Here is a 144,179-nt window from a genome sequence, read left to right as displayed (position 1 = left end):
CCTTGTAGTTTGTAGAAAGCTGGTCCTCTAATGTAAACTAATTCAGAAGTTGAATTCTATTATTCAACGAAAAGAGTACACAATTCCCCCTCAGAATGTATGGAATGTCTTTCTTGTGCTGGAGGAGACTGGAGCATCGTATACAGCACTTTGAAAGCTTGAGACTTGCCACCTCTGCTTGCTTCCTTGCGGAAAGTCAATAAACAATCATATTTTCAGTCTGTGATCTATAACAGTGGCATCTTTGGCCTACAAATGCCATGGAAGACTAGAGACTAGGTACACTGAAGGTAGGCAGAACTCTTTATTCAATGGTTACCTGGCATGAGAATCAGTCATTACTGTTTTGTCTGTTCTAGCTGTGGAATGGCTCCCTCAATGAGAAGATCACCCTGCAATAATCCATGTCTACAGTAGCCAAGTGGTGCCTTCTTGATCAAACACTCTGACAGCTCTCTACTTTATGGTACCCTTCAATTTAGCAGTAGAACTCACCCTGGTGTGGTAGCTTTGCTTCAGTTAAAGCATACACTCAGTGTACAGTGCGAGCTATATTCCCACATCAATCTTGTTACCAAACGTTGAAGTCATTGCACCTGAAGAAAGGTCACCCGAGCCCATTGAAATGGACCCACATTTGTTACTACATTAAGGAGCTCCAATTCACCATAACTAGGTATGTGGAGTCAGTCTAGTGAGCTAGCAGTGGCCATTACCCCACCACAATTATTACTGTGCAATTTCTTGAAACTGTCCGTATTAAGAATAGTTTGTAAAAGGAAGGTAAGTCAAGTTCTGTAATCTTGATACAGCTTCTCCTGTTGAATAAACATATCCTGACCCTGCTCCAACTGGTCAGAAGATTCCCCTCTTCATGTTTATTGTAAAATGTATGGGTATGATACTTTTGGTAGTGATTCAGGATTAATATAAACAGCTCCACTATATGCCTGCAGTATGTGCTGTTAGTGTTGAAGTGTCAGCTTTGCTTAGGATGTCTGCACTTGAAAATAGCCAGAACGTTAAATCCTTCATTGCTATGAGGTTTCCCCCTGTGCTAAGCCCTTTTTGGATTTTTGAGCAGTTTGTGCTTACATCTTCAGAACTTTTTTTTATCCACATAAGCTATCCTGGTCAAATTTGCAACATTTAATTTGGAGTTTCTAAAGGTACCCAGGGTTTGTGGATTCCCCAGGAGGGAACCAAAAAAGTATCTAAAATGCAAATGCTAATGAATTAACTATTGGCAGGACGCAAACATCTGCACTTTTTTAAATGTGGCCAAGATGCTGAGTTTAGGACAGCTGTTAGTTGTACAATTCTGAATTAGGAGTTACCCACATGTTTATGATTTAAAGGGTATTTTGCAAAATGCTTTTTTTTTACTACTGACTTATATTTGGAAGGCACACATGGAGGTAACTTTGATTCCTAAGAACAAATATTATACTATTCTGTTTTCTCACACTTTCCCTGATAACAATACCCCACTGTGTGGCTAGACCTATTTTCCATAACAAGAAAGGTCCCAAAGTGCAACATGGAGACAACATAAAGTATTCACAATGAAGGCTGCACTATTTTAGTCAAATGGATCGCTCTAATATTTGGGGCCTGACGCATCCGCCGCCCAGGAAAGTCTACGAAACACATACTTTCTGAAAACTGGACACCTAGGCAAGTTCAGGGTGGTGTAACCTGCATAGATCCCACTATGTTTTCTTACACAGAATGTTGTGCAAACATCAAACTTTGCTTATAATCACAGTTTTCCTCAGTACTTTGAGGGAATGTTCCTGAATCAGCAGAGATCCATAAAATTCCCACCATGCAGCATTCCAGCTTGTGCAGATGGGCGTATAGACTTTTACATTGTGAATTCAATGTAGTGTCAATGTAGTTTTCATATGGTAAAGTTTTGGTCCATTCCTCATATGTGCTTTCAGTGGACCTACACATGTGAGGTACGTTTTTCGTGGGAGACAGGTAAGAATGCACAATCAGAGATTCATATCTGGCTGGAAGTGTCAAAGATTATTATAATATTAATGTGGGCAAAACTACATTATTGAGACATACTTTGACTTTTATGGGAAAAACATGCTGAGACTCATGCAAGCCATGCCACCCTCCAATTCCCTTGGTCTCACATTTTCCAAGATGCCCAGGATTTGTAGGGTTTTGTGGGTGTTGGCTAACCTCATGGTCAGATGTTGCAACCATCTGTCATAGAAAGAGTGAGGAAATGTGGTGTTTAAAGTGTTTTAGGCACAGTTCTGATGTTCACAAGGCAGTTTGGGTTGGACAACATGCTGTGTCCATGCACAACACACCAACCTGGATTCCCCTGGGTTTCTAGGTTCAAGAAGTGCCATGATTGGTAGTCTTCACTAGGTAATAGCTGACAAGGAGCCTGAAAATTGCAGTCATTACCCATGCCAAGTGACAGGACATACTGTAGTGACAACTTTAGGTGTAGTTTTGACATAGGGTCCTACAGAGAAGGGGTGAACGTCCCATTCTGAGTTTTTGGGGGTTGGGGAGCAAAAAGGCGGTCTAGGGTTCAGGGATGTGGAGGAAAGCCACCTCATACCTTTAAAGAATACTCTGGTGCTCTTGTGAGCTTGAAGGGGGTAAATCTTCTATCTGTCCATGGGTTAGGGGGCACAAAGATTGCCTTGGTACAGGGGTGGTGATAGGACAGGTCAGACCCCTTCACCAAATACACAGTAAAAATAAGTAATCCCATCACCCCTGGAGTCTAGTACTGCTTTCTGACTCCCCCCTCCAGTAGTAAACTGGGAATAAACTCCTCAGCCTTCCTCCCAGGGGGCAGGAGGCAGAAAGACTGTATGGTCTTCAGGGTGTGGGGCACAGTGCAGTGCCTGGTCCAGTCAGACCCTGCGCAATATTTAATAAAGTAAGGCTGTAATCCCTGTTGTCTAGTGGTAGTTTTGGTTCAAAAGGGTAGACAGATTGAGGATTAATCCTCAATATGCTTCCCCAAGGGCACGGAAAGGCTGTAGGTCCTGGGGCGTGGGGGCACATCCCAATGCCCAGACAGGTTAGCTCTAGTGTTGCATTTGATACCCCAGGGTAGGCAGATTTGGGATCTCAATCTGCGTATTCGGTGGGGTGCGGGAATGTTGTGTGGGCCTGAGGGTATAGGGTTGACCCAGACCGAGGACCAGGTAATCCTAACCCCATAATTAAAAATAAAAGTAGTCCTGTAATCATTGTTATCTACTTGTGCTTTCTGCACCCCTGGATAGGAAGATAGGGAATAAACTCCCCAATCTGCTTCCAGAGGGCTAATGGTTTAATGGACTCCTGGAGTGGAGGGGAGGGGTGTGGCCTAATGCCATATGGACCAACCTTCACCCCCATACATATTAAAAATGTAATCCCTAGAGTCTAGTGGTGCATTCTGCCCCACTGGGGTGGGCAGATTTGGACATTTTCTCCCATATGCCCTTGCCCCTGGTGTTGTGGAACAGTCTGATGAGAGATTGGCTGAACCCCCAAACTACTCAATTTTTTAAGCATTCTCTGGCACTAGCGGGCTTTCTGCCCCCTTGAGGTAGGCAGATGGTAGCATATCTCCCACCCGGTAGCCCTGGTAGTCTAGTCAGACATCGCTTTTCTGGAGCAATCCTCGAGCAGAAATCCACTAGAGATTATTACCATTGGAAAGGAGGAGAACCTCCCCTTTCCTGTGGTTTATCTCCTGTTGGTTCTCAGTGGGGTGAGCAGTGGCCCAAGCACCGATAAAAGTGAAAACATTCAAAGCTGAGAGTGCTGATTGTGATCAGACAAAAAAGAGGAAAAATGCCTCAGGGTGCAGGGAAAGCTTTATCCTTGTAGCCCGTGGCTAGTGCCTCAAAAGAAAATCCATCTTGTACAAGTCACAGCGGGATTCCAAGCCCTTAATGCTTGAATGTGACGTCCATATCTTCAGTTCCTGATCAATTGTTCTGTTGATGTGGGGGTCACATCCATAGCAGCCAAGGTGTAACTTCTGGTGAGGTGGTAATCCTGATTTTGTTTGACTTTATCTACCCTCCAGCACTGTAGGAAAGCACCCTTTTCAGCATGGTTAGCCCCTACTTTTTGCTTGGTTTCGGATTTCGACTGGAAGTACTCTGGGTCCCTGCTAACCAGGTCCTCAGTGCCAGAGCTCTTTCCCAAAACTATGCAGTTTTTCTCCACAATTGGCACACTCTTTAGCACCCACTGGAAGTTCCAAGTAAATGGTACCCCGGATACCTAAGGAAGGTCCCTGAGGGCTGTAGCACCAGTTGTACCACCAGCAGGGACCCCTCACCAAACCCATACAGTGCTGCCATCACAGACTGAGTGTGTTGGTACGGTGCAGGTAAAATTTAAAACATGGCTTGTCACACACCCCTGTGGGCCAGGTTCCCTACTCTGCATGTGCCAGGTGTAAGTCACCCCTAAAGCAGGGTGCATCAAAGCACATCTGAGGGCATATATGCACGAGCAGATATGCCCCTGCTATGTCTGTCGATTCTGAGACATAGTATGTGAACAGGGAAGTCATTTTAAATGCATGTGCTGGACACAGGTCATTACGAGTTCCTCAGCTACATGATGGCTTCTCTGAACTCTGGGATGTTTGGTATCAAACAATTCAGAATAATAAACCCTCACTGATTCCAGTGATGGATTTCTTAATAAAGGCACCCAGAGGGCACCTTAGAGGTGCTGTCTGAAAATCTATCAGCTACTTGTGTGTTGTCTGACTGGTCCTGTCCAGTTCTGCCACTATTTACGCATTTCCGACCCCCCAAGGTGAGAGCCAGCACCCTTGAGGGCCTGCAATGGGTAGAGGTGTTATCACCTCACCCACGCAGGATGAGCATTTTAAGGCAGGGAGCTGCAAAGGTCTAGCCTCCTTTTTAATGTGACCCAGGCCTCTCCAGATGGCAAAGATGACTGACCCCCCTGTCCTGACCCCACTTTTGGTGGCAGCACAGGCAGGAAAATTAGGCATGCTAGGAGATGTGCCACTTAATGCCAGTCCCACCCGTAAGGTGGAGGATCTGAAGTGGACACCACTTTTCAAATTCCTCCATCTTGTTTGAAAGGAATTAGGCCACTAGGGTTAGGTTTATGCCCATTTCCCATCAGAAGTGGTTATAGAAAGGATGTAGTCACCCTAAAGGTGGGCAGCCCATCGGCTACCACCTGGCGCTCCCTGTAATGCTTATAAATTGAGTATTTAGGTGGCACTCCTGAACCCTAGAACTTAGATCCTGACGACATATGAAGACAAGGAAACAGAAAAGTCGCACCTGCAGAAGAGGAAAAGAGGAAGCAGCTGGCCTTGCTGGACTGCCTGCTGACTTTAAAGGACTCTGTCCAAAAAGCAGACTCATCCTGCCTTCCATAAAGAATCAAGGCTCCCATGAGCAGTGGACCTGCCATGCAACAAAGCATCAAGAAAGGACTCTGCAGCCTCTGGAACTGCAAAGACTCGTCACCTGAAGCGACCACTACACCGGATGTCCACACCCCGAGGTGAAGCCAGCCAACATTTCCAACAGGTTTCATAGTCCAGTGTGGTCTCACCTAAGTATCCTGCAGCCTCTGCACACAGGTCCCCTCTCTCACAGCCTTGTGGTGAGAGAAAACCCAACACCTCCTGAAACCACTGCACCTGTCACCCAGGACCCGGTCTGAGGTGGGTCACTGGTGCCAATGATGTCCCCCAGCTCCTCTGAGCTCGAGTCCACCCTGGGTCCACCCCTGCTTGACTCCCTGATGACCCTTGCAGCCTCAACACACGGGACCCCTTGACAGAGAGTGCTTCCGGATGAGAAAACACAATGCCTAAAGACACCCCTGCTTCTGCCACCCCTGGGCCCTGACATCATCCCTGGGCCAAAGGTGCACCTACGTCCCAAGCACCCCACGTCTACAACCTACCTGTTTGTTGGCCCCAACTTGCTTCTTGGCTGGAGCCTGCAGCCTGTTTGTCACAAGGACTAAATCCCGGTGAGAACCATTGGTCACCCGCTGCTTTACTGCACCCCTACATCTGACCGCCCAAGTTCTGCCTGGTGTAACCTGCTGGTGTGGTTCTGATCAGATTCCAGTACTTACCTTTGCATTCTGAGATTGTGCCCATAAGTTGTCAACCTTGTGTTTGCTGAACATTGTTTTCCTCCATAGGTTAAGATTGAAGAACTCTAAGAATGCCACTGTGTTGATTTTTGAAACTGCAAAGTATTTATGCTTGAAAATTTACTTACCTGATCAAGAAGTTCTTGGGGTTGAAACATATATGAAAAGAAGTATTATTTTTAATTTGGTCTTGGATTTATTCTTTGAGTGTGTGTCTCATTTATTGCCTCTGTGAGAACAAGTGCTTAGCACTACCCTCTGAAAGCCTTAGTGCTCACCCACACTACCACAAAATAGAGGATCACTCCTATCTACTTTTGCCTCTGTAAACCAATTGGGGATCCACTGGACTGTCTGCATGGTGTACTTCTTTTTAGTGCACCACATAAAGAGCCAGCTTCCTATATTCGTGGAACAGTGGTGGTGTCTGCAACTTTGTATTTGCTGATACCACTGGGTCAATAAGTGACTACACAAGTGAATCCAAAAATTGCCTTTAGTTAAATTGCATTTTTTGAATTGGGTATTTTTCCAAATTCTTAAAAGTACTATTAGGGCCCTGGTTAAGTCCCTGTAGCTCAACAATTGAAATCTTCAAGACTTACGTTGGTTAGGAATGTAAAAACCTGTGTTAGGATTTTTGCTCTGTAGCTCCAAAAGATCCCAACTTTAGAAACAAAATGAGTACCACATGGGGTGTGGATAGGTGCTCAACCTTACCTCCAGCTTTCTCACAAGCAGTTGAGCCCTCTGTAAAGGGTGAAAATTTAAAACAGGCTCAGGCCCTACCTCTCTAAAGCTCCAGGAGAGGTTGGGAGAGTATGATCAGGCACATCCTGTTGATGGAGCCATTGACCATTGACCCTGTAGATCAGGGCGATTCAAGTGAGGAGGAGGATCTGGACTCTCCCCTACTTGAAAGAGAGGGATTTGTACCCCCAAACAAACTAAGGTTCGTAGAGCATAGAGCACCCCCCTCTAGTGAGAATAGCTCAGGTTCCTCAAGGTCCACAGAAGAACTCTCTGAAGATGAAATTATCTTAGAGAGGTTAGCTCGAGGAATTGCCCTGTATGGCAGGATTCTGGCCATAGAAATGGAAAGAGCAGAAATGGGTTTAGCACCCATGGATACTACCTAAGGACAGAGTAGGGCACTCTAAAATCCCAGAATGGACTGTCCCAAATATGAGGATGGTGATGATATCACCAATTGACTCACAGAGTTTGAGAGGACCTGTGTGTCCAGAGAGGTTAACAAAAAGAAGTGGGTCTCTCTCCTTTCGAAACTGTTCTCAGGATTGTGCAGGGATAGACTCCTGACACTGAATGAGGCAGATGCAAGGTCTTATGATCTCATGAAGGATACCCGGATTGAGGTATATGGGCTCACTCCCGTGGAGTACAGGATCAAATTCAGGGAGACTCGAAAAACCCAGAGTCTGTCCTGGGTTGATTTTGTGGACTTCTCAGTGAAGACACTAGGTGGCTGGTTAAAAGGTAACAATGTGCAAGATTATGAAGGGCTTTACAGTTTACTGATGAAAGAGCATCTGTTGAGTAACTGAGTGCAGGAGAAGTTACATCAGTACCTGGGGGACTTAGGTCCACTCTCTCCTCAAGAGTTGGGGAAGAGGGCAGACCACTGGGTCAAAACAAGGGTGACCAAAACTTCCACTGGTGGGGGAGACCACAAAAAGAGGTCAAAAGCCTCCCCCCACAAGTGAAGAAGGGCAATCAAAGCAGAGACAAAAGCAAGGAGTCTTCTAAATGCCCCCAAAAACCTGCACAGGAGGGTGGGCTCCAAGACTCTTCCCAACCCAAGGGTGGGTACAAAGGCAAAAATTGGGATTCCAGGACACTAAACTGGGGATCTTACATGCCTCAACAAAACAAATGCCTTTAGTGCACATGCAGTAAATGCAGTAGTAAGTCTTGAGATGAAATTCCATATAGGCCCTGAGCATGTCATTGAGTCTACTGTGGCAACTTTAGTCTCAGAGGGTGGGGTAGTTGTAGCTGCCCTGGCTGTCTGGCCCAGTAATCTGGAAAAATACAGACAACAGCCATATATCAATAGGATTCAAGTTGAAACACTGAGACACACTGTTGCCAATGTCACCATGGTGACTGAGCAGTTGGTGTTCACAGACCAATATCTAACTGGTGAGACATATAAAGTCCACAACGCTGATAATGAGGCTAAGGTACATCCCATGACTATGGTATCCTTAGAATGCAAAGGGGTTACTGGCCAGAAGAAGGTGGTGGCATTTCCTGCAATATTTATTCAGTGCCTGCTAGTAAATGATCTGGAGTCCTCAGCATGGGTTGAGGTCAAAGGAAAAACCCATGCAGCTATGCTCGGTATCTATGAATGGGTTTGTGTAAAAAAAAAGAGCACAGAGTGAAACAAATAGAGTTGGAGTCTGGAATAATGGCCCAACCTACAAAGAGAATAGGCAAAAAGTCTGGGAAGACAACTTCCAACCAGATCAGGTCCCCTCTCCTCAGGGAGAAGGCCTGCCATCCCCAGAGGGAACAGAGTCTCAGGAGTTTGGACCTTTCATCTTTCACCTGTGCAACCTGTCAAGCCAGTGGCAAGACAGGTAGCCACCCAAAGGCCCCCTTAATTCCACTTCCAGTGGTTGGGTTACCCTTTGAAAGGGTAGGGATTAACTTTGTCAGTCCCCTTCACCCCCCAACAGCATCAGGAAACATTTATGCTGGTTGTAGTTGATCATGCAACCAGGTATCCCGAAGCAATTCTCCTAAGGACTACTACTGCTCCTGCAGTAGCTAAGGCCCTCATTAGTTTATTCACCAAAGTGGACTTTCCAATGGAAGTGGTGTCAGACAGAGATACAGACTTCATGTCTGGCTTCCTAAAACACATGTGGGCTGAATGTGCTGTGATCTATAAGTTCACCACTTCAGATCACCCACAAACCAATGGCCTTGTTGAAAGATTCAACAAAACAATGAAAGGCATGATTGGTGGACTACCTGAAAAACTCAGGAGATGGGATGTCTTACTGCCATGCCTGATCTTTGCTTACAGAGAAGTGCCACAGAAGGGAGTAGGTTTTCCCAATTGAGCTTCTGTTTTTTTCATACTGTAAGGGGACTACTTTGTCTTGTAAAGGAGGGGTGTGAGAGACCTCTCAGAGATCCTAAGCAGGACAATGTGGACTATGTGCCTAGCCTTCATTCCAGAATGACTTGGTACATGAAAAAAGCTTCCAAAACTCTTGCAGCCAGCCAAGAGCGCCAGACGCTATGGTACCGCCAAAAGGCTGCACTGGTAGAGTTTCAACCAGGGCAGAAAGTATGGGTGTTCGAGGCTGTGGCTCATAGGGCCCTCCAGAACAAATGGAGTGGACCCTACACCATCCTAGAAAGAAAAGGGGAAGTCACCTACCTGGTGGACTTTGGCTTTTGTAGGAGCCCCAAAAGGGTTATCTATGTAAACCACCTTAAACCCTTTAATGACAGATCCAAGATGACCATGCTCATGGTCACTGATGAGGGACAGGAAACAGAGAGTGGACCTCTCCCTAATCTCCTCTCCAGCAATCCAAAAGATGGCTCAGTTGAGGGAGTGGTCTTTTAAAGACACCTTCACTGACCAACAGCAGGCTGACTGTAAGCAAGTCTTACAGCAGTATGTTGTGCTCTTTTCCTTGACCTCTGGTCAGACTACCTGGTGCACACATAACCTGGACACTGGAGACAGCTTATCTATCAAAAATACAATTTACAGACTATCTGACCTTGTCAAAGAGACCTTCAAAGCTGAGGTCCGAAAGATGGGAATTGGGAGTCATTGAGTAGTCTGAAAGTCGTTCGGCCAGCCGAGTGGTTTTAATACCCAAGTCTAATTCCCAGGGTGGAAAGAAGGAAATTAGGTTTTGGGGTGTCAATGCTGTGACAAAACCAATGCTCACCCCATTCCTGGGGCTGATGAGCTAATTGACAGGTTAGGGACAGCCAAATATCTCAGTACTTTTGATCTTTCAGGAGGGTATTGCCAGAAAGGCCTGACCCTGGAGTGAACGAAAAATCTGCACTCTCTACTCCTGATTGGCATTATCAGTTCACTGTTATGTCCTATGGACTAAAGAATTCCCCTGTCACCTTCCAAAGCTCGGTGAACAAAGTCTTGGCTGAGTTGCAAGACTTTAGGGCAGCATATCTAGATGATATTGCAACCTTTAACACTACCTGGCACGATCACCTGATCCACCTGGAAAAGGTCCTTGAGGTTCTAAAAAGGGCAAATCTCACTATCAAGTTGTATATTTGTGCCACCTCTTAGGTGAAGGCCAAGTTCAACCACTTCAAGCCAAGATCCAGACAATTCTGGATTGGGTAGCCCCAGCAACCCAGATTCACGTCAGGGCATTCCTTGGCTTGAATGGGTACTACAGGGGGTTTGGGAAATAGCATGACACCATTGTGGCCCCTCTCACAGAACTAACCTCCAAGAAAATGCCAAAGAAACAGTGAGCTGTCAAAAGGCCTTTGACACCCTGAAAGAAGCAATGTGCTCAGTTACTGTTCTAAAAGCTCCAGATTACACAAAGCAGTTCATAGTGCAGACAGATGCCTTTGGACATGGGATAGGAGCAGTCCTGTCCCAAATCAGTGATGATGGCGATGGCCAACCTGTTTCTTTCATTAGCAGGAGGCTACTCCCCGGAGAGCAGCGTTGAAGTGCCATTGAGAAGGAAGCCTTTGCTGTTGCTTGGTCCCTGAAGAAGTTGAGGTCATACTTGTTTGGATCTCACTTCTTTATTCAAACTGACAACAGGCCTCTCAGATGGCTTTTGCAGATGAAAAGCGAAAATCCCAAACTGTTAAGGTGGTGTATCTCCCTACAGGGAATGGACTTCACAGTGGAACATAGACCTGGGACTGACCACACCAATACAGATGCCTTTCCAGGTTCTTCCACTTAGAAGTTAAAGGCCCTAATTATAACATTGGCAGTAAGTGCCGGCTACTGCTGGTGTGATGGCCGCCAAAAGACCGTTGCCGCGGCTAACATCCATCTGCCATAATATGACCGCATCCGGATTTGCACCACAAGAAGGGCAGAAATCCGGCTGTGGCCATGCTGGCGGACAGTGTTAAGGTGGCGCTGCTACCGCCAGCAGCGCCACGCCAGTAGACTGCCGCCAGCCGTGTTATGAAAAATAATACGGCCTGGCAGTGTTCTGCAAGCGGGTGCTGCTGGCGGTAGCAGCGCCCCGTCCCCTGCCGGAAGAACCCCTGGATGCAGGTAAGTTGGGTTTCCGACAGGGGAGGGAGGTGGGGCGTGTTGTGTGTGTGTGTGTGCATGAATGTGTGAGTGTGTATATGAATGTGTATGTAGTGTTTGCATGCGTGTGTGCATGTATGAGAATGCGTGTATGGAAATGTGAATGTGTGTCTGCGTGTCAGTATGAATGTGTGTACGGATGCATGCGTGAACGAATGGATGCATGCGTGTATGCCTGTGTGAGTGAGTGTGTGAATGTGCGTGTATGGGGGGGTGGATTGGAAGGGGGGAGCGTGGATGGGGGGGGCATCTGAGGAGTGTAAGCGGGGTGGGTGGGCCTCCTACTGGTGACAGGGAAGGAATTCCCTGTCACTGATAGGGCCTACTGCCATGGTTTTGGTGGCGTTATGAACGCCATGAAGACCATGGCGGTAGGCAGGGTCAAAATGCCGGCAGCGGTACAGTAGTTGCCGCCTGGTTGGAGATTGTTATCTCCGGCCCAGCGGCTTTTACCCCCATGGTGGTCAGTGTGGTATATTGGCGGGTTGGCTTCAGTCAACCCGCCAATGTCATAATGTGGCGGTATGTACCTCCAGCCTGTTGGCGGTACTACCGCCACATTTACTCTGACCGCCAGGGTCATAATGACCCCCAAAGTCTCTCTAGGGAAATGTTATTTTCGTCCTCTTTCATTTTGGGGGGTTAGGGGGGGTCATGTAGGAAAGCACTCTTTTGGCATCGTTAGCCCCCACATTTTGCCTGGTTTCTGATGTGATTTTGACTGAAGTGCACTGGGTCCAATCTACCCAGGTCCCCAGTGCTAGAGCTCTTTCCCAAAACTGCACAGTTGTTCTCCACAATTGGCACACTCTTTTGCACCCACTGTAAGTCCCTGGTAAGTGGTACCCCTGGTGCCTGGGGTACTAAGGAGTGCCCCTGAGGGCTGCCACACCAGTTATGCCACCCCCAGGGACACCTCTCTGAACCCACACAGAGCTGCCATCACAGACTGCGTGTGTGGGTGCAGGCTAAATCGAAAACACAACCTGTCACACACCCCTATGTGCCAGGTCCCCTACCACTGCATGTGCCAGGTGTAAGCTCCTGACACCCAAAGTGACCACTGCACTCGACGTCCACGACCCCAGGTGAAGCCTACCAATGGTGCCAACAAGGTTCCCCAGCTGTCCAGAGTCTGAGTCTAGTGTGGTCTCACTCATCTTGGACTCACCCAAGTCGCCTGTACCCTCTGGAAGCAGGCCCCCTCTCCAGCAGCCTTGTGGTGAGAGAAAACCAGACACTTCCAGCAACAACTGCACCTGTTGCCCACAACCTGATCTGAGGTGGGGCACTGGTTCCAACAACGTCCTCCAGCTCCTTCGAGCTCGAGTCCACCCTGGGTCCAACCCTTCAGCACTCCCCAATGACGCCTGCAGCCTCAACACATAGGACCCCCTGACCCTAAGTGCCCCCGGATGAGAAAACCCCTTGCCTAAAGACACCCCTGCATCCATCTCCCCTGGGCCCTGAAGATAAGGATTAAAGGTGCACCTATGTCCACAAGCACCCCATGAGTGCAACCTATCTGTTTGTTGTCACCGACTGACTTCATAGCCAGAGCCTGCAGCTTGTTTATCACAAGGCCCAACTCCATTAAGAACCATTGGGGACCCGACACCATACTGCACTCCTGCATCCGGCCTCTTATGAAGCATCTTCCTTTCAAGGGCACTTCAGACCCCTTACTAATGTAGAAGGTAGTCACGAATGTTGGTGACTAAGACAATTCAAGCAGTTTAATCCATCCTTCTGTTCCAAAGGGCAGTGGCTCACGCATTATTGTAGTACGACCCCTTCCTAAGGTGTGTGTGGTATGCCTGCCTAACTGCTCATTCAAGGTCTTTGAAAACTGCCAGAATATGTCCAAAAGAACTCAGGAGAACTCGAAAGGTATTAGACTAAGAGATATGCTGCAGGAGATGAGAGCTGATAAAGAGAGCAAAGGCACCCTCTTCTTAACCATCCACTGAAAAGCAACTATCTCTTGAAAAAGACTCCCTCAAATGGAGCTCTAAGAAAAGAAGGTTTCGTTTTAAACATATGAATCAACAAGATCGACATCTAAGGTAATGAAATCATTTTCGAGGGCTTCAGCCACAACATGAGCACCATGAAGACTGGCTTCACATTAACGTCATCAGATCGATGCCACACAAGACATTCCACATTTTCCATGTAGAGATCTTCCAAGATGATGGGAACCCATTAACCCTTACAGTCAACACTGAAGCGGCCCCGCACAACATAGATTCTTTCACCGCCACCATCAGTGGAAAAAAAACAAGTATGATGGTACTCTCTGTGCCGATGGGGTTGATGTGCTACACCTCTGCCTTCGCTGGACCAATATTCTTGACAACATTATCATTCCCTCCAGTACGCATTCCAGAATAAATTACTTCAAGCCTAGCTTTTCCTTACCTAGCATTTTCTCCAGATCCATTTCTTATCCCTTCTTGCCCTCTGAGGCACAGTATCTCCTTTAAGGATCCATTAAAGGAGCCTGTACATTCCCTGGATTTGCCTCCTCCAAAATAGTGTCTAGGCCCACTTCCATGTCATCTTTAAAAGGCATTTAATCTACCAACATTGCTTCCTAGATCACCAGCATCACCTAGTGGTAGACGATCTACATCTTTTCATGCCTCAGAGTGATGTAAGAAACTTAGATCCCCTTTGAGATCCAGATCCTCTTGTCAGTAATTGATGATACCTGCTCATCTTACACCTCAACTTCTCCAGCTGCCTCACATTCCCATGTCTCATCAATTGACAGCATTACAACATTTCATGATGTCCTGGCAGAAGGCACTTTGAAGCTGAATATCTCGATAGAGATTCCGCAAACAGTGGTATCAATGTTAGAGATATTACAACTAACAGCCACCGGCAAACCTCTCTTCCCCTTGATACCAGGACTTCAGGATATTACCGAGGAGGGGTTTCTAATCTGGTGTAGGAAAGCCTACAACGCGCCTCAAAACAATGCATGCCCCACCATCAGGATGCAGAACTTATTAACCCTTTCCCTGCTAGGCCTTCCCCCCATAGTGCTAAGCCTTTTTTTTGCTATTTGGGGTAGTTTGTGCTTAGGCCCCCATTACTTTTTATGCACATAAGCTATACGTGCCAAATCTGCGTCTTTTTTTCCAACTTCCTGGAGTTTCTGAAGATACCAAGGTGGTTTTTTTAGACAAATAGGTAAAAGTGCTCCAGATAAAAGTGTCTGATTTTCCTCCTAAAAATGGCATCCACGAACATTTTGCTGTACTAAAGTTACCACCTTCTCAGCTTTCAGGACCAAGTGAAAAAACACATTTTGTCCCACAGGTAGCATTTTTGTCCTATTTTTTATGTTCTCAACATACTTCCAGTTTTTGGTGGAAACCAGTGGGAAACCCATGGGTGATCCAGAAAAGCTATACATTTCTGAAACGTATGTAAAATTCGGGATTTAGCAAGGGGTCATATTTGTAGCTCCCTTAAAGGTTTCCTAAGGAAAATAACTGTTGAAATATTGAAAATGAGTAGAAAAAAGGGCATTTGTGACATCATTTTCATCTGTATCTTTTTGTCACAATGGCCGATTAACAAAAGCAATACACCATTACATCAGCTAGACTCTTCTAGTTGTGGGTATATAAAGGGTTTGGTGGTTCTCCAAGAACCCAAGGTGCCTAGAGCCAACAACTGAACTGCACTGTACAATGGTTTTTCATTGAGTACCAAGTATAGACCAATTCTAATAGCGAAATAAGCAGAGTGAAAAATGGGTATCAAGGAATCTTATGTATTTCTGAAATAGGGACAAGATATAGAGTTTAGGAGCAGTGGTTATTTCTACATCTCTGAATCTGTGCGTATTCATACTATCATATGATTTAAAGGGTATTTTTCAGTTAGTCATCTTCCTTCTACACTGGCTTACAATTGAAAGGAACAGATGCAGCAAAATCCAACTGGTAGTAACAATTGTTTTACTATTTTACACTCCCACATGTCTCCCAATAAAAATTGTATCTTACTTGTGTGAGTAGGGCTAGGGCCCGCAACAGGAAACAGCCCAAAATGCAACATGCATGCAGCACATTTTTTCCACTGAAAACTGACCATCTTTTTCCAATTTGGGTAGCTATAGATTTTGGACCCTCGTTCAGCTGGCACCCAGGGAAACCTCGCCAACCTGCACAGTTTAGAATATTAGACAGCTTGGGGTATCCAGGGTGGGCTGATTTGCATAGCTCTCACCATATGTTTACACCCAGAATCCCTTGCAAACCTCAAACTGTGACCAAAACACATTTTCCTCACATTTCTGTCATTAATAGTTCTGAATACTGCAGGGAGCCGCAACATCCTACCACCGGGCATTCTCCTAAATCTCCCGATAAAAATGGTACCTCACTTGTGTGGGCAGACCTATTGCCCGAAACAAGGAATAGCCCAAAACACATTTTTTCCACCAAAAACTGACCCTGTTTTTCTGCTGTGGGTATCTTTAGATTTTGGAACCTGGCATTGAGAGAAAACTAAACAACCTACTCCTTTTTTAAAAACTAGACACCTAAGTGTAGGAGGCTGGCCTGGCTTGTAGTGGGTACCAAGGGGTACTTACACTCTGTACCATGTCCAGTTATCCCTTATTAGTGTAGAAGAGGTGTTTCTAGCAGCTTAGGCTGATAGAAGGTAGCTATAGCAGAGCAGCTTAGGCTGAACTAGGAGACATGCAAAGCTCCTACTATACCACTGGTGTCATATGCACAATATCATAAGAAAACACAATACACAGATATACTAAAAATAAAGGTACTTTATTTTTATGACAATATGCCAAAAGTATCTCAGTGAGTACCCTCAGTATGAGGATGCCAAATATACACAAGATATATGTACACAATACCAAAAATATGCAGTAATAGCGAAAGGAAGTAATGCAAGCAATGTAAAGTTACAGTAGATTGCAATAGGAGCACATAGGTATAGGGGCAACACAAACCATATACTCCAAAAGTGGAATGTGAACCACAAATGGACCCCAAACCTATGTGAGCTTGTAGAGGGTCGCTGGGACTGTAAGAAAACAGTGAGGGTTAGAAAAATAGCCCACCCCAAGACCCTGTAAGGTTGGTGTAAAGTGCACCTCCAACCCCCAGAGAGCACCGAAGTCGTGATAGGGGGATTCTGCAAGGAAGACCAACACCAGCAAAGCAACAACAGTGGATTTCCGGACCTGAGTACCTGTAAGACAAGGGGACCAAGTCCAAGAGTCGCGACAGTGTCGAGAGTGGGCAGATGCCCAGGAAATGCCAGCTGAGGATGCAAGGAAGCTGCCACAAGGTGGAAGAAGCTTGGTGTTCTGCAAGAACGAAGAGGACTAGGAACTTCCCCTTTGGAGGATGAATGTCCTACATCGTGAGGAAGCTTGCAGAGGTATTCCCACGCAGAAAGACCACAAACAAGCCTTGCTAGCTGCAAGGGTCGCAGTTAGGGTTTTTGGATGCTGCTGTGGCCCAGGAGGGACCAGGATGTTGCCACTTGGATGAGGTGACAGAGGGGGTGCCCAGCAAGTCAGGGAGCCCTCACAGAAGCAGGCAGCGCCCGCAGAAGTACCGGAACAGGCACTTGGAAGAGGAGTGAACCGGAGTCCACCCGAAGTCAGAAAAGGGAGTCCCACAACGCCGGAGGACAACTCGGTTGTGCACTGCAGGTTAGAGTGTCGGGGACCCAGGCTTGGCTGTGCACGAAGGAAATCCTAGAAGAGTGCACAGGAGCCGGAGCAGCTGCAAATCACGCGGTACCCAGCAATGTGGTCTAGCGTGGGGAGGCAAGGACTTACCTCCACCAAACTTGGACTGAAGAGTCACTGGACTGTGGAAGTCACTTGGACAGAGTTGCTGAGTTCCAGGGACCAAGCTTGTCGTGCTGAGAGGGGACCCAGAGGACCGGTGATGCAGTCTTTTGTTGCCTGCGGTTGCAGGGGGAAGATTCAGTCGACCCACGGGAGATTTCTTCAGAGCTCCTGGTGCAAGAAGGAGGCAGGCTACCCCCAGAGCATTCACCACCAGGAAACAGGCGAGAAAGCCGGCAGGATGAAGCGATACAAGGTTGCAGTAGTCGTCTTTGCTACTTTGTTGCGGTTTTGCAGGCGTCCTGAGCAGTCAGCGGTCGATCCTTTGGCAGAAGGTGAAGAGAGAAATGCAGAAGAACTCTGGTGAGCTCTTGCATTCAGTATCTGAAGAATTCCGCAAAGCAGAGACCCTAAATAGCCAGAAAAGGTAAGAGCCTATCAGAAGGAGTCTCTGACGTCACCTGCTGGCCCTGGCCACTCAGAGCAGTCCAGTGTGCCAGCACACCTCTGAATCCAAGATGGCAGAGGTCTGGGGCACGCTGGAGGAGCTCTGGGCACCTCCCCTGGGAGGTGCAGGTCAGGGGAGTGGTCACTCCCCTTTCCTTTGTCCAGTTTAGCTCCAGAGCAGGGCTGTGGGATCCCTGAACCGGTGTAGACTGGCTTATGCAGAGATGGGCACCATCTGTGCCCATCAAAGCATTTCCAGAGGCTGGGGGAGGCTACTCCTCCTCAGCCCTGACACCTATTTCCAAAGGGATAGGGTGTAACACCCTCTCTCTGAGGAAGTCCTTTGTTCTGCCTTCCTGGGCCAGGCCTGGCTGGACCCCAGGAGGGCAGAAACCTGTCTGAGGGGTTGGCAGCAGCAGCAGCTGCAGTGAAACCCCGGGAAAGGCAGTTTGGCGGTACCCGGGTTCTGTGCTAGAGACCCGGGGGATCATGGAATTGTCCTCCCAATGCCAGAATGGCATTGGGGTGACAATTCCATGATCCTAGACATATTACATGGCCATGTTCGGAGTTACCATTGTGACGCTGTACAGAGACCTATGTACAGTGCACGCGTGTAATGGTGTCCCTGCACTCACAAAGTCCGGGGAATTTGCCCTGAACAATGTGGGGGCACCTTGGCTAGTGCCAGGGTGCCCTCACACTAAGTAACTTTGCACCCAACCTTCACCAGGTCAAGGTTAGACATATAGGTGACTTATAAGTTACTTTAGTGCAGTGGTAAATGGCTGTGAAAATACGTGGACGTTATTTCACTCAGGCTGCACTGGCAGGCCTGTGTAAGAATTGTCAGATCTCCCTATGGGTGGCAAAAGAAATGCTGCAGCCCATAGGGATCTCCTGGAACCCCAATACCCTGGGTACCTCAGTACCATATACTAGGGAATTATAAGGGTGTTCCAGTATGCCAATGTGAATTGGTGAAATTGGTCACTAGCCTGTTAGTGACAATTTGGAAAGCAGAGAGAGCATAACCACTGAGGTTCTGGTTAGCAGAGCCTCAGTGACACAGTTAGTCATCACACAGGGAACACATACAGGGCACACTTATGAGCACTGGGGCCCTGCCTGGCAGGATCCCAGTGACACATAGAATAAAACAACATATATACAGTTAAATATGCGGGCAACATGCCAGGCGAGATGGTACTTTCCTACATAACCCTCCCCCCCCCAAACAAAGGACAATAAGACTAGCCATGACCTGATGAGTCTTCATTGTCTGAGTGGAAATATCTGGAGAGTCCATCTGCATTGGAGTGGATACTCCCAGGTCTATGTTCCACTGTATAGTCCATCCCCTGTAGGGATATGGACCACCTCAACAATTTAGGGTTTTCACCTTTCATTTGTTTTAGCCAAAGTAGAGGTTTGTGGTCTGTCTGAACAATGAAGTGAGTGCCAAACAGGTATGGCCTCAACTTCTTCAGTTCCCAGACCACAGCAAAGGCCTCCCTCTCTATGGCAGACCAACGCTTTTCTCTAGGGGTCAACCTCCTGCTGATAAAAGCAATAGGTTGATCCTGGCCCTCAGAATTGAGTTGTGATAAGACTGCCCCTACCCCTAATTCAGATGCATCAGTTTGAACAATGAATTTCTTGGAGTAACATGGGCTTTTTAGGACAGGTGCAGTGCACATGGCCTGTTTCAGCTCCTCAAAAGCTTTCTGACAGCTAGATGTCCACAATACCTTTTTAGGCATTTTCTTGGAAGAGAGATCATTAAGTGGGGCTGCAATGGAGCCATAATTCTTAATGAATCTCCTGTAATACCCAGTGAGGCCTAGGAAGGCTCTCACTTGGGTCTGTGTTGTAGGGGGGACCCAATCTATGATAGTTTGGATTTTCCCCTGAAGTGGTGCAATCTGTTTTCCACCTACCAGGTGTCCCAGATAAACCACTTTCCCCTGCCCTATCTGGCACTTTGAAGCCTTGATAGTGAGGCCTGCCCTTTGCAGGGCCTCCAAAACTTTCCACAGGTGGACCAGGTGATCATCCCAGGTGGAGCTAAAGACAGCTATATCGTCCAGATATGCTGCACTAAAAGCCTCCAACCCTTGCAGGACTGTATTCACCAACCTCTGAAAAGTGGCAGGTGCATTTTTCAAACCAAAGGACATTACTGTGAATTGGTAGTGCCCTCCAATAGTCGAAAAATGCAGTATTTCCTTTAGCATCCTCTGATAACTTGATCTGCCAGTATCCTGCAGTCAAATCAAAGGTGCTTAGATACTTGGCAGATGCCAGTGTATCTATGAGCTCATCTGCCCTGGGTATAGGGTGAGCATCAGTTTTTGTTACCTGGTTGAGACCTCTGTAATCTACAGAAAACCTCATCTCCCTTTTTCCATCTTTTGAGTGAGGCTTTGGTACAAGCACCACAGGAGAGGCCCATGGGCTTTCAGAGTGTTCAACCACTCCCAGTTCAAGCATTTTCTGAACTTCTTGCTTTATGCAGTCCCTGACATGGTCAGGCTGCCTATAGATTTTACTTTTGACAGGCAAGCTGTCTCCAGTATCAATTGTGTGTTCACACCAAGATGTGGTGCCTGACACAGTTGAAAAGAGTTCAGAAAACTGACCTAGGAGATTTATGCAGTTGTCTTTCTGCTCAGCAGTAAGACAGTCTGCCAAAACTACACCTTCAACTAGAGCATCCTCTTCTGTGGAAGAGAAGAGATCAGGGAGAGGGTCACTCTCTTCTTCCTGTCCCTCATCTGTTGCCATGAACAGGGTGAGATCAGCCCTGTCATAGTAGGGTTTCAGGCGATTGACATGGAGCACCCTAAGGGGACTCCTGGCAGTGCCCAGGTCAACCAAGTAGGTGACCTCGCCCTTCTTTTCAACAATTAGATGGGGTCCACTCCATTTGTCTTGGAGTGCTCTTGGGGCCACAGGCTGCAACACCCACACCTTCTGTCCTGCTTGGTACTGAACCAGAACAGCCTTCTGGTCATGCCATTGCTTTTGGAGCTCTTGGCTGGCCTGAAGGTTTTTACTGGCCTTTTTCATGTACTCAGCCATTCTGGATCTTAGGCCGAGTACATAGACCACTATGTCTTGCTTAGGAGCTTTTAAAGGTTGTTCCCAACCCTCCTTTACAAGTGTTAGGGGACCTCTTACAGTGTGCCCAAAGAGGAGTTCAAAGGGGCTGAAGCCCACTCCATTCTGGGGTACCTCCCTGTAAGCAAAAAGGAGGCAAGGTAATAGGACATCCCATCTCCTCCTGAGTTTTTCAGGGAGTCCCATTATCATTCCTTTGAGAGTTTTATTAAACCTCTCTACCAGTCCATTTGTTTGTGGATGATAAGGTGTGGTGATTTTGTATGTTACTCCACATTCCTTCCACATGGCCTTCAAGTATGCAGACATAAAGTTGCTACCCCTGTCTGATACAACCTCTTTTGGGAAACCCACCCTGGAAAAGATTCCCAGGAGGGCTTTTGCCACTGCAGGTGCTGTAGTGGTCCTTAGAGGAATTGCTTCAGGATATCTTGTGGCATGGTCCACTACCACCAAGATAAACCTATTGCCTGAAGCAGTCTTGACGGTCTTTTCTATTACCTTGGCTGGGAAAGGTAGAAGAGAGATGGACCTCCACGACAGCTTCGGACACCAGACCCAACCATACACCACTGAACCCGCTTCCCCGGACATCACCCTCAACAACTGGACCCACATCAACACGGAAGAAACCAAATCCATCATGAACTCTATCCACTCCGGCGCCCCTTCGGACCCCTGCCCGCACTTCATCTTTAACAAAGCCGACGACATCATCGCCCCGCACCTCCAGACCGTCATCAACTCTTCTTTTTCTTCTGCTACCTTCCCCGAATGCTGGAAGCACGCTGAAGTCAACGCCCTACTAAAGAAACCTACGGCTGACCCAAGCGACCTGAAAAACTTCCGCCCCATCTCTCTTCTACCTTTCCCAGCCAAGGTAATAGAAAAGACCGTCAACAAACAGCTGACCACCTTCCTGGAAGACAACAACCTGCTCGACCCTTCACAAACCGGATTCCGAACCAACCACAGCACGGAAACCGCCCTCATCTCAGTCACAGACGACATCAGAACCCTGATGGACAACGGTGAAACAGTCACCCTCATTCTCCTCGACCTCTCGGCTGCCTTTGACACCGTCTGTCACCGCACCCTAATCACCCGCCTACGCTCCACCGGGATCCAAGGCCAGGCCCTGGACTGGATCGCCTCCTTCCTCGCTAACCGCTCCCAAAGAGTTTACCTCCCTCCGTTTCGCTCAGAACCCACCAAGATCATCTGCGGCGTACCTCAAGGCTCATCGCTCAGCCCGACACTCTTCAATGTCTACATGAGCCCCCTCGCCGACATCGTACGCAAGCACGACATCATCATCACCTCCTACGCCGACGACACCCAACTTGTACTCTCCCTCACCAAGGACCCCGCCAGCGCCAAGACCAACCTACAAGAGGGTATGAAGGACGTCGCAGATTGGATGAGGCTCAGCCGCCTAAAGCTGAACTCTGAAAAAACGGAAGTCCTCATCCTCGGCAACACCCCGTCCGCCTGGGACGACTCCTGGTGGCCCACGGCCCTCGGCACCGCACCGACCCCCGCAGACCACGCCCGCAACCTCGGCTTCATCTTGGACCCTCTTCTCACCATGACCAAGCAAGTCAACGCCGTGTCCTCCGCCTGCTTCCTCACTCTCCGCACGCTCCGCAAGATCTTCCGCTGGATCCCCGCCGACACCAGAAAAACCGTGACCCACGCCCTTGTCACGAGTCGCCTGGACTACGGCAACACCCTCTACGCCGGGACCACCGCCAAACTCCAAAACCGCCTGCAACGCATCCAAAACGCCTCGGCCCGCCTCATCCTCGACGTACCCCGCAACAGCCACATCTCCGCACACCTGAGACACCTGCATTGGCTCCCAGTCAGCAAAAGGATCACCTTCCGTCTTCTCACCCACGCACACAAAGCCCTCCACAACAAGGGACCGGAATACCTCAACAGACGCCTCAGCTTCTACGTCCCCACCCGCCCCCTCCGCTCCGCTGGCCTCGCACTTGCTGCCGTCCCTCGCACCCGCCGCTCCACGGCGGGTGGGAGATCTTTCTCCTTCCTGGCGGCCAAGACCTGGAACTCCCTCCCCACCAGCCTCAGGACCACCCAGGACCACTCCGCTTTCCGGAGACTCCTAAAGACTTGGCTGTTCGAGCAGCGATAACCCCCCCTTTCCCCCCTAGCGCCTTGAGACCCGCACGGGTGAGTAGCGCGCTTTATAAATGTTAATGATTTGATTTGATTTAGAAGGGTCAAGGGGGCCAACTATGTCAACCCCTACCCTTTCAAAGGGAACCCCAACCACAGGTAGTGGAATAAGGGGAGCCTTTGGAGTGCCACCAGTCTTGCCACTGGCTTGGCAGGTCACGCAAGATTTACAAAAGTCTTTTGTGTCCTCTGACATCCTAGGCCAGTGAAACAGGGGGACAAGCCTTTCCCATGTTTTAATCTGACCCAAATGTCCAGCCAAAGGAATGTCGTGTGCCAGACTTAGGAGGAAGTCTCTGTACTGCAGGGGAATGACCAATCTCCTGCCTGCTCCAGGTTTTGGATCCCTTGCCTCTGTGTACAAGAGGTTGTCCTCCAAGTAAACTCTATGTGAGTCACTGACATCCCCATTTTGCTGTTTGACAGCTTGCTGTCTGAGACCCTCTAATGTGGGACAGTGCTGCTGTGCCACACTCAGCTCTTCCCTGGCAGGCCCCCCTCCGCCCAAAAGCTCAGCAGTGTCTGCTGCCAGCTCCTCTGGTGAAGGTTCTGCACAGGGAGGAAATTCTTCTTCCTCAGAAGTAGAATCATCTGTAGAGGGAGGGATAGTGGGCAGGGATTTACCCTTACTAACCCTAGCTTTAGGGAGCACTTGGTCCATTGTTCCAGGATCCAAGTCACCCTGTCCTTTTCGCTTTTTGGCCTGAGCCCTTGTCAAAGCAAACATATGCCCAGGAATGCCCAGCATTGCTGCATGAGCCTCCAACTCCACTTCTGCCCAAGCTGATGTCTCTAAATCATTCCCTAGTAGACAGTCTACAGGTAAATCTGAGGCAACCACAACTTTCTTTGGACCAGTAACCCCCCCCCCAGTTGAGATTCACAACAGCCATGGGGTGGCTAAGAGTGTTGTTATGAGCGTCTGTCACTTGGTACTGGTGACCAAGTAGGTGTTGTTCAGGGTGTACCAGTTTCTCTATTACCATGGTAACACTGGCACCTGTGTCCATGTAGGCCTGAACCTCAACACCATTTATTAGGGGAAGTTGCTTGTACTTATCCATATTAAGGGGACAAGCAACCAAGGTGGCCAAATCAATGGCACCTTCAGAGACTAGCACAGCCTCTGTGGTCTCCCTAACAAGACCAACCCCAACTAAATTACCAAAAGTGAGCCCAGCTACTCCCTTGTTATTGGCTATTAGTAGGTTTGCTCCCACCACCACTGCTATTACTAGGGGCACTAGAGGTTGCAGTAGGGGTTTTGCTAGTGGGAGGTTTGGTGTTTTTCTTTAGACAACTGACATCAGTTGTCCAATTGCCTTTTACTTTACATAAATAGCACCAAGGCTTTTTTACTTGATTAGAAGAGGATTTGGACCCACCACCCCCACCAGAGTGTTTTTGTGGGCCTGATGAAGACTCATTTTTAGATTTGTCCCCACCCATGTCTGAAGACTTACCATCCTTCTTCTTGCCATCCTTGTCACCCCCTGTATGAACTTTTCTGTTCACTCTTGTTCTGACCCATTTGTCTGCCTTCTTTCCCAATTCTTGGGGAGAGGTCAGATCTGAGTCCACTAGATATTGGTGTAACAAATCAGACACACAGTTATTCAGAATATGCTCTCTTAGGATTAGATTGTACAGGCTTTCATAGTCAGAAACTTTAATGCCATGTAACCACCCCTCCAAGGCCTTCACTGAATAGTCAACAAAGTCTACCCAGTCTTATGAGGACTCTTTTCTGGTTTCTCTGAAATTAATCCTGTATTGCTCAGTGGTTAAGCCAAATCCATCCAAGAGTGCATCCTTATAAACTGCAAAATTATTGGCATTACTTTCTCTCACAGTAAGGAGCCTATCCCTACCCTTTCCATTGAATGATAGCCATAGGATAGCAGCCCACTGCCTTTGAGGGACCCCCTGTACCATACAGGCCCTCTCAAGTGCAGCAAACCACTTGTTAATGTCATCCCCCTCCTTGTAAGGGGGAACTATCTTATGAAGATTCCTGGAATCATGCTCTCTACCAGAATTGCTATCAGGAATACTGCTGCTGCCACCATGGGGTCCTAACCCCAACCTCTGTCTCTCCTTCTCTAGTTCTAGGGATTCCCTGTCTAGAGCCAGCTGTTGCTGTTTAAGCTTCAGCCTGGTCTCTTCAACTCTCAACTTATTGAGTTCCCTTTCTAATATTTTGTCATCAGGGTGGGTGGGTTGGGAATGTTTTGACACAGAAGAAATATTGGAATGAACAGAGGGAGACCTGTCCCTAACAGCTGGCACTCCAACAACCTGGCCTTCAGGAACAAAAACATCCCTACTATGATGGGAGCTTCTATTACTACCAGCATTGCTATGAGGTCTGCTAGGGGGCAGGTTTGGAAGAGAACCCAGTTCCACTCCCACTAGGGTCTCCCCTGGGTCAGAGTGTGAGCTATCTACTAACCTTTCTGATGAAGTCCCACCCTGGGCCTTATCATTCTCAATGAGCATGTTAGATAGAAATTCTCTAGAAGGGTTCTTTCCTACCATTGAACCTCTATCAATGCAGACACTCCTTAGGCTCTTAAAGTTAAGATTGTCATATGTTGTATTGACTAAATTAAGAGGAGTTCCTACACCAGACATGATAGAAGAAGGTTTAGAGACAGATAAAAGAGAGAAAAAGTTTCAGGACTTTTTAAAGAAACAGAAAAAAAACTTTTTCAACTTTTTGAAACTTTTAGAAAGTTTATAAGTACTTTTCAGCACTTAGCAGATAGTGTCAGGGAAGTAAAGCAAAACTTTTTGTTAGGTGTACATACACTGAACTTGTTTTGTATATTATTCTCTTATGAAAAGTACACAATGACAAAGTGGTAAGTAGTTGCAAGTACTTATCCCACCGCTGCACAACCAATGTAGGAGGCTGGCCTGGTTTGTAGTGGGTACCAAGGGGTACTTACACTCTGTACCAGGTCCAGTTATCCCTTATTAGTGTAGAAGAGGTGTTTCTAGCAGCTTAGGCTGATAGAAGGTAGCTATAGCAGAGCATCTTAGGCTGAACTAGGAGACATGCAAAGCTCCTACTATACCACTGGTGTCATATGCACAATATCATAAGAAAACACAATACACAGATATACTAAAAATAAAGGTACTTTATTTTTATGACAATATGCCAAAAGTATCTCAGTGAGTACCCTCAGTATGAGGATGCCAAATATACACAAGATATATGTACACAATACCAAAAATATGCAGTAATAGCAAAAGGAAGTAATGCAAGCAATGTAAAGTTAAAGTAGATTGCAATAGGAGCACATAGGTATAGGGGCAACACAAACCATATATTTCAAAAGTGGAATGCGAACCATGAATGTACCCCAAACCTATGTGAGCTGGTAGAGGGTCGTTGGGACTGTAAGAAAACAGTGAGGGTTAGAAAATAGCCCACCCCAAGACCCTGTAAGGTAGGTGTAAAGTGCACCTACAACCCCCAGAGAGCACAGACGTTGTGATAAGGGGATTCTGCAAGGAAGACCAACACCAGCAAAGCAACAACAGTGGATTTCCGGACCTGAGTACTTGTAAGACAAGGGGACCAAGTCCAAGAGTTGCGACAGTGTCGAGAGTGGGCAGATGCCCAGGAAATGCCAGCTGAGGATGCAAGGAAGCTGCCACCTGGTGGAAGAAGCTTGGTGTTCTGCAAGAACGAAGAGGACTAGGAACTTCCCCTTTGGAGGATGGATGTCCCACGTCGTGAAGAAGCTTGCAGAGGTGTTCCCATGCAGAAGGACCACAAACAAGCCTTGCTAGCTGCAAGGGTCGCGGTTGGGTTTTTGGATGCTGCTGTGGCCCAGGAGAGACCAGGATGTCGCCACTTGGATGAGGTGACAGAGGGGGTGCCCAGCAAGTCAGGGAGCCCTCACAGAAGCAGGCAGCACCCGCAGAAGTACCGGAACAGGCACTTGGAAGAGGAGTGAACCGGAGTCCACCCGAAGTCAGAAAAGGGAGTCCCACGATGCCGGAGGACAGCTCAGAAGGTTGTGCACTGCAGGTTAGAGTGTTGGGGACCCAGGCCTGGCTGTGCACGAAGGAAATCCTGGAAGAGTGCACAGGAGCCGGAGCAGCTGCAAATCACGCGGTACCCAGCAATGCAGTCTAGCGTGGGGAGGCAAGGACTTACCTCCACCAAACTTGGACTGAAGAGTCACTGGACTGTGGGAGTCACCTGGACAGAGTTGCTGAGTTCCATGGACCACTCTTGTCGTGCTGAGAGGGGACCCAGAGGAACGGTGATGCAGTCTTTTGTTGCCTGCGTTGCAGGGGGAAGATTCCGTCGACCCACTGGAGATTTCTTCAGAGCTCCTGGTGCAAGAAGGAGGCAGGCTACCCCCAGAGCATGCACCACCAGGAAACAGGCGAGAAAGCCGGCAGGATGAAGCGATACAAGGTTGCAGTAGTCGTCTTTGCTACTTTGTTGCGGTTTTGCAGGCGTCCTGAGCAGTCAGCGGTCGATCCTTTGGCAGAAGGTGAATAGAGAAATGCAGAGGAACTCTGGTGAGCTCTTGCATTCGGTATCTGAAGAATTCCCCAAAGCAGAGACCCTAAATAGCCAGAAAAGGAGGTTTGGCTACCTAGGAAAGAGGATAGGCTAGTAAGAAAGGTAAGAGCCTATCAGAAGGAGTCTCTGACGTCACCTGCTGGCCCTGGCCACTCAGAGCAGTCCAGTGTGCCAGCACACCTCTGAATCCAAGATGGCAGAGGTCTGGGGCACGCTGGAGGAGCTCTGGGCACCTCCCCTGGGAGGTGCAGGTCAGGGGAGTGGTCACACCCCTTTCCTTTGTCCAGTTTCGCGCCAGAGCAGAGCTGGGGGATCCCTGAACTGGTGTAGACTGGCTTATGCAGAGATGGGCACCATCTGTGCCCATCAAAGCATTTCCAGAGACTGGGGGAGGCTACTCCTCCCCAGCCCGGACACCTATTTCCAAATGGAGAGGGTGTAACACCCTCTCTCTGAGGAAGTCCTTTGTTCTGCCTTCCTGGGCCAGGCCTGGCTGGACCCCAGGAGGGCAGAAACCTGTCTGAGGGGTTGGCAGCAGCAGCAGCTGCAGTGAAACCCTGGGAAAGGCAGTTTGGCAGTACCCGGGTTCTGTGCTAGAGACCTGGGGGATCATGGAATTGTCCCCCCAATGCCAGAATAGCATTGGGGTGACAATTCCATGATCCTAGACATATTACATGGCCATGTTCGGAGTTACCATTGTGACGCTGTACATAGGTAGAGACCTATGTACAGTGCACACGTGTAATGGTGTCCCCGCACTCACAAAGTCCAGGGAATTTGCCCTGAACGATGTGGGGGCACCTTGGCTAGTGCCAGGGTGCCCTCACACTAAGTAACTTTGCACCCAACCTTCACCAGGTGAAGGTTAGACATATAGGTGACTTATAAGTTACTTAAGTGCAGTGGTAAATGGCTGTGAAATAATGTGGACGGGCAGTCCTGTGTAAGAATTGTCAGATCTCCCTATGGGTGGCAAAAGAAATGCTGCAGCTCATAGGGATCTCCTGGAACCCCATTACCCTGGGTACCTCAGTACCATATACTAGGGAATTATAAGGGTGTTCCAGTATGCCAATGTGAATTGGTGAAATTGGTCACTAGCCTGTTAGTGACAATTTGGAAAGCAGAGAGAGCATAACCACTGAGTTTCTGGTTAGCAGAGCCTCAGTGAGACAGTCATCACACAGGGAACACATACAGGGCACACTTAGGAGCACTGGGGCCCTGCCTGGCAGGGTCCCAGTGACACATAGACTAAAACAACATATATATAGTGAAATATGGGGGTAACATGCCAGACAAGATGGTACTTTCCTACACTAAGGAAATCCAGAATAGTGTGACTTGCATGGATCCCATTAGGTTTTCTTATTCACAATGTCCTGCAAACCTCAAACTTGTTCCTGAAATCAGCATTTTCCTTACATTTCTGTGATTTAAACTTGTGGATACTGCAGGAATCCACAACATTCCTACCACCCAATACTGCCCCACCTGTGCCAACGAAAATGCTGCCACACTTGTGTGGCTGTGCCTGGCGCTGCAACAGGAACGGATCAAACCAAGGCCAATGGGAGCGCCTGCGTGGAGACTCCTATTTCCTTCTGTTGATTTGTTCCTGTCAATGCTCAAGAAAAGTCCACCTGAACTGCTAGCAAATTTTATAACTGTCATATAGTGATCACATATTTTAATATTACATTATAACCACCGTAAGCAGGATTATCAGTAGTGAGCACCTAAATATTTAAGGCTAGGTTACTGGCAGAAATGCTATGAAAAAACTTGCCAATATTAAATGATTCCATTTGACTAATGAAGTAACCTACAAATCATTATATGCTTTCTAGCACAAAGGACATAACCATAACAATATGTTTTCCCAACTCAGCTTGAATAGTAATTCAACTACCAACTTCAAACGTGTTTTGGAATTGCAGCCTTTTAACTTCAGCAACATAAATATATTTTTCTATCAAACCTTGGGCATGCAAACTTAATTTCCAGAAAAAAGCATTTCCTGAGAAAATCATATTTGCCTTCAAAATATCAGTTTTCATTTCTTTAAAAGAAAAAACACAGTGCCCAAACTTCAGCTTGTCATTTTTATTGAGTATCATATGTTCAAATGGGTCTATGACAGACTCTGTTTCAGATGCCCAGGTATTACAATCAAAGGCCAAGGATGTGCACATACCACTAAGAATGCTTCTTAAATGCCATAAATGCCCAGAACTATACCAGTGCTACCATTGTCCCAAAACTGGACACCATAATAGCCTGTATACCATCATATATCAGTTATGTTTGTAGTGTGCAAGGGAAGGGCTCCATTATCTCCATGGTGGCTAAAAGTAGGCCAGCCATGCTCCTAATATGCCATGACATCTGCCGGTATTCCACAACTAGATGAAGAATGCCCAAAATAGTCAAGGATGACCATTATTATGCCATTGGCATTATTGTGCCATGAACAGACACAATTCTGCCAGAGATGGAATAGTTATGATGAGGAGTAGCATATACTTTTAGAGGTCCGTACACCAGGCATAGCTTCCAGGGAGCGACACAATGCCACACACACAGACCCACACATACATGTACATATTTCAGAGTTCTGTGAGAGAAAAAATGTCAAAGAAGTCCCTCAATCTTTTATTCAATTGTCCAATTTTCAATACCAGTCCACCTTTACACATGAAACTCTTAATTGTCTCAGCTCTGGATCCATATATTGCTATTCTCAAGGTGCTGATCAGGCACCCACCCACCTAACACATTTTCACTCTGGTTCCTGCAGGCCCACACCTCAGCAGTTTGGCACTGGTTACTGCTCAGGATACTGCTGCCGTTCTTCTTGCATGGCCCATTGTTTATACACATGGCATGAATGCTTGAACTGGTCTAATAACATAGCCAATGTCCTTGCAACCTAGATAGATTGAGAGTGCAAACAGACAGCCATTTGGCAGACCGACAAACTGACACAGTGAGTGTTATAAAGTCATGCCATTAATCTGTCACTCAAAGGGTCTTGAGATGAGCAGTACTACCTTCATTAATATGCATAGGCTCTTTCAATGAGATATTTGGCTTGGCCTTAGCTCTGGGAGCCAGTTCAAGAGTGCTGGTGAGTTACCAGTAGCTCCTGGTTACTTGTATGAGAACCCTGCCATAGAGAGATCTGGGAATGAACGAGGTCCTTCATTGACCACATCCCTAGACATCTGCAGGAAAACTACCTTGAATTGTTGAACTAGGATTACTTGGTTTCAAACCAATTAGCAAGTGCTGTAATGAATTTAGCTCAGCTGGCTGCGATTGGATACTTTCTCACTGTATCTATACTAAGAACATCCAGTCTCCGTCTAACCATCCTGAAGCTAGAGGTTCAGCTGACGAATACGAATCTTCTTATCTCTGGATCTGCCTTGTTTAGACAGCATATTGGAGAAGAAATTCTAAAGATGAAGAATGAAGCAAATACCTTGAATGTAATTGGCCTGGAGAAATGGAAGAACTTCTACAAAAAAATACAGGCAGAGGTAAATAGGTGTATTCCATGAAGGGTTCAATCCCCTCAATGGCCTTACCAGCTGCGAAAGACAACAGCAAGGTTAAAGATATACAAATCAACCAAAATTAATTCCAACACAACTCGCCAATACTACAACAAGATATTCTTACAGAAACACAAAATGACAGACTAAAATCACCCTTTCCCCCAGGTTAACCACCCCAAAGTGGGTGGGGGGAGGGGGTGGGTGGTAATGCTACATCAGGAACAAAGAAACTCCATCACAACGTACGAGTAGGTTCCACATATCGTGTCATGGATACTCTGTTTTAAGTCCATTTCACTGCAGTGTCCTCCAAAAACAGCATCGAAGCACCAGTATTTCAGCTTGGAGGAACAAAAAGTCTGTCCTGCTAAGAAAACGCGCAGCGGAGCTAACACCACAAAAGCAAAAATGGTAAATAGTCTACTGTAGATAGTTGCTGGTTCCAAAGAAAGGCCTTAAGCAGTAATACAGATTAATTTTAGAACTTTAGTTCACAAAAAATAAAATAAAAAATAAACATTTTGTATGCTCACCCTGCACCAGATTTATCTGCATGTAAGATAAAGCAAGTGGATGTGTACCGTAGATCCACGTCCCTGTAGCCAGACATCATAGAAGATACCTGAAATTTGTGGTGAGGCCAAATATTATTAATACTCAGTTCTACCATATGGCCTGATTCAGCTCTGCGCACGTTGTCCGGATGCGTGGCAGTAATAGCAGCTCATCTGCGAAGAAAGGGAATCGTATTCTATCCTTATCTGGACGCACACACAGCCAGTCGAATGAGGAAAAGAATTTAAAAACAACTTTTAAGCTGCTCCACAAAACTAAATCAACAAACTAGGCCTGCAGGCCTCCAAATCAACTTTCCAAAATCAATCGCAATACTAGTACAACATCTGTTATATGTAGGTGCAACAATAAACACAATAGAATGAATAGTGCGTCCTTTGGAGGAGAGTGTTATCTACCCAAGGCGAGCGCCATCTCTTATAGAATACCACCATTCCAACAACTTGGCAGATCTCCTGCTGCTCGGTTCTGTGGCATCTTGTATCTACATTGTCCCAAATGCTGGGCTGCATGTGAGACCCCTGCTGCAATGCTTAACCCCTTCGCTGCCAGGCCTTTTCCCTCCTCCTGTGCCAGGCCTTTTTTTGGCTATTTGGGGCAGTTCGCACTCATAACTTTTTGTCCACATAAGCTAGCCAAGCCAAATGTGCGTCCTTTTTTTTCCAACACCATAGGGATTCTAGAGGTACCCAGACTTTGTGGGTTCCCCTGAAGGAGGCCAAGAAATTAGCTAAAATACAGTGAAGATTTTGTTTTTTTCAAAAAAATGGGAAAAAGCGGCTGCAGAAGAAGGCTTGTGTTTTTCCCCTGAAAATGGCATCAACAAAGGGTTTGCAGTGCTAGTATCACCAGCTTCCCAGCTCTCAGGAACAGACAGACATGAATCAGAAAACCCAATTTTTCAACACAATTTTGGCATTTTACTGGGACATGCCCCATTTTTAAGATTTTTTGTGCTTTCAGCCTCCTTCCAGTCAGTGACAGAAATGGGCGTGAAACCAATGCTGAATCCAAGAACCCTAAACATTTCTGAAAAGTAGACAAAATTCTGAATTCAGCAAGGGGTAATTTGTGTAGATCCTACAAGGGTTTCTACAGAAAATAACAACTGAAAAAAACAAATATTGTAATTGAGGTGAAAAAAACTGCAATTTTTCTCTACGTTTTACTTTGTAACTTTTTCCTGCAATGTCAGATTTTTTAAAGCAATATACCGTTACGTCTGCTGGACTCTTCTGGTTGCGGGGATATATAGAGTTTCTTGGTTCATCAAGAACCCTAGGTACCCAGAGCCAATAAATGAGCTGCACCCTGCAGTGGGTTTTCATTCTATACAGCAATTCATTTGCTGAAATATAAAGAGTGAAAAATAGCTATCAAGAAAACCTTTGTATTTCCAAAATGGGCACAAGATAAGGTGTTGAGGAGCAGTGGTTATTTGCACATCTCTGAATTCCGGGGTGCCCATACTAGCATGTGAATTACAGGGCATTTCTCAAATAAACGTCTTTTTTACACACTCGCTTACATTTGGAAGGAAAAAATGCAGAGAAAGACAAGGGGCAATAACATTTGTTTTGCTGTTCTATGTTCCCCCAAGTCTCCCGATAAAAATGATACCTCACTTGTGTGGGTAGGCCTAGCGCCCGTGACAGGAAATGCCCCAAAACACAACATGGACACATCCCATTTTTGACACAAAACAGAAGTGTTTTTAGCAAAGTGCCTACCTGTAGATTTTGGCCTTTAGCACAGCCGGCACCTAGGGAAATCTACCAAACCTGTGCATTTTTTAAAACTAGAGACCTAGGGGAATCCAAGATGGGGTGACTTGTGGGGCTCTGACCAGGTTCTGTTACCCAGAATCCTTTGCAAACCTCACAATTTGGCTAAAAAACACATTTTCCTCACATTTCTGTGGCAGAAAGTTCTGGAATCTGAGAGTAGCCACGAATTTCCTTCCACCCAACATTCCCCCAAGTCTCCCGATAAAAATGATACCTCATTTGTGTGGGTAGGCCTAGCGCCCGCGACAGGAAATGCCCCAAAACACAACGTGGACACATCCCATTTTTTGACAGAAAACCGAGGTGTTTTTTGCAAAGTGCCTACCTGTAGATTTTGGCCTCTAGCTCAGCCGGCACCTAAGGAAACCTACCAAACCTGTGGATTTTAAGAAACTAGAGACCTAGGGGAATCCAAGATGGGGTGACTTGTGGGGCTCTGACCAGGTTCCGTTACCCAGAATCCTTTGCTAACCTCAAAATCTTTCTAAAAAAACACATTTTCCTCACATTTCGGTGACAGAAAGTTCTGGAATCTGAGAGGAGCCACTAATTTCCTTCCACCCAGCGTTCCCCAAAGTCTCCCGATAAAAATGATACCTCACTTGTGTGGGTAGGCCTAGCGCCCGCGACAGGAAATGCCCCAAAACACAAAGTGGACACATCCCATTTTTTGACATAAAACAGAGGTGTTTTTTGCAAAGTGCCTACCTGTAGTTTTTGGCCTGTTTTTGGCCTCTAGCTCAGCCGGCACCTAGGGAAACCTACCAAACTTGTGCATTTCTGAAAACTAGAGACCTAGGGGAATCCAAGATGGGGTGACTTGTGGGGCTCTGACCAGGTTCTGTTACCCAGAATCCTTTGCAAACCTCAAAAGTTGGCTAAAAAAACACATTTTCCTCATATTTCGGTGACAGAAAGTTCTGGAATCTGAGAGGAGCCACAAATTTCCTTCCACGCAGCGTTCCCCCAAGTCTCCCGATAAAAATGATACCTCACTTGTGTGGGTAGGCCTAGCACCCGCGACAGGAAATGTCCCAAAACACAACGTGGACACATCCCATTTTTTGACAGAAAACAGAGGGGTTTTTTGCAAAGTGCCTACCTGTAGATTTTGGCCTCTAGCTCAGCCGGCACCTAAGGAAACCTACCAAACCTGTGGATTTTAAGAAACTAGAGACCTGGGGGAATCCAAGATGGGGTGACTTGTGGGGCTCTGACCAGGTTCCGTTACCCAGAATCCTTTGCTAACCTCAAAATCTTTCCAAAAAAACACATTTTCCTCACATTTCGGTGACAGAAAGTTCTGGAATCTGAGAGGAGCCACTAATTTCCTTCCATCCAGCGTTCCCCCAAGTCTCCCGATAAAAATGATACCTCACTTGTGTGGGTAGGCCTAGCGCCCGCGACAGGAAATGCCCCAAAACACAAAGTGGACACATCCCATTTTTTGACATAAAACAGAGGTGTTTTTTGCAAAGTGCCTACCTGTAGTTTTTGGCCTCTAGCTCAGCCGGCACCTAGGGAAACCTACCAAACTTGTGCATTTCTGAAAACTACAGACTTAGGGGAATCCAAGATGGGGTGACTTGTGGGGCTCTGACCAGGTTCTGTTACCCAGAATCCTTTGCAAACCTCAAAAGTTGGCTAAAAAAACACATTTTCCTCATATTTCGGTGACAGAAAGTTCTGGAATCAGAGAGGAGCCACAAATTTCCTTCCACGCAGCGTTCCCCCAAGTCTCCCGATAAAAATGATACCTCACTTGTGTGGGTAGGCCTAGCACCCGCGACAGGAAATGTCCCAAAACACAACGTGGACACATCCCATTTTTTGACAGAAAACAGAGGGTTTTTTTGCAAAGTGCCTACCTGTAGATTTTGACCTCTAGCTCAGCCGGCACCTAGGGAAACCTACCAAACCTGTGCATTTTTGAAAACTAGAGACCTAGGGTAGTCCAAGGTGGGGTGACTTGTGGGGCTCTGACCAGGTTCTGTTACCCAGAATCCTTTGCAAACCTCAAAAGTTGGCTAAAAAAACACCTTTTCCTTACATTTCGGTGACAGAAAGTTCTGGAATCTGAGCAGAGCCACAAATTTCCTTCCACCCAGCGTTCCCCCAAGTCTCCCGATAAAAATGATACCTCACTTGTGTGGGTAGGCCTAGCGCCCGCAACAGGAAATGCCCCAAAACACAGCGTGGACACATCCCATTTTTTGACAGAAAACAGAGTTGTTCCCGATAAAAATGATACCTCACTTGTGTAGGTGGGCCAGGTGCCTGCAACAGAATAAGGCCAAAAACTTGTAGAGATAGAGGGGATAGCACAGCGAGTTGATAAGGACATATTCTTCTTTTATACATCTTTAGGCTGACTCTGCTTTGGGGACCCACACAAGTGAGGTGTCATTTTACTTGGGAGACTGAGGGGAACGCTGGGGAGTAGGAATTTTGTGCTGGAACGGTGATCGTACAAACGAAAGTCAGGAAAATATGCTTTTTTAAGCAAATTGTGAGGTTTGCAGAGGAGTCTGGGTAAGAAAATGTTGGGGGATCCATGCAAGCCACACCTCCCTGGACTCCTTGGGGTGTCTAGTTTAAAAAAAATGTCTGGGTTTGGTAGGTTTACCTTGATGAAGGCCGCACCCAGGACCAAAAACATAGGTGCCCCCTCCCCCCCAAACACAGGTAGTTTTGTAATATATCATTTTGACGTGTCCACATACGTCTGTGATGTGCAAAACACTAAAATTGTGAAAAGAAACGCACTTAGGTTATGTGAAAAAGACCCCTCACCCACCAACCAAGTTGGTGGCATGCTTCATCATCGGGGTCCCACCTGAGACACCTAGCGTGTCTCAAGTGTGCTGCGACGCCTGATTACAGCGCAGTAGGTTTTGTCATTTGTACCACACATACTGGTTGGATTTGGCACGAGGGTGAGTAATGGTTCAGTAGATCTAATTTTATTAACAAGAGATTTCACAAAAGTGAAATGCACTGGTAATAACTGAAAGGCCAAAAAACTGAACCAATGACTCACAGCTCGTGAGCTGTAAAGCCACGGCAAGGCAGCAACCGCTTTACAGTCCATTCACACACCTTTCGTACATGACATGCACAAGACCATTCACGCCGCCAGCCACGGGCCCAGCACATTACAACACTTGCATCGACAGACAGCGCCAGTCAAGGGCCCATCACTTTCATACGTCCACATGCCTGATACAGAAATCACACCAGCTGATGAGTGTGTGGACTGGCGTTTGGCTGGCACCGCTAGCCAAGCGCCACCCCACCCATACCGCCACCCCAAGCACACTGCCAGCCAAGCGCCACCCCGAGCACACTGCCAGCCAAGCGCCACCCCAAGCACACCGCCAGCCAAGCGCCACCCCACCCATACCGTCAGCCAAGCGCCACCCCAAGCACACCGCCAGCCAAGCGCCAACCCAAGCACACTGCCAGCCAAGCGCCACCCCAAGCACACCGCCAGCCAAGCGCCACCCCACCCATACCACCAGCCAAGCGCCACCCCACGCACACCGCCAGCCAAGCGCCACCCCAAGCACACTGCCAGCCAAGCGCCACCCCACCCATGCCGCCAGCCAAGCCCCACCCCATGCACACCGCCAGCCAAGCGCCACCCCACGCACACCGCCATCACTTTTTTTTTTTTTAGAAACAACAAAGAAACCACTAACTAATTATATAATAAGTACAAAACTACAAACACAAAAGCTCTAACTAAATACATGACATGCACAAGACCATTCACGCCGCCAGCCACGGGCCCAGCATATTACAACACTCGCATCGAAAGACAGCGCCAGTCAAGGGCCCATCACTTTCATACGCCCACATGCCTGATACAGCAATCACACCAGCTGATGAGTGTGTGGATTGGCGTTTGGCTGGCACCGCTAGCCAAGCGCCACCCCACCCATACCGCCACCCCAAGTACACTGCCAGCCAAGCGCCACCCCAAGCACACTGCCAGCCAAGCGCCACCCCAAGCACACCGCCAGCCAAGCGCCACCCCATCCATACCGCCAGCCAAGCGCCACCCCAAGCACACCGCCAGCCAAGCGCCAACCCAAGCACACTGCCAGCCAAGCGCCACCCCAAGCACACCGCCAGCCAAGCGCCACCCCACCCATACCGCCAGCCAAGCGCCACCCCACGCACACCGCCAGCCAAGCGCCACCCCAAGCACACTGCCAGCCAAGCGCCCCCCCACCCATGATGCCAGCCAAGCGCCACCCCATGCACACCGCCAGCCAAGCGCCACCCCACGCACACCGCCATCACTTTTTTTTTTTAGAAACAACAAAGAAACCACAAACTAATTATATAATAAGTACAAAACTACAAACACAAAAGCTCTAACTAAATACATGACAGTAATGCCAACCGTGAAACCGAACATATGAAAATATAAAATAGGCAGTTTACGCTCACGGTATTTCCCAAAAGTTTTCCCTTGTGTGGTAACTTCTAAAACAGCCGGGCACACACAGCCCAGGCTTTGAAGGGCATTCGGGCAGTACATCCGGCTCTCCCTCCGGATTGATCTACGAGCACATACTCTACATTTCTTTGTGGGCAAGTCTTTTTTGGGAGTGGGAGGAATGTGATCTGGAAAGTGCCGATCTTTCTGTCTAGCCACATCCTCCACCACTTCTACTCTAGGAACTCTTGCCTGTTCCACCACAATAAGGCTTTCTATCACTGACTCCTGAAATTTAACAAATGTCATCCTTGACTCAGGTGAACAATCCTTGAACACAATAAAAGCATAAAAAGTTGCCATATGAAATAAATATAGGGCCAACTTTTTATACCACACGTAAGACTTACTAAGAGCAGTGTAAGGTTCCGACCTCTGATCTACTCTATCAACACCACCCATGTGCCTATTGTAGTCCAATAAGCACGCAGGTTTGCGCACTTCCGCAACCTGACCCCAAACAGTCACAGGGGAAGTACTCTCATCATGGATGGTAGACAGCATGTACACATCCCTCCTGTCTGGAAATTTCAGAGCTAGCAGCTCATTATTCCGCAAGGCACTGCACTGTTCCCTCTCAAGTTTTTTACAGACAAGCTCCCTTGGATAGCCTTTCCAGTTAGAACGGATTGTGCCACAAGCAACAGTGTCTACTCTAAAGAGCTCCTTGAACAACTGCACTCCAGTTTAGAAATTATCTATGTACAAATGGTGACCTTTATTAAACAGTCGTCTACCAAGTTCCCACACAATTTTTTCGCTAACTCCAAAAGTGGCCAGACAACCAGGAGGGTCAATACTGGAATCCTTACCAGTGTAGACCTGGAAATGATACACATATCCTGTACTGCTTTCTGACAGCATATACAATTTAATCCCATACCGTGCCCTCTTACTAGGAATGTACTGCTTAAAAACTAAACGCCCCTTGAAAAGGACCAAAGACTCGTCCACATTTATCTCTTTGCCTGGAACAAAGACCTCTGAAAACCGATCTACAAAATGATCAAGGAGAGGCCTAATCTTAAAAAGACGGTCACAATCAGGGTGATCTTGTGGCAAGGCTAAAGCATTGTCTACAAAATGCAGCATACAAAGAAGAAGCAGCAAATATCGATTACGTGTCATAGTTGCAGGAAATATAGCCGTTGCCATCAAGGGACTAGTAGACCAATAAAAAGCCAGTGACGGCTTCCTGATCAACCCCTTCAAAAAAGTCAAACCTAAAAACTTTTTCATCTCTTCCAAATATGTGGGAACCCACGGAGTAGCTCTAGCCTGAGGCTTAAGTCTGGCAGCGTTGTCCCGCAAATATTGCTCTGCATACAAATTAGTCTGCTCCACAATCTCTTCCAAAAATACATCGTCCATAAACAAGTGAAAGAAATGGACAGGCAAAATGTTTTCTGTATTGACTCTACACCCTGGGAGACCAGCAAATGCAGGTAACTGTGGCTGCTCCATGTTTGGGGCAATCCAGGTGTCAGGTCTTCTAATGGGAAACCTTTCATCCCCAGGCTGCTGCACTCTTGGCACATCAATGTCCTCATCTACAACAGGCCCTTCATCTGCACTGAGAGTAGCTTCCTCATCAGAATACTCTCTGACAGAAAACTCACTGCCAGAATCTCTCACTTCCTCCTCTGCCTCAGTTGCAGAGTCAGTCTCGTAATCATGGACTGAAGACGACGCAAAGAGCATGCCAACAACCTGCTGAGCTGTCACTCTGCGGCTAGCCATGATCCTCACTAACAACAAATGGATTGCCAACAACAACTAGCACTAAAATAAGTAATAAACAAAGTGTAGCTTTATCACAAAGAGTTATGTACTAAAAAACTATACCACTCACTTGCCTGAAAAAGCTGCTCACCAGCAACTACTCTTCACAGACACGGCAATCACCAATGATATCCCACTAAAAAGAAAAAAGAAAAAAGAAAATTAGACATATGACAACAGAAATATCATTGTGCTCAAATCTAAGGACAATTTCACACACAATACTGCATTTAGTACACCACCTACAAACATGTAATTCATGCATGTCAACAATACTCCTTTGGAGAAAATTGCTTTCACTTACCTAAAAACATGCAACTATGCAAACCGCAGGACAACTACTGCCAAAACCGCAAGGATCCACAGCAAAGGAAGCAAAAGCTTTGAACTAGAACAAAAAGAAGAAATAAACTGTTATAATCACAAATACAAATACTTCGCCAGTTGACAAACACCCCACCACCAAGAACTTAGAAATTGTCCCTGGTGCCTAAGTGGCTTCTGCCCCACTAGGAGGCAGATGGGCCTAAAAATAAAATAGGCTGATCTGCCTCCAAGGTGGGCAGAAATGGCCATCACTAACGTGCCCCCTTTGGGGGGCGACCCTTGCCAAAGGTGCCGCCGCCCCCCCACACAAAACACACACACACAGGATCTCTGGTGCCTAAGTGGATTCTTCCCCCGTTGGGGGCAGATGGGCGTAAAAAAAATGGCCGATCTGCCCCTAAGGAGGGTAGAAATGGCCAACAGCTCTGTGCCCACTTTAGGGGGCGACCCTTGCCAAAGGGGGCAAACGGGGGGCACCCCGGCACTAAACAAAAAAGGGGGAACCAAAAAAAAAATCCCTGCCATATTGGTGGTTTCTGCCCTCCTTGGGGGCAGAAGGGCTACGAAAATAGGCCCCTCTGCCCCCAAGGGGGGCAGAGATAGCCAATACCAAATTTCCCCCCTTTGGGGGGGCCAACCCTTGCCCAAGGAGTGCCCTCAAACACACAAAACACACACACCTCACAATCCCTGGCGCCTAGTGGGTTTCAACCAGATCGGCCAAAAACATGGCCTATCTAGCCAACCGCGGGGGTTCGAAACATATAAAAAAAATTATTGTCCCCGGGGCAGCGACCCTTGCCTAAGGCGTCGCTGCCCTAAAACAAAGAAAATAATTTCCCTGGTGTCTAGTGGTTTTCGCCCCCCCCCCCGGGGGGCAAATCGGCCAACAAATTGGCCGATCTGCCCCCAGGGGGGGGCTGAAATAAGAAAAAAAATTAGCCCCCAATGGGAGCGACCCTTGCACAAGGGGACGCTCCCAAAATATATGCAAATAACGATATCCCTGGTGTCCAGTGGTTTTTCGGCCCCCCTAGGGGCAGATCGGCCAAAAAATCAGCCGATCTGCCCCCAGGGGGGGCCGAAAAAGGAAAATAATGCCCCCCAATGGGAGCGACCCTTGCCCAAGGGGTCGCTCCCAAAATATATGCAAAATAATAACATCCCTGGTGTCTAGTGGTTTTTCTGCCCCCAGGGGGGGCCGAAAAAGGAAAAAATGCCCCCCAATGGGAGCGACCCTTGCCCAAGGGGTAGCTTCCAAAATATATGCAAAATAAGAACATCCCTGGTGTCTAGTGGTTTTTCGCCCCCCCCCTGGGGCCAGATTGGCTGAAAAATTGGCCAATCTGCACCCAGGGGGGTCCGAAAAAGGAAAATAATCCCCCCCAATGGGAGCGACCCCTGCCCAAGGGGTCGCCCCCAAAAAATATGCAAAATTAGAACATCCCTGGTGTCCAGTGGTTTTTCGGCACCCCCTGGGGGCAGATCGGCCGAAAAATCGGCCGATCTGCCCCCAGGGGAGGCTGAAAAAGGAAAATAATGCCCCCCAGTGGGAGCGACCCTTGCCCAAGGGGCCGCCCCCCCCCCCCCCAAAACTAACCAAAAAAGGTAATCCCTGGTGCCTAGTGGGGATTCCTGCTCCAGGATCACGGGCCCCGCCCACGATCCTGGAGCAGGAATCCACTGAAAACAGGCACTGGCGGAAAGGAAAAACCCTTTCCTTTCCCCCTGGTCTGTTTTCCCCCACCCCCCAAAGAGGGAAGGACTCACCTGAAGTTCTGCTCCCTCGACGCGCTAGAAGCAAATGGCTTCCAGCGTGTCCCTCGGCAATATTTGATGACGTCGGCGCACTGTAAGCGCGCTGACGTCATCGGATTGCTGAGGGAGGGGTCGGGGTGGAAGGGGAAGAGCTTCCCCTTCCATCCACGTCCGGGGGGGTGTGGGTGGGGGGCCCATGGGGGGAGTGTTAGCGCTCCCCCCAGTTCCCGGGTGCAGGACGAGGTGATCTCGTCCAAGGCACCCGGGAACCGGTGCCTTGGACGAGATCACCTCGTCCAAGGCACCGTAGGGGTTAAAAGATCAATTATCCCGAAGAAGTGACAATCGGAGAGACAGAGTGCAATTAACTGTCTCATCAAAGCAATCCCTTGTATAGAAGTGTAAGAGTCTTAATCTACTAAGAGGAGTTCCTTTTAAAAGGAGACACCATCCCATGTAGCAGATGCATGTCTGACTGGTTGAGGTGGTCTTGCAGACCATGGCCCTCATTACAACCCTGGCGGTCGGTGTTGAAGTGGCAGTAAGACCGCCAACATGCCGGCAGTAAAAAAAAATTGAATTATGACCGTGGCGGAAACCGCCAACATAGACAGCCACTTTAACACTCCGACCGCCACGGCGGTAGAAACAAACAGCAGACAGGCAGAAGACAATGTACCGCCCACACCATTATGAGAGGCCAATCTGCCACCTTTTCCGGGGTGGATTTAACACGAACAAAAAACACGGCGGAAACAGGACTTGGATGGGAAAACGCTCACCTCTACACACCCCACGAGGAACCAGGACGTCATGGAGCCGGAACTCCAAATTCTCCCTGCGATAGTCTTCCTGCTCCTCTACCAGGAGCACTACTGACAGCGGCGAAGACCACGGTGAGTACTGCACCTACAACACAGGGGAGGGGGGAGGGAAAAGAGAGTGACACACACACGCAACACCCCCACCCTCACACACAACAACACACACACCAATACATGCTGAAACGTTATATATCCCCACTAACCCCCCTTGGAAGAACACAAGGACAAAAGGAAATGAGTTGAACGATTGTAATAATGAAAAATCCATTACTCAAAAATATATATACACTATTAACAAATATGTACACCAAGAATTCAAGTCTATGTACTGCACCTACATAGTCCGGGGACCACTGGGCCCAAAATACATGCGCGAGGCCCACACAAGATACCCGATCCAAACGGAGAGAACACTGCAGGGGCATCAGATTGAAATAAAACAGGCACCTCAGGGGGAAAGGAAGGGGGGCACCTCAGCCGGATGAGTGCATGACGCCAGCTCCACGAGGGGGCTCCATGCCCATTGATGTATCCTGGGGAGTGCAAAGCCACAGTCTCTCAAGTCTCTCCAGTGGGTGGGTTGCCCACTGCCTTATCCTGGGGAGTGCAAAGTCACAGTCTCTCAAGTCTCTCCAGTGGGTGGGTTGCCCACTGCTTTATCCTGGGGAGTGCAAAGCCACAGTCTCTCAAGTGGATAACAGTCTCCACTGGTTCTGGAGGGGGCTTTGTGCCCAGAGTGCTTCATCCTGCCAAGGACTGAGGTAGTGGATGTATCTCTCCACTGGTTCTGGAGGGGGCTCGGTGCCCAGAGTGCTTCATCCTGCCAAGGACTGTGGTAGTGGATGTATCTCTCCACTAGTTCTGGAGGGGGCTCGGTGCCCAGAGTGCTTCATCCTGCCAAGGACTGAGGTAGTGGATGTATCTCTCCACTGGTTCTGGAGTGGACTTTGTGCCCAGAGTGCTTCATTCTGCCAAGGACTGAGGTAGTGGATGTGACACTCCACTGATGGTGGGGCAACATGGAAGCTGTCCAGGTCCCTGGAACTGACCACCAGCCTCGTACAAATGACCACTGGGGATGGCAGCCATGTCTGCGATGGTGCCACTGGCACAGGATGTGGCAAGGCCACTGGCGGCGGACTCAGTAGCGGCGGAGCTTGCGACGCTCATTGGGCAGCGGTGCTGGTGGGGGGCTCACTGACCTCGGTGCTGGCGGCGGTGTCCTGAGTGGCGGTGCTGGTGGGGGGCTCACTGACCTCAGTGCTGGTAGCGGTGTTCTGAGTGGCGGTGCTGGTGGGGGGCTACTGAGCTTGCTGCTGGCGGTGGTGTCATGAGCGGCGGTGCTGGTGTGGGGCTCACTGAGCTTGCTGCTGGCAGCGGTGTCCTGAGCAGCGGTGCTGGTGGGGGCTCACTGACCTCGGTGCTGGTGGCGGTGTCCCGAGCGGTGGTGCTGGTGTGGGGTCACTGAGCTTGCTGCTGGTGGCGGTGTCCTGAGAGGCAGTGCTGGTGGTGGCCTCACTGAGCTTGCTGCCGCTGAAGGGCACAGTGTCTGCGGTGCAGGTGAAGGGCACAGTATCCTGGGTTCTGCCGGCGGTGCCCATGGCGGCGAAGCATGTGTCGGTGCCGGTCTTGTCCGCCGTGCAGGTTGGCGGCGACTTCCCTTTCTTTCTCTGGCCCTTCCCCACCTTGGATGGTGGCGCAGTTGTCTTGCCACTCCCAACGGTTGTTCTGGCTGAGCCCTTGCTGGCAGGTGTTTTGGCCTTCTCCCTCCGGGCTGCGGGCAACTTCTTTCGTTTTGGAGGTGGGGGAATGTCCTTGGCCTCGCTCCTTGGGATACTGGCTGCCCTGCTGCTTGGTGCACTCCAGAAGCCGGTTACTGCTGGCACCACTGTTCCCGGTGATGTGGTGGCCGAGGTGCTGGGTTGGGACCTGGAAAGGTGGGCCTCAGGGGACGGAAGGGGTGGGGGAGGTGAAGGGAAGAGGTCAAAGTTTTACAGGAAAAGTATTTTAGACACACTGGGACGGGTAGATGGAGGGGGTTTGGGAGTGGAGGAAGAGGTAGTGGTTGTAGGAGGTGTTCGTTTGCTGACTTTGGGTGAAGATGCATGGGTTGGAGGCTGTCATTAGGTGGATGGCTGTTGGGTGGGTGTGTGACTGCGTTTGTGTAGTTTGGGAGAAGGTCTCACAGACACACTGGGAGAGGACACAGGGGTTGTGTGAATGGTAGTGGGGTGGTGAGTGCACGTGAGCAGTGTGTGGTGATGGGCGTGCTGGTGATGGAGGTAGTGGCTGAAGATGTAGTGCATGCAGGTGTGAGTGGAGACATGACAGAGAGGGAGGGAGGAAGGAGACGTGGAGGAGGGGAACACAGTGGAGGCAGTGGATGTTGGTATGTGTGCATGGGTATGATGCTTGTGTGAGTGCCTGTGGGATGTGTGGTGCTTATGTTTGCCAGAGCTACCCTTGTGTGTTGAGGTGTGTGCATGCTGGTCTGATGGTCTGCTTGGGATAGGCTGAGGTACTGGGGATTGGGTCTGGGTGGAGGAAGTTGGAGGGGGGAGGTTGGACACAGGGACAATGGCTGCCTGCCATCAGTGCTGAGGCCAGAGTCTGAAATGTTCGCTGTTGGGCTGCCTGGCCAGAATGAATGCCCTCCAGGTATGCCTTTGTCTGTTGCAACTGCCTCTTTACACCCTGGATGGCATTCAGAATGGTAGACTGCCCAACAGTGAGGGATCTGAGGAGGTCAATGGCCTCCTCACTGAGGGCAGCAGGGCTGACTGGGGCAGGCCCTGAGGTGTCTGGGGCAAAGGAGATGCCCACCCTCCTGGGTGAGCGGCCACGAGGCACACCCTGAGGGGCTGCTGGGAGGGCGGTGCTGGTTGGGGGGTGGCGGCTGTACCTGTAGATGCGGTGGGCACAGAGGGGCCCGCCACCGCAAGGGAGCTCCCATCAGAGGAGGAGTCGGTGTCGCTGATCTCAGCTCCTGTCCCCGCCGTGGAGCTCCCCTCGCCCTCCGTCCCACTGGTGAATTCTGAGTCCGTAGTCTCGCCCTCCAGGGCCATGTGGGATGCAGCTCCCTCCTGCTCCGGTGGCACAGCTCCTCCGCCTGATGATGCTAATGCACACAAGAACAGGGAGACCACAAAGAGGGGGGGAAGAAAGTAGGAAGACATGTTTAGTGCATGCAATACCACTACTATTGGCGGACACTACAGACACAGCAGCCCTCTGCACTACGCCATGCACTTTGAGTTCCCTAATTGATCACAGGGACATGGGGTACATGGCCTATGCCCGATTGCTACACACATGCAAGTCACAGGAGACTGACTAGGTGTAGATGGCTCTTACCACTGGTGGGGATGGGGTGCCACTGAGCCTGCCTCACAAAGGGTCCTTGCCTACAAGGCTCGCCCTAGCCTAGGGGAACCCACAGCCCACCTCCCCCACCCAGACACCTCCAATGCGCGCTGAATCAGATGGATGTGAGTGTACTCACCCCCTTGTGGCTGCTGTGATGCCCTCAAGCGCCCATCCAACTCCGGATACGCTACCGCCAGGATCTGGAACATCAGGGGGGTCAAGGTGCGACGGGCACCCCTCCCACGTTGGGAGGCCATCCCCAGCTGGGCCTCCGCCATCTTCTTGCTCCAGCGGCGAATGTCCTCCCATCTTTTCCAGCAATTGGTGCTCCGTCTGTGGGCCAGACGTCCAGGGCCCAGACGTCCTTGGTGATGTCACGCCAAATATCCTTTTTCTGGTGGGTGTTGACCTACAGGAATAGTACAGATGAAAAGGAACAACATTAACCGTCCGGACCATCACAGTCAGTGGCCCACGTTCCCACCCTTGCCCTGACGCACACTCACTCACCGTCGTTTCATGCACGCCTCATTCCCCCCCATCTCCCATCCACACCACTCCAAACAGGCATTGCCCATACAGCATGCTCACAGTGTACTCACCTGTTTGTCTGGAGGACCGTAGAGTAGTGTGTACTGGGGGAGGACCCCATCCACGAGTGTCTCCAACTCCTCCGATGTGAAGGCAGGGGCCCTTTCCCCAGACACTTGAGCCATTGTCGCTTCCAGACTGAGGTCACAGCAGCACTTGCAGTGTATGTCCTCTCCTGTCGAAGATCAGGTATCAAGTGAGTGAACAGACAGAAAATGGCGGTCACGTCCGTGGCGGACGTACCGTCAACGCCGGCGTACATCGTCATTGGCTCCTGGGACCCATAGGGTCCAATGTTAACCAATGCAGGATTGCGCCCCGGTCTTCGACAGCCTACCGCGACGGTGTACAACGCCAGCGCAGTTACCTCATATCCCCTTGTCCCACATTACAGGTCAGGCAGCCGCCATTTCAGGGGGCCACATGGCATTAATTTTAAATGCGTCACACATGTATAGGCCTTGCATAGACACTAAGACAGGCACATAGCAGATTGAAAAATGTGTGCAATAAAGTTGTTTATTTTGTACCTCAGTGTTGTCTGACCCTCTGATCGCTGTTCTCATCCATAGAGTACGTCCGCTGGGGCAGGTGAGGAGATGGTGGCATCCTCCGGTGTATAGACCGCTGGTGGACCTGTCGACAATGGACGAGCGACATGTAATTGTCACCTACAGACTTGATCGTGCCACAATCCAGGAACTGTGTGCCCAGTTGGAGCCAGACCTGATGTCAGCTATCCGCCATCCCACAGGAATCACCCCTCTAGTGCAGGTCCTGTCAGTACTCCATTTCCTGGCAAGTGGGTCCTTTCAAACAACAGTGGCCATTGCATCAGGGATGTCCCATCCAATGTTCTCTAACGTGTTGTCCAGAGTGTTGTCTGCCCTGCTGAAACATGCGCAGCTACATCGTTTTCCCTCAGGTGGAGGATTTGCCTACAGTGAAAGGTGACTTCTATGCCCTGGGACAAATCCCCAACATCATAGGTGCCATTGATGGGACACGTTTGGCCTTGGTACCCCCCGCAGGAGTGAACAGGTGTACAGAAGCCTGAAGAGTTACCATTCTATGAATGTGCAGATGGTGTGTTTGGCTGACCAGTACATCTCCCATGTGAACGCCAAGTTTCCTGGCTCAGTGCATGACGCTTACATTCTGAGGAATAGCAGCATCCCTTATGTGATGGGGCAACTCCAGAGGCACCGTGTGTGGCTATTAGGTGAGGGCATGGACCCTATACAGTGTGAATAGTAGTCTGGGTCTGGGGTTGTCCCTAAGGGTTAGTGTGTCTCTAACAGTTGTCCCTCGACATTTGCAGGTGACTCTGGCTACCCCAACCTGTCATGGCTATTGACCCCAGTGAGGAATCCCAGGACAAGCGCAGAGGAACGCTACAATGAGGCACATGGGCGAACTAGGAGGGTTATAGAGAGGACCTTTGGTCTCCTGAAGGCCAGGTTCAGAAGCCTCCATATGACAGGTGGTTCCCTGTACTACTCACCAAAGAAGGTGTGCCAGATTATCGTGGCCTGCTGTATGCTGCACAACTTGGCTTTGCGACAACAGGTGCCTTTTCTGCAGGAGGATGGTCCTGAAGGAGGTGTTGTGGCAGCTGTGGAGCCTGTGGACAGTGATCAAGAGGAGGCAGAAGAAGAGGACATAGACAACAGAAACACCGCGATACATCAATACTTCCAGTGAGACACAGGTAAGAAGACATCGCTGCCTCCTACATCTGATGAAATTGTTCGACCTCTCATCTGTCTGTCACTTTCACCCAGTGTATGGACCCTGATTTGCCACTTTCCCTTTTGATTTCACAGATGTGGGTCCCACTGTGTGACCTCTGCTATGTTACCTCATGGACTAGAGCTGCGTGACATAGGTATGTTGACAATACAATGGACATTGCTATTTCCTTCAGTTATTGCAAATACACAATTGTGAAAGCACAGAGTGACTCCAGATTGTTTTGTGATTTAAGGGTGTTTATTTAAGTGCTAAATAGTGTAGGGGTCGTAAAAATGGTCAGAGGTGATGGTGGAGGAATGTCCATGGCAGGGTCCAGTCTGTTAGTCTCACAGGTGCATTGTCCAAAGGGGCATAGGAAGTGGAGCTAGGGCAGTTTAAGGATGGACAGGGTGACAAAGTGGGACAGAAGGATGACATTCAGGGTGGTCTCATTTCTTGGCGGGGTCTTGGCATTGTTCTCTGTCTTTGTCCTGGATCTCAGGGATCGCTTGCGGGGTGGTTCTCCATCTGCAGGTGGTGGGGTGCTGGTGTTGTGGTCCTGTGGCGGTGCCTCCTGTCCATTAGCGCCGGCGGAGGTGGTGGGCAGTTCATCGTCCAGGCTAGTGTCAGGGGCCCCTTGTTGTGCCACAGTTTCCCTCCAGGTGTTCACGAGGCCCTTCAGCACCCCTACAATGGTGCCCAGGGTGGCATTGATGGATTTGAGTTCCTCCCTGAACCCCAAATACTGTTCCTCCTGCAGCCGCTTGGTCTCCTGAAACTTGGCCAGTACCGTTGCCATCGTCTCCTGGGAATGATGGTAGGCTCCCATGATGTTGGAGAGGACCTCATGGAGAGTGGGTTCCCTGGGCTTGTCCTCCCCCTGTCGCACAGCAGCCCTCCCAGTTCCCCGGTTTTCCTGGGCCTCTGTCCCCTGAACCGTGTGCCCACTGCCACCTCCCCCAGGTCCCAGCTGTTCTTGGGGTGGTGGGTTAGCCTGGGTTCCCTGTAGTGGTGGACACACTGCTGCTTGACGTGTCCTGGGGACGGAGGTATGGGCTCGCTGGGTGAGTGCTGTGCTGGTGTTTCCTGAGGGGGAGGCCCTGTGGTGGCCTGTGACTGTGTGAGAAGAACCGACTGTCCCAAGGTCCCAAATGGGCCGGGCTGGTCATCTAGATCCAGTTGGACAGAGCTGCTGTCATCACTGTGGGCCTCTTCTGTGGGTGGAGTGGGCATGTCTGGAACCTCCTGTCCGGTGACGTTGGGTAGGGGTCCTGCAGGGGTGTAAAGGCATGATTATTGCATCTGTGTGTGCCATGGTGTGCAATGGGTGGGTGACCCTGTACCCCAGTGCTCACATTCTTGTGTAGGACCTTGTGTGATAATTGTTAAGGGGTCTGTGTGGGTATGTGTAGTGGACATGCATTGGTGATGGGTGTCCATGCTTTGTTGTTGCATGCAGGGCTTGGTGTTGGGATGTGTGGTTTGTGATAGTGGGACATATGTGAGGTGTTGGGGTGATGGGGTGAGGGCGAGGGTGGGGGTATGTGATAGCATGCAGGTAGGGTGGGGAATGAAGTAGTTAAAGCTTTGACTTACCAGAGTCCATTCCTCCAGCTACTCCTGTGAGGCCCTCAGGATGCAGTATAGCCAAGACCTGCTCCTCCTATGTTGTTAGTTGTGGGGGTCTGCCGCCAGTCCTCTGAACCACAATGTGGTGTCTTGAGACCACAGAACACACCTTCCCCCGTAGGTCGTTCCACCTCTTCCTGATGTCATCCCGTGTTCTTGGGTGCTGTCCCACTGCGTTGACCCTGTCCACGATTCTGCACCATAGCTCCATCTTCCTAGCTATTGTGGTGTGCTGCACCTGTGATACGAATAGCTGTGGCTCTACCCGGATGATTTCCTCCACCATGACCCTGAGCTCCTCCTCAGAAAACCTGGGGTGTCTTTGCGGTGCCATGGGGTGGTGTGGGTGATGTGTGTTGTGATGTGTGGGGTTATGTTTAGGGGTGTGTGGTGTTTTGTGCGTGTATGTGTATGTGTGATGGTGTTGTGTGCCTTTGTATGCTGGTGTTGTCTTTGCTTTGCTGTCTCTCTGGCCTTCTTCAAAATTTTTGATAGTAAGTTTTGTGGGTAATGTGGGTGTGTGTTTTATATTGTATTGGGTGTGTGGGAGTGGTGTGTATGTGTATCAGGTGTGTGTATTTGGAATTGTCCAATGTGGTAGTGTTTTGTAAATGTGTGTGTATTTTGAGTGCGGCGGTGTGTAGCTCCAATGGAATACCGCAGTTGAAAGACCGCTGCATGAATTCGTGGGTCGTGATAGTGTGGGCGTATTCCTGTTGGCATGACGGTGGAGGTTTTGTTATCGCCAGTTTATCACTGACCTTTAGTGTGGTGGACTTGTGTGGGTTGGATTCTGAGCTGTGGGTTGTAATAGCTGTGGCGGAATTCCGTGGCCACGACAGTGTGTTGGCGGTCTTGTGTATGGCGGTAAGCAGCATTTACCGCCAATGTTGTAATGAGGGCCCATGTGTCAGCTCAGTTAATGGACAAGGAAAGGTCATACCACATCGGTTACCTGAGATTTAGAGCACTTCCTCTGGCTTGCATGGCTTTCTTTCCATCTCTGACGACAAACAGCATTCCTATATAAACAGACAGCACCTTAATCATGCATTTCCTAAAAAAGCGGGGAGGTACAAGATTGAAGCAGCTGACCCTGGAAGGGTAAATGATCTGGCAGTGGTCCTTAGGCACAGACTGTCAAGATCATTAACTTAAATCCTTAAGAATAGATATGGATTCCAAATTGTAAAGCTTGTTACTGTCTCCTTAGGCTGCCTAGTCACGGCCTAACCATTAATAGAAAAATGAAGTATGAGTATACCAGTAGGGGAATCAGGAACTGAATTAGAGTGAGAAACAGCAAAACACTGGATCTTGGGATTCTAGTTACCCAGACTCACTTGCTCCATACTCTGGGGGTGAGTTTGGCCTAAATAAGAAGTAAACTGCGATTAAGCGGGTTAATTATCAAATAGTTGTTTAACTTTTTGCTCTCAAAACCCTGAATTTTTAATTCCTTTACCTGACCACTAAGGATTTATTACATACAGTCTCATCAATGCTGTTTGTAGAAATTATTGTGTTCCGATAAGAGATAAATGAAATGAGCAAGGATTTTTAGGAAGAGGTGAAGAAAGTGTTTCCTCCAATCAGACCTTCTCCTCCATGGGACCTAAACCTAGTTATGTCAAAGCTAATGTGTACTTCACTTAGGCCAATTCACAGGGCTACGTTGCAGTATATTTTCTGGAAAATAGCTTTTTTGATTGCCATTACATCCGCTTGGAGGCTGAACGGAATACAAGAGTTATCTGCTATACAGCTGTGCACCATTTTTAATTCAAATTTTCACCTTAACTATCACATTACTTACCTTTTTCCAATCCGCCCATGATAACAGACTGTTCATGTCATTTACTAAATAATACTAGATCTGAGAAAATCAAAACAGCTGTTCATAAATTATGGTCATATTGGACAGTCTAGTCACATTCAAAAAATGTATTGTCTGAAGGATTGTATCATGCATGTCTTTTTATTATCATTTGGAAAGTAAGCCTCTTCTGGGAAAGCCTGAATCTCACTCTAATAGAGGTAAAGCACCTACTACAGCAGAGGCCAAATCTTCCAATAGCGGATATTTGGAAAGTGTCCATATGGAAGTTGGCGTATAGGCTCACAAGATACTATTGCCTAGTTTCAGGTACACAAGATGACACTAGAATTGGTCAAGAAACCCTGAGAAACCTCTTCAAACAGTCAAAGTTCACTATCAGGGATTCTCTATGGCTAACCTCCTGTTCTTTTCTGCTGCCAAACAGCTGCCATGTAAGAAGGTTGTTAGCTTGGTACTCTATTCTAGGGTGTATGACTACCAGTGAAGATCCTGCAGTACAGAAGAAAAAAACCTTACCATCTTAGTTCTGTAATATAGTAATCCTCATTGAAGTCATAAACAACCCATCCACCTCCACTTCTGGCTACAGTTGGGCATTAGAAATACCACTGATCATGTAGTTACTGAAAAAAGAACTGACTGAGCAGCAACTGCTAGTACAATGCATCAAGGGAAGGGGAAGATTCTGGACCTTAAAAACACAGGACTAATTTTCATAACTTTTAATGTAATTCTATCAGGTTACACTTTTTCCTACATATTAAACAGTTTTTAGACTTGTTTTTACCTCAGATGCTGCAATGCAGGCTTGAAATTGGTTCTTTGGTGTCTGGCAGTGTAATTTTAGGAGCAATAATTCTTGCTTTAGACAGGCTTCCAAAAGGTGCTGCTCATAATATGGGCACATAGCCTGTCACACTCTGCTTACAATCCTGTTGGAAATGGTCCTTTCTGCAGGGTTACCCCCAAACGGTTTGCACTTTTCCTCCTATTTTTCTGAACCTCTTTTGTTGGCTTTAGGACATTGGGCACTTTACCACTGCTAACCAGTGCTAAAGTGCATGTGGCCTCTACCCCAAAACGTATTCTAATTGGCTTACACCATTTTGGCATATTTAATTTACCTGTACGTCACTTGTAAAGTGGTATACCAAATACCCAGGACATTAAATGTTACTAGTAGGCCTGTAGCACTGATTGTGCCCCCCCACAGAAGTAGCCTTTAAAACCTGTTTCAGGCCTGCCACTGCAGTGCTTGCATGCACAGTTTACTGCCACATTGACTTGGCAAGTCAAACTGCTTGCCAGAGTCTAAACTCACCATTTACTATACCTAAGTCACCCTTAAGGTGGGCCCAAGATAGCCCTATGGGCAGGGTGTTGCATAGTAAAAGGTAAGACACGTACCTAAATGTTTTACATGCCTTAATAGTGACAAACAGCCTATTTTGTTTTTCACCACTGTGAAGGCTGCTCCTCTCATAGGTTTGCATTGGGAATTTTCTTATATATGTCAAAGTGGTAATTCCTGACCTGTAAGGAGTAGCGTGTGCATGTTTGATATGTTTGGAATGCTAGTGAGAAATCCTGCTTACTGGTGTAGTTGGATTTTACATTACTATTTTAGAAATGCCACTTTTAGAAAGTGGGCATTTCTCTGTGCTTATAATTCCAAGTGCTTTCCAGGCTGACTCCAATCCCCGTCTAGGACAGAGTGACAGTTCCACTTGGTGCATACTTTCCAGACACCCACAACACAGGAGGGGCTGGCTGTGACAGAAGAGACATCTGCATCCATCTGCATACTGATATTCATGCTGGGATGCGGAGAGGGAGGGTGGTTCACACCTTACATGTCAATAGGCTGTGTCCTGCCCTCACACAATGGGCTGAATTACCCCCTACTGGTATTTGAAGCCAGGGCTGGGTTAAAAGGTGGGTTATGTTTCACTTGAAAGGGTTCCTCCGAAGTCACCACCTAAACAAAGGTATTTTGGAGTATATGTACAGGGGCTCTGACCCCATGATTTTTAGAGCACTTTTGGAACTGGGACTGAGCCTCTGTCAGAGGCACTGCTGGGCTGCACCAAAGGACTTATCTGGACTGTTCTTCTGTTGTTGCCATGCTGCCTACTACTGCTGGGTGGCTTAAAGGACTGCCTGGATTGCTTTTCTTCTGGTTGTCATGCTGCCAGCTGCTCCTTGACTGTGGGTCACCAGGCACTGTTAAACTGACAGGAGGGACCACCTGTGTTTACCGTGATGTGCTGGCCTACTTGACCCTGGGTACCACCAAGTGTTATCCTGGGACTGGTCTGCCCAGAAATGGCTGTGGGGCTCTGAGGCTGGCCCAACCAAGCCATCTTCTTTCACTATTTTATTAGCGCGTGGTCAGTGCTGTATAACCTGATTAACAGTGCATAGTGAGTGCTTAGACATTATTTGTTAGTCCACCCTTGCTTTTTGCCTAGCAGGGTTTGAGTGCTTCACTTTTAGTAGCACCTCAGCGCGAGGGACCAGCGGAGGTTCAGAGACTAGTGGGAGGTTACAACACTGCTGTGTGTTTCATCCCAGCGTTGCGCTCTCCAACTGGAGGGGGGTGCCACCGTCCCTGATGAAGTCTGAGCCTGTGGACTGGAGAGAGGCCCACGGACTACCTACTCCTCGGTGACCTAAACTTCCACCTAGAGAGCACTAACGACTGCAACTTCACTGCCCTGCTAGACAACCTCGCAAACCTCGGCCTCAAGCAACTTGTCACCTCACCCACCCACTCAGCCGGTCACACGCTTGATGCCATTTTCTCCTCCAGCCTTCACTCACACCACCAAACTCCATTGGACTGACCACCACTGCGTCCACTTCTCCTTCCTAAAGCCCACCACCAACAGCATCCTATCCTCTACCGCAAGTGGAATAAGATCTCCACGGAACAACTGATCTCCAACCTCAGCCAAGCTCCACCACCCATTACCAACGACCCCAGTGCCGCCACCCTCACCCTCACACGATGGCTCAACGTATGCGCTAACTCCCTCGCCTCTCTCAAAAATAACCCAACAACACCCACACAAACAAGACAGATCCCTGGTTCACCGCGGAACTTCAGACTTCCAAACGAGAATGCCGGAAAATTGAGAAAGCCTGGCGACAAGAACCAACAGCGAGCAACTTCTCCGCCCTCAAATCAACCATACGCAAACACCACCAGCTTATCCGGACCACCAAACGCTCCTTCTACAAAGAACGCATAGATGACAAAGGACACAACAGCAAGGAACTTTTCACCATCATTAAAGAACTCACCAAACCCAAAACCTGCACCATCGACCCTTCGCACTCCCAAGACTTCTGCGACTCCCTCTCCAGGTACTTCCACCGCAAGATCGCAGACATACACGAAAGCTTCATACCGTCGCCACCCACCACCACCGACACAGCCACCCCCACAGGACCCTGCCGCACCATCTTGCTGAACACCTGGACCCCCACCAACGATGAAGAAACCAGCAAACCCATGAGCTCCATCCACTCAGGCTCCCCAACAGACCCCTGCCCCACCACGTCTTCAACAAGGCTACCCAAATCATCGCTCCCCACCTCCGGGCCGTCATCAACAGTTCCTTCGAGACCGCAACCTTCCCAGATATTTGGAAACACGCCGAAGTCAACGCTCTGCTCAAAAAACCTAAAGCAGACCCCGAAGACCTCACAAACTACCAGCCTATCTCCCTACTCCCCTTCCCTGCGAAGGTCATAGAGAAGATAGTAAACAAACAACCGTCCTGCTTCCTGGAGGACAACAACATACTCGACGTCTCCCAGTCTGGATTCCGCACAAACCACAGCACTGAGACCGCCCTCATCGCCTGCACAGACGACATCAGGACCAGACTGGACAAGGGTGAACCCCGTCACCCTCATCCTTCTAGACCTCTATGCAGCATTCAACACCATATGCCACCAAACCCTTCGTACACGCCTTTTCGACGCCGGAATTCGCCACAAAGCTCTGAACTGGCTCACCTCCTTCCTCTCCAATAGAACCCAAAGAGTTTGCCTCCCCCCTTTCCGGTTTAAAGCCACCAAGACCATTTGGGGGGTCCCCCAGGGATCCTCACTCAGCCCCACCCTCTTCAATATCTACATGGCTATGCTCGCCAGGATCGTCCGCCCCAACGCCTCAACATCATTTCATACGCTGACACCCAGCTCATCCTCTCCTCACAAGAAACCCATCTACCGCTAAGAACAACCTACACTGCGGACTCCTTTCCATCGCTAGCTGGATGACAGCAAGCCACCTCAAATAGAACGCAGGAAAAACCGAGATCATCTTTGGACCCAACACCCACCACCCATGCACGCAATCTCAGCATCATACTTGACTCGTCTCTCTCCATGACTCTGAAAATCAACGCCATATCGTCCTCCTGCTTCAACACCCTCTGCATGCTACGCAAGACTTTCAAGTGGATTCCAATAGAAACCAGATGAACTGTCACCCACGACCTCATCAGCAGCAGACTTGACTACAGCAACGCCCTCTATGCAGGGACCACAGCCAAGCTTCAGAGAAAACTCCAGCGCATCCAGAATGCCACCGCACGCCTCATCCTCAACCTCCCTCGCCATGAGCACATCTCCGTCCACCTCAGATCCCTACACTCGCTGCCCATCAACAAAAGGATTATCTTCAAAATCCTATCCACGCGCACAAATCCCTCCATGACACCGGACCGGCCTACCTCAACGAACGACTCAACTTCCACATCCAACCCGCCAGCTACGCTCCACTGCCCTCGCCCTCGCCACAGTCCCCTGCATCCAATGCACCACCTCCGGCGGCAGATCCTTCTCCCACCTCACGGCCAAAACCTGGCACTCCCTCCCCACTAACCTACGCAAGACCCAGGACCTCCTAACTTCCAGAAAGCACCTCAAAACCAGGCTGTTCGAGCAGTAACACCCCCCCCCCCACCCCCAGCACCTTGAGACGGGTGAGTAGCGCGCTTAAGACATTTTTTGATTGATTGATCTTCACCTCCCAGGGAGCACCTATGTAGTGGGCCTGCTATAGAGAACCATCGACTCTGCACAAGCAAGTATGAGCACCGCAAGGCGTCTGGAGTTGCTCTTGTGCACCAGACCCACCTGCCTTCCAGATACGTAAGGCACCCCCTCCTCAGAGGCAGTGAGGGGATCCCTTTATCAGGACAGCTACTGCCACAAGGAAGTTTGCCCTGTGCCTACAGCAACTGTGGTGTGCACAGCTGCCCTTGGCAGTATTACATGCAGAGTGTGCCCACTGCGATACGATACAGTGTGTGGGTACCCACTCTCCCTACCTTGGCAGTTCCTGGGGACGTAGTTTGTGGGGGGAGACAAGAACCTCTGCAGTGAACATGTGGGGTCACATCTGTGAGGAATGCAAATATTACCGTATAACCCCTAATAGGAGCATGGGTGCTCCAGCACCCCATGAGGTTTGATGATATCGTCATGAGTGTTGCACAGTGCTTAAGATCACCTTTTATTCTGCAGCACCTATGCCACCCTCATGGAGCCTACTATCCGTGGCATAGTAACTATGCCATGCATGAGTACCCCTAACCTATCATATCCGAGTGACATGTGATGTGTTATGATTTCATGATGTCTTGTGAGGGCCTAGGCAATGATGAAAATGGGTAATTCATGTGCTTTTCCCTAACTGCATTCACATGACATTCACTACTGTAAGTAACATGATGATTCATATATTACAGTGATAGATGCCTAGATACATGATGATTCATACATGACAGTGATAGATGTCATTTTACTGTGGCATAATCTGACCTGCATTCACTGGGAAACTCGTAGATGGCATATCTAGAAAGGTGTCTCTGGGTCAGAGCAATCTGGGTGATTTATCTGCATTATTTCTGAAATCACTTTTTTGGGGTATGTCGATTGTGCCTTGCTAATGAGCATTGACTGAGGATTTGCACAGAGTACACAGTTTTTATTAATAATGTTGTTTTGGTCCATTTTCTATACCATATACAATATGTTTTTTAATACACCCTATGTGGAGTCTCTTTGGTGGTGTATCTATTGTGTCACTGGTGTGAGTGTGTTGCGTGAACGTTTTACACATGACCTCTGGAGGTAAGCCTAACTGTTCTATGCCAAGCTACCAGGGGTTGAGCTCAGATTATCTCTGGTGTGTAATTTACTCACCCTGTCTGGAGGGGTTGGTTCTGCCTGGCTGAGATGCATACCCTAGTACTCAAATTAATGTGTTGCAATTGCATCCAGTGGCATGTATGATACCCACCTGATACTGCTACCCACCCACTTCACTGCCCAGCCTCTTTGGGAATCTCTGGAAAATAGCCATTGCTCAGCTGGTAGACCCAAAGGTGGACACTGAAACTTTGGTGAAGGGCTTGAGAATGTGGTCTAGGAAGTTTCTGTAATCCGTATCTAAAACATCCTGATAAATAATCCATAAATGTATGACAAATGAGAAAGAACACTTTGACTATTGTTGTATTAAACGAGCAGAACAAACAAATAGCTGTTTGTTCTATGTATTGGCCAACTAAAGAAGAGTCTGGATTTTTTGACAGTTGCTGTAGAATGGCTAATTTGTACAAACAGATAATATTCCATGGAGACATCAGCGCCCCTGAAACCTCTAAATGATGCTCTTGGTAAGTACAGAGGCTTTAGAATGTGACAGACCTACACTGCAACACTCCATATCAAGGATGTCTTTGATCTGAAAGACAGCTGGACTAGTCTCAAGGGGAAAATTGTGGGAAATACATATTAATGTAGCCTGCACAAATAGTACTCTCAAAATTGTGTTATACTTTGCTCCTCAAGACAGTTCGACCAAGTGACTGTTCAAATGCATCCCAAGATTATCCCTGATCATAATCTAGTATCAGTTGATCTTTTGGGCCAGATGGTGCACTTTTGACTGTTTATTATTATCTGAACCAGTGTATTAAAATAAGATGTGTCATTGTATTGAGCATTTTTAAGCGTAGTTTAGATTCTTGACTCTTTAGTGCTTATTTTTTTCCCAAATCCCTGCATTTGGTTTTGTATACCAACAGTGAGAAAACAGTTTGTCACAAAAACTTCTTTTTTTATTTATCATTGACAAAGATCCAGCCACTCTCTGCACCTTTGTTAGAAATGGGGTCTTTGGTTGGCAGTCATGTTACCCACTGTCCAAGCAAGGACCCTCACTCTAGTCAGAGTAAGTCACACTCAATCCAAATAATCCTGTGCCCACCCTCTGGTAGTTTGGCACTGAGCAGTCAGGCATAATTTAGAAGGAAATGTGTAAAGTATTTGTGCAATAAATCATGCAATAACACAGTAGAACACTACAAAAATACACCACACAGTGTTTAGAAAAATATATAATATTTATCTGGATAAATGCAGGTCAAAATTATTAAGATGCATTACGTATATGTTGAGATATCAATGTAAAAATGATATAAAGGGTCTTTAGGGGCTGATTCCAAGTTTGGCGGGCGGCGGTTGCTGCCCGCCAAGCGGGAACCGCCAATTGGCCGCTCCGCGGTCAAAAGACCGCGGGGGCCATTCTGACTTTCCCGCTGGGCCGGCGAGGGAGCACCCGCCGGCCCAGCGGGAAAGGGCCTGCAACACAGAAGCCGGCTCCGAATGGAGCCGGCGGTGTTGCAGGTGTGCGACGGGTGCAGTTGCACCCGTCGTGCTTTTCACTGTCTGCTAAGCAAACAGTGAAAAGCATACTGGGGCCCTGTTAGGGGGCCCCTGCACTGCCCATGCCAGTGGCATGGGCAGTGCAGGGGCCCCCAGGGGCCCCAGGACACCCGTTCCTGCTATCCTGTTTCTGACGGTGAAAACCGCCAGAAACAGGCTGGCGGGAAGGGGGTCGGAATCCCCATGGCAGCGCTGCTTGCAGTGCCGCCATGGAGGATTCGCCCAGCCGGGGCTAATCCGGCGGGAAACCGCCGGACCCGGTTTTCCGACCGCGGCTTTACAGCCACGGTCGGAATGGGCACTGAAGCACCGCCAGCCTGTTGGCGGTGCTTCCGTTGCCCGCGGCCCTGGTGGTCTTTGACTGCCAGGGTTGGAATGAGGCCCTTAGTCTCTTAAAAAGCAACAAGTGTCTCTTGCAAGCAAAAAGTACCTGGCTTGCGTTCAAATTCTCTGCAAGGGACCGCACAGGAGGAGCTGCGTGGAAAACAGGGAGGTGTGCTTCGATTTTTCCGGCGCACACAGGCAATGCGTGGTCGAGTTTTCACGCAAGGCAGGCTTTGCGTCGATATCCGGTGCATAGACTGGGATCCTCTTCAGGTTGCGGGGTTTTCAGACGCCCCAGGGACGATGCGCTGAAATCCGGCGCTTGCAGGACAAAGTCACAGGGGCTGCGTCGATCCGGTGGGCGTTGTGTGGAAATTTCTACTGCATGGCAGGCGCTGCATCGGTTCCTCTCAGGAAGTCAGGCTGCGTCGTTCCGGCTCGGCTTTGCGTCGATCCAGTGGGGCGTGTGTTGAATTTCTGGTCGCTACACTGGTGCTGCGTCGATCTTCTCCTTGCGAAGTCGGGCTGTGTCATTCCGGTTCGGCATGCGGTTATTGCAGGCTGTGTGTCATTTCTTGCAGGCTGTGCGTCGAGTTCTCTTGCAGGAGTGAAGTCTTTTAGGTCCTGAGACTTCAGGGGCCAGGAGGTAAGCTCTATTAAAGCCCTTGGAGAGCATTTCTCAGCACAGCCAGAGAGCAGCAAGGCAGCAGGGCAACAGCAAGGCAGCAGTCCTTCTCAGAAATGCAGTCAGGTGAGTCCTTTGGGCAGCCAGGTAGTTCTTCTTGGCAGGTTGCAGGTTCTGGTTCAGGGGTTCTTGTCCAGGAAGTGTCTGAGTTGTTAGGGGCATAGGCCCTGTTTAAATACCCAAATGCGCCTTTGAAGTGGGGAAGACTTCGAAGAGTGGCTTAGAAGTGCACAAGGTCCCCTTTCAGTTCCATCCTGTCTGCCAAGGTCCCAGTAGGGGGGTGGCAGTCCTTTGTGTGAGGGAAGGTGACTGTCCTTTCACATGTAAGTTTCAGGGCCCCCACCCTCCCAGCCCAGGAAGACCCATTCAATATGCAGATGTATGCAAGTGTGACTGAGCATCCTGTGTTTGGGTTTTGTCTGAGTGCATGCACAAGGGAGCTGTCAACTAAACCTAGCCAGATGTGGATTGTAAGGGTTTAAGTGCAGATAAATGCTCACTTTCTAAAAGTGGCATTTCTAAAATAGTAATATTAAATCCAACTTCACCAGTCAGCAGGATTTTGTATTACCATTCTGGCCATACTAAATATGACCTTTTTACTCCTTTCAGTTCAGAAGCTACCACTCAAACAGTATATGAGGGTAGCCTAATGTTAGCCTATGAAAGGAGCAGGCCTCATAGCAGTGCAAAACTAATTTAGGAGTTTTACACTACCAGGACATGTAAACTACACAGGTACATGTCCTGCCTTTTGTCTACACAGCACCCTGCCCTATGGGTTACCTAGGGCCTACCTTAGGGGTGACTTATATGTAGAAAAAGGGGTGTTTTAGGCTTGGCAAGTACTTTTAAATGCCAAGTCGAATTGGCAGTGAAACTGCACACACAGGCCTTGCAATTGCAGGCCTGAGACATGGTTAAGGGGCTACTTTAAGTGGGTGGCGCAATCAGTGCTGCAGGCCCACTACAGGCCCTGGGCACATATAGTGCACTTTACTAGGGACTTATAAGTGAATTAAATAAGCCAGTTAGGTATGATCCAATGTCACCATGTTTTAAGGGAGAGCGCATATGCACTTTAACAATGGTTAGCAGTGGTAAAGTGTGCAGAGTCTTATAACCAGCAAAAACAGTGTCCAAAAAGTGGAGGGAGGCAGGCAAAAAGTTAGGGGTGACCATCCTAAGGCTGTCAGGTCTAACATGAGTCCTCCCCAGCTGAAAGTGGGGAGAGCTACCCAACCTCCTGGGAGCTCTCATCGCTAAGGCGGAAGTATCTGGAGAGACCATCATTGCTAGTGTGGTCAATCCCCGGGCGATGCTCCATCATAAAATCCATCCCCTGTAGGGAAATGGACCACCTCAAGAGTTTAGGATTCTCGCCCCTCATCTGCATAAGCCATCTGAGGGGCCTGTGGTCTGTCTGAACCCGGAAGTGAGTCCCAAACAGGTATGGTCTCAGCTTCTTCTGTGCCCAGACCACAGCAAATGCTTCTCTCTCAATAGCACTCCACCTCTGTTCCCCTGGTAATGGTCTTCTGCTAATAAAGACTACTGGTTGGTCTAGGCCCTCCTCATTTAGCTATGCTAGAACAGCCCCTATGCGATGCTCTGAAGCGTCTGTCTGCACAATAAATTCCTGGGAGTAGTCAGGGGCCTTGCACACGGGGGCCGTGCACTTGGCTTCCTTCATGGAGTCAAAGGCTTTCATACAAGCCTCTGTCCAATTCACCAACCTAGGTTGCATTTTGGAAGTAAGCTCTGTCAAGGGTGACACAATGGATCCATAGCCCTTTACAAATCTACGGTAATATCCTGTGAGGCCTAAGAAGGCTCTCACCTCTGTCTGTGTTCTAGGTGGTTGCCAGACCTTTATAGTTTCAATCTTGGCCTGGAGAGGCTGCACCTTGCCACCACCTACTAGGTGTCCCAAGTACACCACAGAACACTGCCCAATCTGGCACTTACTGGCCTTGATGGTCAGGCCTGCCTGTTGCAGGGCTTGAAGCACCTCCTTGAGATAGAGCAGGTGTTCCTCCCAGCTGCGCAGAAGGCATCCTTGCCAGCTAAGACCCCGTTAACCAACCGTTGATAGGTAGCAGGGGCATTTTTCAATCCAAAGGGCATTACTTTGAACTGGTAATGTCCCTCAGGATTGGAGAAAGCAGATCTCTCTTGAGCCCCTTTAGTTGAGGCGATCTGCCAGTAACCTGACGTGAGGTCAAAGGTACTAAGGAACTTAGCAGCACCGAGCCTGTCCACAAGCTCATCAGCTCTGGGGATGGGGTGAGCATCTGTCTTCGTGACAGAGTTGAGACCTCTGTGGTCCATGCAGAACCTAAGTTCTGGCTTTGCACCGGGAGCTTCAGCCTTGGGAACCAACCCCATTGGGCTGGACCAGGGACTGCTGGACTTCTCTATCATCCCAAAAGCCAGCATCTTGGAAACCTCATCCTTCATACTGGACCTCACTTTGTCTGACACTCTGTAAATTTTATTCTTCACAGGTGGACTGTCTTATGTGTCAATGTCATGGACACACAAGTGTGTGAGTCTAGGAGTGAGGGAGAACAGGGAAGAGAACTGCTCCAACAACTCTTAGCAGTCTCCTCTCTGATCTAGAGTCAGGGAGTCAGAGAGATTGACACCCACCACTGACCCATCACCTTCTTTGGCAGAGAGGAGGTTGGGGAGAGGCTCACTCTCCTCTTCCATGCCCTCATCTGTCACAAGGAGCATGCGGACCTCAGATCTCTCAAAATGAGGATTTAGTTGGTTGTGCTGGAGAACCCTTAGGTGTGTCTAGGGATCTTGAGGTCCACTAGGTAAGTAGCCTCCCCCTTCCGCTCCTTGATTTCAAATGGGCTAGTCCAGTGGTCCTGGAGAGCTCTAGGCTCTACAGGCTCCATCACCCAAACTTTGTCGCCAGGTGAGAATTCAACCAGAGTAGCCTTCTGGTCATACCACTCCTTCATCACCTCTTGACTGGCCTCGAGGTTGCTCTTGGCCTGCTTCCAGAAGTGATGTGTCTGGTTGCGGAAGGCCAGCATGTAACTGACCACATCCTGGGGAGGTTTATTGGGAGCTTTCTCCAATCCCTCTTTTACTATGCTTAGTGGTCCCCTGACAGGGTGACCATAGAGAAGTTCAAAGAAGCTGAACCCCACCCCTTTCTGAGGCACCTCCCTACATGCAAAGATAAGGAATGGCAAAAGGACGTCCCACTTATGCCTCATGGCCTCAGGTAGGCCAGTGATCATGCCTTTTAGGGTCTTGTTGAATCTCTCAACAAGCCCATTGAATTTCGGATGGTAAGGGGTGGTAAACCAGTAGGTTACCCACACTCATCCCACATAGACTTTATGTACGCTGACATGAAGTTTGTGCCTCTGTCAGACATAAACTCCTTTGGGAACCCCACACGGGTAAATATTCCCATCAGGGCTCTGGTCACCGCCGGTGCAGTCACTGTCCTCAGAGGGATTGCTTCTGGGGAGCGGGTGGCATGGTCCACCAAAACCAGGATAAACCTGTTGCCTAGGGTGGTTTTAGAGTCCAAGGGACTAATGGCGTTGATGCCCACCCTTTTACAGGGGGTGCCAATGATGGGGAGTGGGATCAGGGGGGCCTTAAGGGTATTCCCTGTCTTCCCACTAGCCTGGCAAGTGGGGTGGGCCCTACAGAAATTATATGAGGCTACCTGCATTCTAGGCAAATGGAAGTGGGTGACAAGCCTGGCAAAGATCTTGTCTTGGCCCAAATGTCCTGCCAGGGGGATGTTGTGAGCCAGGCCCAGTAGGAAGGCCCAGTAACACTGGGGGACCACCAGCACATGTGCTGCCCCAGCCGGTCTGTACCTTAGGCTCACTGTGTAGGAGATCATTCTCCCAATATATGTGGTGATCGCCAGAGGCTTCACCTGCTGCTTGGGCTGAGGCCTGTTGCCTCAGACCCTCAAGAGTGGGGCACTCCTTCTGCGCTTTGCAGAATTCCTCCCTGGTTGGCTCACCCTCTACTTGCCAGCCAACAAGTTCAGGCAGGTTACCCAAGTCGGCAGTATCCTCTCCAGTTGGCTTAGGGGCCTCCTCCTCTGGGACCCCGTCCACCACTGTGGGAATATCTGGGACGGGTTTCTCGCACCCCTTGCCCTTCCTCTGTGCAGCTGTCTGGGCCATTGTCCCAGGCTCCAGATGCCCTTGACTCCCTTCCCGGGCAGCCATGGACCTTGTGGTCATGCAGACCAACTCAGGCAAACCGAACATCTCCAGGAGGGATCTGAGCTCTACCTCCTTCCAGACAGTATGCTCAAGATCGTTGCCTAACAGACAATCTACAGGCATGGCAGCACTCACCACTACCTTTAGAGTACCAGAAGTCCCCCCCCCTCACTCAAAGAGAACCAGAGCCACTGGTAGGTGACTCTTGCGATTGTCAGCGACTATGACCTAGTGGAATGTATTAGGGATGATTTGCTCTGCTGACACCAGCTGACCCTTGACAGTAGTCATACTGGCTCCTGTGTCACACACAGCCTCCACCCTTTGCCCATCAATGGTGACCCACTGCCTATCCATGGAAGTATTGGCAGGCTTATGGGCTTTTGGCACCATTTCCTTATCTCCAGAGGAGACTAGTGACACCTCTATCTGTTCCCCAAAGCTAACTGGGACTGTCTCCTGTGCAAGCGCTGTACTAGCCACCCTGGGTGTCTGCCCTCCAGTGGAGGGCTGTGCCCTCTTGGACATTGGGAGTCACCCTTAGAGTGTCCATGCTTGAAGCACTCTAAGCATTTGGGGATATATTTCCCTTGCTTTTTATCAAAGTATCCTGGCTTTTTCTTAAACACAGGTTGGGACTGGATACCACCACCCCCCTGGGAATTGGTGTGGAGACCTTTGGAGAATTCCTCATGTTTAAGATTTCCCCCACCCCTCTTTCTTCTGTTGGAAACCCTGACCCCCTCTGTGGGTGTCCCCCCCAGGTACCTTTTTGGACACCTTGGTGCTAACCCAGAGGTCCGCATCCTCAACAAGGTTCCTGGGATCAGTCAGCTTACTGTTTTCTAAGTGCTGGCACAACTCTGTAAAACAAATACTAAGCATTTGCTCTCTCAGAAAAAAATATATAATCCTGTGTACTCATTTACTTTGCTGCCCGCACCCACCCATTCAGTGCTTTATTGGAGAAATCAAAACAGTCTACCCAAGTTTGTGTGGAGAGTTCGGTGCTATCTCTGAATCGCTGAAGGTATTTCTCAGGAGTCAGCCCAAACTTGGCAAGTAAAGCGGCTTTCATGGGTGCATATACATTTTGATCTTTTGGATCTAGTGTAAGAAGTGTGTCTCTCCCCACTACTGGTACATAAAACCACAAGCCCGACCCCCATTGTTTTTCAGAGACCCCATGAACCCTTAGTGCAACTTCATAAGCAGCCAACCACTTATCACTGTCATCTCCCACCACATAACTTGGCACTACACTTTTGGGTATACAAACCTTCTTTTCCCCAACAGGTCCTACATGTATGCTGCCACCAGCACTGCTGGACTCAGACTGTCTTGCCTTGATATCCAGCTCCTTGAGACTCAGTTCATGAGCCAACAAACGTTTATTTTCAGCCAAGGCACTCTCAGCTGCTTTTGCTTCTCTCTCTGCCCTCCTCTCCTCCTGTTGAGCTTCAAGTTTTAACCTTGCCATTTGTAATTGGAATTCTCTCGCCATGTTCAGAGGCACTGCTCTCTGGTTTGGCAGGGTGCACAATCACAGTGGTAACATCCTCCACTAATGGCAAATAATCCTCTGAGTGGCCATCCTCTGGACCTTCCTCTTCAACATTCTCCTCAGAATGGGCTTCTGCCCAGGCCCTCTGCACCATTTGGAATTCCTTTTTCTGGAGGCCTTTTGGGTAGGGACTCCCATATCCTTGCAGAACCCCATCAGCTGTTTAATAGTATATGTCTCCAGCGTGGCTAAGTCAAAATCTTCATCTCCTGCTTGAGACCCAGCCAGAGACATGTCGACTTGAGTATTTAGTTAAAAATGTCAGATAGAAAATGAAATTGCAGAAAAAGATAAAAAATCAAGTTGACCTTCAACTGTGGGTAGGTAGTGAACACTTAGCTATTGTATGTCACTGCACAAATACAAGTCCTATCCCACTGCTGCCACCAATGTTAGAAATGGGGTCCTTGGTTGGTAGTCAGGTTACCCCCTGTCCAAGCAAGGACCCTCACTCTAGTCAGGGTAAGTCACATACAATCCAAATTATCCTGTGCCCACCCTCTGGTAGCTTGGCACTGAGCAGTCAGGCTTAACTTAGAAGGCAATGTGTAAAGTATTTGTGCAATACATTATGCAGTAACACAGTAGAACACCACAAAAATACACCACACAGTGTTTAGAAAAATATATAATATTTATCTGGATAAATGCATGTCAAAACGATTAGGATGCAATAAGTATGTGTTGAAATATCACTGTAAAAATGATATAAAGTGTCTTTAGTCTCTTAAAAAGCAACAAGTGTCTCTTGCAAGCACAAAGCACCTGGTTTACGTTCAAATTCTCCGCAAAAAACCACAGAGGAGGAGTTGTGTGGAAAACGGGGAGGTGTGCGTCGATTTTTCCGGCGCACACTGGCGATGCATTGTCGAGTTTTCACGCAAGGCAGGCTTTGCGTCAATTTCTGGTGCGTGGACTGGGATCCTCTTTAGGTTGCGGGGTTTTCTGACACTCCGGGGACGATGCGTTGAAATCCGGCGCATGCAGGACGATGTCACAGGGGTGGAAATTTCCTCTCAGGAAGTCGGGCTGCGTCGTTCCGGCTCGGCTTTGCGTCGATCCAGTGGGCCGTGTGTCGAATTTCTGGTTGCTACGCTGGTGCTGCGTCGATCTTCTCCTTGCAAAGTCAGGCTGCGTCGTTCCAGTTTGGTGTGTGCTGATTTTTTCACCTCACCAGTCCTTGCTAACCAGGTCCCCAGTGACAGATCTCTTTCCCTAAAACTGCACAGTTGTTTTACACAATTGGCAAACTCTGTAGCTGCCACTGTAAGCCCTTAGTATATGGTACCCCTGCTAGGGCCTGAGGTACTAAGGAAGGTATCTGAGGGCTGCAGCACCAGTTGTGCTACCCCCCAAAAAAACCTCACCAGCCCACACAGTGCTGCCATTAAAGACTGCACATGTTGATGCAGGCTAAATTGAAAACACAACCTGTCACTCACCCTTGGGTGCCAGGTCCCGTATCACTGTATGTGCCAGGTATAAGTCACCCAAAAGGCAGGGTGCATCAAGGCACATGTGAGGGCATAAATGATTGAGCAGATATGCCCCTGTTATATCTCTGTTGATTCTGAGACACAGTAAGTGAACAGGGAAGCCATTCTAAATGCATTTGCTGGACAATTGTCATTAAGAGTTATCCAGCTCCATGATGGCTTTTCTGAATCCTGGGATTTCTGGTATCAAACATCTCAGAATAATAAACCCACACTGAACCCAGTGATGGATTTATATATAAATGCACAGAGAGAGCACCTTAGAGGTGCCCCCTGAAATCCTACCAGCTACTAGTGTGCTGACTGACTGGTCCTGACCAGTTTAGCCACCACAGACACATTTCTGGCCTCCAAGGTGAGAGTCAGCACTCTCGAGGGCCTGAGAAAAAGGCCTGTGCTGGGTGGAGGTGTTACCACCTCACCCAGGCAGGATGGACATTCCAGGGAGGGAAGCATCAAAGGCCTTGCTGCCTTTGTAATGTGACCCAGGTCTCTCCAAATGGCAGAGATGACCAACTCCCTCAACTGACCCTACTTTTGGCGGCAACACTGGTGGAAAAGTTAGTTCAATTAGGAGGAGTGCCCACTTCATGCCAGTCCCACCCCTCAGGAGGACGAGCTGAAGTGGACACTACTTTTCAAATTCCTTGTGGAATTCCTAGCGAAAGTGGTCATAAGAAGGGTATAGTCAATCAATCAATCAAAAAAAATGTATAGAGCGCGCTACTCACCCGTGAGGGTCTCCAGGCGCTTGTGGGGGGGGTGCATAAGGGGGGGTTACTGTTCGAACAGCCATGTCTTGAGGTTTTTTCGGAAGAGTAGGAGGTCTTTGGTTTTGCGTAGGTTGGCGGGGAGGGAGTTCCAGGTTGTGGGGGCGAGGTAGGAGAAGGCCCTGCCTCCTGTGGTGGTTCGATGGATGCGGAGCACTGTAGCTAGTGCAAGGTCGGCTGATCGGATGTTGCGGGTGGGAGTGTGGAAGTTCACTCTTTTGTTGAGGTAGGTCCGGCCGGTGTTGTAGAGGGATTTGTGTGCGTGGATGAGGATCTTGAAAGTGATTCTCTTGTCTATGGGGAGTCAGTGAAGAGATTTGAGATGTGGTGAGATTCGTTTGTGGCGGGGAGGCCAAAGACGAGGCGTGCGGCTGTGTTCTGGATTCTCTGGAATTTGCGTTTGAGTTTGAGTGTGGTGCCGGCGTAGAGGGCGTTACCGTAGTCAAGTCTGCTGCTGATGAGTGCATAGTCACCCTAAAGGTGGTAAGCCCATTTGCTGTTCCCTGGCACGCCCCTAAATTTATATTTAGGTGGCACCTCTGAACCCTACAACTCAGAACTTGATGACCTACGAAGACGAGGACCAAGTAGACTGGCATCCGGAAAAGTGAAAAAAGAAGCACCTGACCACGCTGTACTGCCTGCTGACCTCAAAGGACTCTGCCCAAAAAGCCAACTCGTCAAGCCTTCCACAAAAACTCAAGTCTCCCATGAGCAGCAGACCTGCTCTGCAACAAAAAACTCCAAGGAAAAGACTCAGCAGCTGCTGGGTGCCGGAAATCCAGCACCAGTCACCTGACATCCACAACCTGAGGTGAAGCTAACCAACGGTGCCAACACAGATACCCAGCTGCCCAGAGACCAAGTCCAGTGTGGTCTCAGCTATTTTGGACTCTCCCGAGATGCCTGCGGCCTATGCAGGCATCGCCCCTCTCTCACAAGCTTGTGCTGAGAGAAAACCCAACACTTCCAGCAACCACTGCACCCATCGCCCCTGACCCCTTCTGAGGTGGGTCACTGGTGCCAATGGGGTCTCCCAGCTCCTAAGAGCTTGAGTCCATCCTGGGTTTGCTCCTGCAGACTCCCTGACGACGCCTGGAGCCTCAACACGTCGGACTCTCTGACCGCGATTGCTCCCAGATGAGAAAGTTCAACACCTAAAGACACCCATGCATCCGTCGCCCCTGGGCACAGAAGAAGAGGACCAAAGGTGCACCCATGCCTCTGCGCACCACAAGTCTACCACTTACCTGCTTGTTGTCCCTGACTGGCTTCCTAGTCAGCGCATGCAGCCTGTTTATCTCGTGGTACAACACCCATTAAGAACCATTGGGCACCCTGTGCCTTACTGCACCTCTGCACCCGCCCTCCCCAGTGCCACCTGGTGTGATCTGTTGGTGTGGTTCTGATCAGTGCCCAGTACTTACCTTTTCTCCCTGAGATTGGCTTCATAAGTCGATGTTAACCCTGTGTTTGCTGAACATTGGTGTTCCTCCACAGGATAACATTGAGAGAACTCTGAAAATTGTACTGTCTTGGTTTCTGAAACTGCAAAGTATTTATGCGTAAAAGTCTACTTACCTAATTACTTAGTTCTTGGGGTTGAAACATACATAAAAAGAATTGTTATTTTTCTAAATTGGTCTTGGATTTATTCTTTAAGTGTGTGTTGCATTTATTGCCTCTGTGAGTACAAGTGCTTAGCACTACCCACTGATAAGCCTAACTGCTTGCCTACAATACCACAAAATAGAGCATTAGTCCTATCTACTTTTGCCTCTGCAATACCAGTTGGGGATCCACAGGACTCTCTGCACAGTGCACTTAATTTTAGTGCACTATATAGAGAGCCAGCATCCTACAGACCTCAAATAGGATCACGTCTCTCTTCACCCATAGGTCACCTAATTTCGAGATACCTATCATGCCCCATTTCGTGAATCCCTCCAGGTTCTCCACTTTCATCAGTGTGCCTCTATCTTATAGCAGTGTTTGCTATCTTACGGTATCTTTCCATCCTTGGTACTTCATCACATCTCTCCAGACTGTTGTCACAGTTTCTGTATGGACTAACATTTTCCCCTTTGGTTGAGTCGTATACAGTAATGATTGGTAGCCCCTAATTCCTGTTACGCATCTGTCCACCCTGACTGCGGGTTCCTTTTAGGTCATGAACACCCAGTCATTACTCCAAACTGTCTGGCTCGGTACGTCGGTATTCGATATTCGATACTCTCTCTTATACCCTCCTCATTAACTTATGACGTGCGATGCGGGAAGAACCTCAGTATCAAACTAGTATTCGCAGTTCAGCTTCTACCTTTTGGAAGAATTCCACCAGGACATGGAATGGGGTGTTTTGTAAGGCATATAGAAACCTAGGTAGGGGGATCATATTCAACAGGACACTCTGACAAGCAATGGCAATGGTAATGTCCGCCAGGGTTTCACATCTCCTTTGAAACTTTCTAGCAGATGGTATAGGTTTTTTCAAGGAATTGTTCCTTTTATCTAGTTATGTGTTTGCCGAGTTACTTGAATCCTGTAATTGCTATTGGTATCTGACAGTTTGGAAGAACCTGTAGTGTTCCCTCTGTGAGGGCATATATATGGGATTTGCCCCAGTTTATTTTGTTCCCACTGAATAGATCAACATTCTTAAATATGTGTAGTATTCTTGAAACTGTCTGCTTGGATTCTGCAACATACAACAGGATGTTGTTGTCATGTAGTGATATTCTCCCCTCCCAAGTAGCCTCCCATATCAGGCCACGAGTAAATGGGCCCTTTCGGATCCAGGCTGCAAGTGGTTCCAAAGCTAGGATGAACATCATACGAGAGACTGGTAATCTCTGTCTGGTTCCCCTCCCAGGTTTAATTTTTCCGAACGTCGTACCATTGACCCTTATCTCCGCAAGTGGCTGTTGGTATAGAATCCCTACCCATTGTCTGTAATGAGGTCCAAAGCCCAGTTTTCCTAGGACTCTAAACATGTGTGGTCATTCAAGCATATCGTACATTACTGTGGCATCCAGTGGCATAAATATTGTTGGTTCTCCTGTACTTTCTGCCAGTCCCAGGACTTCATACAGGCAGCATAGGTTAAGTTTGGTTCCGCTATTGGGCATAGATCCTGATTGGTCTGGGTGGATCAATGTTAATATTACTCACTTTAACCTCATCTCTAGCATTTTCACCAGTATTTTTGCTTCTACATTGAGTAGTGAGATTTGCCTGTATGAGGGGCATTCATCAGGTGGTTTGCCCTCTTATGGCGTGACCAAAATGGTGGCTAGACTTTTATCTGGTGGAAGTAGGCCCTTGTTTCTGGCTCCTATTAGCATGCGGATCACATGCTGTGACAACATGGTTACAATGCTCTTATAAAGTTTAATTGGTATACCACTGGTCAAGTGACTTCCCGGATTGCAGGTCTCGAATGTCTACAGGAATCTAAGTCTCTTCTATCTCTGCCTCCAAGGCTTGTCTGTCTTCTATTGAGAGTCTTGGAAGCTGTGTATCTCTAAGGAACATATATCACCACCAAATATCCTGAGAAGAGGAAGAATACATTTTCACAAATCCACAAACTATTTTATTTTGTTTGTTATATCCTCACACACCCTACTGTTGTCATGCTTCATCACTGGATATCATCCTGGTCCCTAAAAACAAGGATGGGCTCAACAATATTCCAGGGAGCCCTTTGAATATTTTCTGCTAGGGTCCTCACAATAAAAATACATCTGAATGATTACCTGGTATGATTAAAAATGTAAAAGAGGGGTGTCTGTGGAGATTATAGTCCTACACCCTGTATAGAAGTTGACATGTTTCATCCCTACCAATATAGCCAAATGGTCCAGGGCTTTCTTCAGGACTAAATTAGTTTTATGTGCCTGAGTGGAACAGTCAATGTTAAGTTATCTGTCATCCTAACAAATATAACACATACATGACATATGAACATATATGGTATGCAAAGGGCTAGGTTGCCCTTTCCCACAATGCATTTGTCCATGGACCCTGATCTTTTGGGTTGTTTTGATATATTGGAGAAGTGAGGACACATCCCTTTAGTTGCACAGTCTGCAATGGTACTGTGTCACCTTTCTTACCTGTTTTGGGCCTCCTCTCCAACCACTGGCCCAGTGCCTTTCTGGATTGCAGGTCTCTAATCGCTGCGGCAATCTCAGTCTCTTCTTTCTCTGCCTCCGAGGCTTGTATATCTTCTGTACAGATTCCTGAAAGCTGTGTATCTCTAAGGAACTCCAGAGGACTCATATATTTCAGCATAGTAGGTGACAAACTTGTGCAATCTTGGATTTCTACTCACGCTTCCCCTTTTATCAGTGATGGTTGCTGGATCTGGAAATCAGTGGGGCACCTCTTGTATACTTTTCACATGTGGGAGCATTTCACTTCATTACATTAGTTTATATCACTATGGTGAGAGGCATTTATTAAAACCATTAACAAATGCCTCTCAATATAGTGATATTAACTGATGTACTAAAGTGTTAAAAGCATACAAGAATCTAGGGAATTTTTTAATCTGTGAGTTCAGGTTGTGCTCAGGAAATGTGTTGAGATAAAAGTTGATTTGAGGGGAAATAACATTTTAACTGTTTCTGCCCTACCAGGCAATAAACTTCGGTGACCAATCTCCGGTTAGCTTTTTGATTTTTGCAAGTAAAAGGGTTTCTATGTGAATTTTAATTTCTGAAATAGAGCTTGCAAACTCTATTCCCAAATATTTTAATTTGTTAGGTTGCCATTTAAGATTGGAGGCTGCTGCCATGAATGAGAGACAGAATATTGAGGGAGAAGATTTCAGTTTTCTCCTTATTTATGGTATATCCTCAGACTTTGGCGTAATCTGTGATGACTTTGAGTATTTCAGGGATGGTGCTTTCTGCTTCAGTAGAGAAAATTAGGACATCATCTGCACATGCTGCCAGGTTTTGAGTAGCACTTTTGAATGGAATTCCTTCAATGTTTGTATTAGTTCGAATAGAGTGTGGTAGGGGTGTGATTGAGAGGAGGAACAATGGAGGGGACAAGGGGCAACCTCGCCTCATGACTTGTGCTAAGTTAAAATCATCTGATATGTGTCCTTTGAGTTTAATGCAGGGTGTTGGGTTATAGTAAATTTCCATGGCCATGCGAATAAATCTTGATCCTAAATTACATTTTTCTAAAGTAGCTTTTAAAAAGGGCAAGGAGGCCTTGACAAATGCTTTTTATGTGTCTAGGGTCATAGCCATGGTCAGGAAGGTGAGAAGCTTGGCTTTCTCAAGGACATTGGAAAAGTTCTAATGTTAACTGTGGCTAAGCGCCCTTTCAAAAATCCTGTTTGAGATGGATGTATCAGTAGTGGAAGGACTTTCTCAAGTCGGAGTGCTAGTACTTTAGTATACATTTTATAGTCAGTATTTAATAATGAAATAGGCCTACATTTTTTTGAGTATGAAGGGTTTTTGCTTTCCTTGAAAATGACAACAGTATGGGCCTCTGAGAAAGAGCTTCTAAGTTTACCCGTGGACTGAAAAATATGGAAGAGGTTAACAATGTGAGGCAATAGTATGTGTTGGTAACTGGTAGACTGGGCCAGGGTCTTTTTTTGGTTTTAGGGATTTGATGGCTCTTCTGATCTCTTTGTATGTAATGTAGTTATTAAGGGGTGATAGGTCTTCTTTCAGGATTGTGGGAAGTTGAAGAGAATCCGAAAAAGATTTTTACAGGTTTCTACGTGATCAACATTTCCTGTTTTGGCAAGATTATATAATTGTGAGTAGAAGTTGTGGAAGGTGGCCACAATTTTTGTTGGATCTGCTTGTAAGTAGCCTTTTTTGTCTTTAATGGCTGTGATGCTGATGGATCTTTTAGTATTCTTCAGAGTGAGAGCAATGAGTCTCCCAGCTTTATTGCGTACCTGGAAATCTTTGGTCTTAAGTTTGGAGGACCAAATGTGCACTCTTTCACATAGTATTTTATTGTATTGGTATTTACATTGTTTTATTTTAGAGGTGGTGATGGTGTTATGGTCCTTTGGTGTTCAGCTGCTTGCATTTGTTTGCCATTAGGCTAGTCATCTAACCCTTAATCTAATCTTAGTTTTAATGGTGTCTCATTTAGTGCATTTGTCAACTTCTGAGGAGGTGTTGTCTTTAAAGAAATCGGATAATGCATGTGAAACTGAGTTTCTGAAGGAGAAGTTCTCGTGAATCTCACCATTCATTCTCCAGGATCTTGACTTAGGTGGTGAGTCAGAGGGATTTAGGGTAAATGTGATGCATGCATGGCCCGATATAAGAATAGGCTCAATAGTGGAGTTAGAGGCTGAGTGAAGCAGAGAGTTACTCCTGCGGGTTTCTTCGTCCCAGTTATCATTAACAAGTGTGTTAATATTACCCCTCAGAGCAGGTATTCCTGGCGATAGCTATAATAGAAGGGAGACTATCTCTGGGATGCTGAGTGCTTGCAGTGTTGGTGGGATGTAGTCTGAGCATAGGTTCGTCATAAGGCCATCCTAGTGCCCGGCCTGTAAAACATATCTGCCTTGTTGGTCTACACATGTGTGTTGAGGGTCAAATGGGAGTGACTTTTTATGAAGAGCTCTACCCCTCTCAGGTTTGTGGTGTATTCCGAGTGGGCTAAAACTTTGTAGCCATATCTGTCTAATGTTTTTCAATGATTGCCCTTTAGGTGGGGTTTCTGTAACATTACTTCATCTGGGGCTTATCTTTTGATGTACTGTAGAACAGTCATTCTTTTAATTATATTTCCCAACCCATTACTGTTCCAGGATAGCACTTTTAATATTTTCCCATTTGTCATTCGGGGTTAGTGTCTGCTGGGTTTACAGGGGCCTTATGATTAATTACTGCATATGGAGACCACAGTAGCCTAGTCACAGTCATTCTATCATGTTTGGGCCAATCAGAGGTTTTGTGACTGCAAAACAAACACATTAACCAAAACAAAACACCCCTGTAAAAAACTCCTCCCATCCCTGCATTGCAGGCCTTGAACTACCTACGTCCCTAACTCGCAGTGATCCTGTCGCCCCATCAGTCATGTATAACTTACAGACAGCCTTGTATTGACCTTTCTAGTATATTCAAGGTCACAAAATACCTCTGCATCAGGTAGTTTCGTACCCCTTTCTTTTTCAGGTGTCACCAGGATGCTCTTTCTCAGTAAGTCCTCAGTGTTCAAAGGCGATGATTACCGATATCAGCCCATGATGTGTCCTCTTTTCAGTGCCTCAAGGTGTTTTCTCCACTTCCTTGTCCTAGTGGTTGGTCTGAGTGTCACAGATGTGACCAAAATCCAAGGTGTTGCCTTCTGCTGTCACCCTCCATTTTGCGGGGAACATTATCATTTATTTTATCTCTCAGGCTGTTAATGCCTTTTGAACATTCTCAAAGTTGCGTCATTGTTTCTGGACATATAGGGCCTCATTATGACCCTGGCGGGCGGCGGAGGCCGCCCGCCAGGATGCCGCCCTCCAAAATACCGCGCCGCGGTCAAAAGACCGCGGTGGGTATTACAAGTTTTCCCCTGGGCTGGCGGGCGGAATCTGAAAAACCGCCCGCCAGCCCAGGGGAAAACGACCTTCCCACAAGGATGCCGGCTCGTAATCGAGCTGGCGGAGTGGGAAGGTGCGACGGGTGCAGTGGCACCCGTCGCGTATTTCAGTGTCTGCAAGGCAGACACTGAAATACTTTGCGGGGCCCTCTTACGGGGGCCCCTGCCGTGCCCATGCCATTGGCATGGGCACAGCAGGGGCCCCCAGTGGCCCCGCGACCCCCCCCTACCGCCATCCTGTTCATGGCGGCTTTCCCGCCATGAACAGGATGGCGGTAGGGGGGGTCGGAATCCTCATGGCTGCGGAGCGCGCTCCGCAGCCATGGAGGATTCACACGAGCAGCGGAAAGTCAGCGGGAGACCGCTGACTTTCCGCTTCGGACCGCGGCTGAACCGCCGCGGTCAGAATGCTCGTTGGAGCACCGCCAGCCTGTTGGCGGTGCTCCCGTGGTCGGTGGCCCTGGCGGCCACCGGCCGCCAGGGTCAGAATGACCCTCATAGTGTGAAGACTGCTCTGCAAAAAATCTGATTGAGGCATTTTTATGTTGGATATTGTCTTGCAGGCGCAGCTTGGAGTATGGCATCTCTGTTGCAGTGGTTAAAAAATGCGTGCGATTATCATTTTAAGTGGAGCACCTGGGCGAGATTTGGCATTGGGGCCCTGTGAGCTCGCTTGACAGTAAAGAGCTTTGAGAGCCTTTTGAGCTTAAATCTTTGCTCAATAAGGTCCTACAAGAAGTGTTCACACTGGGTCCTTGTGCTCTTTCTGTGATCTCCACCACTCTAATGTTGGGTCTTGATCGCCCTTTATATTCTTCTAGTTTTGCCATTATTTGCTTGTTCTCTTTTGTGAGTTGGGGTATAGTTGCCTTGAGAGATTTGGTGTCGGATTGAAAAGTGTTTAGAGAGTATACTATGTGTGCCGCACCTTTCATTAATCTTATTTTTAGGTCTGCTGCAGGTGAGTGACCATGATTGTCACTGAGCATATTTTAGGGTCTAGCGCACCCTTCATATCCTGGATTGTTGTCGTAATGTATTTTATGGATTGTTCTGATTTACTGTCTGAGAGACTCTAGCCTCAATGCTTGTTGCATTCACCCTAGTAGGCATGGCTGATTGGGATGAAGGCGTAATTACCGTATATTTGTCCTTTTTATTCTGTTGGGTCCCTTTTACAGCTTTACCACCTACTGTGTCGTCCTGGCCCTCTTTCATGTGTTTCGTTGAATGGACCACTGCCCTGGGGCCTGCCAGAGGCAGGTAGCGTCATGTGTCTTTGCTCCTCTACCTCCGTGATGATGTGTGTTACTTTGCTGCCAGCATGGAGGATGTGTGGTTGTTGGTTATTTATGTCCCTGAAGCCGCCCTTTGATTTCCTCACAAGCGCGCCTTGTCACCGAGTCCGGTATCGTTTATCAGGGAGGGAGCGGGTGCCGCATAGACTGCAGAGTTTTGCTTGTGTTTGTTGATCAGGGGGTAGAGAGTTGCAGGAGAGGACAGACAGTACTTATCTCACTTGAGTTATTCTGCTCCATCCGGCAGCAATGAATCTGGCTGTCCGCTTCATCCGAGTTCCCGGGGCTCCCTCGCCGTGTTGGCCGATCGAGACGGGGACGCCTTCCTGGCCGTTGTGATCACTCGCGCCAAAGGTGTGTTCAGGGCGGATTGTTTCTTCCCACCTCTGCAGGCGCTGCTTCAGCCTCTGCGTCCGACCTCGCTCCTCTGCGCCAGCTGTGCTTGGTCTCCTCGCTACTCGACCCCGGAGATTTGTGCGCGGGCATAGGCTTTGAAAGTTCTCGTCCATCCTCACCGTTTGTAAAGTCAGATTACAGTTTCTGGGGTGTCGTAGAGCTTTGGACTCTTCCCAGGAGGGGGATGAAGAGGGTGTCGGATATTTACACGAATATAGGTGGGGGGTACTTTTAGGGTAGCAGGTACACTCTAGGAAGCAGACGTTCTTCGACGTTTGCCCATGCCCCATTTACAGTGCTTAATTTGCAGGTGGGGCCCAGCGCTAATTTTTGGGGACCAGAATTTATTTTCATAATTAGACTCTAGAACATAAGAACACGAGGGAGATAGAAAAGGGGAAAAGAAGGAGGAATAAAAATTTGTTGGAAACTGACAAAAGGAGAAAACAGGGATGAAAAAGAAACTGCAGGAGCAAGATAGAGGGGCAGGAAATTTGTGTTGGTGGAAAAATGAGTCATGAGTTGGAATGAAGACTGTTCAGCCTTGGCATTCAGCATGATGGCATTGGACTTCTAAGAAATATTTTGAGCCCCAGCACTCCCTCTTTTACAAAATAAATACTGCCCCTGTAGCACCATCTGGGATGTATTTGAAGGCTGTTTTGCAGAGTAAATCGTAGAGCTACATTGTATAGAAAGATCTGTTTATCATTATTGAAACAGTTTATGTGGTAAATGTTGATGCAACTACAAATTGAGCGTTATAACTTGAGCCACGCACAGACGTCTGACAATGAAGAGCTCTAGACTTTTAAACATCGGGGCACACATGTATCAACACATTTCCCCATTGTTCCAGAATTAAAAAAATCCTTCCCCTTAAGTCGTTTGAGCATACTGACTTAATGGATTGGATATAAGAGCTTAAAGAAGAAAATTAATAGAAAGTATACTACTGCAGTTTTAAATAATGAAGGAAATGAGGTAAAACAACCTAGGACCGCTCCGGAAGTATTTGGTTAAATTTACTTAAACCTTTATTTGGACAACACTTATGGTTCTATCAAAAAGCTGAAAGTAAACTGTACTGCTGATGAAGTACTGTACTGTACTTTACTGCTGATGGAGTATCCTTGGAATCAAGTGACTGTGCTAAACTTGAAAAACCCTTCAATACAGAAGAGGTAATTCGAGCAGTTAAAGTACTCCCGTAGGCATTGGTGGTTGGTTCTATCCCCTCTAAATTGTATAAAGCTTTATGAGATTACTGGAAAAAAATTTTAGATGGAGATCAATTATTTTGGAGAAAAGCTTTCAGTAACCATCCCAAATCTAAATGGTAAATCGATATTGTTGTCTTTCAAACCAAAATAATGATTCAGAGCTTTGTGGTTCTTATCATCCAATATCCTTCATCCAGTGTGATGCAAAGCTCTACGCTAAAATGCTAGCTGATCTTATATCAAATACAAATAATGTTGTGGGCACCTATGTGTAATTAATTTACCTTTTACAATAGACTAGAACATTTTAGTAAGGCATCCGCTAATTCTGAATCCCAGGATTTTAAGTCCTGGATAATGCTGTTGTATGCCAAGAAGGCATTCAGCAGAGTCTGTTGGTGATTTTCATGCCAAATGTAAAGAAAAGGGGGTTCAGTCTTAAAAGTGTACATGAATTGGATTTAAATCATAACCCCACTTCTAGGGGTAAGTGTACTATACAGTCCTTGCAACGGTCAAGCGATCTGACTCTATCCCATCACTTGACATAGACTATTACCAACTGAACTTCAGTAATTATACTTTAAACAAACCATTGTGTGCCAACTGAATTTCAGTAATAGTACTTTAAACTAACCAATGTATCGACCCCCAGAGTTAATTTTACTGTGACTCCACCACAGATTGCTGTACTGTTAAAAATAAAATAACATTTTTAGCCCTGGATGGTGGCCAGGGTCCCTCCGGGATCCTGCCACCTGGCCAATTGTGTCATGGTATCACTCCCTTGTCCCCTATGTGTTTTTTTCACCTTTTTCAGAGCAGATGACTGAGTTACAGAGTCCTAAAAGTTCTGCTTCAACATCATTGTGGATGGTGTTGCCGCCAATCTTGTCTAATCAGAAATTATAAGCCTGAGCTAATGTCAGATGTTGGGACAATAATCATCTATTGGGATATTGCCTATTTGATTATTGTTGAGTAAATGGAATGTATGCATACATCTTTTGATATATTTTATAGGGCAGCCTGAAACATCACCACATAGGAAAAGAGGAAGGCAAAGAATCAATGAAACGCAAAAGAGTCCATGACCAAGGGCAGTGGCACATAGCACAGCGAAAGACACTAAGGTCAGTCAGAACGTTTCTACTTGTCAACTAACAACTTTACAGAAAATGTTATAGCAACATACACAATATGGCTGATTTTTACAGTTATTTAGATATCTAAGGAATATTTAATTAATTGAAAAGTAGAAAACAAGTTGAGAATGAACATCCTAAAAACCACAAAGCAATTGTGAATGGCAGACAAATAGAACCCCAAAAACATCCCAAATCAACTAAGATTTCCTTTGATGTAAAATAAATTTACACATGTTCGATGTGACAGTGTTAACTCAAGTAACGCAATGTTATGCCTTCAAATCATGATGAATTTAATATTTTGCCGGGGCCCTAATCTTGGAAGCATTATAACCTAAATCGAGGTGCAAATAATACAAATCTTCCACATCTTTTTATGGCAATTGAATAATAAAGGAGGGTTTTCAAATTTTCCAATGTGTCACTATTAAACATTCTGCCACCAAAATGCCTAGTAATATTAGCATGGAGGTTATTCATTTTGCCCTATCTGATGCTTTCTGCATGCAAAGCAGTTATAGACTCAAAGTGCGCTTGAAAAGTGCTCTAGATCTACCAAGGCTTGTGTCCAAAGTCCCTGTGAAAACATGCACCAGTGAAACATATGCTTCACGAAAACAATATATGTTAACTTACATTTAGGTAAACTGTGTGGAGATGAGAAGGAATCCTATGCAGATGATACATCATGCATCACTGCATACAGCAAAGCACAGCATATCCCAGATTGCCATGAATTAGTGACCCCATTCCAAATCTGATATTTCAAACCTACTGTGTTATCGCCATTTGGTAAAACTATCTTCATGGCTTGGTAGGATGTTGTATAAAAAAATGTTTATACATTTTAGAAATAAATCCTCTGGATGCTGGATTTTTCCCACAATCATCAATAATTAATAGTTAAAAATGCCTTAGAAGTCATGACCGAAAGTTTCAGTTCTGTTAAGAACATAGAGCCGAGAATTATACTCAACACTTTATTCCATAGATGTGTGGTATACAAAGTCAACAGCTTCAAATGTATATTTCTCAAAAATCATTTTGCATTAGAACACTTCAAATAAATGGCAGACGAACAAATACTAGTCCCATGAGACTTTTCCCAGCCAAAGTCACCAAGGACCTCTTCATCATGCCACAGCTTGCCATAAGTCTCTTTCCCTTCCTTCGACCCTCCTCTTTTCTTCGTGCAACAAGAAAAAAATCTTATTCTGTGTCAGGACCGGAGGCGAGGATTATGCTAGTTTAAAGCTGACTCACCACCAGAGAAGTCTTTCCTGCTACTGCCTTAAATATAAACTCTTGAAGATAGATTGCCACACCATTTGGCTGCTTTCATGATCTCTTCCAGTCTTCCTCTCAAAGTCAAGGATTTAGATGCCATACTGCTTCTGGTCAAATAAGCTCCAAAAAACGATATTTCAGTGCCAGCTTCCAAAATAGCTTAATCGTAGTGTGCTAAGAAACTGCCCAAACGGCTTCCCGATAGAAATTAAAAGTTGGTTGGTCTCTGCTGGGAAGAGTCCCGCTGTCATATCCTTATATGCCTTAAGGTAAGGCATCTAACCACACAAAGTTAGTCATCAAAACTTTGGTAAAAAAACATGCAGTTATCCAACTTGGTTCATCTGAATGTAGAGAAAATTACTGCACCCGGGGTACACGTTCTCCGAGCTAGATCAAGGATTCTGCCATCAGCAACCCTTTTATAGGAGATCAGATATAATGCATAGCCAGCTTGGATGAGATCTCTTTCTTAGGCCAGAACAAAAAAAGTTTGAGAAACATGTTAACATCCCAGAAGATCATAAAATATTTGAAGCTTAGAGAGGTGAATACTCCTCAAGAGTTTGCATACCAGAAGGTGTTCACCTGCTGTCACTTCCTAAAAAAGGAATGGGCTCAGCTGATCTGGCAGACCTAAAGGTACTGACAGACCTATAGGCTATCCCCTTAATGACCAGCTCAGTCAAGAAATGTATCACATGAGCAAGTCTTGCTCCCACAGATCCAGATCCTGTCTCACATACCAACTGGCCTTCTCCGAGGAGCGGATCTGTATTGCTTGTTAGTGCTTTCTGACCAGGCCTTGCGGATTAGGCTTGAGCCTGCTCTGACCAACGTCTTCCAAGGCCATCAGCTGCAGGAAGGCCTGCAAGACCAGGTGGTGAGGAAGCCCGCAACTGTCCCTCTGGACTTATGGAAATAGAGCGAGAAGGAGCTGAAAATCCTAAGAAAGTTCCAGTAGAACAGGAACCCATACTTGAGCTCTCCAAAGGGTGGGTTACCAACAACACATATGCCCTCTGGCCCCTCACCTAGGATGCCGTCCTCATAATCATGACAAAGGAGGGGAAAGGCGTAACTCATTTGACACCCGCCCTAGTCCTGCAGGATCTGCCAGACGTTCCGGGTCAAGGCACCATCTGTAATACCACTTCAGTGGGGGACTGAGGTGAGAAGCAAACAACTCTGTCCTCCAGGGGCACTATTGGGCACCAGGCCCGGAAGCACCCCGATCCAGCGTTCAGTCGCTGGAATCCTCCAGTTTCCGTTTGCAATCACATTTGAGGTACCTGGAAGATGGATGTCCTGCCGCCACCAAGATTCGCTGTTTGAGGCAGAAGTGCCAACATTTTTGGACTAACTCCACCTGCTTCTTGGGCTTAATACCCCCAAGTCTGTTGATGTATCTGTCTACCAACATGTTGTCCATCAGAAGAAGGATTTAGTAATACTGCTGACAGGCACCTCACTGCAAAGAATCTAGGCATAATCTCCAAGCATTTGATGCGATGCTTGAACTCCTCCTCTATGAGTATAACGTAGTTTACTCTCCATTAACATAGCAAACATAGGAGTGGAAATCTTAAATTCAAATATACAACATACAATATATTTCAATTTAGATATTTATTGTAGCTAATTAAACATTCAGTTTGCACATAATATAATCAACATAGAATCAACCAAAAAAAATATATAATACAACCCCCTAACCTAAATGAAACATACATATATGAAAACATAAATAACATACCAGTAAATACGCAAAAATAAACAAATAACACAGAACCAACAAAATCACAAAATAGTATACATACAAATTTACAACCGCCTCATACATGAGAGGATATTTAAACAGCACAATAAAGTTACTGCTTTGATGCTACAATTATGCGTTGTAGTTTGGATTGTATAAAATTCAACATAATAACAGCCAATTCTAGGTTATAATTTCTTGATTTAAATTCTCAAGTTACAGGCCTGATGGTAGCCAATCCTGGTCAGGGCTTCAAATTTGCCAATTTCAAACACTTCATGCCAATGTTCAAGGCATGCCAATTTACAAGCCGACGCGCGTTTCGGTGAGTGAAGAAAAATATAAATACACCTTCATCAGGACTTTATGGTTCAGTATAATTGGCATACGTACATCTTGTAATCTACCTATCAAAGAAACATCAAAATTATTCATTACAATTCTTTGCATAGGGGGAAGGCTCGAATCATGTCAGATTTGCAACCAGACCAACTCAAGTGACTTAATTAAGAAAAAACACCGATAAAGTGCACCTCCTCTATCCAGCGTCCCATTATAGCTATATCTCCACATTATGCACCCCAACCCAGGTGCCGTGCATCTGATTTAGGGAACAGATCTCGGAATTTCCGAAAGACTGTCCTGTACTTTCAGGCCTCCATTAGGTCTAGTCACCACTGCCTCCTGGCAGGTATGGACAAGGAGATCAGCTCCCAGATGCTAGGCCCTTGAAGATGTGTATGCCCTTTAACTTCTGAAAAGCCCCGTAGCGCAAGAGGCCTTAGAAAATTGCCTAAATCAATGACAACAGCAGACCCATTGTCCTTGCTACATTGTAGGGAACCATCTTGCTCAGGCAGTGTGTTATCCTCAACTCCTTTCAGATACTGATCCTTTCTTACTTGAAAGACGCCTGCAATGAGTTCATAACAAACCCCAGAAAAGACATGGACTGATTAGGCATCAGATTAGACTTTTTCAATTGATAATAAAGCCAAGGTTCTGGAAAAAGATCACTGTCACACTTTCAGATTCAGATGGTTCAGGATACATTCTCAAGGGTGGTCCAACAGAAGGATGCCATTCTGATAAATAACCAGACAAAGACCTCTGAACCTGAGAAACTCTACCACCAGCCTGGGAAGCATGGAGTTGGCACCAAGATGCAGATGAAAGATCAAATGGAAGAATCAGTAAACTCAAAAATGACTCCCACGAGCAGAACTAGAGAAAACAATGTTGTGGATGGGAGATGGACACCATCAGATATGCATCTTTTAGGTCCAGTTGGACCATCTAGTTGTCTGTAGGAAAATATCCTGAAGTAGTTCAGTGCCCATAAACCATTAAGTTCATGAGGGTTGGAGAAGGCAGGGGATAAATGATTGACCGAACAACTGCAGGTTTGGTTTTCAGGTCTATCACTTTCTCATCTTAATTTTGAAGACTGATTGTGAGATAAGTGGAGCACACGTGGGCTTTGGTTTTACCTTAGGGAACTGTAGAGCTTCTATGGAAAAATGTGAGAAGGTTTGAAGAATGCACACATCCCCTTAAGACCTTTCCAGGCCAACATAATCTTGCCAACTCCTCCCCCGCCCCAATGTTCAAATGGGAAGAATGGATAAGACTAACCTGAAGGACTACCCAGGGTATTGACGGCTTCTGTAAAACTACAGCAGGCACAGCTGTGGCCTCCTCTAAAGGGAAAGAACCTCCATACTTGAAAACATCTTGGAATGGAGACGATCTTTTGAAGGGTTGAGCTGTAAGGGAGCCTAGAGGGGAAAAGTGTCAATTTGAGGTCTTCCATGATCAGCCCTAGTGTAACCCGTAAGGGGTTAAGACTTTTTTAATTGGGGCTTAGGTGAAGCGATGTGAAGGCCTAGGAGAACTTCCCCAGCTCTTTGAGGAAGGGATTACTGAAAAGACCCACATCTCCAATGGGCTAGCCTCTGCACAGTTTTGGATCCACCTTAATGATTAAGGATCGTCTAAATTCAATGAACAAGGCACAATTTGCATTGCAATGGAAACAAATGACCCCCTGGGGTCAGTATGACAGGATCTGTGATGAAATCAGCTTCCCCGAGACCCTGGCCACCTCTTTCATATAAAGGCTTTTGGTAAGAGTCCTAATGATGTCTAAGAGTTTATGTTGGAGGGGTCTCCAGGACTTTGTGGATACCCCTCTTTGACTCCTTAATAAATGTAGACAGCTGTGAATTTTCATTTCAAGGTTGATAACATTCATTCTTCCCAGAACCTCATTATCAAGGAATTTGCAGATTCTGTATGTCATGTACTCTTCCACCTTCTCTGAAGAGCCCCACTCAGATGACGTGATGGTAAATGTCTTCTGGTTCCAACATGTCCGAGCTGCTTGGTCTGAATGGAACCAGGTTATGGGGGTCATTACGACCCTGGTGGTCGGTGGTAAAGCGGCGGTAAGACTGCAAACAGGCCAGCGGAAAAAAAATGGAATCCGCCACTTCACCATTCCGACCGCCATGGCAGTGAAGACCGCTGGGCTGGAGATTGCGGTCTCCAGCCTGGCGGTCGTCACTAGACCACCGACGGTATCAGGACCCTGCATACTGCCATGATTCTCGGGTGGTTGGCGACCGCCATGAGATCCATGGCGGCCAGGGAATTCCTTCCCTGGCACTGATAGGGGTCTCCCCCATCCCCGCTACCCCCCACAAATCCTCCCCCCGCACCTCTACCACCCCCCAAAGGTGGCAAAATCCCCCTCCCCACCCCGACCCTGAACATGCACATATACACACCCCTACACGCACACACCCCCAACATGCACATATACACAACCCTACACGCACACATACACCCCGACAACACATACCCGCACACATACAAACAGACATGCACACCGTCCGACCCGCACACATTTCCCATACACACAGCACCCCCCGGCACGCATACACTCACTCACTCACCCCCTCTACACTCTCACACCCCCATGCACGCACACAACACACAACACCCCTCCACCCCCTTCCCTAACGGACGATCAACTTACCTTGTCCGTTGAACCTCCGGGAGGGGACGGGATCCATGGGGGCAGCTCCGCCACCAGAACACCATCACCAGAACACCGCCACACTGAATCATGGGACGTGATTCAGTGGGCGGTGTTCTGTTGACGTGGCGGTGGAGGTTGAGCAACCTCCACTTTCCCGCCGTCCGCCAGTATGGCTGCTGTCGGCTTTCCGTACGAAAAAGGACGATGGCCTGCCAGCGTCATAATACACGGCGCGGAAGACCGCCACCACTGGCGGTCTTCAGCACGGCGGTACCTCGGCGGTCTTGCGAAAAGACCGCCGAGGTCGTAATGACCCCCTATGTCTTTAGGGCCCATTGGCCCTTGCAAGCGGGCACCAGGGACAACTGAGGCTGGGGTTTTTAATCGAAGCTCCTGACGTTTCTGAGCCCATATCTCCCTTAAGGCCTTCATCTACAGGAGTAACTTTCTCCCTAACCATCTCCGAGGGGAATGGTTCTTGTTCTGTGTTGCGGGCATGTTTTAAAAAGACTTCACTGGGATGATCAAATGCATCCAGTTATGTAGCATTATCCTTGTTACATTTAGCCTTACCTCTGTTAGGTCACTTGGTATCCCCAGCACCCTGATGTTCAAAGGCCTTCTGTAGCCTTGATGAAACTTCACCTCAAGGGAGGAGCTCAGGGTGAACTACAGCCAAGAACAGCAATTGTTTGCTCAGGCCTCAGAGACTGCTTTTTTAGTGGAGCAATCTTTCCTGTCAGGTAAGTCCTCCTCCTCCACGTTGAAGGGTTCCTCATAACCGTTCTCAAAATAAACTTGTGAAGGATCCACTATTGATGACAAGGTCCCGAATAAGAAGTCCTTTTCCCACTGAAATTGAGCCTGCACAGAGGCACGCTAAGCCCAGGGGCAGATATGGGCTAGAAACACTAAATAATGAGGGGTAACTGTCAACACCCCATGGAATTTGCCCACTAGTGCAGATGTGGGTCCGGTGTAAATGTGCCAACAGTAAAGCCTGCTCTAAGGCAGAATGCCGGATCTCAGAAGATCTGCATATCTCTAGCGACACCTCATGGGTGGAGGAATGCACTACTGTGGAGCGAATGCAGCCTCACGGCACAGTACGCTGAAGTAGCTTTCCTGGCATGCAGGACAAGACAAGATGCATCTGGAGGCACAGCAGTACACCCTAGGTTGCTGGAGCACACATACACAAGAAGCAGATAATTCTCAACAAGGCCAAAACACGCACAGAGGAGACATGTAACCCCATTCCCCCTCCCTCCAGCGCCTTGCCTTTTTGTCCACATAAGTTATCCACACCAGATATTTGTCCTTTTTAACAGCATCCTGGGGATTCTAAAAATACACAGGGTTTGTGGATTCCCTTTGAGGGGATTGAGAAATTAGTCAAAATATAGCTACAAGGTTATTGATTTTTGGAACAATGGGGAAAAAGTGCTGCAGAAGAAAGTGCCTGTTTTTTCCTGCAAATGGCATCAACAAAAGGTTTGCTGTGTTAAAATCACCATCTTCCCAGCTTTCAGGAACAGGAAGACTGGATTCAGAAAACAACATTTTTTTTATACAGTTTTGGAATTTTACTGAGAGATAGCCCATTTTCCATTGTTTTGTGCTTTCAACCTCCTTCCAGTTTGTGGTGGAAACGGGTGTGCAACCCATGTACTAGAGAAAGTACTAGAGAAAGCAATCAACGCACACCTATGGAATTTCGTCGAGGCCAACAACTCCCTGGACTGCCCCCAGTCCGACTTCCGCAGCAATCCCATCACAGAGACAGCACTCCTGGCATCCACCATTGACATCCAATTACTCCTAGACTGCAGCCACACCACAGCACTCATACTCCTTGACCTCTCAGCAGCTTTCAACACTGTCTCCCACAGCACTCTGCACACTAGACTCCATGACAGAGGAATCCGCGGAAGAGCCCTGGAATGGATCCACTCCTTCCTCTCCAGGAGGACGCAGAGGGTCAAACTACCGCCCTACACTTCCAGGCCCACAGGAGTCGACTGCGGAGTTTCCCAAGGATCCTCACTGAGTCCCACACTGTTCAACGTATACATGACCCCATTTGCTGCCATCGTCAGAAGCCACAGTATAATCATCGTGTCATATGCCGATAACACACAACTCAACATTTTCCTCACGAAGACCCATACACTGCCAAAAGGAACTTTTACACAGGAATGGAGGCCATCGCCACCTGGATGAGAGAAAGCTGCCTCAAGCTCAACTCCGACAAGACGGAGCTCATCATCTTCGGAAACACCACCTCAGCTTGGGACGACTCCTGGTGGCCCACATCCCTCAGTGCCCTCCCCTGGCACCGACCGAGCATGCCAGCAACCTAGCAATCATTCTCGACTCCTCCCTATCAATGACCCGCCAGGTAAACTCTGTCGCCTCCTCCTGCTGGCACACACTCCGCAAACTCCGGAAGATCTTCGGATGGATCCCAGCAGACTGTCACAGGACAGTCACCCATGCCTTAGCCACAAGCAAGCTCGAGTACGGCAACACCCTCTACGCCGGCATCTCAACTAGGAACATCAAAAAACTTCAACTCATCCAGAATGCCACCACCAGACTCATTTTGGACCTCCCTCTCCCAACACCTGAGGACCCTCCTGCGGCTACCCGTCGAGAAGCGAATCACCTTAAAGCTTCTCACCCACACGTACAAGGCCATACACAACGCAGGACCAGCTGTCTGAACCACTGCGTCTCCTTCCACACCCCCACCAGATCCCTCTGCTCCGTCCTGATGGCCCTTGACACCGTCCCTCGCATCCGCAAAACCACCACCAGAGGACGATCTTTTACCTACACTGCAGCGAAGAGCTGGAACAACCTCCCACTGCACCTCAGACAAAGCCCGTTGCTCACCATATTCAGGAAGAGCCTCAAGAAATGGCTCTTCAGATGAGGCCCCTCCCCCCAGCACCTTGAGACCCTCACAGGTGAGTAACTGCACTTTACAAATACTGATTGATTGATTGATGGTGATCCTGGAAAGCTATACATTTCTGAAAACTAGACAAAATTCTGAAGTCGGCAAGGGGTCATTTGTATAGATCCTGCAAGGTTTTCCCAAAGAATCTAAGTACCTGATTTAGAACTCGGCAAATGGGTTGCTCCGTCACAACAGTGACAGATGTCTCGTCTGCTGAAATCTAAATACCATTAAATCCATTGGGATTTAGATTTCGGTATATGGGATATCCATCACCGGTGTGACAGAGTAACCTGCCCGCTGAGTTCTAAATCAGGCCCTTAGTGTTGACTAAGAAATATACTAAAAACTAGTAGTTAAAAAGTCCATTTGTGCCAATGTTTTCATTTGTAACTTCTCATCACAATTGCTTATTTATAAAAGCAATATACCATTACACATGCTAGACCTTTCTTGTTACGGGTATATATAGGGTTTGTGGGTTTTCCAAGAACCCAAGGTACTCAGAGCCAATAACTGAGCTGCACCTTGCAATGTTTTTTCATTGTGTGCCAGGTATAGAGCAATTCATATGTTACAATATAAAGAGTGAAAATTAGGTATCAAGGAAACCCATGTATTTCCGAAATGGGTATAAGATATTGAGTTTAGAAGCAGTGGTTGTTTGCACATCACCAAGTTTGTGGGGACCCATACTAGCATGTGAATTAGAGGGCATTTCTCAAAATGTCTTCTTTCTTACACACAGGCTTATATTTGAAAGGCACAAATGCAGAGAAATACAATTGGTAATAACACGTTTTCTATCATTCTACATTCCTCTAAGTCTCTTGATAAAAATGGCACCACTCTTGTGTGGATAGGACTAGTACCTGCGACAGGAAAGGCCCAAAAACGCAATATGGCACATCAAATCTTTCCAATGAAAACTGACCCTTTTTTTGCTACGTGCCTAGCTGTGGAATTTGGGCCCTAGCTCAGCCGACAGCTAGGAAACCCTAGCAAACCTACACATTTTTTTAAAACTAGACACCTGAGGAAATCTAGGATGGGGTGACTTGTATGGCTCTCACTGGGTTATTTTACCCAGAATTCCGAGGAAACCTCAAACTTTTACTAAAAACACATTTTTCTCACATATCTGTGATGGAAAGTTCTGGAATCTACGGGGAGCCACAAACTTCCTTCCACCCAGCATTCCCCTAAGTCTTTTGATAAAAATGGTCCCTCACTTGTGTGGGTAGGCCGAGCAACAGGAAACAGTCCAAAATGTAACATAGATACATCACATTTCTCCACTCAAAATGGGACCTTTTTTGCAATGTGCCTAGCTGTGGATTTTGGGCCGTAGCTCAGCCGGCACCAAGGGAAACCTAGCATACCTGTGCATTTTTTAATACTAGATACCTAGGGAAATCCAGGATGAGATGACTTGTGTGGCTCTCACCAGCATGTTTTACCCAGAATACGTTTGAAACCTCAGACATTGACTAAAAAAACAAACTTTCCTCAAATTCCCTGGTATCTGATAAACACTTCTAGTTGCAGATTCTTTTCCTTGAATTTCCCCACGGCGTCAGCTTGATCCGGAAAATGTTCTGACCCGTACCCCTGCGCACCGTTAGGTGGCATCGATCAGCTCCGGGTCCATCGTTGGCATCATTTGCATCAGATATGACATGGTGGGTCCTATATAAGCACCAATGCGGTGCACTGAGGCCAGTTCTTTTCTATCCACACCAGCTATTGCTGATCCAAAGAGAGCTACCCCTCAGCCACTTTTTGAGTGGCCTTTATCGACCTCCGAGTGTTGGGCTATGCACCCGAAAGCTTTGAGAGAGTGGTCCCTGTAGTTGATGGCAGCCTAACGCTTGACTCTGCACAAATCGAGGTCCCAGTCGAGAGGAAGGTCCCGGGAGTGGTCGCGGAGTCCTCCATCGCCCCAATTGAAGACCTCAGCACGATCAGGTAAGTCAAGGCATAGGACAAAATCGAAGAAGTCAAAGCTCTCTTCGACTTCTTCTCGTCCATCAGCCGATGGGATGAGGGATCATGGTCGTTCTAGGCCTCCCTCTGCGGAACCTTCATCCGGGCCGACTCTGCGCCTCCTCGAGTTTCCGGTAGCCTGCGTTACCCCTGCCAAATTGAAAGAGCTCTATGAATCCATGCATCTCATTTTTCGGCAGTCTGACACCGCTGGCGTGGCTTTGGGCCTTGCAGAGTCAGAAGGGCCTTTGGGTTCCCCATTGTTGGCTTCGGACTGAATCTGGATTTGCACCGGTCGTACCATGTCGACATTCCCCGATGCCGCTCCCAGCTCCACCTGTACCCCTGAGCGGCGTCATCCTCATTCTTATTGCCGACTGACACAGAGCCGAATGGGCGTCATGCGACGCAGACTCTGACACTGGCAGGAATCTTGCCTCCTATGTCAGATCCTGAGCCCCTTTCCTGTAGGCTAGGCTACGGTGAAGAATGGGAGGGGTTACTGGACCCTTTAGAATACCACTCCAAGACCATATGGACTGGCGTGCAGACTTGGGTGAACCATGTGGGTCCTGCATAGGTGCCACCTAGGCGTGCTGGCATCAGTTCTTTTCTTTCTGCGCCTTAAGTTGCCTTCAGTGGCACTAACCTCCTGACGGAGTTGCTTCAGCCTTGGGCTTCATCCTCTGAACCCCAGCTTCCCTTTAATGAAACCCTCACGGATGTCCTCCTGGTCCAAACCCAGCAGAGGGGCTCCTGTAAACAGGACTATTGCCCACTGCCGTCGCCCTGCACTGGGTGACCCATTTTTACTGATGCAGCACCCCACCATTGAGAGCTTGGTCATCCGAGCCTCTACTTCCAAGGGCGTCTTCCCTTCCACACCCCCGGATAGGAATCTAAGAGGCTGGACACATTTGGGAAAAATATACTTTCTTCTGTCAGCCTTGCACTGTGGTCCATTAACAGCGCATGCCTTTTGGGCCAATATTCCCACAGGCTGTGGGATATGGTTGCGCAAGTGTTGCCACAGGTCCCGGAGGAGGCCTGGGCTGTACTCTCCCAAGCAATTGCTGATGTGAGGGACACAGCAAAGCGACCCTATGTGGACTGGACACAACCGACTCACTGGGCAGAGCAGTTGCATCAACGGCCCTGGGGTGCCACACCAGGTTTGAGGACGTCTGGCTTTGCAGAGGATTTTCAAACCAATCTTATAGACATGCCCTTTGATGGCACCGGTCTCTTCTGAGAGGAAGCAGACTCCGCGCTCAAGTGCTTCAAGGATTCTCGTTCTACAGCTGGGTCCTTGGGCCTTGCAGCGGCCCCTTGCCCCCCTCAGTCTGATTTTCACCCCTTTTGTTGCTATGGAAGGGGCACCCAACGGCGTCCGTTCGCAATCAGCCACTGTGCCTTGCATGCTGTCCAGCATCTGTGTGGCTAGGGATGTGGGATCCATCGACTTCGTGGATCAAAGAGCCAGCCGTCTGTCCAGTCTGATGTCCCCCCACCTCCACCCCCAAAATCCCCCCGCAGCTGCCTCCAAAAAACCTTCCTAGTCTGATTCTCTCCCACTATGGGACAGTTAGAGGCAGGATTCACCATCACCTACTCTGCTAGCAATCCATCACATCAGACAGGTGGGTTTTGCAAATAGTCCTTAGGGGCTATTCCCTCCCCTTTGGGACTACCCCTCTATCTATGCCACCGTCCTACAATCGGATGACGGGGGATCACTTTGCACTTCTCCAAGAGGAGGTTACGACTCTCTTGCCCAAGGGAAACATAGAAAGGATCCCTATGCCAGAAGTAGGTCATAGTAGCTATTCTTGCTACTTTTTGGTTCCAAAAAAGGACAAGGGCCTCCACCCTATCCTAGACCTTTGGACCCTCAATCTCCTCCTCAAGAAGAATAACTTCAAAAATGCTCAATCTGGCTAGGGTTCTCTCTGCTCTGGACCCAGGAGACTGGATGGTAGCGTTGGACTTGCAGGAAGCTTATTTCCATATTCCTGTCCTGCCAGCCCACAGACTTTATTTGCGGTTCACGCTAAGCCACAAACACTTTCGGTTCACTGTGCTCCTCTTTGTCCTTACGAGTGCTCCTCAGTGTTCATCAAGGTGATGCATTGGTCACTGCTCATCTGCCCCGATCAGGGGTTTCAGTCTTCCTGCTATCTCGACGAATGTCTGTTGTCACCCACCACCAGACTACACTGGACCTCCTGCACTCACTGGAATTCACTATAAATGTGCCAAAGTCACACCTGACTCCTTCTTAGATGCTCCCTTTCATCTAAGCTGTTCTGGATACAGAGCAGTTTTGTGCTTATCCTCTGGGGGGTGAGACCAAGATATTCAGGCTATGATATCGATGTTTCAGCCACTAACCTGAATTTCGGTTAGAATGATTCTGAGGCTGCTAGCCCTCATTGCCCCCTGCTAGTGACACATGCCAGATGGCATATGTGGGCTCTGCAATAGGACCTAAAGTTCCAGTGGGGACAGCATCAGGGGAATCTGTCGACATGGTCCAGATCTCAGAGGGAACTGGGCGAGTTCTGCAGTGGTGGCTAACAAACCGTGATTGGGTCAGAAGCAGATTCCTCTCCCTTCCCCAACTAGATCTGACAGTAGTGACAGGCGCGTCCCTCCTGAGATGGGGCATGTAGGAAAGTAGCACCTTTCTGACATAGTTACCCCACTTTTTGCCTGGTGTCAATGTGTTTAGACTGTAGTAAACTTGGATCCTCATACCCAGGACCCCAGTGTCAGTGTTCTCTCCCTTAAATTTAGTTGGTAACTAACCTTTACAATCCACAATTGGCATACTGGTGCACCCATGTAAGTCTCTAGTATATGGTACTTAGGTACCCAGGGCATTGGTACACAAGGGGTCCCCCATGGGCTGGAGCATGTATTGTGCCACCTATGAGGGCCCAAGCAAACTGTGACTGCAGGCCTGCCATTTCAGCCTGCGTGAAAAGGTGTGTGCACCTTTCACCCCAGATATAAGGTTTGCCTTGTATCATGGTCACTGCACTCTGACCCTATAAGTCACCCGAAGGTCGGCCCTCAGCCCAAGGGCAGGATGCATGGTTCTCAGTTGGAGGGCACACCTGCATAAGCAAAGGTGCCCCTACACACCTCAGGCTCCATTTTCTGGGCTTTGTAAGAGTGGTGAAGCTATCTTAAGGTATGTAATGGACACTGGTCAACACGAGATGTCCAGATACATAAAGGCTTTCCCAAATCTAGGCATGTTTGCTATCAAACATGTTGGAAACATGCAACCACTCCGATTCCAGTACTAGTTGCATGATACCATGCACTCTGAGGGCGCCTAAGGGATCATAATGTCTTCCTGTACAGCCTTGCAGGGTCTGCCTGCCTGCCTGTGCTGCTGCCAACCTTAGACACTGGTCTGCCCCCTGCTGCTAAGATTTCCTGTAAAGGAGAGGTGTGATCACCGCAACCTTGGAAATCTATGTCACTATGCTGGAGTGGGGGTGCCTCTGAACGATACCAGCCTGCTTTGAAGGGCATATTTGGTGCCCTCCTTGCATAAAACGGTTTACTCCAGTGCAGGGGCCCCCAGCACTCGCTCTGGTTCAAAACCACACAAAGAACAGGGGAGTGACCGCCCCACTGTCCAGCTGCTCCCCTAGGGAGGTGCCCAGAGCTCTGTCAGGTGGCCACTTGATTTTACCAACTTGAAAATAAGAAATAAGAGGAGCAGAGGCCCCTGGGAGCATCTGCCTGGTTAGTCCAGCTGGGTGATGTCACTGACCCCCCGTGATAGGTGGGTCCCTGCAGAATGTGATCCTGCTGTCCCACAGACTCTTCAAGACTCTACAATACAGGTGGTGGTTATGTGGCTTTCCAGAGGTCTGACTGGTCTTCTTTGCAATTGAGAAGGCTATGGTCCCTCATTGGAGCTGCGTGTCTGGAACACATATGCACTGCGTCTGTTTGTCATTCACAAGGCTTGTCGGCTCTTCAGTCTAAAAACCTCCTAGCTTCAAGATGTGGGCTCCATCAATTCCTGCTGTCTCTCCTGCATGCTGAGGGCTGGACGTCTGCAAAGGTTGAGCCACCTGGACCTTGCTGGTCTCCACAAATCCTGCAATATTCGTGCAATGCTTCCTTTCATTTGCCAAGGCTTGTTGGTGGTCCAGCTGACCACTGACCCCTCTGCAATCCGACAACTGGCATGGGACAGCTCATAGATGACTCCAGGTCTTACTGCATCACATGGACTCCACAGCTGCACTTTTTCAACCAACACCCAACAGGAAAGCATCTCCAAGAAGGGTGGGCATTGCCCCCCTGCACCTACGGGTGATCTGGACTCCGTCCTCTATTTCCTTAGGTATGCTTCTTCAGGAATCCACACCGCGGGTCACACATCAGCAGGACAACCGAGGTCCCCATTGACTTCAACAGGAGGTTTCAACACAACTTCTCCCTTATGCCCCTGGACTCCCTGCTGTAGGTACTCCACTGTTCTGCGTACCCATGGGTGGGGGCACTATCCAACCTCGCTTGCCCCAGTGAGTTTCCTCAAGATCATCTAGGAAGGCTGCTAGAACTCTAAAACTCCAACTGTTACTTTCCTATGTTATCCTATGGGCACTGACCCGGGGTTACAACTTTTCCCACGGGCGCCTAGGGAATCCTATCTACTTACCTTGGGTGTTACTCTGCTTCCCCAGCCCTAAGGGTTCTTGGGTGGTAGTTTGAGTTAGAAGTGATTCTCACAATCCATTTACTTAGTACATGGTTTGCCCCCTCCCCCCCCAGAGGGGCACATGTTATTAAATGCCTGTACATACCTTTTTCTACGTTTTGTTTTTATGATCATATCTCTGGTTATGAGATTAACCAAAGTTAGTTCTAGTGTGTATGTTACAATAAATAAAGAATATTTTTCTAACACTGATATGGTTCTTTCCTGTGTGTGAATCACTGACTGACCTGTGTGGTATTTGTAACTGCTTTACACACTCCCGGATAAACATTAGCTGCAATCCACAGCTGCCCCTCTGAGATGTTTATCTAAAAACTCCTACACTATCACTAAGGGTTGTCTGGACTCAGTACAGGGTGCCTCACCTATAGGTGTAAAGCATATACTGAGCCGGCATCCTACAGAGGGGCTATGTGAGAGAGGTGGAGAACAGAGGCATCTGGTCTCTGGCAGAGTCTGGACTCCACATCAACCTCTTGGAGCTCCATGTGATCCGGCTAGCACTGAAGGCATTTCTTCCCTCTGCCAAGGGGAAGATGGTACAGGTGTTCACGGACAACACCACCGCCATGATTTACTGCAACAAGGAGAGCAGCGTGGGGTTGTGGACCCTTTGTCAGAATGCTCTGCACCTCGGGATGTGGCTGGAGCAGCAAGGCATATCCTTGCTGGTACAACATCCGGTTGGCTCTCTGAACCCCAGAGCAGATGTACCCAGCTAAAAATGTCTGCCCGATCACGAATGACGTCTCCATCCGGAGGTGGAGCAAGCAGTGGGGAGAGCCTTGGTTAGATCTGTTCGCCTCCCCAGAGAAACCCAGTGTCAGCAGTTTTGCACCTTTGCGTTTCCAAGGCGGCAATCTCTTGGAGACTCTTTTCAGCTCAAATGGAACATAGGCCTCCTATGCGCTTTTTTTCGGCCATACCACCCCTGCCCAGAGTTCTCAAGAAGATCAAGAACAACCAGGCCCAAGTAATCCTTGTGGCTCCGGACTGGGCATGAACAGTCTGGTATCCAGAGCTATTGAGCATGTCCATCGATTCTCCGACCAGACTGCCCCTTTAGGAGGATCTTCTGTCTCAGCAACAGGGGAGGATTCTGCACCTGAACCTGTCCACTCTCAGCCTTCTTGTGTGGAGATTGAGCGTTAGCAGTTGATAGCTTTTGATCTTCCACCTGAATTCTGTAATGTTATCTTGGCAGCCAGGTGTCCCGCCACTAAAATGGTATGTGTGTGTCATTGGAAGAAATTTGTGGCATGGTGCACAGTCAAGTCTGTTTGCCCCCTTTCTGCCCCTCTCTCCAAGGTTCTGTTGTTTATACTTTCTTCGGCCCAACAGGGCTTTGCAATGGGCACTCTGAAAGGCTTTTTTTTTCTCTGCCATTTCTGCTTTTTTGAGATCGCCTGATCAACCTTCTTTGTTTAAATCCCCTATTGTAAGTAGGTTCCTGAAAGGACTTGCACATACATTTCGTCCTTCCCCATTCATTATGCCCCAATGGTATTTGAATTTGGTTTTGACATGTCTGATCTGTGCTCGTTTCGAGCCGCTCCATAATTGTCCTCTCAGGCTTGTCATTTTGAAAACAACTTTCCTAGTGGCCATTACACCTGCCCGCAGGGTGAGTGAGTTGCAGGCATTGTCATCTTAGCCACCCTACCTTTCCATCTATCCTGACAAAGTGGTGTTTCGCACTACAGCCTGTTTTCAGCCAAAAGTGGTCAACCCTTTCATGTAGGCCAATCCATCACCTTGACTACTTTCTATCCCCACATGCTTCTAAGGAAGAGGACAGACTCCACTGCTTGGTCCCAAAAAGAGTGTAGCATTCTACCTTGATTGTATGAAAGAGATCTGCGGACGTACTCAAAAGATAGAAACCAGTCAAAGAGGAGAAGGGGTAGAAGGGAGAGAGAGGAAAAGAAGGGAAGAGGAGAGAGGGAGAAGAAAGAGACAGAGAGAAGAGAAAAAAGAGAAGAGGGGGATAGATATTAGGCTCACAGTGAGTGAGGGAGAAGTAATCTAAGTGCGCTACGTGGCCAAGAGGGGCACCCTGTGTGGTCCAAACTCTGTTAAACCGTGGGTCTATGCCTGTGAGACAAGGGACAGGAGGCAGCTCGGGGGGCAGGTGAGGATCCGACAGGAGAAAGAAGAATTACAGCACCAGAATGTCAGTGGGGGAGCCGGGGAGAGCGGAGGGGGGAAGGTAAGGGGGGATGGGGAGGATGGGTATGACGTGGGAGGAAAAGAAATAGATGATTGACCAGGACAGAAAGGATGGGTCCCCTGAGATGTTCCCCAAGCAGCCGAGATGCACCCATAGACCCATAGCGGTTGAGGGCAGAGGCATAGGGGCAGAGGAGTAAAGACAAAAGGCTTGAGAATGTTGGGGGGAAGGTAAAGGTTCTATTTGGTCGGTAATCGGGTAGGACATGAGGGGAGCAACACAATACAGATGATCGGGCAGAAGTACGATGTATCTCGTGAGAGAACAGAACCTTAAGTAGGAAGGCCGGCATTGCTCAAAGGAGAGCAGTTCGCTATTAAACAATTATCATGGAGCAAACAGAGTAGCAGATGCATGAGAGCCACTGCATACTGGGCCTAAGAATATCGATCTAAAGAGCGAGTGGGGGGGAGGGGTCCCAACAAGGCAGTTCAAATGGCAAGAACATTGATAACAATAACAGTGGCAATATCAAAAACAGTGATAACAGCAATGACAAATTGGCAGATTAGGGGACAATTTTATGCATGATACTTAGTGGTCAGCAGAAGGATGTTCCTGAAGTCCGGTGACAGACTGCAAACGACCCGGTAAATGTCCTTATGAGACATGTCAGCCCATCAGTTGGCAGGTGGCGCTGGCTTCAGGGGGGACCTTGATTTGTCTCTGTGCAGACCTTGGGTAATGTCTGCTACCGCCTGTATAGCCAAGTCTCTGCCATCCTTAGGCCTCAGTGGATGGTCCAGAAAGAGTCCTCTTTTCTGAGGCACCAAGTAGGTGCGGGGAACGCCAGGACCTGTGTACGTGGGTTGGGTGTAGGTATTGAACATGGAAGGACTGGGCAGCAGGTCCGCAGATTCATGGTCCATGGGTTGGGTAGAGAGGCTATCCAAGTAGGAATGCAGGTCCATAGGCTCAAAAAAGTGCCTTGAGTTACCATCCACCGTAATCCACATGCTGGCTGGTTCAAAGAGCCCAAATTTAATGTTCAGATGACGCAGCTGTGGTCTAAGTGCAAGGAACATCTTCCTTTTTTTAGGAGAAGCCCACAGTGATACAAATTTCTTGACCATTGTGGCGAAATGGGCTGTGCGCCCTCATTGCCAGTAGTAATTGGCGGACCTTTTGGTGTCATAGCAAGCATGCTATGATGGGACGGGGCCTCCCAACATTATTCTTGTGGAGGGGGCCTATCCTGTGGGCTCGCTGAAACTCCAGTGTAGGAGAGAAAGTAAAGCCTGTGAGAGTAGGAAGGAAATCCTTAAGAAAAGCCCTCAGATCGGCATCCTCCTCTTTCTCTGGCAGGCCAAAAAGTGAACATTGTCCCTCCTGCTACTGTACTCCAGATCTGTGAGTTTATGTCAAAGGAATTGTAGTTATGAGTCCACATCCGGCAGGGTTACTAACTTACTTTCGACGGTCGACAGGCGATGATCCAAGTCTGTGACTTTGCCCTGGAAGCCGGCTATGTCTGTACAAATCGATTTTGAATCTGCAGAGAGATCTGTAATCTTGACATCCATGGCTTCCAGGCGTCGGCCTACTGCAGAGATTTCCTGGAGGAAGCGCTCAATGGCGGGGTCCGAGCGTAAATCCACTGGGGTGTCTGCTGGGCTGGGGCCAGGCGTAACGACAGTTGAGGACATTAGCCGTGAGTGTGAGATAGCTTCCGAAAATAGTAGTTGTCGTGTCCAGAGGGCATTTCCGCGGTGGTGAGGGCATCCAAAGTCCCAGGGGACTTTTAGAGCAAAGAACTAGAGCCCAGTAGCAAAATATCGGCAGTGTCATTGAGAGCCCAGGTGCAGGACAAAGGATTCTAGCTGTATCGGATCTGCAGGACGTAGTTGCGCCGGCTAGGGGGTCTTGTCCCGCTGTGAAAAGAGCGTGTAGTAGGGCTTACCAGTATTGAGGGTCATGGAAACAAAGATGGTCGCTGCAACAATCAGGTATTGATCTGGAAGATGTGGCCATTGGGCCTTAGGCCAGTGGCAGTAAGGTGCTGGAGAAGAACAATTATCTCTGAAATCCTTGGCTACTATTAGAGGCCAGTTCTGTCTCTTGAAGATGGAAGAGAGAAGCGGAGTGTAAAGGAGTAGCACTCTAATGCATTGCCATGTTCAGGTGGTTAGCCTAGAATTCTGTCGGGGTTGGTAGAAGAAAATAAAGTTTCATGGTACGGAGGGAGAATAACTATCTCATGTGAAGTGCATTCACAGTGACCTAGGACTAGGGGACGCCACCTTGAGGTAGTCAGTGCAGCATCTTGTAGAATTGTTGCGGTCTGCCGGGGAGGAGGAGAAAATGCTTGTACGCCCCTGAGCATTGACTAGGCCCACTGGTCGGCAATCGTCTCCAGGATGCCCAATCCAGGCAGAGATGGCGGCTTGTGGGTGAAGACAGTGAGGGAGGCGTGGACAGGGGTCAAACAAGCCCGGTCTGTTGCCGTCCACGCCTCCTCCAGTCCGGCAGGCCCCTTTAGCTGTGAAGTAAACAGAGTAATAAGAAAAAGGGGGCAGTTGAAGGTGTGGGCTGTACTGGTGTACAGCAATGCATCACGCATGCAAGACACCCCTCTGTCAGTGCCTCCACTGGCGCCTGTAGCCGTTGTCCAGAAAGCTGCAGGTGTCTGGCAGATGCAGGGGTTGCCCCAGAGCATGGGGCCACGGAGAATCTCAGATGTCTGGGTGCCTAGGGGGGAGAGATGCCTCAAGAATGCCAGGGATACTGAAGAGCGGGCCCCTAGCTGCTCCCAAAGTGCTGGCTGCTGGCTCTCCTGGTGCCGTATAAAACACGGCAATCGCTCTTAAGGCCTCTCACCTTCGGACCTCCAGAGGTTTGTGCCGTTGTGGTCCCACAATGAAAAACGGAGCCCACGGCCGCCTTTGCTGGTGAGGCCAAGGGCCACTCTGCAGAGCTTTGGAGGTGACCGAGGCCTTCGGTCTCCTCCATCAGTGGTGTTCGTTGCCTGGGGAGGAGGTGGAGGGGGAGGGTGAGGCTCCCTCAGTGGCCCAGCAGTCCTGCCTCCAGGCACTCACCAGTCCGCGGGAGCTCGATGAGTCAGAGGCGAACGTTGTTGATGGAAGGCCACGCCCCTCACAAAATCGAGCTATTAGGCTATGGAAGGCCCCCGGACCCAGCCTCTGGTTCTGTTGGTCGGGGGGGAGAAGGAAGTATAAGAGGTTCCCTCTGTGGCCCATCAGCGCTGCCGCTGCCCCCAAACACCCACCGAGCCAGGGAGCTTAGAAATCAGGCGGCCATATCTACTCATGACCGGACCACGTCCCCTCTTTTAATTTTCTAAAGGTAGCCAGTGGTCTATGGGACCACTGCGTGTTCTTAAAAATATTTTCCCAACCATTTGTTGGTGGTAAAGTGTGAATGTTTTGTGACCGCATTTCGATCACAAAGCATTCGTACATACCATTCTAATTCGGTATTAGGAAGGGACATCCTCAACACACTCCTTCCAAATACCACATCCCAAAACCGAAATTGCAATTCAGTAGCAAGTTTGGTAGCAAGTTACTGAATTTCTATTTGGACTTTGCACATCCCAAAAAGCATATCAAGCCATTTGCAACCGAAAAAATGCTTTGTACATCTGGCCCTGGTTGACCTGAAGCCAAGAGAGGAGCCATTTTTCATAAGGAAGTGAAAGATACCCTATCCCAAATTTCTAACAGACCCAAAGAAACATCTAAATGAATTGACCTGGTGTTACAAAGTGACCAGGGACCGAACAAACTCAAAACAGAAAAGAAAAGAGACTTCTGTCCTATCCCTCCACGTTTTAATAGAAGTAAGTCTGACATCAATAAAAACCCAGAACAAAATATCTCAGAAGAGATCATGCAGATTGTACGTATTACAGGTGCACTCTCTAAGGAAGGAAAAAAGAAAAGAAGGTCTGGAAATCTCTGTATTTACTGTGGCAATGTAGGACATTTTGTCAAAGAATGTCTCAAAAGGCCAAAGATGAATACGTCGGGAACAAAGAAGTCACAACTGTTAAAGGAGTTGCTCTGATGGGTACCTTGGAAAAGACAACTCCAAAAATCAACAAATAGCCAATACATTACAATCAGCCTCCCTGCAGGTGACTATATCACTGATAGTAAAATTTGGCAAAAAAGAGTTCTGAGAAGTCAATATAATGATAGATTCTGGCACCAAAGGGAACTTCTGTGATGTACAAAAGAAATGGGAATCCTCTTTGTAAAACAGAAGTCTTTTGAGGCCATTAGAGCAGTAGATGGAACCAGTTTATCTTCAGGACCAATAACTGATGAGGCAGAACAAATTAATTTTATGAATTTTCATTGACTTCAAGATATGATTAAATTTAATTTAATCAATGCCCCACAATTCCAGTTAATCCTTGGTTTGCTCTGGCTAACAGAACATAATCCATAATAGATTGAGATCAAAGAACAGTCTCAGTGTACTCTAAATATTGCCTGAAACATTGTTATATAACAACTACTGTAGAGGAAAGAGGGTCTCAGGCAAAGGTTGAATAATCCACCCCATGGAGACTAAGGAGGTTGCTGTGGAGTATCAGGATTTTGCTGCTGTATTCAATGAAACTGATGCAGAACGAATACCACTGCATAGACCATAAGATTGCAAGACAGATTTGGAACCTGGAGCGAATCTTCCATGTAACAGAATTTATGCTTTGACTGAGGCAGAAAAACAATATCTGATTTGACTTATTTATTCAATAAAGGTGATTTTACCTGTCTAATGGACCACATGACTGGGCATCTATGTTTTTTCTCAGTGAAAACTTATATGTGTTTGGTTTAGGGACCGTTGTTCCGTTAAACCAACCATTCCTTGGCACACACTTACTATGGACTTGACTTGCCAAGGCTATGACTCCATGTTGGTGTTTGTAGACACATTCACCAAAATTAGTCATTTTATTCCCTTGAAAGGCATCCTAAAAGCTCAACCCTTAGCCCAACTATTTATCCAACACATGGTTAGGGCACATGGAATAACAAACGTGATCATTTCTGATCAGGGATCACAGTTTTTTATTACTTTTGTAAGACATTCATGAAAATGTTGGGAATTGACTCCCAGTGTTCTACTAGTTATCATCCTGAGAGAGATGGACAGGCCGAAAAAGTACATTTTATGAGATGGAACAATAAGTTGCATTTATTAGATCTGGAATCAGAGTGACCAGCTCTCATCATCTGGAAAGCAGCATTTGTATATAACAATGCAGTTAATGCATCCACTGGACACTCCCCATTGCATTTCAGTACTGGTAGAAATCCAAATGTGTTTTTTGGTAAAACAGAAGAAATGGTTCCAGCAGTAACAGGTTTAACTAAGCACATGCAACAAGCCTACAAGGAGAGAATTTACAAAAAGCTAAAATATCATACAGGAAGCAAGCTAATGAAAAATAAAACCATGCCCTATGTATTGCAAAGAAGATAAAGTTTGGTTATCAACACAACATCTATACTTCAAAAGGAGTAAAAAAAACTTCAGCCTAAGTTTTTAGGCCCTTTCCAGATTCACAAAATGGTAAACCTTGTGGCTGTAAAGTTGAAACTACTTCCACAAATGAAAATATATTTGGTGTTTTATGTTTCACTTTTAAGAAAAGGCCCTCAAAATTGAAAATAGTTACAGCTCTAATTCATATTAGAATTGTTTGTGAAGATGAATTTGAAATCAGTAGAATTTAGATTCAAAGATTAACAGAGTAAAAATGTATTATCTTTTTGAATAGAAGTGTTGTAAGCCAGACAAAAGGTCGTGGGAATCTTCTTCCAATATCCATGCATCACGATTGATTAAAACGTTCCATAAATTGTATCCTAACAGACCTAGAATGGTGGGGGGGTACTATCAGGAACATTACTGCAGTGATCAAAGGAATTGCTAGAGTCACAGTCACAGAAACTGTGCTAAAATATGAAAGCAACACTGACATGAACTCTACTCCAGCTGTAAACACCAGAGACCTCATCATTTGCACCTACTTAGGCTGTTGCTGAAATTCTGTAGCAATTGTTTGACAATGGAAATCCAAGATGGCAGCCACCACAATTGATTTTAGGGTTAGTGCTCAAGTCTTTCTATTTTGAGCATGAACACTGAACTGCCTTACACATGCTTTGAATTCAAGCAGCACTCTTCAACTGAACTTTTCTTGCTTTGAGTAGTGTCTCTTTAGCACTCCTACTCTATCAAAGGTTTTTTGTTGGTCCTTCCCTTTTAAGCGGCCGGCCCCCTCAGAAAGTTTTGGTGTACACACCAGGGATAATTCCTCATTTTTATGTGTATTGAGAGAAAAAAAGATTTGAGTCCTTGTGAAGATGTTTTTGTAGTATTTTGGGAAGAAACTCAGAAGACATTACAGTAAGACAATTTTCTTGAGTCTGGAAGGATTCATTTATCAAAAATAAAGTGTGAAGAAAAGTTGTAACAGAATATTTTGACTGCTCCTTTTTGAATAGTAGCATATAGACGTTTAGTGTGACTAAATGCCTATGTGCAGTAGAGACTGTTTCAGAGATATGTTACTTCATCTGTACAGCAATTGATATTTATGAATTTCTAAGAGAGAAGGTATAGACTCTGTTTTATTACAACTCAATGCATGTGTGCAGTAGAGACAGTTCCAGAGATATGTTATTTCATCTGTACAAAACCTGATACCTATGAGTTTTTAAGAGAGAAGATATTGCCTTTGAAATTCCACAGATTCTCCTCAGTGCTAGCACAGCCCCCCACCCCTGTTTGAATACGCGGTAGATCCGCAGATCCAGACCCCAATCAAACAAAAAGAAATACATGCACTCACAGACCCACTAACACACTCACACACCCATTCACACACTCATAGAGCCACAAAACAACTACCACATCTAGTCACAGACCCACACAGCCACTCTCACACACCCAGTCACAGACCCACACAGCCACTTACACACCCAGTCAGCTACTCACACACCCACTCACACACCTGTAATGAGGTTACTTTACTTTAGGCATGTTATTTTAGCTTAGGCCTGCAGCTTGTGCCCTTTCACTCTGAGACATGCATTTTCATTCTCATTATTATTTTAGCAAAAGCTGTGTTTCAGTGGCAATGTTTTTATTATTTTATCAGCTTGTCCTTTCACACAGAATTCTGTTGTTTATTTCTATGCACATTTTCATTCTGTGCTTCATTCAAGGCTGAAAGTGATAAGTTACAAGTTATTGCCGGCACAAAGCATTCATCATGTCTCCAACTCTCATACACAGAAATTGACATGTTGTCACGTCAGGGCAGTTTTCTCAGAATACCAGATGCTTTATTCTAAAACACCTCACTGTCCCCTACACGATACAGGGGAATTCCAACCAGTTGTCATTGTATGCTGCATGTCGCCTTTGCAGTTTCTGCTGAGACCTGACGGCTTCTCTCCCTCCATGTGGGAGGATTCTCAGTCGACCAAATACCTCTTCTTTACCTACAAGCAGAGGTATGGGGGACGAGATCCTTTTGGGGGGGGGCCTGATGGGCAGATTAGGGCTAAGACTGCCAATCTCTTTAATAGAATCTTAATAGCGCAGTTAGGGATTCTAGAATCATTGTGGTGACAGTATGGTGGGACATTTTCTATGTTTCACTTTCCTTGTCACTGCCTTGATTTTATTATGTTTTATCATCCTTATAATCGCAATACATGCCTTTTACATAGAATGCAGTTAATTTAATAAAGCTTATTGAACCTAGTCCTGCTTCTGTTTGCCTTTGTTTTTGTGAGACATATATTTCTGAGAGAAAGGGGTAAAATCTGAGAAATCTAGATGTCATGTGAAGGGCTGCCCCAAATCACCTTTACTTTTGGATACTGGTGAGGTGTTGCTAGCTGGCCAGAAGGGGTAGGGCGACAGCTGTCACACGGTGCAACATCAGACTCAGTCACCTGTCCTCAGTTGTGCTGGCCCCCAAATCCAGCAGTCTTGTTACTCTAACGGGAGTCTCTTCGATACACTCACTCACACATCCATTTACACACTCATGCACCCACTCACAGACCCGCAAAACCACTACCACTCCCAGACCCATAAAGCCACTCACAAACCCACTCACACACCCACTCACAGACCGACAAAACCTCTACCACACCCACTCACAGACCTATGTAGCCATTCCCACACATTCCCACTCACAGACTGATAAAACCACTACCACGCCTACTCACAGACCCTCACAGCCACTCACACCCCCACTCACACACTGACAAACCAACTCACATACTCATTCGCACACTGACATGCTCATTCACAGACCCACAGAACCACTACCTCACCCCTCACAGACCCATATTTTCACTCACACAGCCACTTACAGACTCACACAGACACTCACACACCTACTCACATAACCACACAACCACATACACACTGATACAGCCACTTACATACCCGCAGAACTACTTCCACACCCACTCACACACTGATACAGCAAAATTACTGACACACCCACTCACACATACATACAGCCACTGACAGAGTTCCAGTCAGCCACTTACACACCCACTTATACACCCACCCACCACACACCCACTGACAAACCCATACACTCACACACCCAGTCAGAGTCCCAGAAAACCACAGACACGTCCACTCACACACCCATGCAGCCACTCACACACTTAATCATGCAGCCATTGACACACCTACTCACACACCTATACAGCCACTTATACACCACCCATGGATCCAGAAAACCACTCGCACACCCACACAGTCACTTACAGAGCTACTCACACACCCACACACAGGCAGTGATACAGTTATGTAAATTGCAATAGAATATGTTTGTATTAAATGTGTTGTTTTGTATTGAATATGTACTTTTGGTTAGGAACGGATCTGCGGATCTGTTGCAGATCCACCAGCACTATAACTGTTAGACCCCTTATTTGGCTGGGGATCCGTGGATGCGAGTGACAAATTAGAAAAAAGTATTTGAAAACAAAAAGAAACAGTGGGCCTCATTATGACCGCCAGCCTTGCAATGACGGTCGGACCGTCGCAGACAGGGCAGTCCGACCGCCCCATTATGACTGCGGCGGAGCCGCCATGGTCAAACTCCCGTCGGTTGTAATCCTCCAGGGAAGCACGGCAAGCAGCGCTGCCCTGGGGATTACGAGTCCCCATCCACCAGCCTTTCCATGGCGGTAAACACCACCATCGAAAGGCTGGAGGATTGGGGATGTAGGAGCCCCTGGGGGGCTCTGCACTGCCCATGCGCTTGGCATGGGCAGTGCCTCCATGCACAGCTCCATCGTGCATTTTACTGCCCGAATTACAGGCAGTGAAATGCACGACGGATGCTCCTGCACCTGACGCACCACAACATTGCCGCCAGCTCAATTAACAGCTGGCGTCAATGTTGTGGTGAGTGTTCTGCTGGGCCAGCAGGGAAAAACGCTGTTTTCGCCCACTGGCCCAGCAGAACACTCCTAATATGGCGGGCAACAGACTTCCATTACTGGCGGTCTTTTGCCTGCAGCAGTTCACAGGACCGCTGAAGTCGTAATGAGGCCCAGTGTTTGGGAAAAGGTTCGGCTCTGAAAAGAGCCTTTGTGTTTTTGGTGTGCAGAAGATAATTACACATAAAGCAGGATGCAGGCTTTTAAGATGTTGAGGCACACCCTGTTGCCTATGTCTGTGTAATGGACTCCATCTTTTCGATATATTCCATCCATATTAAAGCATAAGTTGTTATGGTTTATAGAGCCCTTGTTGTGGTCTAAGAGAAATGCAAAAACAGCTTTGTTGACATGTTTCTTGGATTTGCCTGTCTGCGGGCATAATTCAGCAGACCACTGCCATTTCTGTCTTTGGCAAATGTTGGAAAACACCAAGGCAGTGTGTGGGAAATGTTACATTAATTTACCAATGATATCCTTCATTAGGATTTTTAGTCCTACCACAGTAAGTTTGCCTAGGTCATTGCCACCACAGTGCATCCACAAGGTCTGGATGGTGGCAATCGATAATGCTTTCAACCAAAGACAGCAATTGATGCCGCTTTCTCCCTCTTTCGCCAACTGAAGTAAGGTCTGCATTAGGTAAATCTAGATCCCTATTAATGCCACTATTTCTAGCACTCTCTAAGGTCTAAACAAAACTATTGCCCACAATCCAGACTCTGACCATTTTGGAGACAAGCAGGAGTAGCACACAGGAAAGGGTTGCAGCAGAATGAGGCAGTTTTGAAGATGATAGGAATTTAAAATGGAGGACAGAAAGTAAAATATAAAATAACATATTTGATTGGATGGTAAAGATGTGCAAGAAAGGTAAGGTAGTGACTCTAAAGAAAGAACTAACTAACTTTAAGATTGGCTGAAAAAATGAAAAAAAATGTTATATTTATTGAGATATCGTTGAAATTGCAAACAGTCAACCATACCTGCTGCAGTTAATGTGAAGCTAGTATGCTGCTGAGAGAAAGTATTGTGCACTTCTGACCTACTGGTAGGCAGAGACTATTGGAAACATGGTTACTTTGGAAACAGAGCTAAAAGAGTGTTGGGGAAGGGAACAAAAGAGACTGCAGTATGAATCAGAAAAGCAGACTGGTATACAAAAATTGCTCAGTACGGAGTGTACGTCTTGTAATTGACAATATTTTACAGAATAAATATAAATGAAAAGCATTGACAGCAGATTGTTGAATACTTTTAAAGGCTGCCACATGTATTCATGGGTCCACCTCGGACTACATGGGGGCTTTACTTATCCCCGTTGTGGATCTGCAGATCATCAAAAAAAACTACCAAATTGTGCTTCTTTACAGAAAACATGAAAAGGGTTAAACATAGTTACCATTTAGAGGTGGTATAACAAAAATAAAAGATTAGCAGAAGTCTGTGATTAGCTGAGTACAGCAGTATGAGTGTGAGCACTTTGGGAAGTGTAGCCATTATTAGTAATTTTCTACTTTGGGTGGAGGAGGATTGTCATATTTCTGACTTGAGATTTGCAGTGGAAAACATATGTTAAAAGATATTAAAATAAAAGTTGGACAACAGCAAAGAGATTTTGCAGGTATGTTAATTAGGTTGTATCATAAAAAGCATATTTAAAAAAACCTATACATAATTAATCTGAAACAAAATGTGTAGTTTTTAGACAGTACAGTAAAAGGCAAAATAGAAGGGAGGGTAGAAGAAAACAATAAGTAAAAATATAGGTAGCTGCAAAGGAGGAAAAGGAATTGCTATACTGAAGATATAGGCCCTCATTACAACCCTGGCGGGCGGTAATACTTCCAACAGGCTGGCCGTAACAAAAATGGAAATATGACCACGGCGGAAACCGCTCAGACAGACAGCCACTTTAACACACCGACCGCCACGGCGGTAGCAACAAGCACCACGGTGGTAACCGCCAACAGCCAGGCGGAAGTCAATGTACTGCCCACAGTATTACAACAGGCCTATCTGCCACCTTTTCCGTGACGGTACCAACGACATCATAAGCACAGCAGAAACAGAACACAGAAGTCAAAGGACTCACCTCTGGAGACACAGGGAACAACCACGACGCCATGGAGCCCGATTTGCACATATTTCCCATGCTCGTCTACCTTTTCCTGCATAATGAACACAAAAGCCTGCGAAGATGACCACGGTGAGTACTGCCACCTAATACACAAAGGGAGTGGGGAATGAGTGTGACACACAAGCGCAACACGCAACACGCAACACCCCCACCCCCAACACCATACACACAAACAGATGCAGCAATATTACATATCCACCCCGTACCCCTCAGGAATAATGCAAGGACAAAATGATTGGAAGAAAGTGAGTGTAATACGATTAAAGAACATGAATACGTGCATTAAATTACAAACGTATATACAAATGGAGGGACACTGCCCAGTCCTCAATGTCCGTGGTCCACAGGGCCACAACACATAGGCCAAGGCCCCACCTCAATCCTGCAACAACACATAGAGAACACTTCAGGGGCATCAGGTCTAAAATACACAAGCACCTCAGGGGAATGGGGAATGGGGGGGCACCTCAGCCGGAAGATGATATAACACCACTGGTCCTGGAGTGGGCTACATGCCCTCTGTGCTGTCCTGGGAAGTCTCTCAAGTGGGTGGTTTGCCCACTGCATGGTCCTGGGGAGTGCAAAGCCACAGTCTCTCAAGTGGGTAGTTTGCCCACTGCATGGTCATTGGGGAGTGCAAAGCCACAGTCTCTCTAGTAGATGGCTTCTCCACCAGTTCTGGAGGGGGCCTTGTGCCCAGTGTGCTTCATCTTGGGAAGGATGGGTGAGTGGGTGGCTTCTTCCACTGGTTCTGGAGGGGGCTTTGTGCCCAGTGTGCTTCATCCTGGGAAGGATAGGGTGAGTGGATGGTTTCTTCCACTGGTTCTGGAGGGGACCTTGTGCCCAGTGTGCTTCATCCTGGGAAGGATGGGGTGAGTGATGGCTTCTTCCACTGGTTCTGGAGGGGGCCTTGTTCACACTGTGCTTTATCCTGGGAAGGATGGTGTGAGTGGATGGCTTCTTCCACTGGTTCTGGAGGGGGCCTTGTGCCCAGTGTGCTTCATCCTGGGAAGGATGGGGTGAGTGGATGGCTTCTCCACTGGTTCTGGAGGGGGCCTTGTGTCCAGTGTGCAGTGAGTGGATGACTTCTCCACTGGTTCTGGAGGGGTCCTTGTGCCCAGTGGGCTTCATCCTGGCAAGGATGGGGTGAGTGGATGGCTTCTTCCACTGGTTCTGGAGGGGGCCTTGTGCCCTGTGATGCAGATCGTGGGGAGTGCAAGGTCACAGTCTCTCACCTGGGTGTCAGACCCACTGGATTTGCAGGGGCGAGGACGCACAACAGGCCATGGAGCCAGGACTACACACTGTCTGCTGGCGGTGATGGCTGCTCAGTGGTGGCAGTGGCGGTACTGGTGTCGGTGCTGGCAGTGGAGGGGGAGGCTCCAGCCCATCCCTGCAGCCTCGGACGGCTGCCCACTGGGGCTGCTGCTGCTGCTGGCAGCAGTGCTGGTGGCGGTGCTGGTGTCGGTGCTGGCAGTGGTGGGGGGGAGGATCCAGCCCATCCCCTGCAGCCGCGGACGGTTGCCCACTGGGGCTGCTGCTCCTGGCAGTTGTGCTGGTGGCAGTGCTGGTGTCGGTGCTGGCAGTGGTGGGGGGAGGCTCCAGCCCATCCCCTGCAGCCTCAGATGGCTGCCCACTAGGGCTGCTGCTGCTGGCAGTGGTGCTGTGGCGGTGCTGGCAGTGGTGGGGGGAGGCTCCAGCCCTTCCCCTGCAGCCTCAGATGGCTGCCCACTGGGGCTGCTGGCAGTGGTGCTGGTGGCGGTGCTGGTGTCGGTGCTGGCAGTGGTGGGGGGGAGGATCCAGCCCATCCCCTGCAGCCGCGGACGGTTGCCCACTGGGGCTGCTGCTGCTGGCAGTTGTGCTGGTGGCAGTGCTGGTGTCGGTGCTGGCAGTGGTGGGGGGAGGCTCCAGCCCATCCCCTGCAGCCTCAGATGGCTGCCCACTAGGGCTGCTGCTGCTGGCAGTGGTGCTGTGGCGGTGCTGGCAGTGGTGGGGGGAGGCTCCAGCCCTTCCCCTGCAGCCTCAGATGGCTGCCCACTGGGGCTGCTGGCAGTGGTGCTGGTGGCGGTGCTGGTGGCGGTGCTGGTGGCGGAGCTGGTGTCAGTGCTGGCAGTGGTGGGGGGAGGCTCCAGCCCTTCCCTTGCAGCCTCAGATGGCTGAACCACCATGGTTGGTAGTGGGGACTCCGAATGAGTCCCAGCACCAGGCCTCCTGTCCTTCCTCCCTGCTGGTGCAGGCCCTTTGCCCTTCCTTTCAGCAGCCGGGGATTGCCCCTTGCCCTTCACACCGGCAGCTGGTTGTGCCTCCTTGCCCTTCCCTGATGTACCTGGTGCAGACACCCTGTCAGTGTTGCTGCCTGGTGCCCGGGAGCCTCTCCCATCTGCAGTAGCTGTCGACACTAGTGTGCCCCTGGACTGGGTGGCTGAGGTGCTTGCTTGGATTTTTTTCACCCTGGCCTGACGGGAAGGATGGGGGAGAGGAGGGGTAGGGAAGAGGTCAGTGGTGGAGAGGAAAAGCTTCTTAGGGACATTGGGGCAGGAAGAGGGTGAAGGTTTGGGAGTGGAGGAAGAGGAAGAGGAAGTGGTTGTAGGAGGTGTCTGTCTGCTGTGTTTGGGTGCAGGTGCATGGGCTGGATGCTGTTGTGAGGTGGATGGCTGTTGGGTGTCTGAGTGCTTGCGTTTGTGTACCTTGGGAGGAGGGGACACATACACAGTGGGAGAGGACACAGGGGACGTGTGTGTGGAAGTGGGGGTGGTGACTGCCAGTGAGGGACGTGTAGTGGTAGGCATGATGGTGGTACTGGATGAGGATGTAGTGTGTGCAGGTGTGAGTGTAGACGCTACTGGGAGGGAGGTGGACGACGAGGAAGAAGGGGACACAGTGGAGGCAAGGGATGTTGGTATGTCTGCATCTGGATGGTGTTTGTGTGAGTGCCGGTGGGATGATGTGTGGTGCTTGTGTTTACCTGAACCACTCCTGTGTGTTGTCCTGGGTGCATGCTGGTCTGCCTGTGTGCTTGGGATAGGTTGGGGTTGAGGGGAATGGGATTGGGCAGAGGAGGTTGGAGGGGGGGGGGCTAGAAACAGGGACAATGGCTGCCATCAGGGCAGAGGCCAGAGCCTGGATTGATCTCTGTTGGGCCGCCATGCCAGAGTAAATGCCCTCCAGGAATGAATTTGTTTGTTGCAAATGGGTTGCCAGCCCCTGGATGGGATTCACAATGGTGGACTGCCCAACAGAGATGGATTGCAGGAGGTCAATAACTTCCTCACTCATGACAGCAGGGCTAACTGGGGCAAGGCCTGAGGTGCCTGGGGTGAAGGAGATGCCCACCCTCCTGGGTGAACAGGCACGGGAAACACGTTGAGGGGCTGCTGGTTCGGGGGGTGGCGGCTGTACCTGTAGTTGGTGTGGGCACAGAGGGGTGCGCCACCACCAGGAAGCTTCCATCGGAGGAGGTATCACTGTCAGAACTGTCCCCTCCAGTCTCTGCCGTGATGCTCCCCTTGCCCTCCGTCCTACTGGTGCCCTCACCCTCTGTGGATTCATCCTCCTGGGCCCTGTGGGATGCAGCTCTCCCTGTTGCCGGTGCCTCTGCTCCTCCGCCAGATGATGCCGATGCACATAAGGACAGGGTGACAAAACAAAAAGGGGGGGTTAACGAGACTAAGGATACCCTTGTTCAGTGGCGGCAACAAAACCACCGTTGGCGTACACAACACACACACACACACAGGGAACAGCCCTACGCACTAGGCAATGCACTACCAGTCACACTGCTAGTCACCAGCCCATGGACAGGGATACCTAACGCCAATTGCAGCATACCTGATACCCACAGACCCCTGCCCAGTAGTGCAGGCCTACAAAGCTTGTTTGGAGGAGGTTGACATCAGACCCTGCCCAACATGGGCCCTACCCTGCACTGGCCTCCCTGGCCTAGGGGCACCCACAGGCCCACATCCCCCACCTGGATGCCACCCCACCACGCGCAAGTAGTATATTGGGGCACTGGACTCACCCCCTTGTGGCTTCTTTGATGCCCCCAAGCGCCCATCTACCTCCGGATAGGCCACCGCCAGTATGCGGGCCATCAGGGGGGTCAGGGTTCGACGGGCACCCCTTCCTCGTTGGGAGGCCATCCCCAGCTGGGCCTCCACCATCTTCCGTGCCCAGCGTCTCAGGTCTTCCCACCGTTTGCAGCAGTGGGTGCTCCGCCTGCCGTAGACCCCCAGGGTCCGCATGTCCTTGGCGATGGCACGCCATATACCCTTTTTTTGAAGGGCGCTGACCTGCAGAGAAATACACATAGGAAAAGGTATCAGTCAGACCGTCCTGCCTGTTACACTCATGGTCCACCATAGCCCTCACATCCCCTTACGCACAGACATTGCCCACCATACATGCAGCACGCTGCCCAGGGCCATTACCCCAACCCCCCCCACGCACAAGGCCCTCACCCACAGCACCCCATGCATTCATGCCCCATTCATCATGCTCACAGTGTATCCACCTGTTGGTTTGGAGGCCCATACAGCATTCGGTACTGGGGTAGGACCCCATCTACCAGTCTCTCCAACTCCGGAGCGGTGAAGGCAGGGGCCTTTTCCCCAGTGACACAAGCCATGGTCGGTTCCAGACACAGGTCACAACAGCACGTGCAGTGTAGGTCCTTTCCTGTTGAAGGTCAGGTAGCAAGTGGGTGAACAGATAGAAAATGGCGGTCACGCCCGCGGCGGTGCATACCGTCACCGCCGGCGTACATCACCATTTGCCACTGTAACCCATAGGGCCCAATGGGATCCAATGAGGACTTGCACAGAGGTTTTCGACCGGCTCCCGCAACGGCGTACAACGTCAGCAGAATTATCTCATTTCCACATGTCCCTCCTAACAGGACAGGCGGATGCCATTTCGGTGGGGGGCAGGCCATGGCACCTAACTGCGTCACAGTACACATAGGCACCATTTGGGCCTATACAACAATATTGTGTTACAGTCACAACATGCAATGCAGTTTAGTGTTTGGAAATATGGAATACTGACAAGCTACTCACCTTTTGCCCTCTAGATTGCAACCGCTGCGGATGAATAGGAGGTGGCGACATCCCCCCATGTACAGGCCCCTGGTGGACTTGACAACAATGGAGGTCAGGTACATTATCCTCACCTATAGACTGGACAGGGCCACAGTCACAGAGCTGTGTTCCCAATTGGAACCTGACCTGATATCTGCTATCCGTCAACCCACCGGGATCCCCCCTCTTGTGCAAGTCATATCTGTGCTCCATTTCCTGGCAAGTGGCTCCTTCCAAGTGACAGTGGGCTTGGAAGCACGAATGTCTCAGCCAGTGTTCTCAATAGTGCTGACCAGAGTATTGTCTGCCATGATTAAACACATGCGCAGCTACGTCGTCTTCCCCCAGGTGGAGAATTTGGCCACAGTGAAAGCTGATTTCTATGCTATGGGACATATCCCCAACGTTATTGGGGCTATTGATGGTACACATATTCCATTTGTCCACGCCCCCCGGAGAAATGAACAGGTGTTCCGAAATAGAAAGAGCTTTCACTCCATGAATGTGCAGATAGTGTGCCTGGCGGACCAGTACATCTCCCATGTCAATGCAAAGTATCCTCAGTCTGTGCATGATGCCTTTATCCTGAGGAATAGCAGCATCCCATATGTGATGGCTCAACTCCAGAGGCACCAGAGTGGCTAATAGGTGAGCCCTGGTTCCCACCCAGGGGTTGTTGGTCTATGAGTATGGTGTGGGCCCTAAGGGTAAGTGTGTGTCTAACAGTTGTCCATCGATATTTGCAGGTGACTCTGGTTACCCTAACCTCTCATGGCTACTGACCCCTGTAAGGAATCCCAGGACAAGGGCAGAGGAACGTTACGATGAGGCACATGGGCGAACAAGAAGAATAATAGAAAGGACATTCGGCCTCCTGAAGGCCAGGTTTCGTTGCCTCCATCTAACAGGTGGTTCCCTGTACTACTCACCCAAGAAGGTGTGCCAGATCATGGTGGCATGCTGTATGTTGCACAACCTTGCCTTACGTCGCCAGGTGCCTTTTCTGCAGGAGGATGAGGCTGGAGATGGGCGTGTGATCACAGGGATCATTTGCCGGTTGGTTCTCCTTCTGCAGGGGGTTGGGTGCTGGTGACCTGTTGTTCCTGTGGCGGGGCCTCCTGTCCACTAGCGGCAGAGGAGGTGGAAGGCTGTTCATTGGTTTGGCTAGTGTCAGGGCCATGGTGGTGTGCCACTGCCTCCCTCATGGTGTTGGCCGTGTCTGCCGGCACCCCAGCAAAGGTGACCAGGGTGGTGTTAATGGACTTCAAGTCCTCCCTGATCCCCAGGTACTGTCCCTCCTGCAGCCGCTGAGTCTCCTGCAACTTGTCCAGTATCTGGCCCATTGTCTCCTGGGAATGGTGGTATGGTTCCAGGATGTTAGTGAGTGCCTCCTGGAGAGTCGGTTCCCGGGCCTGTCCTCCTCCTGTTGCACAGCAGTCCTCCCAGCTTCCCTTTTGTCCTGTGCCTCTGTCCCCTGAACCGTGTGACCACTGCCACTGACCCCAGGTCCCTGATCGTCCTGTGTTTATGGGGTGCCCTGGGGTCCCTGTAGTGGTGGACACACTGCTGATTGACGTGTCCTGGGGACAGAAGTATGGGTCCGCTGGGTGGGTACTGGGCTGGTGTTTCCTGAGGGGGAGGCTCTGTGGTGGCATGGGACTGTACCTGGGTTACCGACTGTCTGGAGATCCCTTATGGGCCAGGTTGATCATCCAGATCCAGGTGACCAGAGCTGCTGTCATCACTGTGGGACTCTCTGGGGGTGGACTGGAAGTTGCTGGCACCTCCTCTCCAGTGACGTTGGGTGGGGGACCTGTGGATGTAAATGCAGTGTTATTGTTTCTATGTGTGTCATCTTGTGCATGGGTGTGTTGCCCTGTATGGTTGTTATTGCTCTGGCAGCTTTGTCTTGTGTGAGTAGTTATTTTGTGAGCTAGGTGTTTCTCTCTAATGTGCATGCTTTAATGATGGGTGTCCATGCAGGTCTGTGAGGGGTGTCCATGCATTGGTGTTGCTTGGTATTGGGATGAGTGGGTTGTGATGGTGGGGTATGTGGGAGGTGGTGAAGTGATGGGAATGAGGATAAGGGTGGGGGTTTGTGATGGCATGCAGGTAGGGGGGTGATAGTAATAGAGATTTGACTTACCAGAGTCCAGTCCTCCTCCTACTCCTGCCAGGCCCTCAGGATGCATAATTGCCAAGACTTGCTCCTCCATGTTGTTAGTTGTGGGGGAGGAGGTGGAGGTCCACAGCCAGTCCTCTGTACAGCTATTTGGTGTCTTGCTGCTGTAGAACGTACCTTTCCCCGTAGGTCATTCCACCTCTTCACTGGTGTTGTCCCTTGTTCTTGGGTACTGTCCCACGACATTCACCCTGTCCACGATTCTCCGCCATAGCTCCATCTTCATAGCAATGGACGTCTGCTGCACTTGTGATCCGAATAGCTGTGGCTCTACCCTGATGATTTCCTCCACCATGACCCTTAGCTCCTCCTCAGAGAACCTGGGGTGTCGTTGCGGTGTCATGGGTGTATTGTGAGTGGTGTGGGTGAGGGTGTGTGGGGTGCTGTGTTGGGGTGTGTGATGTAGGATGCGTGGATGGTGTATAGGTAATGGTGGTGTGTGTCTGTGGTCTTGTCTGTGGTTTTGCTATCTCTCTTGGCACTTGTTTGTAATGGTAAAGGGTTGTGGGTAATGTGGGTGTGTGTTTTATAGTGGTTTGTGGGTGTGGTGTGTGTATGGTTGTCAGGTGTGTGTAGTTTGAATTGTCCAATGTGGTGCTGTTTTGTTTGTGTGTGTGTATTTTGAGCGCAGCGGTATGTACTGCCAATGGTTTAGTGGCATTGAATGTCCGCTGCAGTGATTCGTGGGTCATAATGCTGTGGGCATAGTTCTGTTGGCGTAACGGTGTGGGTTTTGCTACCGCCAGTTTATCACTGACCTTTAAGCTGGCGGACTTGGTGGACTTGTGTGTGTGGCTGTATAGTGACGATTGCTATGTGTGGGTCATAATATGAGTGGCAGTAATACACTGCGATGGCAGAATGTTGGTGGCAGTCAGCATGGTGGTAAGTGGGATTTACTGCCAAGGTCATAATGAGGGCCATAGTTATTTTATTAAGCCTGTATGAATGAATGTGTTTGCAATTAGATGTGTCTGCTTGCTTATATTATGTAATTTAATAGTATGTAACTTGCACCCACTCACACGGTCAGGCAGGCTCTTACACACCCTGCTACACTCCTACAAAAGCACCTATGTACCCACCAGTCATATACACAGTCATTAACACACTCAGTCACACACCCATAAAACCATTCACACACCCATTTAACACCTGTACATCCACTTACATAGTCATTCACACACCCATGCAGGCACGGTCACATACACACACACACACACACACACACACAAGCACCTATAGAGCCCTTTATATAACCAGCACCCAGACAGTCGGTTATCCAGTATTAGATCTTTCATAGATTCACATGCTTGAATCATTCCCCATCGTCGAAGTGGGAGTCCCATGGTAAGAATCACCTTAGGCTATAATGGCAAAAAGCCATCAATTAAATAAACTATCTATGTCTTTTTTGAAAAAGAACCAAACGTGACCTATGACCAATCATGCGCCATAACCCCTTTAAAATACTTCCAAGAGTAGCTCTCTCCTTCAGATTTTCTACCACACATCATGTGAAGGGAGTCCCTCTGAGCGCTGCTCAGTTTTTTCCTGTAAAAGGTAGTTTTCTACAGCTAAAATGTCAGATTCTTCTAAAAAAGGCCTTTTTCAATCCTGCAAATCCTGTGGGAAGAAAAGGCTGCATGTGGATGTTCCTCGTAGAGACTGTCTGTATTGCCTGTATCCTATACATCAATTGAAGGAGTGTAAAATCATCTGTTGCACCTTCTCCTCTAAAACTTTGAGGGAGAAAAAAGGAAGACTTCTCCTATGGCCACAGGCAAAATCCAGCTCTTCAGGTGAGGACAGTGACAGGGCCTCTTAACCCCAGAAAAGCTCAAGATCCTCTGACCGGGGGGCATTCTGAAGCGAGCAGAAAGACTCTTAAAACTCACCACAAAAACCCTTCAAAGGGGAACGTCCATCTGGTCTCCACAGGATCAGCCTTCTGACAGCCATCCACTCCATCTCTATAGAAAAAGGAGGCTCATCGCCACTCTCCTTTTTCTGAGCCGTCGACGTTGAGAAAACCATCACTGAAAATGTTATCAATGACAACACCATCGTCAACAATAGTGTTGAGGATGGCAACTACATCCACTGTTACTACCATTTTGTGGACGAGACTGTCGTCGTCAGTGACATCGTTGGTGACAGCTATTCAAACTCCCATTTCCTCAACTAAGGTATGTGGCTCTAGACTTCCAGAGACAGTGGATTTAACATTGCCACCATTCAGGAAGAAACACCCGTTGGCGAAGCATTCACAAAGAGACCCGTCAACAAGGTCTCCTCCACCATCCAAAACTCAACCGTCAACGAACCCACCATCAGCTACAACACTGTCAACAACAGCACTGTCCATGAGAAAAACATTATTGCCACAATACACTATGGCCACCTCTGTCTCAGCATCACCTGACTCTCAAACTACTATTCGGATCACTAAGGTCACGAAAACTCCTGTACATCCTGAAGGAACTTCTCCAAGCAAAGTTTCATCACAGCTGCTCAGTCACCTCTTGGACTGGGAGGAATCTGAGGATGAAGGACCCTTTGTGGAAAGCTCACAGTCCATCAGAACTGCACGTCAAATATCAGGATGAATACGATGAGTATGACCAGCAGGACTATGACTCATACTATACCCCTCATGGGAAACACTATGAACCATATGAATATTCCCAACCAGGATGTAATACTGTGCAAATACCTACATCCCTTATTCAAGATCTTCAAGCCATGCTTACAAGACTACAGGCAAAGTTTTCCAGACTCTACCCCGGACCAGCCACAGCAGCCTCTGTCACCCCAGGCCACCTCTCCAGCAACACCGAGGAACATACCTCCTCCTCCAGCAGAGCCTAGGCTGACACCACCCTCTACACTAGCTGCACACCGCAGAGAGGATGATACCACCTCAGATGACAAGAGGGAAGAGAGATCATTGTTCCACAACATGCTCATGACAAATTGGATGACTATGAACCCTATGCCGTCTCCTCCGCCTCCTCACCCATCGGACTCTACCCCTGAGGATATGGGGGAGTTCCTAAATCTGATAGGTAGGGCTGTAACACATTTTCTCCTGCCAACTCCTGCCTCTCAAACAGATTGTTTTCTCCATGACTTTAAAGAGCAAGGCAGAAAGTCTGTAAGAGCTATCCCCATAATTGTCTGTACATGGGACGAGGAAATTAAGATAATGAAAAATCCAGCTAGAGTACCACCAGTACCACCTTGTCTGGATAAAAATTACAAAGCTACAGAGGATTCCCCGACTTGCTTAATTGGCCATCCTCCTTACTCCCATTCCAAACATGTGGGCGTGAACATTTTTAATTACCTGAGCCAATGGAAGGAGGTGACATTGGACAAATGGGTGTTAGATATGGTACCTATCGGACATCCTTTGCCTTCTAAACAGCGGAAACTATATGACATCATTGGATCTCCAAGATGCCTACTTCCACATACCCATTCACCCCAGGCATTGCAAATACCTTTGCTTTAGAATAGCCAGTACCCATTATCAGTTCAGAGTTCCCCCTTTTGGACTGAAGTCAGCATCTCAAATCTTCACAAAATATCTCTTGCCAGTGCCAGCTGCACTTTGAAAACAGGGTTTTCAGGTTTTTCTCTACTTAGACGATTGGCTGCTGAAAGCACCAACACCGCATCAAACTTCCCAAACCACCAGTGCCTGTTTTGTACTGTTTCGCAGTCTAGTCCTTACGGTCAACCACCAGAAATCATCCACGATACCAACACAAAATATTATCTTTCTGGGTGAAAATCTTGACACAGTCGAAAACAAAGCTTCTCTTTCAGAAGAAATACAACAAAAGTTATCCAGTCTTGCTCCAAAACTCTCCAAAAGAAAGTTTGTTTCTGTGAGACTTCAAGTTGCTTCTGGGGATGGTTTCTTCAGCAATAAATCTAGCACCTCTAGTGCGACTAAATATGAGACCACTGCAGGAGGAGCTACTACTGAATCAATGGACCCAGTCTCTCTCCCTTTCTCAAGCAGCGCAAGCTCTTTGGAAATGGCTCAAGATACACAAGGTTTTCCTGAGTGCAGAACACATCTAGACTGAATAATACACATGCAGGCACACTCAGCAGGACAGAGGACAGTTGCAACAAATGGGAACTAGATCAGCAAGAAGTGGACAAAATCTTCTTGTGCTGGGGCAAACCGGCATTACATCTCTTCGCAATGAACAAGAATGCCAAATGCCATTTCTTCGCCAGTCAGGGTCATGGGGGAAGGCCCTTTCAATGCAATGGTCTGAGATCTTTTCATACTCTTTTCCCCACTTCCCATTGCTTCCCAAGATTCTCAGGAAGGTGAAAACAGAGCGCTACTAACTCACCCTAATAGCTCCCTGGTGGCCCAGACAGCATTGGTTTACAGAGCTGATTCTCTTATCTGTAACCAACCCTGTCCAGCTTCTGAGGAAATAAACACTCCTGACGAGGAACCAGGGCCAAATTTTAAACCTTGATCCAGCCTCACCCCAATTGCACACATGACTCCTGAGTTCAATGAGTTCCGGAACATGAACATCGATCAGAAATGCAAGGTGATACTGTCCAAATCAAAGGCCGAAAGTACGAACAAGACTTGCAGGCTGAAGTGGAAAAGGTTCTGTGCTTCATGCCAGTAGAACAATTTGCACCTGTTTAAGGCCTCTCCTGAACAGGTTATACTGTATATACTCTCACTAACCAAGTCTGGCCTTTCCCATGCCTCGGTTAAAGTTCACCTTGGAGCAATTTCAAGATACAGGCGTTCTGCACAGATTACTTCTTTCTGTTCCTCCAGACTTATCAAACAGTTTATGAAGGGCTTGTTCAGAACCTTTCTTCCTGTGGATGACTTATGTTCTTTATCCATGTATTCATGCATAAATGTTTATAATTTTGCAAATATTTCCACTCAGGTTGAGGATGATAGTTTCAACTCCGCTTATACATATGTAATGTATCTCTTATATTGATTAATATGAATTGTATTTTTCTTGGCCCACCATCCACTAAGGGTCTTGACAGTTGCCTGTTCCCTGTTGTACTGCTTGCTATTCTGATTTAAACATGTAAATCTTTGAAAGATACAATACTGTATAAGAAAATAAGTTACTTACGTGTAACTGCAGTTATCCAGTATTGGTATCTTTCATATAGCCACATGCGACCTACAGTCCTCCCCTTTGAGGCTCCCCTTATATTTAAGAGTATATCTCACTCTTGTGCTCAAAAATCTGACGGAGAGAGTCTCTCTTAGGAGTATTCTAGAAGGTGCTGGCACCTGATTGGTCAGATATCAAGTTTGGTTCTTTTTTTTAAAAGGACATCGATAGGCTATATAATTGATGACTTTTTGACATTATAGCCTATGATGATTCTTCCATACTGCTTTCCTAAGATACCGTGGGATTCCCACTTCAAGGACAGGGAATGATTCAAGCATGTGAATCTAGAAACAATACTGGATAACTGCAGTTACAGGTAAGTAACTCATTTTCTTACACATACACTTACACACCCATACACGCAGTTATACACCCAGTCACCCATACATACAGCCACTCACATACCTATTTACAAAACCATACAGCCACTCACACACCCAGTAAGACTGCAACAGAGGCACTTACACATCCACTCACACACCCACCCAGCACTGGTGTATCCACCACTAACAGAACCACTTGCACACACAGTTACACACCCAAACACAGACTAACACAGCCAGTTACCAGTCCATACAGCCACTTACATATCCATTTAGCCACCCATATAGTCATTAACACACCCAGTCACACACCCACACAGCTACTTACACATCCAGTGACACACTCATAAAGGCACTGATACACTCACATATCCACTCAACCACTGAACCCACCCAGTCATCCACCCGAACAGCCACTCATATACCCATTTATACACCCATACTCAGACACTTACACAGCCAGTTACACACTGACATAACCACCTATGTAGCTAATCACTTGCTTATAGTATGTAATCTAATACTATGTGCCATAAAGGTAAATGTAGTCTATATTTGCTTTTCAGATAGATACTTCTGTTTAAATAGGAATAAAAGATGAAACAGTGAGGTGAAAAAGAAATTAACAATTATACTTGTTAACCATCATCCATAAACTGGGCAACAGATGACATTTTAAGGCAACTGGCATATGGCATGTGCTACAATGAGTGACCATGTCTTCCAGTTTTGGTAAAAACAACGGGGATGGTAACCATCTGGTCAAGAGGTAAGGGTCCCACAGAAGGTCCTGCTGATGATGATGATGCACCACCTTCCCTCTCTCTTATAATCATGTGATATGTCCTTCAATGTATGGTTTTCTTTCTTTCTATTCCAATCCCCTTTCCCCCTGCAGGTGCATGGAGTGGAGAAGTAAGTTAGGGCTGCTTCTTGCATGTAGTTGCAGACGAGAATTAGGAAATATCATCTGTGGTATCTGAAGGTACAATGTCAGTCTTGACACTTTAATAGGGGTCTGCTCTAAGAAGAACAGTAGAGTGTTCTGGTAGGTGGTTAACCCTATCATTGTTTAATGACTCCTCTGATACAGGGCTTGATGTAGTAATCTCCTCAGATAAATAGTTCACTAATTTTGGAGATTGATAGTGGTGCTAGTCCTCCTAATACATCTACTAGGAGTGAGGTAGCTAAGACCTGTGGTCTTGCCATTGAGCTTAAGGATGTTTCAAAATCTATCAGTAAATGTCCCATAGGTAAGGATCCTGGCCCAGATGGGGTACCAGCAGAAATTTTTTAAACAAACATGGTTCTGTGGGCACACCTTCTTACCAATACCATGAGGACTGTTATTGGTTTGGTCCAGCCGAGGTCCCGGTCACATGCTATCATTGGACCGATTTTCAAAAAGGGCAACAAAGGTGACTCAAAATGCTATCACCCCATATCTTTGATTGACACCAGAATCTTAATCAACTGATTGGAATCCTGGGCTAAGAAAACCAGATTATCTTTAACTTACAATATTATTTTATTTTGGGTGTGGGCACCATCAAGCAATGAGTCAGTTTTTATCTTTTGATCAAATATGCAGTTGTGAAAGATCGATGTGTCTACATTGCCTTCATGGATCTTAGCTCGCCTTTTGACCACGTGAACCCAAAGAACAGCCAGTTTCAGATATGGCTTGAATGGGGAAACTGCTAAACCCTTTCAAATTTCTAGAGGAGTAAGACAGGATTGTGTTTTGGCCCACTTTTTGTGTATTTTGTATATTGATGGGCTGGAAAACATTTTACTTAAATCTTCCATTGACATACCATGTGTTTGTAATCGTCCCATACCTGCCCTGCTTTGTACAGACTATGTCATCCTTATGGCTCAGACACAGCTTGAGCTTCATAGGTTGTTGGATAGATTCATAACTTTTATGTCGAACCTTGATCTCAACATTCACCAGTCAAAGACCAACATTATGGCCGTTTGCCCAAAGTAAATGTAAAAAACAAGTGTTTGTTGTGAATCAAACTAAGATTATCCCAGTTTCCACTTTCTCTTACTTGAGGGTTTTATCGGAATACAATACTTGTGAATAGTCCTCTCTGGTCCGCATCAGGGTGGGTGCATTTGGAGACGTATAGAGGCACTATTCAAATTTGCTTCAAAGTTAGCCAGCAAGCCTGTTAGAAAACTCATTATGGTTTATAATTTTAAGTGCCTCTCTATGGCAATATATGGTGCAGGATTATGGGGGTTATGAAGGATTATGACATTATACAGAAAGTGAAAAAAAAACTTGAGACGTTTGTTGTCAGTCTCCAAAGTTCTTCCATCTTTCTGTGCCATACTGTATTAAGGCTGGACTATATTAATGATATAATCAGACTCCATCGGGCCCTCTTCTAGTTGGACTACTACCCAAACTTCTATCACACGACTAATACTGAAAGGTTGCTTGTGCCTGGATAAGGCTACGAAAAGTCCATGATTATCACATATTAAGGAATTAAGCAGAAGTTTGGACATGCCATTAAAAAGTCTTCTGAGTAATTATTTTGTCCTTACCACCAGCCTCTTAAATTGATTCATACCTTGTTTGAATTCCATACAGCTATCATAGGTATTAGTTGACACAATTAATGTTCAACAAGATGCACATTATGGTTTCTTTTCCAATGTCAGTTTTATATCATGTGACCTTATCTATCTGTCCTTGTGACCATTGTTCATACAATTAAAAATGCCTATTTATTTTCTGTGTTATTCCAAAATTTATGTATCCCCTAGACGCCGTTTCCTGATTCCTAACTTAAGACATGCAAATCTCAGGCAATGCAGGCTAGCCCTCTTTATAAAAACTTTACCTTTAATACATGTCTGCTGGGCAGTAGTGAAATTTCATAGGAAAAACTAAGAAATCATTTTTTTTTCACCATAGATATTTTAGTCGATTTTTTGAGAACTAATTGTTTGTCAGAATATACTTTATGAAGGAATTGTTGGTGTTTGAAATTTTGATCTCTTATCAATTTGTAATTTTATGATTGTTATTTAATTGATTAACTTGTTTTAATGTACCGTTATGGTTTTATGGTTTAATCGGAATAAAGTTTATACTGACCGACAGACTGCTTTAAGAGTGCAATTAACTTTCCAAAAAGTTTGTCTTTCTTTCAAATTCTTTATTTACTTCATTCTTTGTTTTCAAAATTAATTTTTCAACAAATGTGGATCATTTATCATCCAATTTGTACACTGTGCTAACTCCCCAATCCCAATGCATTTAGGGCTATCTCCCAAAGCCTTTGTTTAGGGGGTAATGCCAATTATGTAATCCAAACAATAATAGTCACCAAATCAATATAAGAGTCATCAAATCAATGTAGAATACTATAATTCTATAATTGCTGTCTGCACAATGTCAACTGTCATTCATGCCTGTTTCATCAGGTGTAACGCCGCTCTCTGACGCAGCGTCTCTTTCTGTCCTTGCGGGTGGAACTCGCTACCGATATTCGGAGCGCCGTTCCCCACGTTTTTTTACTATGTTTTCTGGGAAGCATATATTTTGCTCCCGGTCGCGCTACACTTACTTGTAGCCCTTTTTTCTTCTTTTGTTGTTGGTGGTGGGGTTTTGTTGGCCCTTTTGCCTGTCTCTATCCATGTTGTGTCCATCTTGTCTTCTTCGTGTTTTTGTCCCAGCATGCTCTGGTTTTCTTTTATACTACTTTCTTTTTCCTATACTGGTCTATGGGCTTTTCCCAATCCAAGATGGTGTTACTTCCTTTTCCTGTGATGTCACTTCCCTTTTCTCAGTATATAAGTCAGTCAGTCTTGTTCCTCCTTGCGTTGCAAACACTTCCTTCTGGTTGTGCTGTTCGCTCCTGTTCTTTGTTCCTGCTTTTTTGCCTTGGGAGATTTTTGCCTGTTCTTTGTTCAGCTTTTGCCTTGGGAGATTTTTGCCTGTTCTTTGTTCCTGTTTTTGCCCTGGGATATTTTTGCCTGTTCCTTTTTTCCTGCCTTTTACCCTGGATATTGCCTATTTTTGTTTCCTGTTGTCAAGTCCTGTTTTTTTTTGTTTTCCTTCAGGAGTTCCTGTTAGAGGTTTTTTCCCCAGTGTTGGTTTTTTTTCCCTCTGGGACTCCTTCTGGAGGGTACGGTCTGCTTTGGCATAGCCTGTCAAGTGGCACCGTGGTTACTAGAAGGGGTCGCCCTTATCTGGGAGTATCCAGGACCTGTAGATCCAGAGGTGAGAAGTCCAGCGCAGTACATAACAGATTGCAACGCCAAAAGATTCTGCGTTGCGAGAGCGCCATGGAAGATCCACAGGGAGAGGCGTCAGAAAATACTCAAGCCATGTTACAGACTGTGCAACAACAAGCCCAAGAGTTACAACAGTTATGGGCAGAGAACACTGCGCTACGACAGGTCTTGTCTTCCTGATCAATGGACATACCACCCGTATCTGCTACTTTTCCTCGATATTCCGGAGATCCTTTAAAGATGAAGGAATTTTTGGACGCCCTGACGGTTTTCTTTGCCTTTCATCCACTCCAGTTTTCTTCGGATAAGGCTAAGGTGGGCTATGTAATCAGCGCCTTGTCTGGTCCAGCGCTTGCTTGGGCGACTCCTCTGGTTTATGCAGATGACCCAGTCCTGGCTAACTATTCTGCTTTCCTTACTGTTTTCAAACAAATGTTTGAGAGACCTGGGGTAGAAGCAGCAGCTGAAGAAGCATTATGTGACATTCAGCAGGGTAATCAGGATGTACTGCAGTATATAACCCGCTTCAAATAGCTGGCAGCTGAAACCTCCTGGGTAGAACGCACCTTCGTAACCCTTTTCCGCCGAGGCCTGCGTGAAGAAATTAAAGATGAGCTTGTACACTCTTCTCCAGCTTGTTCTTTGAAAGAATTAATGGATCAATCTATGAACATCGAGTATAGACTTCGAGAGCGCAAGATGGAAAGACGTAGAACTAGAGGTCCATACCAGTCCGGTACCTTCCGTGCTAGCAGTCGGCGAATGGAAGATAGTCCATCTGAAGCCTCTCCACCTCCCCATGAAGAACCCATGCAGATAGATCTGGTTTGTGGGCCATTGACGGAGTCAGAAAGGGAGGAACGACGACGAAGGGGACTTTGCCTATACTGTGGTAAGGCTGACCACCTGATCCGTAGTTGTCCGGTACGTCCCTCAAGGCCTGCGGGAAACGCCAGCTCCCATCCCCTGTAAGGAGGAAGGAGACGGAGGAGCTGAAGTACCATCAATATGTTCCTCCAAAGAAAGCATGTCCACCCTGTTTATCCTCTCGGTCAAGTTACAAAGTTCACAAGATCAAGAAGAACATCTTCTGGCTCTCCTTGATTGTGGAGCCAGTGGACTCTATCTGGATGAGACCTGGGCTACGAATAAAGGAATTCCCCGCATTCCTAAAAAACTCCTGAGCAGGTTCACACGGTGGATGGCTCTCCGTTAACCTCAGGACCTGTGGTGGCCTCAACTCCTACTCTTTGTTTGACATTTGGGGGGCATCAAGAACACGTTGCCTTTGATCTCATAGCCTCACCAAATCACATCATGATTTTGGGAATTCCCTGGTTAGCCCGACACAACCCCTATATCAATTGGGAAACACAAACTATATTCCTAATGTCTTCATTTTGTCAACAGAATTGTTATTCCACTACTTCTTATTGGTCTCCAAAAAGGGCCTGTCAGTCAACTAAGGATAACACTAACTCTATCAATATTATCCAGGGGGATTGTTATCAGGAATATATCAGGATTTTTCAGAAACCTAGTAATCCTATATTGGCACCTCATCGCAGTTATGACTGTGCTATTCCTTTAATTCCTGATGAAGTCGTCCCCTTCGGTCGAATGTATTCTCTGACAGACCAAGAAAAGAAGGTGCTAAGGGAATATTTAGATGACAACTTACACAACGGTTTGATTGCTCCTTCCACGTCCCCCCCTGGGGCTCCTCTCTTCTTCGTCCCAAAGAAGACTAAGGATCTGCGTCCTTGTGTGGACTTTCGTGAACTCAACAGAAGAGCGATTAAGGATCGATATCCACTGCCTTTAAACAGAGATATATTGGATGCCATTCAAGGAGCCAAGATATTTACCAAACTAGACTTCGGATCAAGGAAGGAGATGAATGGAAGACAGCTTTCCGTACCCCTTTTGGGCACTATGAGTACCGTGTTATGCCCTTTGGACTGACCAGCGCCCCTTCTGTTTTTCAACGATTTATGGATTCAGTGTTCTCTGATGTACTCAATCAATATGTAGTCATTTATTCGGATGATATCTTGATATATTCCAGTGATCCTGAGCACCATGTAGATCATGTCCTGCAAGTCCTGGAAAGACTCAAGAAAAAACAATTGTTTTGTAAACCTGAGAAATGTGAGTTCCATAAATCTGAAGTAAGGTATCTCGATGTTTTGTATTAATCAACACGGAATATCCATGGATCCTGACAAGGTCAGTGCCATATTAGATTGGCCTTCTCCAACATCCATTAAAGAAATGCAATGTTTTCTTGGTTTATCAAACTTTTATCGTCAGTTTATTCAGAACTTTGCCCACCTACAAAGTTTCATAACACAAACAATTAAGAAAGAGAACCTGAAGAAGGGTTTCATTTGGACCAAGGAGGCTGAACGCGCGTTTCAAGAATTAAAGACACCCTTTACCCAAGCACCCGTGTTGCGTCATCCTGACAATACCAAGAAATTTATCGTCGTGACTGATGCCTCAGACAGAGCTATTGGAGCAGTTCTGCTGCAGAATCAAGACAATGATGGATTGGAACATCCTATCTTTTATCTGTCTCATATCCTATCAGAGGCTGAACAAAATTATTCTGTACTGGAACGAGAACTACTCGCTCCCAAAGTAGCTTGTAAGGAATGGAGGCATTTCCTGATGGGTTCCAGAGAGCCTTTTGAAGCTAGGACTGATCACCGTAATCTCCAGTGTCTTCGGAGCTTTCACTGTCGCAACAGTCGTCAGGCTCAATGTGCTTTCTTCTTTAGCCAGTAAGATTTCGTGATCACGTACATACCTGGTTCCCAGAATTTAGTGGCAGATGCCTTATCCCGCAGATATCCTGATATAGCCCAGAACTCCTCTCCACATCTTATTGAGTCCAGCAGAATCATCGGAGCTACTCGATCTTTTCAAGAACGCATTCAGTCCGAGTACCAGTTTCTGTCTGCTTCAGAATGGGATAGAGTGACTCCTTTTTTGCAGAAGAAGGACAACTACTTCTATCATCAACATGCTCTTTTCCTACCTACCAAGAAAGTGCAGACAGAAGCTCTGCAAATGTGCCATGATTCTCCCAATAGCCGGACATCGAGGTATCAGGAAGACCCAGGAGCTGCTTCAGCAATCTTTTTGGTGGCCTTCACTAAAGACAGACACTGAAACCTATGTGTCAGCATGCCCAGTCTGTGCCCAGACTAAGACACCCCGAACTAAGGTGGCAGGTTTATTGAGACCTTTACCGGTTCCTTCCGCTCCTTGGTGTACTCTATCTACGGATTTCATATGCTCTCTACCTACCTCCTCTGGTAACCAAGTAATCATGGTGACCGTAGATTCATTCACCAAGATGGCACATTTTTCAGCCTTGAAGAAACTACCAACGGCCCCAAAAATGAGTCGCATTTTTCTACAGGATATTTTTCACCTCCATGGTCTTCCTCAAGAGTTCATTTCGGACAGAGGACCTCACTATGTATCACGTTTCTGGAGAGCCTTTTGTGCCTTCTTTAACATTGAGATTTCTTTATCCTCGGGTTTCCATCCACAAACGAATGGGCAAACTGAACGAGTGAATCAAGAACTTCAGCAGTATCTGAGATGTTACTGTAATGCCACACAAAGCAATTGGTCGGAATATCTTGCTCTTGATATCGAGTTCTCCTATAACAACACAATACATAGTGCGACCAAGACTACACCCTTTTATTGTACTTATGGATTTCATCCGAGGACTTTCACTACTGTTTCTCGAACATCCTCTTCTGTGCCTGCAGTTACTTCTTTTTCACGACAGATACGTCGAATCCAGGGCCTACTTCCCACAACTCTCCTAGCTTCGAAACAAGCTATGAAGCGAAAGGCGGATCATTATCGGCAAGCCGCACCTTTGTATCAAGTGGGCCACAAGGTATGGCTTTCTTCCAGATTTCTACCATCCTGGTTTTCCACCAATAAGTTCAAACCACGTTTTTATGGACCCTTTCGAATTTCGCACATCCTGAATCGTGTAGTTGTGCGTCTCCGCTTACCTCATACCTGGAGGGTTCATCCTGTTTTCCATGGGTCCCAGTTAAGACCCTTTGTTCCTGATCTTTACCATCGCCAGTTCCAACATCCATCTCCTCTTTCTATCAATGGACAGCCCGAGTATGAAGTCCAAGAGATTTGTGATTCCAGAATTTTTCGACGCAAACTACAGTTTTTGGTCCATTGGAAAGGATACCCCCTCAGTGACTGTTCTTGGAAGGATGCTTCCTCCGTTCATGCTCCCCGTTTGGTTCGCCTGTTTTTTGACAATCATCCTGACAAACCTGGTGCTTCGGGAAGGGGACCTGCTGTAACGCCGCACTCTGACGCAGCGTCTCTTTCTGTCCTCGCGGGTGGAACGCGCTACCGATATTCGGAGCGCCGTTCCCCGCGTTTTTTGACTATGCTTTCTGGGAAGCATATATTTCGCTTCCGGTCGCGCTACACTTACTTGTAGCCCTTTTTTCTTCTTTTGTTGTTGGTGGTGGGTTTTTGTTGGTCCTTTTGCCTGTCTCTATCCATGTTGTGTCCATCTTGTCTTCTTCATGTTTTTGTCCCAGCATGCTCTGTTTTTCTTTTATACTACTTTCTTTTTCCTATTCTGGTCTATGGGCTTTTCCCAATCCAAGATGTTGTTACTTCCTTTTCCTGTGATGTCACTTCCCTTTTCTCAGTATATAAGTCACACAGTCTTGTTCCTCCTTGCGTTGCAAACACTTCCTTCTGGTTGTGCTGTTCGCTCCTGTTCTTTGTTCCTGCTTTTTTGCCTTGGGAGATTTTTGCCTGTTCTTTGTTCCTGCTTTTGCCTTGGGAGATTTTTGCCTGTTCTTTGTTCCTGTTTTTGCCCTGGGATATTTTTGCCTGTTCCTTTTTTCCTGCCTTTTACCCTGGATATTGCCTATTTTTGTTTCCTGTTGTCAAGTCCTGTTTTTTTTTGTTTTCCTTCAGGAGTTCCTGTTAGAGGTTTTCTCCCCAGTGTTGGGGTTTTTTCCCTCTGGGACTCCTTCTGGAGGGTACGGTCTGCTTTGGCGTAGCCTGTCAAGCAGCACCGTGGCTACTAGAAGGGGTCGCCCTTATCTGGGAGTCTCCAGGACCTGTAGAAGACTTGATGTATTCGCCAATCCGAAATCCAGAGGTGAGAAGTCCAGGGCAGTACGTAACATCAGGTTCGCATGATAACAAATACCAATCATCTAATCATTAATCAATGCTTTAGTTCAACTATTGTTTTCATTGCAAAATGTGAAACATCTCGTTAGTATCACAAGTGTCTTTCTATAGTTTAGCATGGTAAATTACGAAGGGGGCGTGGCTAAGATGGCGGCCAGAGCGGACGCTTGAATCAGGAGCTCCGCTCGCGTCCTACCAAAATCAGCAGCAATCCTGATCCCTGCGGCGCCTATCACCCGCGACTACCACGCGAGAAGCCCCCCCTCCGTGATGAGGGTGCCCCAGAGCTCTTAGGCGCACGAGAGCGGGTCCTGGGACGCGACTCCTGAGGCTACAAGTGTGCGACGCGGCCGGCCGGCGCCTTTACCGGTTGGATCCGTCCGTGTGCGCCGCGAAGGAGGCGGGTGCTGCTTGCTGCCAGTGCGCTCTTCCTGGGTCCCGGGTCGGACCTTCTCTCGCCCCGCAGCGAATTTGCCCGGGCCTCCCTGCCACAGGGGCGCGGGCCGGGCCCCCTGAGGTGGAGTGTCGCAGAGGCCGCGGCTTACTCTGGATGTGCCCGAGCTGAAGGAGCTGAGGCCGAGAGCACCAGCGAAGAGGTGAGCGCGAACCGCAGCCGGGCGCTGACCCATCGGGCCTCTGCCTGGATCTGCCCCCTCCACCGGGGTGAACCGCGTCGGGCCTTCCCGCCTCGTGCGCCCGGGGCCTGGGCCTCCGGGGTCAGGCGCCATGTGGACCGTGGCCTGGTCTGGGCACGTGGGCCCATAGGCGGCGGCTTGCCCCCACTCTTATATGGACTCGGTCCAACTAGTTGGGCCTTAGGCCGGGCCGGGCCGGGCCGGACCGGAGACTGGGCTGAGCCGAGCAGGCGATGGCCCGTCGAAAGTAGCACACAGACGGTGCAGTGGTCGGATCTCAGGCCATTTGAGAAAAAAAAAAGAAAAAAGCGGTTAAAAAAAAAAAGAGGAAACTAAAAAAAAATTTAAAAAGGGATAAAATAAATAAAATAAATAGGGGTGTCACAAATAAGACGCGACACAGGGAGCAAGCACGTACAATGGGCATTAAAGAGGAAAGTGGAATACATATGAAGCTGATGGCGAAAGGAATATAATTAACAAACTAGCGCACAGTGATAAACAACTCCAGATTCAAAGCAAGCATGGCCCCTACAATCCTCCCAGGTGCAATACACATGGACTAATGAAAGAGCTATAACGTGAACTCATAAGCTGACGTTGTTATTCATTAAGTGCTCCTCCCCTGTCAATGCACTGCGCCGGATATCAAAGGCCAACCTGAAAACTCCTCACGCGCCCGAAGGGGGCAATAAGCAGTAGGGGAACTCAACACAAAGGCGAATCAATTGACAAGAAGCTCAATTGGACTTCACAAAACACCCCCACAATTTAAATTGGTCAAGTCATCCTCCCAACAGACCTAAACGATTAAATGAAGTACATCATGGCAATAACTCCCTAAGAGCCCGGCTACGTTGGCTGAGAGTTATCCCCCCCTTGCCGTCAAGACTAGCTCATACCAAAACACTGCAGCGGAATAAGACTCTCCCCAGGAATCTCGCCAAGCAAGATATTTGAAACCATAATAAACAAGATCTCGGTTGCTCCCTAGGAAGGCACAATTACAGAAGCACACACAGGTCCCCGGGCGACTCGCAACCATGTGTCACTCAGACGTGGGCAACTTCATTTAACCAGCCTGTGTGTTCTGGCAACTTCGTCCAAAACCAGTCTCAGTGTGCAGCTCAGGAGTGACTATCGCCTTGGGTAGCAATGGTCAAGCCAAAACACCCCAAACCGGGGACCCACATGGATGGTGGCATCCCCCCACCTGCAAGTCACCCTGACACGCAAATCACAACACTTCTCCGGGTGAGTGAAATGCTGCGCACACACTCCCTACAATTTGACAAACTCTTGCAAGCAATAATGGATACCAAGTCATCACTAGAAGGAAAAATCGATGCTGCGGTCCTGGAAGTCACATTACTCCGTGTAGACCATCGCAAGCTAACAGACAGGGTTAACAATACAGAATCTGCGCTAAAAACTGTCCAACTCGAGGTCGCAAGCATGAGGGCTAAATTTCAACAAATGGAAATAGAACTAACGCAACTGCAATGCAGAGCTGAGGACGTGGAGGGTCGCTCCAGACGTAACAACATCACATTCCTGGGCATACCAGAACATACAGAGACACCCAAAGCTGAGGGAACATAGAGAACTGGCTAAAAAACATAATGAAAATACAGGACATCACCAAAGCCCCAGTGATAGCGAGAGCTCACAGAATTCCTGGCAGACCCCCGCGGCCCGGCGCTCCACTCCGACCTCTGATGGGGCAGTTCTTAAATTATAGAGACAGAGATTTAGTTCTCCAACACTTCAGAACCTCAGTTCGTCTAGAAAACAGCAATGTAACAGCCTATCCAGACTATGCAATGGAAGTACAGCATAAAAGAGCATCATATGTCAAAATTAAACAACTACTGCGTGAACACAAAATCACTTATTCACTCATGTTCCCAGCTCGCTTCCGAATAATAATTGACAAAAAGACTCTTATATTCCCCACACCTGAAAATGCATGGTCATGGATACATGCCCAGGGCCTGGTCGATTCATCCAAAGATGACGCAGCAAAAGAAGAATGGATCACTCCCAGCTCTAGGAGAAAGAAAAAGACAAACACAACAACGCGTCCAACAAAGTCACAGATGGCAGCTGATCAAGCGCAAATCTTAAAGGAAACTAGCACATTTGCACAATCGCTATCAGACTCCAGGAGCGAAGTAGACATTAACGACGGCGGCTCACCAGGAAGTGACTCCAGCTCATCCCTGTCCCAATTGCTGGTTGGACCTGACCTCACTCCGTGTCTGGCTAACGAAATATGAGCGCCCGCAGAGAGTCCCCCGAGTGAGTCCTATGGTCCTGAAATAACTGGAGTCGGGTTCTCCCCCTCCCCGTGAGCGTAAACTGATGAACACGGTCATTCCGCGATAAAGGCCGATCCGACACTGATCCTGTAAGCCGTGGGAAACCAGTGCTGGACAGCACAATCACACCCAAGACTACTCAGGGAAAGAAGCATTTTGGAGGTGGGCCAAGTAGGTGCCCGACCTCAACCAATCCACGTCCTCCACCACCTGAATGGTACCCAAATGGAACTGAACTGTGCAGACTCTAGTTTAGGCACGGGTTGTGCCATTCCATTTAAAATTGGGCTTTGACCAAAATATCCTTTTTTGTTGATTCTCTTATTCCTCTCTTTCTATCCTGGGGCCTATCCCTCTTCCCCAGGGTCAATGTTGTTCTGTGCGGGGGGAGATTGCTGGGGCACGCATGCGGTGGGTGGATGGGCGGCGGAGTCGAGATTGGAGTTGTGGCCCGTTGGATGAGTCCTATGGATTTAAATAATACCACACAACATAATGCACAAGCAGCCTATATATAACATACTAACGTGGAATGTGAAGGGTATGGTGGGAATGTCTAAACGTAATAGGATATATGCGCACTTAAAACGCCATCACATTCACATAGCCATCCTACAAGAAACACATGTTACACCAGAAGATATTACACAGATGGAGAGGAGATGGGCGGGACAAGTATATGGCTCTGGGACATCGACTTTCGCCAGAGGAGTACTGAATTCGATAGCCGCAGGGGTCCCCTACACAGTAAAATGCAGTACAACGGATGAAGAAGGCAGGTTTATACAACTAGTAGGCTCGCTGGATGGTGAAACGCTAGTGATTAATGGGGTAAATGTCCCGAATGTTGAACAGGGCGAATTCCTATGAAATACGATCTCCCACCTATCAAACGATTTAACTATACCCAGAATTTGGGGAGGGGGCATGAATTGTGTCCCGCAAATAGATATGGATAGATCACACCCCCCAATAGTAGCCGCCCCAGCAACGAAAAACTCACAGATGCTACAAACATGGATAACAGACTGCCTGATAGATGTATGGAGACACTTACACCCTCAAGAAAGGGAATACTCCTACCACTCCCCTGTGCATTTACTACATACCCGTATAGATCTAATTCTCACCTCACAGGATTTGACACATAGAATCACAGGCGCAGAATACACCGCAAAGGTAATCTCGGACCATTGCCCACTCATTGCTCATATCAGATGGGGAAGGCCGCGTGCTTGCATCCCAACCTGGCGTCTCCAACCCCGATTATTACAAGACCCCCCATTCAGAAAAGAAATAGCTATGCACATTTCCTCTTATTTTACCCTAAATAACGGGACAACGAGCTCCAGAGCAAATGGATGGGATACACACAAGGTAGTTATAAGGGGCACATGTATATCAATGACAGTGGGTGTACGACAAACACTGACGCAAGAGCTCCGCAAAATAGAACAGGACATTCGCATTGCAGAGTGGAAACAGATAGAGGGCAGAGTCACGTACGCGGAGCTCATTAGATTACGAACACAATGGAACGAGGCGGATAAGCGCATAAGGCACTACGACTATCGCCATTACATGGCCCGTACACATGCGGATGGGGATAGATCAGGAAAACTCCTGGCATGGCTAATAAGGAATGAACGTTGGAATTCCTTTGGAAATCCACCTTGACACAGGGATAATAGTAAATACTCAAGTAGAAATAAACAGTGCCTTCAGAGAGTATTATAGCACATTATACAAGGCCCCACCTCCTCCCTCAACAGAACAACTAAATGAGTTCTTCATAGGCATTAGATTAAATCGCCTGACTGCTATTCAGGTGGCGGACCTGGAGAAACCGATTGATCTCGCAGAGACACAACAGGCTCTACAACAATTAACACATGGCAAAGCACCAGGCAGTGATGGCATACCCATAGAGTATTATAGCACATTCCAGGCTCAAACATTAACCCCATACCTAGCAATGCTAATGGAGGCCTTCAAGCGCGGTCAATTACCTGACACCTTACGCGAGGTGCTGATAGCAGTACTGCCTAAAACAGGCCGTGACCCATTAGATGTTCGCTCATACAGGCCACTATCGTTGCTGAACACAGACTGCAAATTGCTCGGTAAAATTTTAGCAAACCGCTTGTTCCCATGGCTGCCGGAACTGGTTAATCAAGACCAGTCCGGTTTCATACCGGGCCGCAACACTTTCATCAACATACGGAATCTAATACGCCTTATGTCAAACTTCCCAGAGGGCGATTAAAATCAAGTAGCAGTGTCACTAGATATTGAAAAAGCGTTTGACACACTGTGATGGCCCTTCCTGATAGAAACTCTCAACCGCATGGGCTTCGGAAGGACATATATTGACTGAGTAAGGGTACTATATTCTAACCCAACAGCGAGGGTCAAGACAGGTGACATGGTATCCGAGAAGTTCGATATAGAAAGATGCACCAGACAGGGATGTCCATTATCCCCACTGTTATTTGCCCTAGCCATTGAACCTTTAGCTGCTCGACTTCGCACATTAGCCCCGACGTGGGGCATCCTGGACGGACACACACACCGTATAGTGTCACTGTACCCGGATGACACACTAATATTCCTACGAAAACACACAGAATCTCTGCCTGACTCACTGAGACTGCTGCATCAATTTGGCTTGGTATCCGGATTAAAAGTGAAATGGTCAAAATCATGCCTATTCCCTATGCGACCGGTCCCAGAATTACACCATTTAACCTCCAATCCGTAGGACCTGAAATGGTGTTACACCACTTTTAAATATTTAGGAATAAATGTGTATCACGATTCCCGGGACCTCAAAGACGGCAACCTTGGACAAGTGATTAGATCCATTAGAGACTACTTGCCTTTTTGGTGCTCGCTCCCACTTTCACCCATGGGAAGAGTGGCCATAGCAAAGATGATAATACTACCTCGTCAATTGTACTTCTTTATGGCCCTCCCATTGGCACTTCCTGCGTCCTTTTTCAGACCACTGAATAGCATATTAACGGACTTAATATGGGGCAATGGTGGGCGGCGCGTGGCGCTATCTAAAATATATCAACCACTTATACTAAGGGGGCTGGGGGCACCAAGATTTGAATTATATTATGCATCCGCCCAGTTGCAATGGAAATCTAAATGGCTCGGAAACCCCATGGGTGTAGAAACACAGACGATACTCTCGGACCTAGGCCACACTGATATATTACACCACCTTATGAACCGTAATTGCCCAAAACACTCACAGAACATCTTATTGAATATAGCTCTTTGGGTCTGGGGCCGTTTTGCATTAACTGGGGATAAAAAACCGCAGTACTCCCCCAGGATCCCACTATTGGCCATCCCGAAAATTACTAATATAGCAGCTAAGGTAGGCCTGAGCACATGGCCCGAGAAGGGCATACAAACAGTGGGCGACATTTACAGCGAAGGGCAGCTCCTAACATATGAGGCACTGGCTGACACATATAACCTGGAACAAGGAAGTTTCATAGCTTTCGGCGCAGTACGACACTTAGCACGATCAATCTGGAATTGTGGAAATAGGGAACCAAAAACGGCCCCTATACTACACGATCTGTTAGACAACATAGTTGCCCCAATACATGTATCGAGAACATACAGAATTCTGACCACACATATTGAACACGGGCAGGAACAAGCAAAGAATTGATGGGATCAGGTGCTATCAGAACCACTCCCACAATATGCATGGAATCAGGCTATGAAAATGATTTATGAAGTATCACGTAACCCCCGTTTCCGCTATACCCAGTTCAATTATGTGCACCAAGCATATTTATCACCTCACCGCTTAGCACGCATGTTTCCCCAAACACAACAGGGGTGTCCCAGATGCAGAATCACAGAGGCCACCTTTTTCCATATGACATGGGACTGCCCTCCAATCCTGCACACATGGAATGATATAATAACCTTGTTAACTGAATGAACTGATATCCCATTGTATCCACACCTGAACTATGCCTATTAGGAATAGGGGTGAGACCTAAAAGACGGAAACAAACACACAGATGCATAGCACTAGCACTAGTGATGTATAGACGTCTTATAGCCATACACTGGAAAGCACCAAGCGTGCCAAGTATTAATCAATGGCAAGCCGAGCTGTTACGTTGCGCCAAGGCAGAAGCACAGACGCTACAGTCACTCCAGCAAAAAGGGATCCAGGTCAAAGGCGTGGACACCTGGAACTCCTTTGTGATAACTATGGAGAGCAAAGATGATAACCGATCTCCCTGAATAAATAACAGTGACAGGCAATACCTAGCATTTACAGGTTGTATTTGAAATATCGTCACAATTGGCTATCCCAGTAAATGCAATAAAGTTGTAAACCAGCAAGAAATAATTGAAACAATTGTAACTGGAAGGAGACAAGACACAGAACACAATAAGTAACAGATGCTCTCTGGCAACACACTAAATTAAAGGAGGGAATGCACATGGGCACACTGATCACCCTGGACGGACCTACTGTCGTGGCCTCACCCACCTGGGCGATTGTCCAGCCTTTGCCCCCCCACGTAAGCAAAAGCCGGGCCCCCATGCTCACCCTGGTTTGTAACCATAATGCAAGCATATATCATACTGCTCCAGATTCCACCAAGGGCTCTGTTAACCGGGGGTGGCGGGGTCACCCTCTTCCCCTCTCCCTCCTGCCCCTTCCCTCCCCAGAGCGCGTGCCCCGATCTCAACCTTATCTTTCTCTTCTCTCTCTTTATCCTCAGCCTTTTGTTTATCACTTTTCATGTTATGCTTTTATTGTACTCCCTGTGAACACTATGGGGGTGATTCCAACCCTGGTGGTCGGTGATAAAGCGGCGGCCAACCCGCCAACAGGCAGGCGGTCCAAAAAATTTAATTCTGACCCTGGCGGGAACCGCCAACACAGCCCGCCACTTTAACACTCCGACCGCCACGGCGGGACACACAAACAGCGCGGCGGTCACAGCCAACAGGCAGGCGGCAGACAATGTACCACCCACACTATCACAACTCACCAATCTGCCACCTTTTCCGGGGCGCGAGCCCCGCCGATAAAAACACGGCGGAAACAGACTACGAACGGGAAAACGCTCACCTATACACACTCCACGAGGACGGAGGACAGCATGGAACCCGAATTAAACATCCTACCTGCTCTTGTCTACCTGCTCATCTACCACGAGTACGAACGCCGGCGCAGACGACAACGGTGAGTACTGCACCTACGACACAGGGGAGGGGGGAGGAGGAAAGGTTACGGGCACACACATATGTGACCCCCCCCCCAACTATCTACACACCAATGCAGAGCACCAAGTCACAGTGACACCACCCAAACCCCCCCCGGAATAATGCAAAGACATAATTAAACTGAGAAACAAAATTTATGTATAAAATAGGTTCTTTGAAGTCATGGTAAAATAGCAATATGAATTGTAAAAAATCAAGTAAGAACATTGCGAAACCGATAAATATAGGCAATAAGTCCTGCACAGTCACTTAAATTTCCACTGTCCGTGGGCCAAAGTGTATCAACACATGGGCAAAGCCCACACAGGAGACCTGAGTCCGTTGGAGAGAACACTGCTGGGGCATCAGATGACAAAACTACAGGCACCTCAGTGGGAAGGGAAGGGGGGGCACCTCAGCCACATGAGTCCACGACGCCAGATCCACGAAGGGGCCACCATGCCCACTGTGCCATCCTGGGGAGTGCAAAGCCACAGTCTCACAAGTCTCTACAGTGGGTGGTCTGCCCACTGTGCCATCCTGGGGAGTGCAAAGCCACAGTCTCACAAGTCTCTACAGTGGGTGGTCTGCCCACTGTGCCATCCTGGGGAGTGCAAAGCCACAGTCTCACAAGTGTCTACAGTGGGTGGTCTGCCCACTGTGCCATCCTGGGGAGTGCAAAGCCACAGTCTCACAAGTCTCTACAGTGGGTGGTCGGCCCACTGTGCCATCCTGGGGAGTGCAGAGACACAGGCCATCAGGTGGATTACAGACTCCACAGGTAATGGAGGAGGCAGGGTGCCCCGAGTGCAGAGTGGACACTAGCTCGACACAGAACCGGCACTGTCAATGGGCCAGCGGTGCTTGACAGGAAGGGCCCAGCGGAGCGGTGCTTGAGACGGCGGGGCCCAGCGGAGCGGTGCTTGACAGGAAGGGCCCAGCGGAGCGGTGCTTGAGATGAAGGGCCCAGCGGAGCGGTGCTTGAGATGAAGGGCCCAGCGGAGCGGTACTTGAGATGAAGGGGTCCAGCGGAGCGGTGTTTGACAGGAAGGGCCCAGTGGAGCGGTTCTTGAGACGGCGGGGCCCAGCGGAGCGGTGCTTGACAGGAAGGGCCCAGCGGAGCGGTGCTTGACAGGAAGGGCCCAGCGGAGCGGTGCTTGACAGGAAGGGCACAGCGGAGCGGTGCTTGAGATGAAGGGCCCAGCGGAGCGGTGCTTGAGATGAAGGGCCCAGCGGAGCGGTGCTTGAGATGAAGGGGCCCAGCGGAGCGGTGCTTGACAGGAAGGGCCCAGCGGAGCGGTGCTAGAGACGGCGGGGCCCAGCGGAGCGGTGCTTGACAGGAAGGGCCCAGCGGAGCGGTGCTTGACAGGAAGGGCCCAGCGGAGCGGTGCTTGACAGGAAGGGCCCAGCGGAGCGGTGCTTGAGATGAAGGGCCCAGCGGAGCGGTGCTTGAGATGAAGGGCCCAGCGGAGCGGTGTTTGACAGGAAGGGCCCAGCGGAGCGGTGCTTGACAGGAAGGGCCCAGCGGAGCGGTGCTTGAGATGAAGGGCCCAGCGGAGCGGTGCTTGAGATGAAGGGCCCAGCGGAGCGGTGCTTGACAGGAAGGGCCCAGCGGAGCAGTGCTTGAGATGAAGGGCCCAGCGGAGCGGTGCTTGAGACGGCGGGGCCCAGCGGAGCGGTGCTTGACAGGAAGGGCCCAGCGGAGCAGTGCTTGAGACGGCGGGGCCCAGCGGAGCGGTGCTTGACAGGAAGGGCCCAGCGGAGCGGTGCTTGAGACGGCGGGGCCCTGTTCAGCGGTGCCTGTCTTGGCGGGGCCCTGGTCAGCGGTGCCTGTCTTGGCAGGGCCCTGTTCAGCGGTGCCTGTCTTGGCGGGGCCCTGTTCAGCGGTGCCTTTCTGCACGGCGGGGCCCTCTTCAGCGGTGGCTGTCTTGGCGGGGCCCTGTTCAGCGGTGCCTTTCTGCACGGCGGGGCCCTCTTCAGCGGTGCCTTTCTGCACGGCGGGGCCCTCTTCAGCGGTGCCTTTCTGCACGGCGGGGCCCTCTTCAGCGGTGCCTGTCTTGGCGGGGCCCTGTTCAGCGGTGCCTTTCTGCACGGCGGGGCCCTCTTCAGCGGTGCCTGTCTTGGCGGGGCCCTGTTCAGCGGTGCCTTTCTGCACGGCGGGGCCCTCTTCAGCAGTGCCTTTCGGCACGGCGGGGCGCTCTTCAGCGGTGCCTTTCTGCACGGCGGGGCCCTCTTCAGCGGTGCCTTTCTGCACGGCGGGGCCCTCTTCAGCGGTGCCTTTCTGCACGGCGGGGCCCTCTTCAGCGGTGCCTGTCTTGGCGGGGCCCTGTTCAGCGGTTCCTTTCTGCACGGCGGGGCCCTCTTCAGCGGTGCCTGTCTTGGCGGGGCCCTGTTCAGCGGTGCCTTTCTGCACGGCGGGGCCCTCTTCAGCGGTGCCTTTCTGCACGGCGGGGCCCTCTTCAGCGGTGCCTTTCTGCACGGCGGGGCCCTCTTCAGCGGTGCCTTTCTGCACGGCGGGGCCCTGTTTAGCGCTGCCTGTCTTGGCGGGGCCCTGTTCAGCGGTGCCTTTCTGCACGGCGGGGCCCTCTTCAGCGGTGCTTGTCCAGTCATTCAAGGGAGCCAGACCTGGCCAGGACTCCCTGCTTAGTCGCCCTCCGACCGTGCAGTTGCTGGACCCTTCTGTGACGGAGTCCTGGGCCCGTGGGTGTCCTCCCTCACACCCGGGATGGGGCTTGTGGGGCCCTCCTGGTCCGTGCCCCTGCTGGCTGACTTCTCCGCCCTGCTGCCCTTGCCCTCCTTCGATGAGGCTCTCTGGCCCTTGCCTCCCCTGGATGTTGTGGCAGGTGACGTCCCAGGACTTTTCTCCTTGGGGGCAGCCGTGTCAGTCTTCTCGCGGCGGCCCTTGATTTTACGGGTCCTCTTTCCAGGGGAGGAGCTGGCTGTCCCCTTGCTGCTGGCCGATGTATCAGTGCTGGGAAAGGGTGGACTCCAAAACCCGTGCACAATGGTGACACTTGAAGCAGGGCTGGTGGTGGCTGAGGTGCTCTTGGGACTCTTAGCAGATGGAGGGGGTGGGTCAGGTGGGGCAAAGAGGTTAAGTTTGGAGAGGTAAACTTTTTTATGACCAAGGTAAAGGGTAGGTGTAGTGGGTATGGGAGTGGAGGAAGCGGATGTGGTTGTAGGAGAGTCAGGTGTGCTGTCTTTGGGTGCAGGTGCTTGTGACGTAGGCTGTGGTGATGTGGTTGGCTGTTGGGTGGGTGGCTGCCTGCGTTTGTGTGTCTTGGAAGAGGGGGTGACAGACACAGTGGGAGAGGACACAGGGGACGTGTAAATGGCAGTGGGGGTGGTGACTGCACGTGTGCGGACTGTACTGGAGGGTGTGCTGGTGATGGAAGTACTGGCTGATGGTGGTGTGCATGCAGGTGTGAGTGGAGACGTCACAGGGAGGGAGGAGGGAGACGAGGAGGAGGGGGACACAGAGGTGGGAGTGACTGTTGGCATGTCTGCATCTGGGTGTTGATTGGGTGAATGCTTGTGGGATCTGTGGTGCTTATGTCTGGATGAGCTGGCCTTGGGTGTTGAGGTGTGTGCAGGCTGGTCTGATGGTGTGGATGGGATAGGCTGAGGAACAGGAGACAGAGACAGGGTGGAGGCAGTTAGAAGAGGGAGGCTGGAAACAGGGACAATGGCTGC

This window comes from Pleurodeles waltl, chromosome 9 (genome assembly GCF_031143425.1).
Source record: "Pleurodeles waltl isolate 20211129_DDA chromosome 9, aPleWal1.hap1.20221129, whole genome shotgun sequence".
Lineage (NCBI taxonomy): Eukaryota > Metazoa > Chordata > Amphibia > Caudata > Salamandridae > Pleurodeles > Pleurodeles waltl.
The sequence above is the reverse complement of the archived record's forward strand: the minus strand, read 5'-3'. Positions refer to the sequence as shown.